At 45.5% G+C, this 132,185-nt stretch overlaps 2 protein-coding genes across 2 annotated transcripts; one reads left to right on the plus strand and one right to left on the minus strand.

The window, feature by feature from the left end:
* Positions 1-20,735: 20,735 nt before the first annotated feature.
* On the plus strand, positions 20,736-22,861 carry LOC143829585 (A-kinase anchor protein 4-like). Its single transcript, XM_077320738.1, has one exon. It carries the CDS (start codon positions 21,147-21,149, stop codon positions 22,767-22,769), a length of 1,623 nt encoding a protein of 540 aa, XP_077176853.1. The 5' UTR covers positions 20,736-21,146; the 3' UTR covers positions 22,770-22,861.
* Positions 22,862-46,977: 24,116 nt separating this feature from the next.
* On the minus strand, positions 46,978-114,180 carry WNT10A (Wnt family member 10A). Its single transcript, XM_077320740.1, has 4 exons — positions 113,674-114,180; positions 95,073-95,335; positions 67,327-67,703; positions 46,978-48,166 (listed from the first exon to the last, which is right to left on the minus strand). Exons 1-4 carry the CDS (start codon positions 113,733-113,735, stop codon positions 47,699-47,701), a joined length of 1,170 nt encoding a protein of 389 aa, XP_077176855.1. The 5' UTR covers positions 113,736-114,180; the 3' UTR covers positions 46,978-47,698.
* Between the last annotated feature and the right edge of the window lie 18,005 nt (positions 114,181-132,185).

The following is a 132,185-nucleotide window of genomic DNA, read 5'->3' on the forward strand; positions in this document are numbered from 1 at the left end:
AAAGTGAGAATATGCATTCCTCCTTCCCTAAGGTCCAAGCCTGTCTTATGCCAATGATCTCTTTTCCCAGATTAATTTGTTTGCCCTCATCCAGTCTCATTCAGACTCAAAACCGGTGTTGAGGAATAGCATTGCTGCCCCTGGAGTAGTAGAAAAAGAAAGACCGAGTCAACATATTGATTCGATATGCTGAACTCCAAACTAATCACTCATATGCAAAAACTGTGGGTAGCCATGTTGATCAGGGGAGGGGAAAACAAAAACTAATATTAGGATAATACTTTGTAACAAGCCATACTTTATGACAAGTCGATCCTACCATGGTAAGGTCTCTTGGAGTGCTAATCGATAAAAACCTCAAAAAACTATATGACAATATCTTAAACTATGGAAAGTAATCCAGTTGGAAATCCAACAATGGTCTAATTTTTAGTTATCCAGGTCAGTGCTATAGCCATGGTCAAAATGAATATTTTGCCCAAGTTTAACTTTTATTTCAAGTCTGACCTTTTCAAGTAAAAGATCCTATCATAAACAAATGGCAAAGTAATGTAAATACATCTGTTTGGGTCAATAAGAGACCAAGGATTACTTTTAAAATCTTACAAAACAAAAAGAAAAGAGATGGGCAAGTTCCTAATTTAAAACTTTATTTCCATGCTGCCCTACTGACAGTGCTTACTGACTGGATCCAAGACCAATTGGATTCATAGGATTGGATTCTCGAGAAAGCAGATTGGCAGGAAGGTTTTCATAGTGCTATCTGGCCTTCCCCCAGTGAGAAGAAATCAAATCTGAACCTGAATCTAATATGATGTATATTTGGAATAGTTACGACTTAAAACTCCTGGGTACTTCCTCCCTGTCGAAAGGACCTCTTAACACATACCGGTAGATTGAAAAGCTTACAAGCTTTGAACAAAGAAGGAACTGCTCTACAATAGCTGGAATATGATCAACTAGTATCAAGATTCAAATGAGAATTTGGGTGACAGATGTTACAGCACCCCTCATGGAATTTGAAAATATCTTATTTCAAAGGAGATTGACTTGCAAGGTCAATTGCACAAACTCTTGTTAAAATTTGAAACTGAAACCGAGCAGGTCAAAGAGTGTTTGATTAAATGGATGCAAAATTTGCAATGTAATATCCCATTGGAAATATTGTGAAGACTATGACTTAAGGTACCTAAGCTCACTAAATGTCAACCCTTATAAGAGAATTGGTATAAAATGTTTATCTTTGGTATATTATTCCCAAGGTTATAAGTAAAATAGCAAATGACAGTAATGATATTTGTTGGAAATGTAATGATAAACTTGGTTCCTTCTTTCATATATGGTGGAGTTGTAGCAAGGTTTATAAATTCTGGGCTAAAATTAATTCTTTATTAGAATCTATGTTCAATGTCAAATTCCCCATGAAACTTGAATATATGTTATTAGGTGTCCATCCAGAAAATCTGCTGCATCAAGTGGAGGCTCTTTTCTTCTATGCTACAACCTCAGTGAGAAAGACTGGAAGGCTGTGAGAGTATCATCAGTAGCAGCTTGGTTGGAAAATCTGGCAGACCTCTCAAAAATGGTTAAATTAACCAGCTGGTTAATAGGAGAATGACACGAATTTCAAGAATGGCATTTTTACACAGACTTTCTTGACAAACAGCGTTCAACTAATTTGGTTAGGGGAATGGGGAACCTGATTGGGGTCCAATATGTTAAACAATTGTTATTCCTCCCTCCCTCCTTCCTAACTGCAATAAAATACTATTATAACTAACAACTTCAGCTGGATTCACCCATAAAACTAGATTTATCTTCTTTATATTTCCTGTCTTTTAGGACCAATGCAGTCAATGAAAACTCAATGAGCATTTGCAATGGATCAGAGAGACAGTACTTAAGTACTTTTAGGCAGATATGCTCCTGCTACATATACGTCTCTGTTTGAAGTGTAAAGGATGAAAGTTGCAGGAAATTGAAGAGATTATAAAATATGTTAATGGCATTAGATAACTGAGGACAGAACGGCTCAGATCTTTTGATAAAATGATAACTAAGGAATGTGTGGTGCATGTTGAACAGCAGAGAACTTTGGGTAAAGAGGGTCTCAGGGGTCACTGAGCCCAAAATTGTCTTGACTCAAGGAAACACTCAGTTTTAAGAATGGGTATGTAAGAATGTTAAGAGCACTGCTGGATCAGACCATGGGTCCATCTAGTTCAGCATCAAACACAGTGGACTGCCCCCTCTACAAGAGGCAAATTTATTCAAAGAATGCTCCCTACCACCTCCTGTCTCTCAATAATGTAAAATATGACTCTTCTATTGTCATATATTGATGCCTATGTTACCAATGGAGTTGCACTGTTTGCTAGGAAAATAAGGTCCAAATTATGTAACCAGAGCTAAAACCCTAATCATCTTTTGGGCAGTGAAAAGCAGTGTATAAAAGCCAATTCTTCTTCTTTTTCTTTTTTACTACTGGTAAGGTGGTACTGGGAAACAGTCTCCCCCTCCACATGTCCCCATGGCCTCATGGTGCCTCTGTGCCCTGTTTACACTTTCCCCATCTTCCATGCCATTGGTCTCAATTTGGCTTTGTTGTGATGGTCGTGGAAAGACTGCAGCAATACCAAGTTGGTATCTATATGGAAAGGGAAAGTCTATATCTGGGAAGGTGCTATTGGGATTTGTGGGGCCCTGCGGTGGGAGCGGCCAAACCGGGGACAGAAGGGACCCCCACAGTGAAAAGGGTTGTCACTCTGAGTGGCCTTAAGGAGGAAAAGGGGGGGGGGAATGGCCCTGATCCATGGGGAGGAAGGCACAGTGTGGGGCCCCTGAAAGCATGGGCCCATAGCACGTGCTACATAGATAAACCAGCCCTGTTCTTACCCCTCTGAAGTATTGCATGGGAGGTTTTGTAATATTCCCTATTCAGATCATTTTTTACCTTGTGGCCAAGGAAGAATTGATCCTTTGTCTCTTAAATATTAGACTGCTCCTTTTGGGGAATCTCTGGATCTTCTCTGTTTTATCCTGTTTATCGTTTAATACGTCTCAAAGGGTTTTTATTCCTTATCTGATGCTAGGCAGGGATCCAAACTGAACTTTTCTGGTTGCTAAATTCCTATTCTACTTTCCTTTCACAATGAATGTAGAACTTTTTAGTCATTGCTCAAGATCTGTTGATCAGTGGAGCTCTGAAAAGGAAAGTCAAAGTATCTGTCCATTCTTTAGACTGTTGCTGTTCTAACATATGTGCACCCTATCCATGTGCACCCTATCCATGTTTACACAGGAAATAAGCCTCACTGAGCTGTATATACAGAGAATTTCAGGATGAGGTTCAAAGGCTCAGTTTATAATGAATGCTTTACATGAAGATAGTCCTGGGTACAAGCTCTGGTGTCTCCATTTAAATGACTCCCTTAGAGAGCTGCTTGAAGAGCTACTGCAAACTTGAGTTGATAGCATTGAGCTATGTGACCCAGGGGTCCAGTGCAGCACAAGGCCTTGAGGTGCCTGAGAAGACTATGAGGCCTTTCATCATCGGGCTCTGTGTTTTTACCTTTGGATGTCAGCCTTGCAAGTCGGCCTGCAGAAGTTACTAGTTCCTTCCTCTGGGCTCACTTGTGTTAGAGACATGCAGTAGACCTTAAAGGGGGTGGGTGGGGGGAGGCTATGCCCTTGCCTCCTGGCCATTCTGAGCGGTTGCTGAGTATTTGCAAAACTGCTTTTTAGGTTGTGTACTATGTCCCCCTTCTGCCTGCTTTCACATTTTATTTTCTGCTCTGATAGGATAAAAAATAATGCTTAAACTTATGACTGACACTGGAACGAGTAGAATTTGACTCACTGCAGCCCCCCATTCGTTCTCCTGGTGCTGCTTGGCATTTCGCTAAAAGGGAAGAGATGCAGGGCAGCAGAGATGGGGGCGGTGCCCAGGAAGGGGCAAGGGGCTGTATTATATATTTGAGGATTTTTTCCCAGTGGGGAACCAAACTGACTTGGAGCATTTCCCCCTCCTCCATTTTATTTTCACAGCAGCCCAATAGGGTAAGTGAAGCTGTGAGAACATCACTGGCACAGGATTGCACAGCATGGCAGAGCAGGGATTGGAACTTGGGTCTCCTGGATCCTGTTGTGACACTGTGCCACACCATCTCTCTCTCTCTCTCTCTCTCTCTCTCTCTCTCCTCCCTAGGGGCTGGTTAGGGCAAATGCATCAGGAGAGCAGCCAAGGCCAAGTGAGAATGGCTCAGGGTGGCTGGGTGCTGCCTACACTGGTACTTTCAGACCCAAGAGAAATAGTTGCCAAATGTATTGCAAACCCGAGAGAGAAGCTATTTCTGTGCTTCCCCCGTGCCCTTGGTGCTGGTGCTGGTGTTAAGGGCAACGCAGGGAAAAGGAAGCCCAGAGACCATCATTCTGCTCCTCTGGGTGGCAACCTGCGTGGAGTAGAGCTACCACAGGTCTTCTCACATGAAGAAGAGTTTTCTCACATGAAAAAGAGCCACTAAGGCATCTAATAAATTAAAACACATGTGATGCAAAGTCACATTTTAAAAACCATTGCAAATCAAGTCTCCAAAGATACTTCACTGAAACAAATCAAAAACTGTTAAAATACATTCAAAGACATTAAAAACAACCATTTAAACCTGGAGGGTTTATAAAGTCTTCCCTTGCTAGTGGAAGATGACGGCAGTAGGGGACAGATGAATCTCCTCTAGAGAGAGTTCCAGAGCTTTGGTGCCATGATTGAGAAGGCCCTGCTCTGGATTTCTACCTGCCTTATCTTTGGTTTGCACCATAGTGGTGGGGTAGATTCATAAGGGGGGGGGGGTAGGTGTTCCTTCAGGTATATTGGTCCCAAACTGTAGAGGGCTTCGAAGGTCAAGAAGACCAGCACCCTGAATTATGTCCCAAAGCAAACTGGGGGCAGGAGTGGATGGGCCAAGCCTGAAGCAATATGGTCCCCAAGACACTCTCCAATCAGTCTCCTTGCTGCAGCACTCTGCTGCACCCCCTGAAGTTTCCAAATGCTTTTCAGTTGCAGCCCAGAGTAGAGTGTGTTGCAGGGATTTCGTCTCCATGGCTAGAATCACCAGATCTAAGTAGCATAATATGCCAAGGAACATGATGAGTTCCTTCATAAGAGGCTTGGGATCAATTCTTTGGGTAATCGGGAGGATCTCTCTAAAGAAGGGGAGAAGGTACTTTCTTGCCTAGATCCAAGAAGCCAAACGTGCAAGGGCTATGTGGATTCTACAATCCCTCCCTCCTGCACAACCAGTGGTGTACTTCAATAATTTTTTTTAAAAAGTAGTTCTCGATATTGTGACATTCTGTTATCTCTGTAAGTTATCTCAGTATATATCTACTTCCATTTTTTTTTTAAAACCCTCAAGCCCTTCTCCTTCTAGTGAAGTATCAGAAGCTTTTTGCACTGGACATGCAAACTACGGATGCCTAGGTTCCCATGCTCCTGTTATCCCTTAGAAAGGTTACTTGAACATCATCCATGCTCCAGTTGAGAATGCAGCTGTCACAGCTCTCTGTGAGGACATAAAACATTTCCCTGTATAAAAAAACAATGCATTAATGGGAAAAGAGGAAATGCCACCCTTTCTCTGTCCTCTCCCGCCGCATCGCATGGATATGACACGTGTGTACAATCAGCGGGCTCCTCAGCATGCAACCCAGAACTACTCCCTGCTCTGCTGGACCCTTTGAGCCTAATCTATTGGCTGGGGGCCCTCTAGCGTTGAAGCCACTCAATGGCATTGTGCGCATTTCTCCCCGGAACTCTGCTTGGGAATCCCTGCCTGAAAGACTAGCAACGTTTTATCTGAAGAAGTGTCCTTGCACAGCAAAGATTACGCCTTGACGAAAACTTTGTTGGTCTTCCAGGTGCCCCCGGACTCCAACTTTGTTCCACGTTTTACTCCAGAATTCGATTTTGGGGAAGATCCATGGAAGGAGGCAGGAAGGATGACCGCAGTTTGTTGATGAAATATGTCCGCACACGAAAGCTCATGACTATAAATTTGTTGCTGGTCTGTAAGTTGCCCCTGGACTCAAACTTTATTCTGTTGGGGGTGTGGCTAAAGATGTCGTCCTGAGAGGGTGGCAGGGCATCTGCTCTGCTATCTCTGAAGCCTGACAGGGGTCAATTGTGCAAGCAATTGGCAGAAAAGAGGAGGGGTACGCAAACCTCACCTCACCTTTCTACCCAGGAAGTTCTTGGGGCCGTCTCCAATCCTTTAGGGAGTATATCTCCCTGGATTATAGGCTGTCAGCGTTCCAGGTCCAGAGGACGACTGCCATTTTCTACCTCGGACTTTCTTTTCTTTCTTTAATCTTAAAGTATCTGCTTCAACCCTACATGATGATTTACCACAAATGAACGCTTTGAACTGAGGGGAGGACTTCGGCTGAGTTCCAAAACATCATTTACTGCAAGTATCTCTCGCTTTTTTTTTCTCCGTCTCTCTTCCTGCATCAAAGCCCTTTGTTTCCCCCCTCCTCTTACTCTGCTCTGCCTGAAGCCACCTCGTTAAGAGGCAGGCTAATTCTCCTAACTAAGCAGAAGAAGGATTCAAATCAACTCGAATTAATTGGCAAAACCTCTTATTGTAATTGTTTTGGTTTTCGGAGATAGAGATAAGAGCAGTGAATGTGAAAATCTCACGAGAACTTTGTGCCAGTACGAGAATCCCTGCCTTAACCGGCTTCAATACGTCACATGCCTGTGCCGGAACATTAGAGGATAAAACAGAGGACCTCTACTGGCCACTTGTAAAATTGTTTGGGGCCGGGTTTTTTTTAAGTCAAAATCATGTCTATGTTAAAAAGATTGGCTCATCTAATAGAGATACAAACCCAAGATTACAAAGTATTCTTAGATGGATTGATCAAAAATATCTCCAAGGAGATCCAAGATGGCAAGGAAGAAGTCTTCAATAGGAATGATGGATCAATAACAGTGACTGATGACAGCTTTAAACAAGGTGGAAAACCAACAGCAGAAGAGAAATCTGAAATTCATATCTTCAAGGAGATCCAAGATGCCAAGGAAGACGTCTTTAACAGGAATAATGGATCAATAACAGTGGCTGATGACAGCTCTAAACAAGGTGGAAAACCAACAGTAGAAGAGAAATCTGAAATTCTGGAGACGGAAAATGGGATGCCGGAGTTCTGCAGCCCAGATAAGGACACCCTTTTTAAAAAGACATACAGCCATCTCAAAGCAAGAGTGTACAAAAATCAATCAAAAGAAATATGGATCTGCAGTGAAAGTAACCGATTTAAAGGATCTCTCTGGGGAAAAGATTGTATTGATACTGGAGTCCAGGAGGTGCAACGGCCTCAAGATTTATCGATGCATATTTTGCGGGAAAGAGTACAACTGCACTTCCTACGCCAAAGGCCAATGGGACAGAATATAATTTTACGGGAACGACAAGATGTAGCAAGCCTCGAGATGAGACCCCCTTAAGAAGACCGAAAGCTCATATTGTTTTATGTTTAATGTTATACCGTATTCTATATTTCCATTTTTATGAAAAAGGGGAAGCAGTGTCTCTTTCGCTCTTGTTTTTTTTTTGTCTCTTTTCTTTTATAGGCATATAGGTAATATAATCATTAGTGCTGAAAATGTAAAATGGGGTTCTCCCCCCTTATTTTTTCTTTCTTCTATTAGTGAATTGTCCTAGGACTAAAGCCTACACTGAGGATGGTTCTTAGAATGGGTCAAGCAAAAATTGTTTTGTAGATGTATTAGAACCAAGGATAAGGAGAAGCTATAGAAGACTGAAAGCTTATATTGTTCTATGTTTAATGTTAAGCATTTAATCTAAACCTGGAAATCTTATTATTCTCTGTATTAACAACATATACTGTATCCTATATTGCTATTTTTATGAAAAAGGGGAAGCAGTGCCTTTTTTCTCTCTTGTTTCTTTTTCTTAGTAGGCATATAGGTAATATAATCGTTAGCGTTGGAAATATAAAATGGGGCTTTCCCCTCTTATTATTTTTTTTATTGGTGTATTGTTATAGGGCCAAAGCTCATATTGATCTGTAGAAAATGCAAAGCTCTCAACTTATACCTGTCCGGATGGCTCTTAGAATGGGCCAAGTATAAATGGTTTGTAGATGTATCTGTATTAAGGATAAGGAGAAATTATGAAATCCTTTTGTAATTTTTTTTCTTTGTACATCTTTAAGGCAAAGCCCTACTTTCCTCTCCCTTTATCAGGGTATTGATACAGGGCCAAAACTAATACTGTGCTATAAGAAATGTTTAATGTTAAGCATCTAACTCAAACCTAGAAATATCTGCTAGGATAGCTCTCAGATTGTATCAAGCAGTTAATGTGAGGTCTACGATCTCTCAAGTAAGTTGATTAATAATAACTTTTCTTTTGTATATCTAAACAGGCTTTTTTTTTTTTTTTTAATGTAGTGGAAATGTGGATGGCTCTTAGACTCATGGCTCTTAGAGTTTTGGGCAAAAGTTTATATCACTGTGGAGTCAATGTGGGGTCGTATATTCTCAAATGATGACTATATTTCTATCTTTATGAAAATAAAAAAAATCATTATAAAAAAAAAAAAAAAAAAAAAACTTTATTCTGTTGCTTCAGACCAACGCAGCTACCCACCTGAATCTACCCACAGCTTGTTTGTTTTTCACACCCTTATATTAAAGGAGAACATCATGAGGACCCACTCACTGGCATGGGAAGAAAAGGGCTCTCGGCTTATGCTAGAAGAACGACTGTTCATCTTTAAGGAGCCACAAGATGGCTGTTTAGTTTCTGCTGCCCTCAGGACTTTCTATAGACCTGACTTTCTCCATGCGCGCTGCAACCATCAGTTCTCCCAACCCTACCTGCCAGTCTCCTTCCCTGCCCGGCCCCTCCCTTGCTCCCTCCGCCCTTCCTCTCTTGCCATTTGCCGGTAGCTCCACCCCTTCACATTCAGCGCGCTCACACTGCCCCCTGGTGGCTAACAACATTGAAGTTTCTTTTTTGGCACAAGTCATGGGAAAGTAGATTTATTTATTTGTTTAAAAGAATGTAATTGTTGAAGAACTCATGGATGCCTGCATTGAGGATGGTCTCCTTACACTTAGAAGAGCTGTGTGCTGCACCTGCAATCATCAACCCGGTTTCCCTCTCCCACCTTAGCCAGCTTGTAGAGTTTTGCAGAATGAACTATAGCACTTCAGACTGCAGGTGGGAACAGTCAGCATTTTCCTGTATTCTGACATAGACAAACATTTTGCAAACAACATTCTAGCACTTCAGAAAGACGAGATACTGGTCACACTCTGCATGCTGTTTAGATATTTACAGGTAGGAGACCAGCAAGGAATTTTTTGGAGAGGGGGGAATCCCATGCCCACCTGTATCTCCTCCCCCCACAAGGGCTGTCAGCTTCCCTCTTGGGGCAGGAACCTCTCTCACTTCCAGCTTCCCTAACCCTCTGCTGATCAGCTGGGCAGTGGGAGGAACTGTACCAGCAAATGGGAGGAGGGGGGAGATTGACACTCCCATGGCTATGACACTGCTTCAGCACAATCTGGAAGTGATATCATCCCTCTTGGTGATACTCTAGTCATAGAGTTTGGGGCAAATGCTAGAGCATGACCCCTTGCCTAGCACAGTTATGGCACTTTCAGGTCATAATCTGCCCCCCCCCCCCAATCTGGAAGTTCCTGCCTTCTGAATCCCCCACCAATTGCTGGGCCACCCCTGGCTAACCTCTCCATGTATAGGCATTACCATGTATGTTTCTACCAAGGCTTGGTAGACTTGGCAATAGTGTTGCTGTTGCTTAGCAACTCACAACAGCCAGTGAGAAGTCAGTGGACATTCTTTTCTTAAAACTACAGGCATTGTTTCTGTTATTAAGGGGAGTTTTAATCCCCTGACGCTGGTGCTTTTCTCTAAAATTTCAGATTTTTCCACAACCCTTCAGGTTTGCAGAGAAATTCCCCTGGTCTGTTCCTAGCTCCATTTTTTTGCTCAGTTACTCATCCCCTCTGTGGTGTGGTTTGTAAATAGAAACATTGAGGGCATTTCCGCACATCAGTAAAAATAGCATTACACCAGCAGAATGGCGTTAAGCTAAATATAATCGTGCCTCCCTGCGCTTCTTCACCTTTTCCCTGTCTTGCTCTTCTCTGCTGCCTTTTCGTGCTTCTCGCCCTCCACATCGCCTGCTTGAAATAGTGGAAGAGAGCAATGCACTTTACACGTGACTCTCTTCCGCCTTTCAACCAAGCCAGGCAGCCAATCCCCTTTCTGCTTTCAAGGTCACACAGTGCCTTTTTAAAATGCATACTTCTCCATTGCTATGCCTGAGCATCTAATCATAGACACCTAGCGCTTTTTGAACACTACCCTTTCTTGAATCACGAGTCTTGTTAATTAAAAAAATTAATCCGTTTCCCCCCCCCCCCCAAAATTGGGGGGGGGAGCTTTAGAGAGGCATGCTTTGTGCCACAATGTTTGGGAAAAATTTTTCTGGCGTCACCTGCATGCTTGCCCGCCTATTCATTGTTCCAGGATTTCAGACATTTAAAAAAAGATGTTCCCGTCCCTGGGAGAGGCGGGCGGGATGAGGTTTTAGCCTCCATACCTTCCCTCTGCTGGTTGCTCTTCATTAGCTAGCACTACATAGGTTGGTAATCCACTTTTGGGGATTCCCCAACTAGCGCTTTAAAATGGAGGATGTAGCCGGCCGTTTACTGCCCAGACACTGCATGTTGGTGACATCATATGGAGGGGCTGGAATATAACGACAATGAAAGGTAAGGATTTCACTATTTTTAATGGGTGAGGAAATCTCCTGAATATTTGCATTTGTTTATTTCGATACTTATATTCTCCTTTTCACCACAATGAGGACCCAAATCATCTTATATTGGTCTCCTGACCTAGGGTTGCCAACCTCCAGGCAATCGTGGAGACTTCCTGGCATAGTGGTTGTTTTGGAGGGTGACATTACCCCATGCTGAGGCTGATGGGGTGGGAGCACTCAAGCAAACTCAAACTAAAACTCAAATGGGCTTGTAAAGTTGGTTTTGGTCACTCAGCTTTCCCAGTGCAGGAAGCCATTTGTTTACAATGCTGTTCTTTTTTAAAGTCAATAGCAGTCATGGTTGCCTTTGTGTGTTGATAGAGTTTGAAATACCAGGTTAAGGTCATTGAATCTAAAAATTTTATATTTAAAATACTAAAGATTGAATTTCAAAATAGAGAAATCATGCTTTAAAAAAAACTCCTGCTACATTCTGAATTTCTGCAAAACTCTCCTGCTGCAGAGTTGTTGGGCTGAGCTAGAGAAGTAGACAGCAGGATCTTTGAGGGCTCAGCTTTTCTCAGTGGCTTAGTTCTGGATGGCCAGGGTTAAGCTTTTACTTGAAAATGAGGCTTCAGCACACACATTCTGAGTCATCTGAATTTGTGAGTGATTATGCCTCATTAGGCGCAAAGAGTAAGGCTAGAAATCTTTGGGCCTAATGAGGCATAACTCACACGTGCATAAGTCTGTTTGGGATTGCATTGTTGAGCTGAATTCCTACACCCAGTCTGGGAGCTCCAGTCCTTTTAAAGTCACTGGGATTTTTTAAATGCCATCAAATTCCAGCCCCCTTATAGCAACTCTGTAGGGTGTTCAAGGCAAGAAGTGGTTTGCCATTGCCTGCCTCTGCATAGTGACTCTGGACTTCTTTGGGCTCTCCCATCCAAGTACTAACCAAGGCTGACCCTATTTAGCTTCCAAGAGCCAACTATCTCAGGCTAGCCTGAGCTATTTGGGTCAGTGTAAGGAATGGGTGGGTACATTTTTTTAAAGGGTGTTGGACTTATTGTCTCTGCAATTGTCCCTGTTTCTTGTTGCATGCTTTGAATTAGCTGAGGGACATGGATGTATATACAGAGGGTTATACATAAGGGCAGATGTAGCTCTCCCAGTCTTGAATTCCTCTCACACTGCCTGCAATGTGCCATTCGGTTGTTTATTTAGATCCAGGGTATTCTCTAAAGGGAAGCATCTAAGAATACAAAGCAGTTCCCAGACTGCTTAAGGTACGTGACCATCTGTAGGATGCCCAAGGTGAACTCAGAATGCCTGCCTAGTGCCCTTGGCCTCCCCTGCCCTCAAGAACTGCACCAGAGCTGGCCCAGCCTGTGCCATTGTCTGCCACTGAATTTAGCACTCTGTGTTCTTGGCTGCCTTCCAATCTACTTTTCTGTGCATTTACCAAAAAGGGGTGGGAGTGGGAATTTGTGGAAGACAGTATGCAGCTGATCTTGCTGTCTCCTTTGGGATGTGGGGAGAGGATAGAAATCCAGTCAGTGACTGATCCTGCCAGGGGAGGACTGTTTTATAATGATGATGATGAAGAGCAACATTTTTTCCTACCTGAAGGAATCTCTAAACAGCTTACATCATCTCCCTACAACAGACACCCTGTAAGACAGTTGAGGCTGAGAGAGCCCTGAGAAAACTGACACTGGCCCAAGGTCATGCAGATGGCTGCACATGGAAGAGGAATGGGGAATCAAACCCAGTTCTCCAAATTAGAGGCTGCTGCTCTTAACCACTACACCAAACTGGCTCTCTATATTTACAAGTTCCTTTGTTAACTAAAATAAGAAAGTATGGTGCTGTTAGAATCATCCATTCACCAAAGCAAGAGGGTGGCAAAATCATTATGAGATGGGGGAAGCAAAGCTATGGCCAGGTGTTAGACAAAAATAAGAAAGAATTACCTGTCATAGAGATAGATGCAGGTCGGTAGCTGTGTTGGTCTGAAGCAGCACAACAAAATATGAATCCAATGACACCTTTAAGAACAACAAAGATGTATTCAATGTGTGAGCTTTCAAGTGCATGCACACTTCCTCAGACTACACGTTGAATAAATCTTTATTGGTCTTAAAGTTGCTATTGGACTTATATTTTGTTCTGTCACTGAGAGGCATGCTTAGAGTTAAAAGCACAAAATGGTAGTTCCACATAAATTATCTAAAAGTGGTGCAAAACACGTGGAATTAATTAATCATATGAACCATCTGTACACATGGATCCCATGTATATACATATATCAAAGTTTGCTATATTTATGGTGGTTAGCATGATCTATATATCCAGATGGTTTATATGCCTCATTGGTTCCACATGTCAGACCAGGAACTGAGAGGCCCAGGTTTGAATCCCCACTCTTTCACAGGCCACTCTTTCAGTCTAGTCTACCTCACAGGGATGTTGTGAGGAGAAAACAGAAGAAGGGATAATGGGTCTCTACAGGGTGGGAGTTAATTAATTTTTAATATATTTTAAAAATTTGTTAAACATTTATCGGGTGATATGACCACATAGGGACATGTCAACCTGTCTCCCCCTCCCAAAATGGCCAATAATGCTAGGGGGGAAATACAAGCAGCCTTCCACTCACATGTCAAGCAAGTCTGTTCTTTAATTAAAATGGACTTTGTGGGCAAGAGAAACTGAGCCCTGTGCTTTCTCTTGATGCTCTATGTTTCCTTCAGCATTTTTCACCTAGTTCCAAGACAAAACCGCTTCAGGTATTAATGTGAACACCCGAAGCTGCCTTACACCAAGATGCATTGGTTCATCAAGATCAGACAGGAAGCAGATGACCACCATCTGGACCAGAGGTATTTCATGTCACTTCCTGCTGAGCCTTTGAAATGGAGATGCCAGAAATTGACCTTGGGACCTCCTCATTGCAAAACTGGTGCTTTGCCACTGAGTCCCAGTCTGAAATATGGTAAAATGCAGACAGGGGTGGGTTTTCCTTCTTTCCCTCTCATACTCTGTTTGATGTAAAAATTGACTGTCTGCTCTCCATGAGACTTACAGTAAGAAAACATACACACAAAGGTATCTTCTACCGAATACTGGTGGAGCTTGCCAAGTGATTCTGCTTCTGTACATAAGGATTTTAATTGCCTACAAGACTGGGACAGTCTCTGCCAGAGATTAGACAGGAAGATTTCCTTCCTTCCTTCCTTCCTTCCTTCCTTCCTTCCTTCCTTCCTTCCTTCCTTCCTTCCTTCCTTCCTTCCTTCCTTCATGGCTATGACAAACTGTAAAAACTAAAGCCGACGGAAAACAAGACTTCTCTCCACATCTAAATTTCAGCACAGCAGGTGGCGCTGCACCCTCAACACGACCACTCTTCCAAAGCCAAGCACCCTTCTGGCGCCTCTCACCCAGGCAGTCCCAGCAGCTCTGGCACCCAAGGCAGCTTTCTTGGGGCACTTGCGGCCCTCCACCCCTCCCTGGTGTTCTGCAGGACACACAAATGGGGAGAGAGCAGGCAACTGTAATGGAAACAGGAGTTGCAACTATTGAATACCCTGGGATGGTATTAATATGCTGCAATGATACAGATAAACCCAGGCAGGCCAAACTACTAGCCACAGAAGAACAGTGAGATGGGTTTGCTTTTAAAGGCAAATATTCTGCCCCCTCCCCAAGTTTAGAAGAAAAAGATAGCTGTAGTGTAACAGATGAATGCAGGAAACCTGGGTTTGAATTCCCACTCTGCTAGGATGACTATGGACCAATCTTTCTTTCTGCTTAACCTACCTTGCAGGACTGTTGTGAAGACAGAGTGGAGGAGGAAAGAATGGCATATACTACCCTGAGCTCATCAGAGAAAGGGACAGGATAAAAATGTACTCAGTAAATAAGCAAGAATTGTTAATCCCAGAACATGAAATGAATGGTGTTATTGTTTGTTTGTTTGGATTTTTATACCGCCCTTCCCTACGGCTCTGGGCACTTTACATGTAATATCACATAAATTTATATAGAGCTTTATGACAACCTATAACATTGCACAAATTTCAAAGAACATCTCAACAATATATTAGGTAACAGTCACAACACAACATGAGTAACAACACTGATATGCCCCTGGGGAGATCAAATTGTCCAGTCAGGGAAGGGGCACCTGGGGGGTGTTCTGAGGTGGTAGGCCTCTAGTGAATGCCTGGTGGAAGAGCTCCCTTTTGCAGGCCCTGCAGAATTGTGGGAGTTCGGGCATATGTTGTCATATGAGCCCCTACCTGCAGCTTGAAGTGGTATAGTCCAGACACGTTTACTTACTGCCTCATCTGCTCTATGGGAGCAGGGGGACATTTTGCAGCCAGGGTGTGTGCGTGTGTATGTGTGTGTGTGAGAGAGAGAGACTGTTGACTATATCTGTACAACAGTGGCTCAGTCCCTGACTCAGCCCAGGATGCGGGAGAGACAGCAGTAAGGCCTCACCTGTGCTGCCCTACCACCACTGACTGGTAGCCCTAACCTGGCATGGCTGTAAAATGTATGCTGCAGTTGCTAGGCAACCAAACCCTGCTTCCACTCACCCTCCTCTGTGATTTAGTGGGGGAAATGAGGTTAAACTGGATTCCAGGACTTGCTTTTGAATTTCTCAAAGGTGAGTAGGAGTCAGGTGAGGTATATGGGCTGAGATGGTGGCGGGGGGTGGTACTGAAGAAGGGAGAAGACAGAATTGTGGGCTCTGAGCTGGGAGATGAAGCAGAGAAGGGGGTGAAGACACCCTGTGGGCTGGGCAGAAGGTGGGGCACTGAAAGGGGACAGAACCAGCACTGGCCCAACAGGAGCTGTTGGAGGTAGGCAGGCATTTCCAGGTATGGTGGCTTGAACAGGAAAGGCAAGAGGCATACCCCACATGCCCTTGGCTGCCGCAGCAAGACTGTTGCCTTCAGACAGCTGGGCAGGAAATAATCACCGCGTGTTTTGAGATTAAATAATTGGCCAGGACACAGAGGGGTAGGGGGTGGAATAAAAAGAGGAATCTGTCATTGCAGGGAATATTAGACAAGATGAAGGAGGAGGAATAGTAAGGGGGGGGCGTTATCACCTAAGTGGCTGTCATTTTTGAGTTCTGTTCAAAGGCTCTTTTGCTCTCTCATTCAGAAATAATTTCCACCAAGTGGAGCTGCTTGCTGGCCAGAGGTATCTACTGTAGAGCTGCCAGCTTCCAGTTGGGAGCTGGGAATCACTTGGAATTGTAGCTCATCTCCAGATGAAAGAGATCAGTTCCCCTGGAGAAAATGGCTGCTCTGGAGGGTGGACTCCATCACATTATACTCCGCTGAGGTCCCTCCTAGCTCCAGCCCCAAAGTCTCCAGGTATTTCCCAACCCATAGCTGGCAGCCCTAGTTTAATGTGTGGCTGCCCTTGTCCTTCTAGGCCATTGCTAGTCACCTTAGGAGCTGACCAGAACTGTTATTTGGGTGGTGACCAAGACTAGTGTGCATGCAGTAGTTGAAGGTCTCCTCCAATGTTATGGAAGAGAAACAGGAAGCACCTGGGCTCTGACTCATTAGGGCCATGGCCCATGTGCCTCAGTTTCCTCTCAGGGCAACCCCAAGAGCTGACCTCCAAGCTTCTGAGTCCCCGGCTGGTACATCAGCCCCTCAAGGCACTGTGGTAGTGCTTGAGTGATCCACTTGCAAACACGACCCGCCCACCCCCTGACACAAAGCCACCCGTCATCTCTTGCACGTACAAGATGTTCCCTCCACCCGTTCCTTACTCGTCCCAGCACAAGAGGCCTTTGTTTTGTCTGCCTGTTATCAAGGAGACCTGCCATCGCCTCCTTCGGCAGAATGGTTGGCGGGGGCACAGGTGGAGAACCAGAAAACAACAGGGCCAGCTGGGAAGAGAGGAGTGAACAGACAGACAGAGCCACAGCAAGATAAGATAGAGGGAGAAAATGCAAAGTATGTCAGGGGAAGAGAGGGACAGTGTGTGCGGGGAAGGCTAGGCAATCCATGGGAAAGGAGCCCCAATTCCTGGGTTGCCTCCCCCCCTCTCCTCCCCACCCCCGGCATGAAAGCCTCCTCCCCTGTCAGTGGGAGAACACCCCCTCCTTCACACACACCTGCAGCATCAGTGGGGGTGGCAGGCAGGCAGGCCTGTTCTGAGCCTTGAGCAATACACAGCCTGTCCTTTGAGGGGGGAGCCTCGTCAGGGCGTCCTCCTCCAGTCTCTGCCCATGAAGGGCAACCTTTGGGATGCAGCCTCCCAAGGCTAGTTCACACGAATGACCTCCGCTCTGGAAACACCCCCTGAGCACTCGTCCACACGTAGCTGTGGGGGATGGGAAATGGTGCCTTCCAACAGGCACACAGCACATTGGCCTGGGCATGAAAAAAACGACAGACTTAACACCAGAGGTAGACAACCGTCATAAGCCCAAATGCATCCCCTGTGTAACATCTGCCTGTAAAGACATTAAGCCCTGTAAATTATGTTATGTTCAGCACGTGTATGCTCCCCGTGCAATGTAGACGTGATGTTCCCTTACATGTATTTTGAGAAGTTCTAATGTTACATTCAACATTTGTACCACTCAACGTGGGATGGAGACTGCAGGTTTCTCCGGGCAATGGCCCCCAGTTGCATTTGTAAGGTGAATGTGCACTGGTTATTTCTTTTAAATCAATCTCTGCGTGTATCTGCAGGATGTACATGCGTTCATTGTGAACTGGGTTACTGTGCTGGCAAACAGGGAGGGCTGGTGAGGGTCAGACTTGGGGAGAAGCACCGGACGCATTGTGGAGGGGTCTTGGTTTATTTGCATGGAAGGCAGGCTATGAAATAGACTGCTGTATAAAGTCCAGAGACCTGAACTCATGACAGCTCAGCTACATTGCTGATTTGGGGGCTGTACCAAACAAAATAGCCCGCAGGTTCCTTTATTACTGAGATTCCCTTCCCTGAATGAATGAATTCTGAGACTCAAGCACTGTTCCCCTCCTACCATCCTCTTTTGTACTGTAATTTAAGCCAGCAGTCATTATTTGGAAACTGCCAAGCTGAGATGCAGAGATGCAGCAGGGTAGAACGGGGTGGTCTCCCGATGGTCTCCCCCAAGAGCCTGGAACTGCGGGTTGACTGTGGCTCCCAGTTCCAAAGTCAGCCGCTAGGGGGCAGTCTTGTTCCTCTTTGCCCAGTAAACTTTGCTTGCTCGACCTTGCAGTTGTTGATTCCTGTGGATCAAAGCCCAGCTGCAAAAAAAAAACCCGGAATTGTGGGGAGGGGCCTTTGCTTGGGAAGCTTCCTGTCCATTTGTGACTGGCACAGCTCCCTGGCAAGCTAGCTAAGGATGCCACAGTTGCACTGGAATGTCGGATCAGTCTCAGCTTCCTGGAGAAGCACAACACTAATTGCTCCAGAGAGAGAGGGGGAGAGAGAGAGAGAGAGGTTGAGGGAAGGTACAAAGAGAGGACCAGGAAAATTATCAGACAAAAATAAGGAGAACAGGCTGAAAGAGTAGCAATCTTAAAGAGGCTTTTAAAAGGTTTCTGTCATTTGGGGACCATTATTTTGGGGATAAACTGTATTAAGAGTTGCCGCCTGGTCAACCTAAAACAATTATTAGGTTCACTCTCAGCCCCATTCTTTATCCGTTCCTTTACTCTAACTGAATGACTGTATCCCCTAACAGTGGGAATTGCTATTGTTTTTTGCAAGACATGTTTTATTTAATCTAAATTTTAAATACATGCAAACAGCAGCAGCTAAAATATGGGAAATCACCCTCCTGTCACTTTGTTGTGATGCCGCCTTTTACTTCAGCCCATTTGTTGGCCTGGCCCCCACTACTGTCTCCCGTGACAAGCAGCAGCTCTTGGGGGTTCCCTGTTTGCACAGGCTGCGTAAGTGGCCGCTCTGGAGTGGATCGGTCCCAGGCCCCCCATGATAGTCCATCGTGTGGCTCCCCGCTGTTGGAGGGAGCTTTTCTCCTGGGGGTGTGGCCGGGAGACATGGCCAGTTGGCATCACTTCCAGGGTTCCTTGGAGCCTGAGGAATATGTCAGGGATTACTCAATAGTCAAAAGACTGAAAAAGGCTGCCTTAAACCTGATGCTAGATTAAATTTAAGGCTGCAGTCCTATACACACTTATTAGTGTGCAAGCCTCATTAACCAGGGCTGCACTAATTGCTTGCCAGTTTCACTTTTCAGGTTGAAACAAGCCATCTTGCTCGAGCAGAAGGTTCCCTTTTTTCATTACCTTTTGGTCTTCCTTCCTCAGTGAGTCATATGGGAGAGCCCACCCAATCAGGGCTCACAAAATAATAAATAAAATCCTTACAGTTTTTTCCCCCCAAAAATCAATCAGGTTTGGCTAGATAACAATGTCACTGAGGAGAAAGGGTGTGATTTAAAGACAAAAGCAAATATTTTGGCTTGAATAAAGGAGACATTTTTCCAGCACTGCTGAATATCACCTTCATTTTTCTTAACTGCCTGTCAGGAGAAAGGTGGGGAATATAAACATTCTAAATAAATACATTTCAAGCAACCAAAATTGATTGTTTTGACTGAGCCCCGTGTTAATGCACAGGGATTTACTTTTGGATATACACACATAAAATGGGGCTGCATGTGCCTTCGGCTAAAAACTCCTTTTTGTCTGGGTCATCCTTCTTCAACTTTTTTACCATTGAGAAACCTCTGAAACTTTCTTCAGGCTTCAAGTAACCCCAGAATGGCACGATCATGCAGATTATGGTTGGGAAGCACAGGTGTGTGCACGCCTACCTGAGGCCCCTCCCCTTCTCACTCCCTCCAGGACCGTCATTGGCCATTTTGGGAGGGGTGGATGGGTCAGTGTGACCATGCATGGGCATAGCACCTGAAAAATGTTTAACAAATTTAAAAAATATATTACAATTTAATTAACTCCCACCCATTCGGGAAACCCGTAAAGGAAGCCCAGGGTTTCACGGAAACCTTGCTGAGAATGTCTAGCCTAGGTACTCCTACTTGTGAAGGGCAGTTATTCCAAGAGAAAGCAGAAGTAAACCTACTGTCATGTGAATACAATTTCTAGTCACTGTAGGCACACACCCACAAATCAACACAACAATTCAAACCTCGCTTTGTAACAAGGCCTAAATATTACCAACTAAACCTAAATTGTGGGTCCATGAGAAAATAAAGCAGGATACATGGTATTCGGGAACTTCCCTAAGCAACCCATGATTTCCCCCTAAGGAGCAGTCCACCAGCTGCTGCCTACTCCCTTCCTCACCAGGCCGACTGTCCAAATGGCCTCCTTTGGTCCTTTCATTATCGGTTACCAGTTCAGAGAAGAAAAGTGCTAAGTCATCACTCTTGGCATGTAATCTGCTGGGTGACCTTGGGCTAGTCATAGTTCTCTTAGAGCTGTTCTTGCATATCAGTTTTCTTAGAGCTCTCTCAGCCCCATCTACCTCACTGGGTGTCTGTTGTGGGGAGAGGAAAGGAAAACAATTGGAAGCAACTTTGGGACTCCTTTGGGTAGTGAAGTATAAAAAAACAGCTCTTCTTCCTCTTAGCTCAATTATTCTTTTTCTCCCAACCAGCTTCAGGTGATGACGACAGTCCACTCAGGATATGTTCCTACGGAACACTCCCGAAAATTACCTCATCACTCCTGATTCCCCAACCCGAGGGCTGCAGAGCCAATGGCCCCATTCCTCACTCCTGCCTTGAAGATGAGAAGGGCCAAGTAGGCAGAGGTCCAGCTGACAGCACCTGCAAGATGGAAGGAGCCCCCCCCCCTTCCTAGGCAGATGAGGCCTTGGGAGGACTCAGGAGTGCTTTGCCTCACCGTGGGGATTCTGGTGCTTTGTGATGTCATGACAGCTGCCCATTCACCTGAGAAAAAATGCCCTGCCCTGGCAGAAGAGCATGGAAAGCTGAGAGAGGCAACATCTTGAGTCTGGCAGGTCACCAGAACTGCTCAGCTGAAAAACCAAAACCGCCTTCAAAAAAGGAACCCTCTACAACTCTGGGTGTGGCAAAAGAAACAAACCAAAACACCTCAAAGACACGTCCTTAACAGAGCACCAGCAACTCATTGCTAGCCAGTGAGGGATACTGGGGCTTTGTGAAGTCACTGCTGCTATGAGTTCATATAAGTGAAAATACCATTTGCAGACAGGAAGAGCATGGAAGGCTAAGAAGAGGCGACATCCCAAGGCTGCCAGGGTCATCCAAGGTACACAGCTGAAAGAAGAAGAAAGCTGTACGGCCCTCAGCAGAGCTCCATTTTCGACCATCAAAGATGGCTCAGGGTATTGACTGGCTACAGAGTCAGGCTGGGATGTGCAAGATACACCTCTACAGCCCAGATGTAATGAAAGACCAGGAACGTAAAGTAATCTGTTTTGTAGATGTCTCCAACCTGAACTCAAAGGACAGAAATGTGGATGCCACTAGCCAGACCCACAATATCTCAGACCCGGCCAGGGATCTAGACTTGGCGAATCTGGAGGAGAAAGAGGTCATCGTGATCAAAGACAAGGATCAAAGCAGCTACGTTAACACAGAAGGAGCGGTCTGCCTTTTCAAGCAAGGCTCTACAGAAGACGTCAACATTGTCAGCTGGCTCAGCAACGACCTTGAGAAATATGCAGTTGGATTCCAGCATGCGCTGACCTCTTCAGGGACCCCCTGTAAGCCCAATATGTTCGATTCACCCATGACTGACCAGGCATCCCAGAACAACAACAACACAGCTCCCAATCCTCCTGGGGGTCCAACAGCAAACCCAGATGACCTTGCCTATTACGCCAACAAGCTCTGTTCCTTTGTCCTGGACATGACGCGTAAGGAGATCAAAGAGAAGTGGGAGAATTCTGGTAAGTTTACACGCCACACCATCAGTTCCCACTGCCCGGAAGGCAAGCCTCTGTCAAGTGAATGTGTGGACTCAAGCAGGCCACCTCAGGCAAGGGCCACCAAAAGGGACGACCCATTTGCAGCTGAAAACAGTTTCAAGCCGGGAGACAGTTTCTCCGACAAAACAAGGAAACACGATGATGTGTCATCTGTGAGCAAACGGATGATGGTGTATGCTGATCAGGTGGCTTCTGATGTGATGTTATCGTTCTTGAAGACCATGAGGGTCCAAAAGGGGAAGCCGGCTCCATCAGCTTGTGCCGTTTTAAAGGAGGTACTCATGAAGCACATCAAAGAAATTGTCTCAGACTTAATAGACTCCTCTATGAAAAATCTACACAACATCACCGGGGCACTCATGACAGACTCAGATTTTGTGACTGGGTTAAAGAAGAACCTTTATTCCTTGGGAACCCAGAAAACTACAGAAATCTTGGAAGCCATGGTGAAACGCTTGTTTAAACTCCTCTCAGAAGACAAGGCGAGGACTCAGAGCTTGGCCTTCGCAGCCTTTAAATCAGGGACCCAGTCAAACCAGAGATCTCAGGGCATGCAGTTTGCATCTTTGAAAAGCGAGACGCACAGCCAAGGAAAGGACCGAGGGGGCGGGCCAAGCAAGCCTCTTCCCTCTGGGAGCAAAGGACCCGACCGGCAAGCCTCGCTGGATGTGTATGCAAAAGATCTTCTTCTAACAGCACTGACACAGATACAGCAACACCTGGTAGAAAAAAACAGAGACACGAGGCCCCGTGAGACCAGCACTTCCTCCTTTGGCTACGTTCACCGTGACTCGAACCGTGACAGGGCTTGCGGGAGCCCTGGTTCGAGGCAGTCTCCCAAGTCCTGGGAAGGAAAGTCAGATCATCACCACCCTGACTTATTCAAAGAGAAAGGAAGCATCATCTTGTCACTGATCCAGAAAATACTACGTGACGCTTGTTCAACTGCAGATGAAAGCTCCGGTGACACAAATAGGGCTAGGGAGCCCGGATATTATATAAGCTGAACAGTGGAGCACCAGACCTGACAATATGGAGCAGATAAACAAGCAAATGTATTGACCAATTGGTGGAAACCGTGATAAAGATGATCCGTCTATTCATGTCTAAAGGCCTTTGCTCTGGTTTTAGGTAATTAAGCCACCATCTGCACAACTCCATGCCGAGAAGCTGTGGAGTCAATCTGATTGATAAAAGGGTAGGAGGGCAAGGTCGTCCATTAAAAGCCAGCACTAAAGAGCAAGAAGGGGAGGGATAGAGGTGGTTCTATGAACCGCTCCATCTGGGCTTAAGCCATAGCCGGGCAACAACCAGCTGGATCCTTGTTCCCAAGGAGCAGCAGCCCTGCCGATAGACTTGTTCAGTGGGCGAGGGAAAAGCCAAGAGTGTCAGCCTGAGTACGGCCTCCTTTCCACCCCTCCCGCGGGTTTTGACCAATCTGAATTTGCTTCTGCTAACCCTTCCTAGTCCTCCTCTGGGATTCCTAACAGCACAGTAAGAGCGTGTACATAATTAAATCTCCTAGATGAAATCTGAACAAAGTCATGTTTTATTTGACATCCAAAGGCACGCATCAGCAGTCTAGGAGCTCTACAGAAGGATGGATTGAAATGGGATGTTGGCAAAGCAAAGCAAAGGAACTTGCCTCCCTCCCCCCCCCCCACGGGGCTTTGCACGGCTGCATGTTTAAACCTGCACACATCCTTGCTTTGCCTGGGGAGCAGCCCTCTCCAAGCGAGATGCTGGACAAGGCCTAAGTCCCACCCAGGGGAGTGCCTTGGCTCCACCAGCATCATGTTTCAGTCAAGACAAACTCTACCAAAGTACTAAGCCCCCCCCCCTTCCCCCACAGAGAGAGGAGTGAGAGTTGCTTCTCCGTCTGGAGCGCTGGGGTTGCTGTGTGTGAATATTAAAGCCCTGTGAGTGGGGATTTCCCACCAAGCTGGCACCCAGCCAAGCAGTGCAAAGTGCGAATTCTTGGGGATTTGGGGTTGGTGCCTGAGGAGGGACAGAGTTGGGGAGTGGAGAGAGCTCTGTGGGAACATGATGTCATAGAGTCCACCCTGCCAAGCTGCCATTTCCTCTAGGGCACTGGTCCCCAACCCTTTTATCACCGGCGACCAGTCAACGCTTAACAATTTTACTGAGGCCCGGTGGGGGGGGGGTAGTCTTTTGCTAAGGGACGTCGCCGCTGCCTGAGCCCCTGCTCCGCTTGCTTTCCTGCCAGCACCCCTGACTTCTCGCTGCCCACTGGGGGGCGCTGCCAACAGCAGCTGCGCAGTGCCACATCAAGGGGGAGCCCCAGCCATGGTGGCCGCCGGAGAGCACCAAAAGTGAGCCGGCGGCAGAGTGGCAGGGCAGCCCCCGAGGCAGCAGCCGGGGAGGAGGAGCAGTGGCCCAGTACCAACTGACCCACAGGCCAGTACCAGTCTCCAGACCGGGGCTTGGGGACAGCTGCTCTAGGGGAACAGGGCTCTGTAGTCTGGAGATAGTTGGACTTCCCACAGAACATCAGGTCCCACCAGAAGGCGAGTAACCAAAGTTGAGTAACCTGTAGCACCTATAAAGACAAAAGGGGTTGTGTGAACCTCCAAGGCTTTCTTCCTTACTATTCTTACTTATTATTGTTGAACAACTTTTTTCACAGGCAACTGTGACATTCGATGCATGAATCCATCAAAGTTGGTCATAGGTATGGGAAATAATTTTGTGTTACCTGTCAAAGGCAAAGCTAAGAGATGACACCTTAAAACACAGGCAATTAGCAAACCAGGGCCTGGATGTCCCACAGGATGGTTTCTTGGTCTCTGTAGAAAGCCCATCCTGGCCTTTTCTACCCATCCAGGCCTCTAGAGCTGCCTTATTCAAAGTCTGGGCCACTTCCCTGGTTGGATCTCTGACCAGTGAAAATGAATGCAAACACACTACAAATCCAGGAGTATGTTTTGCACTCAAGCCCTGCCTGTTTAGATGGACAGGGCTTGGTAAGCACCCAACCTCTCTGTGGAATAAACACACTCACAGACACAAATCTTCTCCCCCGTGGAGACTGAGGAGTCCTTCCAACACCTATCACCAAGTGGACAATAAAACAGACCACCTAAGAAGTCATTGGACCTACACACAAGGCCAAAGCTGTGGAGTGAAATGCATGGGATTGGTCTTATGTTCTGAGAGAGAGGAGAGAGAGAGGAGAGAGAGAGAGAGAGAGAGAGAGAGAGAGAGATGTTCCCCTCCATCTGCCCATCATCATCAGAGCCTCTTGCAGGGCATCTTCTAATCTGGCCAGCCAGGTTCAATTCTGCACTGGCAGGCCCGTCGCCCTTCTGTCTGCTGTCTTATTCTCACAGGAACCCCAGGACATGTCCGGGCTGACAGAGCAACTGACCCCAAGGGACTGAGTGAACTTCCCAGCACAAGGGGTTTCTCCCAGTTCCTAATTAGGTTGGCAGCTGTTATACTGATCCCTGACCCTTTAATATAAGCTCTATGGCTCACAGTTATCAGATTATATCAGTAGTCCATGCCATGAAAGTTTCAGCTTTCCTTTCTGCACATTAAATCTCTTTTCGGGGGACAAGATCTTCCCCCCTTGCCTCCTGTGCTCTATACAGCTCAGCAATTGCTCTCGCTGTCCACCAGAGGGCACTCTAACACCAGCTTCCTCCCAGCCCCTGTGGGCCAGATGTGCAATGAAGGGGAGGTCAGCTGCCCATGCTGGTGACGGGGTGACTAGCTCATGCTAATCATTGATTTTATTTAAAAGATTTCCATTACACATGTTCAGAGAACATTTCATGCAAGTTTTCCTGTCGTTTTATCAGCCAGCCACCTTCCTCTCAGTTCCAGGTACCTGGGAGGCTTCACAGATTCTTTCCAAGGCCATTGAATGGATCATGTCCTGACGACTGTTCCAGAAACAGAGGAGAGGGATAACAAAAAGTGGTCTTTCCCCCAGACTGCCATGAACTGTGGCTCAGCTATCTCTCCAGCTGTCCTGGGGCTCAAAAATATGGGAGTTGCAAAACTCCTGGAAGCACAGCTGTGTTTGGCTTGGTGGATCACAGACCTACCATTGGCATTCTTTGAAGACATTCAACCTTGAAAGGACTGAGCCCCCTGTGCTGCTGGCTATGCCCCCTGGTTCATTGCTCCTGGTCACTTGAGCAGGGCTTGGCCACCTCCAGACATTATAGCTACAGTGGCAAGAACAGTCTGAAGCATCATGATGTTGAGGGCAGAGGGTACCAGCCAGGGGCCTGAGTTAAATCCTCTTTTAGCATATGCAGATTTGGAATGGCCCAGTGCTTGAACATTCTAGAACATCTGTGAGGTCCCTTCTGGGGATGCGGGTGCACCCCCAGTCCCCACCCCACCCCACCCCATTTCTTCCTGCCAGCACTTCACATGCCACAGGGCAAAGGACTGGGTCCCTGGAAGGCCCCCCATTAGAGCAGCAAACCTAACAACCCTAACTCATGGACAGTATGCACATTTCCTCTATGGGGCAAATATGGCTCCCCAGGGTGGTTTCCAGCCAAATGGGGAGAGCTTAAGACTCTTCTCCCTGTGTGCCACATTCTGGTCCAAACTCCACCCCATGGCCTAGAGAATTCAATTCTGAGCAAAAAAATTCCCAGGGCATTTCTAGTAGACAGGCCTTATAGTTGGCAGAGGGGCAGAACTCCTGTGAGAACCCTTGGGCCAAGCCTTATCTCTCTGTCTCCAACCTCACAGGGTTGTTGTGAGGTTAAAAGGGAGGCTGCCTGTCACCACTAAGCCCACTTCAAAATACAACAAATGACATACATCTCAAGCCATCCTGTCCAGGGCACTGACCCCACAGCTTCCCACCATGCACTCAGCTGTCTCCTCAGCTGTCTCCTCCGGCCAATGCAGCACCCCGATTGGAAGCAATGACAGTTGATGCGTCATGGCCGGTGGGAGGAGTAAAGCGCTGGGTGTGCTACCTGGCAAAGAATGCCATCATTGCATCGGAAGACAGAGGCTCAGGCCCTCATCCCTCCGTGGGAGGGGACCCGGGGACACAAGACAGCTGTACCGATGAGATCACAGAGAAGCCTTCACTTATATTTAGCCCATCAGTTTATGGAGCTGTCCCGGCCGTGAGGAAGCTCTCCTCCGCTCCATTTCTCCTGAGGCCTGCCTTGCAGCCAGATGCTTGGGAACACGGTTGGGTGTGAAGGGGGGAGGTTGCCACATGTCGCTATTCCACTCAGCTTCTGGTGCTTAACCAGCTGCGTAAGGTCCCCCCGCACTCCCTCCCCCCCCAGCACTGGTAAATCCACACCGCTCAAGCCAGCCCAGGCTATGGAGGAACCCTGTACTTACGTGGCCACAAAATGGCATGAGAAGAAAGGGCATTCCTGCCTCAGCCGGGTCACCCGCCTCTGATTACAAGGGAAGCCGTAGGAAGGCTGCTTCCCTCTCCCCTCTCCCCACCCGCAGCTAACACTCTGCTCACAAACAGATACGCCACTGAATATCAACTGAACCAGTTTTCACTCACTGTAAGATGGGGGGGGGGGGGATGCCCATGATCTGCTGCAAAGTTCTGAGGAATTATGTGGGGAAAACACCCAGCAAGACAACTGCAGGCTTTTTGTCCAGTTTTTAGCTAACACCCATCTCATCAGGCGACATGTACTTTGTATGGTGCTGGCCTTGAGGACTGTTTTAGCATTTTTAATGAGCCCGAACATAGCAGCACACATACCTGACAAGGGTAGATGGCTAGAAAGAAGTGACATCTGATTACTTATTTCATTTTACAAAATGTGTATCCTGTCTTTCTGCTCTCACAAGGGCCACCGAGGCAGCTAACAAATTAAAACATGCTCACTAAAATCACATTTTAAAATAATTAAACACACACCAATAAACAATTGGAAACAAAGCTGAAATACATACAAAGACCTAAAAATATCAATTAAGACATTGGTGAGGAAGGAGAGCCCACAGAGGGAATGTCAAAAGAAGGACTGGTTTAAGCAGGCTTAATTGTCACTTCCTCCTCATAGCAGCTGTTCAAGCAGTGAGTAGGTGAAGTCCTCCAATGCCAACATTTTCACCCCTTCACCAAATAACAGTTCCCAGAATCCTCTGAGGGGGAGCTAGGACCGCTTTATGAAGGCTCTGTAAGTCTGTACCACAAATGCACCTTATAGCTGGATGATGAAAGGATCTAAGTGGTGTATTTTATGTATCTTGCAATGTTTCTGTGTTGCTGCTCGCCTTGAGCTTCTGATAGAAAAGTGGGCTATGCTTGGAGATGAAGGCATGACCAAGGAAAAGAAACACATTGGTTGAATGATTATTTTCTGATAAAAATGCTATCCCTGCTTTCTCTTTCCCCAAGCTCTTGTAAGGAAACTTAATGCAAGAAGGCTGACATAAGAACTATATCTCTGTACTTAATCCTGAACCCCAAAGTACAGAAATCCTGAAAACCTCCCTGGCTGGAGGGAGAAGATGCTATACAGTGCGAGATGGTGGAGATCTGCAGACATCCAGTGTCTCCATGCAAAGGTGTAAGTTATGCTACTTAACATTTTTCTGCTTTCATTCAGTTTACTACCAGAGAATACCTGTGCCTTGGTCACAGGATGGACACCAGAGTCATGTGTAAGAACAAAGCTGACAACTGGAACTTGCAGGCAACAGTCCCAGAAAATACCATTGTGCCATGTCTTAAGGCCAGGGCTCTTTTCTGCAAACCACATATGGGTCCAATGTCCCCCTCTAGTGGTTATTTAAATAATTGCTACAATTACATGCCCATGCTTTCTCCCATACATTAATTGCTGGATGAGTCAACAAGTAATTGCTATGTGCCTGGAAACAAACAGACAAGATACTGTGTTAATTGCAGGCCTGGAGGTAGGTGCAACACAAACTGCTGGGATATAGGCGGCGGGGGGGGGGGGGGATGATGTAGGATTCCTCCCTTTCCCCCTGAACCAAACAGAACAATCTCCTCCTTCCCTCCCCTCCTATGATCTCATCATTTAATTTCCCAAAACACCAATTTGTTGAACTTTGCTAAAGATTTTGTCCTCGCCAAACAGCAAACATTTTGCAATGCTATACAGTCCCCCACTAGTAGAAACATACCGGCTCCATTTCCACGCTCCCCTGCTGCCCAAGACATTCAGGACGGCCTACGTGAGTCTCTTTCCCTCCACCTTCCTCAACACAACCTGGAGGCATAGATAAGCGAGTGCCAGCCCAAGTTAAGCTTTATGGCTGAGTTCAGGTCTGAGCCTGGGTTTCCCCAAGCTCAGGTTAGCCATAGCTCTCCACTGAAAATGCTCCTGGTCCTATTTCCAAGAGCATGATGCTAACCATGTTTCCCTGGAGGGAAGGCCATTGCTCTCTGGAGGCGGGGGACATTTGCCAGGAAACATCCCTGGGATCATGACAGCCAACTTTTAAAGCCAACATTTCTGGTAAATATCATCCATTGCTGCAGTTGAGCAAGGCCTATCATGAAATACCGGAAGCCATGGACATGCACGACACAATCTGCTGATATGAGTCACCATTGTAACAACCACAAAATAGCACTGGAACTCACAATTTGTAAACAATTCCAGAGCGATTAGCGAACTCTTTAACAAAATGTGTCAGCCACCCACAGATGTGAGTGGGGATGTGTGACCCGGCAAACTGTTGTACTGGAGCCGGTTTCTTTGGCTTCTTGGATTATCCACCCCAGCCTTTAAAGAAAGAAAAAGATGGGGAGGAAAGGCTGAAGGGACTGGGGAAAGATCAGAGCACACATGATTCAGGTGCCAAACATCTGAAAGGCTACACAAAAAAACAGGGAGACAAAGTATGTAGAAAGCCCAGTGAATATCAAGGAGCAAAACAGTTCAAACTGAAGTAGCTATCAGGTATGCACACCTCAGTCACTTCTGCCCAGGAGCCAGAAGAATCTCCTTCTGCAGACAGGAGTGACTGAGTCTGCCCAAAGAGGGACAGTCTGTTGCCCTGATGTGGTCTGCTCTGCTTTATTTTTTGCAGCAATCTCTATAGCCTTTTTCATGGCCACCAGTTGGGGCTAGATTCTCTTCTGCTCCCACTGGCCTGTGTCAATATGATCAGCATGTAATTGTTCTATAAAAGCACTTCACAGGTAGCACCCAACTCAGAAGTGTTGAATGAGAGTTCATTAAAAAATTCCAGGTGACATACCACAACATGCCCTTTCTGCTGGATATATACCAGACCTAATGGATGCACGTTTCTCTGCATATGAGGAAGGGGAGCACTGACTCACTAAGGCTTATACCAAAATAGCTGCTGTAATTCCTTAAGGTGCCACTGGACTTCTTGTGATGTTGCTGCACCACAGCTACCCCTCTGGAACTCTTGTCAGCATGAGGTAGCAAGGACAAGAAAAGGTTAGGCTGCAGAATGACATGGGAACACAGGCTCCTGGTGTATAGCTTCAAAGGATATTGAGAAAGGGTATTGAGAATGTAGACAAAAATTACAAATGAAAATGCTGGAAATTTCATTACATAGATGGAACTTGTAACCATATGTTGTATGGTTGTATAAAAGCAAAATATATTTGAAGAAAATGCAGGAAATTTTAAATTCCCTGTGAAAGCTATTAGGTGCCAACATTTTTGGAAGACATATTTAAATATATGGTGATAGTGGCTAAAAATATCTAAAAAGCAAAATGAAAATTAGATGTCTGTCCAAGTTTAGAAGAATGAGAAAATAAAGTTGCCGAGAATGCATAAATTAGTGATTTTTTTGTATATGTTTTTGGGTTTCACTATGTACCATTGGTAGATAGTGACAATACAGTAATGGCAAAATTAACAACCTATCTGAGAAACAGATCAATTATGAAATCTAAGGAGAGATGGAGTTTGTATTATACAAGCAGGAGACCAATTTAGAATAAGAAGCAGCTCAAAAATTGTATATTATAATGTATTGCAATGCAGAAGCAGAATGAGAACAAGTTTTGAATATAAATGTATAATGAAGTGGATTTTGAACAGAAATATTTTATTTCCTTATGATGAGATCTCTAGTAGGCTTTCCTTTTCTCTTTGATCTATTAAATGTTATAGTGAGTATGTAAAATGGCAAAATGTAGCAGCAATGAAGCTAATAATGTAGTTGCAAAATAGATGAGTTATAAAATTTGAAATGTAAAAAGTTGAATATAAAGGTACTTCAAGAGAAGGACTATTGTATTTTATAGAAAATGTCTTAAAATTGTAATGAAGGGGATTTGGGGGAAAATATTTTCAGTTTATACATTGTGGTTGATACAATTATATTATATAACCCCTCTTTTAATTTTTGTACCCCTTCTATACTATTAACTTTGTAGGTAGGTAGGTAGGTAGGTAGGTAGGTAGGTAGGTAGGTAGGTAGGTAGGTAGATAGATAGATAGATAGATAGATAGATAGATAGATAGATAGATAGATAGATAGATAGATAGATAGATAGATAGATAGATAGATAGATAGATAGATAGATAGGGAACAGAGGCTCCAAGGGACAAGGCAATATAACCCTCCCTCCCAATCTCAAGCAACCTTGATCCTGCATCCAAAGGACACGCTTACCCTACAGCTTCCCCGTGCTCCTCCTTCCCCAGCCGAGATGAAAGCCCTTGGCCACAGCCCTTTCAATAATAACCACCCCCATCCTTAAGCCCTGAAATTAAAGCTTTCTTTGAGCCCGAGGGTGATGCCAGGGAGAAGATAGCACAGCCGTGTTTATACACAAAGGTTTGAATCGCTCCCCCCACCCAGCCCCTCTGTCTATGTTGCAATAATTACAGAGTGATGGCCTGCTGCAGTTTGGATGTTTGCAGCCCGGCTAGACATGGCATCGTACTTGGGCACAGGGCCTCGCCCAAACAGCAGCTGGGAATGTGCTGGATCATCAAACCGCAGTTCATTTAGTTCCCAAAGCCAGGTGAGAGCCAGTTGAACTGGTGCAGATCAATGGTTGAGCCAACCTAGTATCCATCTCTGAAACTGGCTACTAGGGACTCCCCTGAGAGGAAAGGGAGCTACGGTGCAGAACACAAATGGGACAGTCCCCTCCTAACTACCCTTCTTGTTTGCTTTGTAATTTTAACACAGTAATCTACTAAAACAAAATAGACCACACACAATGGAAGTCAGTCAACCCCCTTTGATTTGATTTGACCTTGACTTACCTAGACTCAGTTCAAACTGCCCTGTTCTTGATCTTTCCCTTGGGATTTTATCCTCTTGTGTTGAAGACACAATCCTGCAACGGCTTCAGCACTTAGCCCTACTCCTCACTCACAGGTACGATTCTCTTTCTCTCCAAAGGATCAGTCTGGAAACAGAGGCATATTTCATTCCAGATGTTTCTTACTTGCAGACCTGTCTTGGACGGCAACATACACATTGTCTAAATATATGAATAAGAGTTGCTCTTTTCTGTGCTCCCTTAACAGAACCGCCTCTATAGCACATTGCTCAGGTACTCTAACCAACTGGATTGGCCTAAGACTGTGTCAGCATGAATCTCTCTTGCATTTTTATATGGTCATCCCTTTATGCCAAGATCACAAGCCAAAAGGAAGGCCAGAAAGAGGTTCATTCCTAGATTTGCCATGATACAAACAGTAACTGCCGGGGGAGAAAACTATGTGATCCACCTCAGGGTGGTTCTTGTTGAGTTGACTGATTTGTTAGGTCCATGTCGCTATGAACTGATCAGAAAGAGCAAGCAGTTTGATTATCATAGATAATGACAAGGATAGTAGCATGATCATCTCCTCATGCTTACAAATCAATTGCTAATGGCAAAGGTGCAGTGGTCCATAAAGATATTGCCATCTTAACTGTTCACAAAAGTTTTGCTGCAGTATCCTTAGATACACAATCACAGTGAGTTCGCAAGTTCTGCCATCACACACACACTTCCTCCCTACTTCAACTTCTAGTATGAAATATTTATTCAGGTGAACTTTCAAATGCAGGTCACACCTTGCTCTAAGCAGACACATACAGTGATCAAGTGACCAGTCATTATGACCAGCTGCCCTTGGGTGCTACCTTACACATTTAATCAACATTTAAGGAGAGCTCAGCTCCAGTAGGGAAGGCCCTCCTCAGTCTTTAATGAAACAGAGGTGGGGCAAACCTCTCTCGGTATCCAAGGTCATTCACTGTACTGAAAAATGTAACTGGTTATAATTTCAAGCCAAGTGAAGGGTTGGGTTGTTCTGGATTCCTAAAGAGGCTTCTTGCTGCATACAAAGCTGAAAGATCGCATGCAGAATTCTGTCCCCTTTCTTTTGGTTATGTGAGAGCAAAACAAGTCTGTCGGAACTACCAAGGCTTAGGGAGATTGGGGGGGGGGGTTAACCCCTAAATGAGCATTCTTTAGTAGCTCTGCCAGTCATGCCCTTTCCCATGCAATCTTTTGTTATAATACTGAGGATAGTTTGGTTATTCCTTAAGGAGAGGAGCATAGAACTTTCACACGATATGTTGCCCAGTCATGTTAGCAAAAGATCCCTGCCTATCTTTGAGAGGACTTAAAAGTTGTTTGCAGTCTGATTCACTGGTTTTCTTTCTGCACGCAGAAATGTGTTCTTCTTTATCCCTGTAAAACATTCAGTGTGGTAACAATGTGCTCATTCCAGAAAGGACGCCTTTTAGATGCAGGTCAGATGGTTTACATCTCCTGATACACAATTGTTGTTAACCTGACTTAGGCCTAGCAGGCTATAAATACAAATATAAATACACACATAAAACACAAACAGGTCAGGTCAGATGTGCTTTATAGGAACCTCACATTAGCACCATATAGCCGTAAATGATGAGTATAGACATGCTATATGTTTTAGTCATTGGGTAAGAGAAGTCAATAATAGTCTTATCCAATAGATCTGTCTAGCCCGGCTATGATCATGACTATCAATTGTTGAAGCAAATTTTAAAAAATCCACCATGCATTCCATGACAATCTCAAATGCAATAATTCTGCATACTCTTTAGGGCCCTGTGGAAAAACTCAGAAAGCTGCTCCTTATTCCACCTTTTCCAACTGTTTATGGTTTCCTTTGCCTCTGATTCATTCCCCCTTTAGCCATACATACCAAACAGAGAAATAAATCAGTCACACATAGCCAGTAGCAGGCAAATGGTTGATTGTAGCAATGTTCTCTTACACAACGGTGGAATGGTGTGTGCTCAGATCAAATATTTGCTATATCCTGTGGGCTTTTGCCCTTCCCAGCTGCATTTCCACATGGTGAAAACAAGAGCCACTGAAGTATCCGTCATTAGCCAAGTTTGTGCATAAATGTACCATCTTTAGAAACCCACATTGCACTGGTTGTTTATCCCGGGAGATGCAAGGGTGTATGCACTATGAGTATACTATGGTGTGTGCATCAATCCTAAGCATCTTGCCTTTGTTATCCATTAATACCCCATTTCTGTTTTGTCACGTAATTATCTTCCCTTTGATAATCCCCAGCAAACATGCATGGTATCTACATAGGTCTGGATCCCCACGTATAATTGTTGCCATATTTAGTTATCAGTTTTGAACATCCAAAACACTTGATATATATTCTGTCAAAATGCTTACAAAAACTTTGAAAGGTAAGCTAGTATTTTTATCATCCCCCACAATGGATGGGAGGCTGAGGGAATGAGGACTTACCTAAGGTCACCATCAGCTTGATGGCTGAGGCTAAGACACTGTCTGTTCAGGTCCCTGCCTTGCCAGGGCTAAACTAGTCCACTTTATTTTCTGCTAGTTTTGCAGTGCCCAGAGCTTAAGATAGGATGAGTTATGCCTCCCCAAACAGTGCTTGCTGAAGGGCCCCCTGGTCTCCAGCTGTCCTGGAACATGTTCCAAAATACTTTATTAGCCCAATCAAAGAGGGAGTTAAGATTACCAGGCTCATTTTACAGAAGGACAATTGGAATTTAAAGAGACCCCCAAACCAACCACAGCTTTTGTCCCTAACCTGACCTTTGAACCCTGCCCTCACCCATGTCCCATTCCAATTCCAGCATGCTGTTCAGAGGACAGTACTTTCTCCATGCTCTGCCTGTGCAGCAATGTGTGTGTGTGGGGGGGAGGACTTTTGGCATTATCTAACTGAAAATGTCACATTGTGGGATTACCCTTGATCTCTCCAGAGGGTGAGCGAGTAAGAAGAGACTGTGCTGTGGAGCCATTTCCCACAAAACAAACACCCAGAGCAGCCCCAAGAATATAGTGTTCTGTGGGAGACAAGACCAGTGGTATCCTCTGGCATGACTTCAAGGACCTGGGAGAGCAAGCAAACTGCAGGTCAGCTGGTGTGGCAATAAAGAAGGCAGAGAACTGAAGGGGACAGCTATTGACTACATCATGGGACGGAGCAGTGGTTTCCAACCAGTGGAGTTCTAATGTATGTTCCTTCTGGTGACCAATGGCAACTTATAGTAGAACTAGGGGCAAAGCCTGTTGTATCTAGGAATACAACGGGCGCTAGAACATGGGGGTGGGAAGAGGAAGAGGAGGGTTGTCCTGCATGCATGGGCATGGGGATGAAGGGGTGTTTTGGGGAAGTGGATTGTGGTGGTTTGGTGGAAAATGGGAGGTGGGAGTGGTGACATGGGTAGGAAGAAAGTGTAGTGAGGAATATTAGATGGGAATTGTTGCTGGATTCAAGGGGGCTGGGTGGCAGAGGGTAGTGGGGAGGGCTTTTGCAGAGAGGGGGACAGCAGGGCAGGGCAGCAAGCAGCTGCCAAGGTGCCCATCTTGAAGGCCATGTCAGCATTTTGTTGGAGAAAGGGGTCTGGGGCCTGGCCACCTTAGCTGCGTTGCAGGTGAGCTTGGGGAAGGTTTGGGGGGGGTGCAAGTGGGAGTCGGGTTGATTTCTGGGGGTTGAATGGAGAGGAGGGGAAGGCATTTCTCTCCCTATAACAGACACCCTGTGAGGGAGGTGTGGCTGAAAGAGCTCTCCAGTCAAGAGGGCAGTTCCTTAATTGTTGGTAGGGGCTGGCAAGGGCTCATGAGAATAATTAGCCTCCGGGGAGGGTGGTATATAAATATAATAAATAAATAAATAAGATTATGATTGTGATTGTGATTGTGATTGTGATTGTGATTATGATTAAACTTTTATTGTAGTCCACAGACCTCTGGATAGCCACAGTTTGGCCACCCCTGCCCTAGAACAATCAGGAGGACACCATCTCCTCCCAGGATGCCTTACTGCTTTTATTTATATGAATCATGGTTTAAATTTTGTATGAATATGGAAGTTTGTACAAAGAGTTCTTTCATATGGACCAGCTAAGTGCTACAGCAATACATGTTACTGGACTGCACTTTTTTTTCACCCAAATACCATCATGATATCATCAAATGGCATTATTTTTAGGGATGGGCACAAACTGGTTCATAAACAATAGTTCATTATGAACTTTGGCCAGCTTGTGGCTTTGACCTTAGTACCTTTGAATTTGCACTACTACATTGGACTTGGCTCTGCTGGGCTTGCCCAAAAATGTATACTGTGGAGATTCTCAGGGGCTTTGGTTCTGTTCTGCTGAGGTTCTATTTCTCTTTCCCTTTTTTGGCTGTTTTTTCCTTCCATTGTAAACCATGGAGGATGGGGGCACCTTCAGGGGGTCATAACTGAGACCCCATAAATCTAATCCTCACCACATTTGGAGAGCAGCTAGAAGAGAGGCAGCCAGAGATCCCCTATGAGTTTGGTGTCTCTAGCCCACTGGGGGGAGCATTCTACCACATCATGAACCAGGATATTTATCCCCTAAAAGTTTGTAATGGTCCATGGTTTGCAGAATCGGGCATTCTATGAGCCATAAAGTGAACCACATTTTCTCAGTTTGTGCCCATCCCTAATTATTTTCCACAAGCATCACATGTGCCTTGTGGACATACTCATAAAATATCAGCTCAACCTCTTGGCCAGCTTTATCTTTGCAATTCCACAGTGCCATGCATGTTGTCTTTGAAAATAACGGCATCAGTGATGGATCTGTCTAGATGTGCAATGAAAATTCTTCTGCAACTTCCATTTAATGACTACTGGTTGTGGTGGGTCTTCGGCCATAAAGGTGCAATAGACAAGTTCCCCCGCACGACTATTCCACCTGAGCTGTGCAAAACCCTCTGATGAGCCACATTCCCTTTGCCTACATCTTCCATCTGGCAATATGTGGCTGGTAGGGAAATGGCAGTGACTTTCGCATCTTATGTTAACTTATGTGCCAGCGGCCCCCTGTCCATTGCAGAGGATTGTAGGCAGTGTTCTGACTCACGTTTGGTTCACAAGAGACCCTCTCCTATCCCTCTGCCAGGCCTAGGGATACTTCTTGGAACATAAGCCAACACACGAAAGGAAATCAATTAAGGGGTGGGGCCAGCACTCTCTCAGCAAAACTTCCCCACCATTACTGGGGTTGTCATTAATGAATTCCAAATTTTTCTGGGACACTATTTGAAAAATAATTGGTTTTTAGATCTGTAGGTACCAAGAGAGCTAGAAGCAGATGATTGGGGCATGGCAGAAAACATTACAGCTGGACCTAAAATTTTATACTCGGGATTTCTGCGTGCTTCATCCCCAGTCCACATGGCTGAAGAGATGCCAGGACACAGGCACTCACAGTATAGCTGCATGGACCTGGCTGGCATTCGAACTTGCTTCCAGGCAGGTCACATTGCAAGGATCTCTGTGCCATGCATGCACATGGTGAAGCCCCAAACCCAGGGATGACAGAGTGCCCCCTCCCCAAGCACAGGACCCTGCCGTTGCATCCAATCCTTCCCTTGGGCTATAATTAAGCTACAGCTGGAAAGCCCCAGCACCAAAATCCATGACGCTGGGGATGGGGCCGACCACAGGCAGCTGCAGGCACCCACATGAGAGTGTGGATTAGAGGGTGTAGGCCCCACCCGGCCCATTGATCTCCTGCCCTGCTGGGAGCAGGCAGAGAGTAGTCTGCTTGACAGCCTGCCCTCCCCCTCCACCCTCATTGCCACGGCGACCCCTTCCAAACAGGGGCTTTGCTGAGGGGGGGGGCTCATCATCACTGAGCTCTCCACAGAGCCCAGCTGCTGGCTGTGCTTTAGGATGCTTAGGGCTGATCCTGCGTTGAGCAGGGGGTTGGACTAGATGGCCTGTATGGCCCCTTCCAACTCTATGATTCTATGAGGTCTCAAGGCCAGAACTGAAAGGGCTCAATAAGGTGATCCTTGGGAGACGGCAGGCTTCTCTCTAAAACAAAAGGTAGAGAGCAGCCACGGCAAGCCCCAATCTGGATCAGGGCCACAGTACTGGGGAAGAGCCCCTTGAGATGCCACTTTGCCCTCCCCACACACACAACCCCCCCCCCCCCAGAGATGCTATTGGTATGGAGGCACCAAATCGTCCTTGGGAAGAGAAGGTCTTCCAGAGAGAACAGGCTGGAGAGAAGAATGCAGAATGCTTCCTCCTGCATTAACACTGCTGGCCCACACAGAACTAGATGGCAAGACAGGGATTCTAGGTAGGGTTTCTCTGATCTCTCTGACATGAGGGTAGTCTTTAGAATTCACTGTTCCATTCATTTCCTGTCCCATGGATAGATGACGCAATAATTGAATTAAACAATCTGCTTGTTTCCATGTCTTTTATGTACCACAGGCTGTTTTGAGCTTTATCATCCTATGCCTCCTCCTCAGCTACTGAGGCCGAGTGGTCAGAGGGCTGGACTCAGAAGGGAGCGGCCACAGGGCCTATGAGTCTCTCTCGGCTGAATTTTCCTCACTGGGTTGTAAAATACAGGAGGGAGGGAAGACATCTTTGGCCAGCAACCCATATATCTTGGGTGGAGAGTGGGATAGAACTATGGTAGCAGAAGTGGCAGAAGTGTGATCAGAGGAGGAGAATGGCATGGATCAAAATAGTTTAAGATCTGATTTTTATGCAAGGTATTTAAAGCGGAATGATATTGTATGCTTTAACAAAACAAACAAACACCTGGATTCAATTATATCAGAATTTAATACCAAGATATGAAAGCTGTACCAGAGCACTTAAAACTGAATCATGACTGAATAGCAAACACACTTGAGGTAGAGTTACATTTCTGTCAAAGCAAGATCTCTGTGGTGAGAAACACCTGACTTCTGTGAGCATTGCACATGACACAAGGAAGGGACTGGTCCCTGGGCCAGCAAACCAGAGAGGCCAGCCAGGAGACGCCATCCTGTCTATCAACAGAGCTGTTCATGAGTCCATACACAGGCAGCCTCAAAGCCTCTTTTACGTCCGTCAATGACTGAAGCTCACCAATGTACTCAGCTTCATGTCAGGACTATTTAAAACTCTACAGCCGCAGCATGGTCACATTACAAGGATCTCAGTGTCATGCATGCACACGGGTTCTGTTGGGTCCGGCAATGCTCTCTTCACAACTGGCTGACATTTATCCAACTACTTTCTCCAGGCCTATCTTAATGTTGCACTTTCTCCAGGCCTGTCCCCCCCCCCCTCCGCCATGTTGATTCTCCTTGAGTGTTGCCCCTGAGCAGCTGAGAGAGCAGCAGGAGCTGTCAGGAGAATCAGGTTCCTTCTTCATCAAAATGATGCAGTAGTAACAGCCGTAAAGACTGCAGAAGTATTTTGAGTTCCTCCTCCTCTTTCCACGGGAGGAAATAACATGCCCACTGGTAATGCATCAGCTTGGTAACATAGGAGACAGTAGTGTAGATGGTTTTAGCCCTGACTCTTCTGCACACCCCTCCCTGCATCCCTGAAACTCACCTACATTTCCTACACATTGCTACCGGATTATAAAGTGCCAAGTCTCATAATGGCCAGTATCCAACCATGTTTATTTACCTATCACGTTTATATACCGCTGCTCCCAGCAAGCTGGCTTGTGGTGGTTTCAATCAAATATAATTTCTGTTTGCAGAAAGGAGGTGGCAGCATCTTTCCATTCTCCCTCCTACTGCAGACCCTCCCTTGGTCTCCTGTGCTATTCATGAGGGTCCACTGACCCTCAGGAACAAAATTTCCAGGCAGGACTTAGGGGGCTGCAGCAGGAGGGCAAGCAGAAAGCACTACTCAATGAAAGCCACGGACAGCTGAATGCACACCACTGTGCTGAGGGTCCTCATGCTGGCACCCTTCCTGTTTGCAGAACGTGTTCTACTTTGGTGCTTTTCTACCCTGCTGACCAGACAGTCACAGGTCTTTGGATGTGAATTGCGGCTTTCATTTTTGATTTATGCTCCACAGACTATGGTCCCTCAAGGTCTAACAAATTGTTGGTTTCTCTTAGGGCTTTGTCACTCTTCTCTGAAAGTATTCGCTATCAGAATAAGTCTTCAGATTAGCTCTTGAGCACATAAAAAGGTGTTGATATGTTCACCTAAGAAAAGCTTTTTTCAGTGTTTTGACCATGAAGGAGCCCCTCAAATAATTTTTCAGGCTTCAAGGAGCACCGGAAGTGATGCCAGCTGGTCACACCTCCCTGCCAAGCCCCCCATGTCCCTGGAAGTGCCACCACCACCCACATTAACAGAACAGCTTGAGGAGGTGGTTTAAGGCAGGAGTAGGTGTGCAGGTGCCACCCCCTCCCAGGTACAGAAACCACATGAGAACTCACTCATGCTCAGAAGGGGAGCAATGGAAACAGCCGGTTCCCTAGCCTGTGGCTGAGTCCATTAAGGCAGGAGGGGGAAAGCCACAGACCCCCCCTCCGGAGCACCCACAGACCACAGGTGATCCGTGGACCTCTGTTTGGGAATCCCTGACCGAATGGATTCAACAAAAGGCCTTGAGACTTTGATTTGGGGCCTGGTGCATTAATATTGAGATTTACTCTGGAGATATAGATCATGAATTAGAAATGTACAAAGTTCCTAAATTTAGGGTGAGGGAGGTGGAACCTTGGTAGAATTTGTACTCAATCAACATTTGCATTTGAAGATAGCAGATATGATGAAAGTTTAGGGTTAAAATTTACACCTTGCAGAGACATGAAAGTGGATTCACAGGAATTCTGCCTTGAATTTTCTTTCTGCCTCCACTGAATAAGCTCAGTCCTCTTCTCCAGGACTATCACTGGGCACTAAGATGGCATATATCTCTTTGAAGGGGGATATACAGATTCATGGAGGAGAAACCCATCAAGGGCTACCTGCCATGGTGACTAAAGGGAAAAGTGAGAAGTGGGGCCTTTTCTGTCTTTCCCCTCTGGCAATGGATACAGAAGAGACGGAGGTGCTGTTGTGAGCAATTTTTTTATGGAAACCTGCAAAGTTTCCCTCTGAGTGAGAAGAGCCAAATCTGTCGGCACTCTGCAGCTGGGCGTTCCCAGTGCATCTCCAGTGCCCCTGGGGGAATACCTCTGCTCTGATGGGTGTTCTGAACAGGGAATAAATACCAAAAGCCTTACTCACACAAAGAGACATGCAACTCACAATTGCTCTCACTGCCTCCCTCCAGGAGTCACAGCAATCTCCACCAAGGGAAAATCCCAATGTGTCAAAGTATTTGCTGATCTGTGCTGGAACTTTCCAGTAACAGAAAGGAATTTGGAGTTTGCCAAAACTGAGCCAAATACAGTCAGGCTTTTTGTTTTTTATATTATCATAGGATCTGATCTTATTTGCAAGGTGCAAGAATCAAACAGTGTGGATGTATAAGCGAAGGAGTGGAAATTCACCAGTGAGTCACAGAAGACCTTTGACAAGCCCCCCTACAAGAAGCCTACCTGGTCCCCTCACTGGCTAGGCCTTGGAATGCAAGTGCAGTCCCCGCTGGCTTCTGTTCTCTTTGGACTCTTCTGTGGTTCTTTCACTAGAGCTCAGGGAACAAAGTGCCACTTATGGCTGGCCTCCTGTCTTTCCATTTCCTTCCAGAACTCAAGAGTGGAATCTCTTTACAATGGCCGTGGTCAGGCCTAGAACACTGAACTGATTATAACAAAAGTGCTTTGAAAGATGCATCTCCTCATCCCTCCTACCCCGGGGGGGGGGGACAGTTTGTGCACCTTTTGAGGTGCAGGGTTTTCTGAGCAGATGGTCCAACTCCCTGCTGAAGATTCAGGGTGGTGAAGTGGTTAAGAGCCGCAATCTCTAATCTGGAGAACTGGGTTTGATTCCCAACTCTCCCACATGTAGCCGGTTGGGTGACCTTGGGCCAGTCACAATTCCCTCAGAGCTCTCTCAGCCCCACTTCCCTCACAAGGTGCCTGTTGTGGGGAGAAGAAAGGTAGGCAATTGTAAGCCTCTTTGAGACTTCATTGAGCAGTAAAAAAACAGAGTACAAATACTTTGACTCCATAGGAGAGAGAAGTATGAGGCACCAACTCTTTATCTTCTTCTTTTTCTTCTTTTGTAGACATTCAGTGTGGTGGGATGGACTAAAATTAATCAGGTAAGGCTTTCCCTCCAGCTTCATCTCAGGCTAGACAAATACACCTGTTGAATGTCTGCCTGTTACATAACTGGATTAGAGAAGGAGCCAGGAGCATGCATTCCCCATCATGTTTAGATCTACAAAATCAAAAGAGCTGAGATGCAGGAACAGGCAAAGCTTTATTTGTTGAATTTTTGCTTGTCACATTGTTGTTACTGACGCAGAAACCTCTAAAGGGAAGCAGGCAGCAACATGGTAGGGCAGAATTGTGCAGCAGTTGCTAAACTGGTGCAAAGGCCTTCCTTGCTCTCCTCCTTAGTCAGCTCCAGCAGGGTTGCCAGCTCCAGGCTGGGAAATAACCGGAAATTTTGGGGGTGGACCCTGAGGAGGGTGGGATTTGGAGAGGGGAGGGAAAGCCAATGTGGCCTTTTCTCTACGTGAACCAAGAAGGAGATCAGCTGTAATTCCAGACAATCTCCACCCACCACCAGGAGGTTGGGAACCCTGGGCTGAAGTTTGCTGCAAGATTCAACTGAGGACAACATTCCTATGTCTTTAAGGTCTCTCTGTAGAAGCAAAAACTTCAGCAAGAACATTTTGCCCGATTGCTCTGGCACTACAGTGGGAGAAGCTTAAGGTGACCAGATTTTAAAATTGGTAAAGTGGGATACCATTGACCGGGGGGGGGGGAATTCTTGATTAAAAAATTGGTCTATATGGAGCAAAAAAAAGTTTCATAGAACACATAGACAATCTGGTCACCTTAGAGAAGCTGCACCTGCTACTTTTCAAACAACTGATGGCATTTTGCCATCCTGGCTAAGCAGATCCCTCCCATCTCACACATACTGTCCCTCTGAATGTCAAGGAAAGGCCGGGAGGCAGCAGCAAGGCAGAGCTATGGCCTCTGGCACCTACTCGTATGCTTCTCAAAAGTATCTGGCTGTCAGAAACTGCGTGTTGGTCTAGAACGGCTCTTGGTCTGCCCTGGCAGGGAATGGTAAGCATCAAAGACCTGGTGAATTTGGCAATAGTGTAGAGAGCCTTCCATGTAAGGTGGGGAGGGCCTGCTGAATAAATTGACAGTGAAAAGATGCCAGTGAATATAGAATGACTTCAGGTGTTGATCCAGAGTCACCCTCGATGCTCTCCACAGAGACAAACTTTGGCTCCTACCATACTAACTGGGCTTGGTTGTCTAGTGTGCAAAAGATCTTTTCTCATCTCTGTAGAGCCACTGACAACAACAGCAAAGGACAGCATTAGCACATACACAAGACAAGATTGGTGTTGTGCCCAACTGGAAGCCTGGCTGGTCTCCCCACGCCAATGCCAGTCTGATTCCCTTTTGCCTCCTGCCAGGTCTCAGCATGGATTAATGCAGGTCACAACCTTTTGCACTTGGGATTCCATGCCCTGAGCTCTATTTCAATGTGGAGCACAATACAGCTGAATTGTGCACAGGGCTGCCAATGCCCAGGTAGGGACTGGAGCTCTCTTGGAAGGATCAGGTCCCCTGGAGGAAATGGCAGCTTCAGAGGGTGGACTCCATTGCTGTGGAGCTCCCTCCCTTCCCCCGGTAATCCCCCCAAATCTCCAGGCATTTCCAAAGGCAGAGTCGGCAACCCTAACCACTGCTGTGCTAAGAAACCTCTTAGCTATGTTTTCTGCTTTGCAGGAAAGGCAGAGGCAAAATTTGGATGACATTTGTGATCTGCTCAACTCCCAGGGCATGTACTCGCTCGCTTGCCTGGGCTGGTCTGTGTTCAGACTTGGGCATATTGGTAAATGGAGTGATCTGGGCAGTGGCTGACTTTCCATAGTAGGAATGTAGTAACTCAAAACATCATCAAAAAACAACACAGGTACGGTGAACTTTATTCTAGCAAAGCAAAAGGAACCTATGCTGCTGCTAGTGCTACTGGAGCATTGCCACATGTTGCAACCCAGAAAACTGACCTTGACTTTTCTGTGTCCTGTCCCTCGTCTCCTTCCAAGTGTGCTATGGGGCAAAAGGAACGTCCTTGCTTTGGCAGATGGGAGTGCAAGGAGACAGCAACTTCCCCTGTGCTGCATCTGAACTGCTAAAAGTAATTTTTCCTATTCGCAGCACCACAGAAAATTCTCCTCACTTCAAGAGCCTCAGAAACATGCAACACAAAGCCCTGCCTTCCATGATCCATCAAGTTCCTGATGCTCCACCTCTCCTGGCCTGCCCATCTTGCTACCCGTTTTTGCACGTTTCTGTTGTGAGGCAAAATGAAAAAGTGGAAAGGCAGGGAAAATAACTGAGTCTGAACATTACATTTCAGTTAAGGAATAGAGCTCATATATTTGATGGCAAAGATTAAAGCTACCTTCAGCAATTTAAATGGCTTCCAAAAAGGGCAGAATAGAGTGCTATACAAGTAGGGAGGCCAGCCTCCCGGTGGGGGCTGCGGTTCCCCCAGAATTGCAGCTCTTCTCTTCCACCAGAGGCCAAGGGGGACCTGGCACCCCTGGGTACAAGGCTGGCTACCTGCTCTCCAGAGGGAGCATTCAAAGAAAGCCAAGCAACCTTTGGAGTCTTTCAGCTTCACAGAGTTAAATCAGACATGGGGAAATGAGTATCTTTGTAGGTGACAGTGCAGAAATTGTAAGGAAGTGTCAAAGAAGAGACTGGATCAGCGTTTATCAGAGGCCTGTCACTTTATTAGAAGCCTAATAGGTGGGAAAAAGCAGCTGGAGGTTTTCATGGCTAGAGATAAATCACATGCTATTAGGCTTCTATTAAAGGAACAGGTCTTATGAAAACCCAGAGAGTTGGCAACCCTGTCCTTGAGAAAGAGCAGACAGACCACATTCCAAGGGCTCATTCTCTGTCCGAATATGGCTCGGCTCCTATTCCATGGGAAATTATGAAATAATCTGGGAATAAGGGTAGGTTCCTCCCGCTCAAATGATTTTCTTTAGCTATTTCAAACGGTCTGCCTGTTTCGAGCCATGTGAACATGTTTTTCTGTATCGCAAAAGAGATTGGGGGTCTTTGAAGGAGACCTATCTGGACAGATGGGCAGCAGGAGAACAGGAAGTGACCTTGCACAGCAGTTTTCCGGGTGGTGCATGATACAGAGGAAAGTATCGCAATATTGGCTGTGGGATGGTGTGTGTGCCTTTGAGGGAGGTGGCTGTGGTTTTTGCCACTGCCCCTCCTCATGGCGACATCCAGCAGACTCCAGCACATGTTCCCTGCTGGCCAGGTGAGCTCTGTGCAGCTGTTGCAGGGGGCAAGTGCTGAGGGATTAATAGCTAGAGCTAAGGGCAGGGCTGCTTTGGGAATGTGCATTATCATCTGTGCCGGCCCAGTGAGATCACACGCTTCCAGCCAAACCCCCTTGCTTTGAGCTTGTGAACAGACGTGGAGTTCAAAGGGGTGAGGTGTGATTGATGTGTGAGGATAATTCCTCCTCTCCCCCCCACCCCCTCACCATGCACAGGCACACGCTCCCCCTCCTCTCGCCCCATGAAGGGGTGACTGAGTTTGGAGGAGGCCGACGGCACAGAGGGATCCGAGGCGGCTTTGGGACTGAAGATGGAGTCTATGCTGCAAAGAGGCAAGGGGAGGGGGATCTACGAAAAGGGCAGTCACCCTTTCCCTACCACATCGGACCCAAATACCTCAGGCAGACACTTTCCCCCCTTAACTGGGGCACTCTGCCATTCAATAGCTGCATGACAGGCAAAATCCAACAGGCAGGGATTTCTCCAGCACTGAGATGTAGTAAAGGAAAAACAGTCATGATGAGCAGAATTTCAGGCTGCTGTGTAACGCTAAAGACCAGGATTATGGCCAATCGAAAAAAGAACCCTACTTAAATAGGGTACATTTTCCTTCATGGGTCCTGTACAGTCTGGTTGGCCTGAGGAAGCCTTATTTGCAGAGGTACTTTTCCTGGTTGTTACCTTGGCAGAGGTGCCAGAGCTGAAGTGGGCGGCCGGGACTTTCCCCACAGACTTCAGTCCCTGCCCTTCCAAAGAAAGAAAGGCCTTCTGGGGGGTGACCCCTCCCCAGCTCTTGGCTGCCTGTCAATCAAGAAGAAGCTGACAGCTTCAACATGCGTCCTGGTGACACCGAGATCCCACCCGCTGCAGCACCTCGGAGCCTTATGAAACATGGCTGCTCCTCCCGAGCAAGGCCTGTGCACCCAGCCCATTCTTTCCCTTCCCGTCTGCTGTTCCTTTTGCATCGCCCCAGGGTCAGAATTATAGGCAGGGTGGGGAGTTATCAGACAGCACCAGATACCAATAGGGTGATTCATCCACACCCAGCCCACGCAGGGCACAGCGGGCAACCAGCGCTCCTTAGGCTACAGTGGCTGATTTCTCATGAGCAGCAGCACTCCCCCCCCCCAATGCACAGAAGTCTGGGGCTCTCAGCTGGCCCAATGGGGGCATTGACTATTCTTGCCATTAACTAGCAGGCAGAAGGGCTGATCTCTCGTCTTTATTCCCTTGCAGTCAATGAAGGCCATCATATTCCATGACAGAACACATCACACACAAAGCCGTCCACCTTGCCTTCTGGCTGAAGCCTGCTCACACACTGCTAGGAACCACCCAGCACCAGCCTGTGCAGATCCTTCAGTGCTCCGATGAAGTAAGTTGTCTGCTCAGCTTCAGTGGACCCCAGGTGACACTGCCCTGTGGCCTGCTCTACGGTTCTGTGTGAACCAAAGACACAGGAGCTCTTAGAGGACACCTCCCATGCTTTACCCAATAAATCTCACATTTCCAGCATCACGGGCTTAGACGCACACCACCATCTCTGAGTCACTTTTATTCTCACAATAATAAAATAACTTACCAACCACAGTAACCACGCTAAGTACCTATGGCAGCTTTATGGGAGACTACAGACAGAAACCTCTGCACCCCCACCCTTCAACCCCTCATTCAAAAAAATTCCTTAAGCAAACTTTGCATTTTAAGTCTTTCCCCCGAACAACAAATGTACTCATGGCAGGCCAAAAGGACTCTGAATTCTCATATCTGGCAAAGGAGCAGTCTCGGTCCAGATTTTTCTTTTCTTCCTTTTTAAAAAAGCAGTTATTTCTGTTTGTAGGGTATCTGTCACCCAAATGATCCCAGAGCGGAACTGGAAGATGTCACTGGAGGGGAAGCTGGAAGGAGCTTGAGTGAGGAGCCAACATTTGTGGCTGTCAAGTCTAAGAACCCCCAGATCTCAGTGGTCAGAAGGCACCCGGGTCACTCTCTGGGACTCCAGCCACCCACTCCTGGCCCGAGAAGCCAGGCCCCTGGGTCCCTGGAGAAAGGCCCATGCTCTGTCTGTTCGGCTGGACCCTTTGGAGTCTCAGGGCTCGTGCCCGGGTCAGGAAGGAGGGGGAGGCGTGAAACCCTCCAGTGCCAGACCCCCTAACCATGCCTCCGGCTGAGGATCCCATCCTGTATTGCTGCAAAGTCTCACAGCAGAGCCTCTGGAGCACCCAGTGGGACCCGAATCACTTGCAGACGCTGACCCACTCAGTGAGCCGGCACTCCTCGCAAGCCACGAAGCAGCACCAGTGGAACTTGCAGTTGCAGCGCTCGCTGCGTGTTTGCCGCAGGATGTTGTGCCCCCGCCCGCAGCACAAGCTCTCACAGTTGTCCATGCCTGGGCTGGTCTTGTTGCACAAGCGCCCTTGCGTGCCCATGGAGTCTAGGGCTGGCTCCCGCTCACAGAAGTCTGGTGATTTCTCAAAGTAGACCAGGTCGCTGATGCCAGCCCGACGCCGGTGGCGGGCGTGACCCAGCTCCATCTGTCCTGTGTTCCTGTTGTGGGGCCGGATCAGCATGGCCCCAGAGAAGCGCTCTTTGAGCAGTGAGCCCACCAGCCGGAACTCAGGGGTCACCTGCCAGCACGTCTTCAGTTGACAGCTCCCCGAGGTGCCGTGGCACTTGCATTTCCTCCGCATGTTCTCCATCACCACCTGCCAGGGCAAAAAGCAAATTCTGTTAAGAGAGAACTGCTGTTAACCCTCCAGAGCTGCTGTGCTGTTGCAGGAATACAGCAGGAAGGGCCCCAGCATGTCTCTCTGGCTGAGTCTGCAACATGCTCCTGTGGGTCATGATGAACCTCAAGGTGAGACCATTCTAAAGGTGCCACCACTGAAAAAGCCCCATCTCCAGCTGTTGTCCTCCTCCCTTCTAAAGGCAGAATCCCAGGGCAGCACTTGGGAAAGGGCCTTCAGCAGGTAGGCAGGAGTCAGGCCCCAGCCTCAAACCATTTAGGCAGCTGAACAAAGTTGTTACAAAGGATGTGCTCTACTGCTCATAGTACTGGGCAGAAGAGAGTCACTGAGTCATCTAGATCATTATCTCCTCCAGGCACAATAGAATGTATCTTGCATACCACAGCATGCCAACATTTTGGATTTAGAAATGAGCACTGGTTCATGGAAGCTATCCTCTTGAAAATTCCCCATGTAGGTTTAATCCAGTTTGCAACCAGTACTCCTGCCAGCAGCCCGAAGCACTGAAACTTTTCTTACTGATAAGGGCCGAACCAGGACGGTTTGCAAAGGGGGTATGAGAGAACATTGCTGTGTTAATGTACATCCTGATCTCAACCATTCATCACCACCAACACGTACTGGGTAGAGGGAGGCACATGGGTGGAGTCCTCTTGCATCTGGCACGTGGGCGTTGCATTTGCCCTTCCCCAGATCCAATACAAATAGATCCAAACTGTACCTAGTTGCTATGGTGTTTATTGGGGGGGGGGTAGATTATGCAGTCTTGTATGCGTGCAGTTGTTGTGCCTGGTTGCACACAGCAACATGTGGTCAGAGACTGTACAGCTGCAAGCGGCTTTGGATGTTGCACAAAGGTTGGGAGCATGGATGAGGCTGTAATTCAAGAACTATGAGATAGCACTTTGGAGTTAAAGAAAATATTCAAATATTTTTTTTAAGTTGTCTTTTAAATTGCTTTTTATTTATACGCAACCCAGTTTGTTTTATATTTTGGGATTAGATTGCAAGAGACATGCTCTAGTAGGGGTTTGCCCAGACTTTCTGCTATGACAACAAAAGGCAAGTGCTGTAACTTTTGAGTTTTGCTTTGAATTCTGAAATGGGCTCTAGGCTACACAAACATTTGCTAGAAGAAAAGCTTAAGGTGCCACAACGCTCCTAATGATTTTAGTTGCCACTCAACTGGACTTCCTACATTTCAACACTTGAAATTCACCAGAAAACTCACCAGATAGAGGGTATCACTTTGAGAAGACCATAGCTTTGCTGAGAAAAACCACTGGGCAAGTATGTGGGTTCACCTGGGTTGAATAGCAGAGGACTTGGTACATTATGCAGAGCTTGAGGGGCTTCTAGCCTTGTATGAGAAGGCTATGGCTCAATGGTAAAGCAGCAGCTTTGCATGCATAAGGTCCCAGGTTCAGTCTCCAGCTTCTTCACTTGAAAAGGATAAGGTAGCGGGTAAAGTCCCAGGAAAGGTCAAAGACCTGAGACAATGGACAACCACTGTCCATCAGAATAAACAATACTGACTTTAACAGACCAATTGTCTGTATCAGCATAAGGCAGGTTTCTGTGACATGTAATGACAAATCAGTCTGTTAACCCTTTCTTAACTTTATCCTGGAAAACTCTGAGGGCCAGCCTATATTTGATCCTGGAGGCTGCAGCTGGAATTCCAGATGTGTTTTTGGATCTTCTTTTAACTTTTTTCCCCCCTGTGACCTTGTTGTTCTGTGATTGGAATGACAGATGTGTAATTTGAACCTAAATAGCAACCTTCCCTATAGGGAAGGGAGTCAACAACAGCTTTTAGTATAAAGGGCCCAAACCAACACATATGAGTTATTCTAACAATAAAGGCAGACAAGGGAACAAGCACACAGGGCTGGCTCCCCCGCATTGGATGTTTATAAATAAACACATCCTCTGCATGGGATGTTTTAGCTGTAATTAGTTCTGGCTCAGCATGTGTGAATTAGATGGATTGTGAAGGATGTCCTCCAGGGTTTCCTGGCTAGAGGTCCTCCCAAGCAAAGTAGCTTCTGCTCAAGAAAAAGCTGATCCAACAAAACTTGGGGGAGGGTGGCTGGGGGGGTGGCTGTGCTTTTTCTCCAAACTTTTGTCTCTTACAAAAGTACACATGCTCAGCTCACACATGGCATTGCTTGCTAGAGTAAACACACAGCTACCTTCAATGCTGAGGAGAGCAAGACATTGACTGCATGAATGTAGCCCACCCACCCCCCACACACACCCCCTGGGAACATCAGCCCAACCCAAGCCTCCTCTTACTAAGATCTGGAGGGATCAGGCTTTTGCCCACCTGCCTGTTAGTTATCCTGGGTCCCTGGGGGCAGCAATGGAGCAGTGGTGGAGCACACTGTACCACCCCAACCGTCAGACAGGCATGTTCCGACGGGGAGAGAGGTAACTGCCTCAGGCCTGGGAAATCCCATCTTCCTAACGGGTGGGGGAGAGTCAGGACTAACTAAGTAAATTGATACCACTTAGCCCAGACATGATTCTGAGGGGCATAGCTACAATCTTTTGGCCAGAGCAGAGCAATACAGAATCCCACATTGTCTCTGTGCTTTAAATGGCTGCATGACATGCTGCTGCAGCTGCTAATTTCTGTCTGCCCTGAAGTTGTTAGAAGTTAAGTGCTGCTGTCCAGAAGAAAGAGTCAATGTTATCTGCGCCCGTCACTGAATCAACAGAAAAGAGCGGTAAGATTGGACTCCAGAAGCCGAGCTGTAATCCTCTGCCCAGCCATGTAAACCCACCCGATGGCCCTGGACAAGTCCCAGTCTCTTATCCATCCCGGTTGCATGGGGGCAAAGGAAATCAGCACTGAACGGAGTCGGGTGCATTCTATTTGGGCTGCACTCAGGGTATTTTGTTCCTGCTTTGTCTGCAATCAAAGAAGTGTTAACATCAGTGAGTGACTTGGGGCAATCGTATGTGCATCAGTGCTTGGCGGACCTTGTCTTAAGAAACAACAAGTTGAATGGCCTGTGCCACATTTCACTCTAGCAAACCAAACTCCAAACTACTAACTACAGAAAGCCAGGATAGTGCAATAGTTAGACTTTCAGTCTGGGAGCTGAATCTTCACTCTTAAAAAAAAAAAAATCTTCATGCTGTCATGGAACTTATCCAGATGACCTTATGCCAGTCACAGACACTCAGCCGAACCTACTGGGTTTTTGTGATGACTACATAAAATGGAGGAGAGTGAAACAACATAAACTGCTTCGAGTCCCTATAGGGGTGGAATGAGGGTGGGTATAAGGGGAGTATAAGTGTAATCATCAATCAATAAACCTGCATATGCATATAGGATCTTTATTCTGTCTATTATTAACCTAAGTACAGCTGGGCTCCTTGTACCCTTTGTTGAACTTACAGATATGTTAATTTATAAATGAAGCTGCCTTAGCTAATCAGACCACAGGTTCCTCTAACTCAGTCCTGTCTGCTGTCACTGCTCTTTCCCAACATGTCAGGGAGGTGTTTTGTAACTCTTGCTAGCAGAGAACCTGCCTACTTGTAACTTGAGATGCCAGAGATTGAACCTAGGACCTTCCGCATGCAAAGCTTGTGCTCTTGCACTAAACCACTGCCTCCTATCAAGGACGCAATAGCCAAACTGCCCTTCTTCATTTCACATATGTCCAACACAGAATCTATATTTGCTCCAAGGCCAACAAGCATCTGTAGACAAATGCTCACTGCTTATCTTGCTTGCCCGCTCACCAATGGAGAACAGAGTAGCCAAGAGCCACCATGGGCCTCTGCACAACGGTTAAATCTAAATCCCCCATTTGACCCGCATTCAAACCAAATACCAACAAACAAATCCCTTGGCTTCCTGAAATTATGATAACATAATAATAATTGTTCATTAGGTAAGAATCTGCAAAGGAAACTGATTCATGCTATGCAGATTGCAATAGGATACAGTACACACAAAAAATAAATAAACAAGGGAAATCAGAAAGATTCCCTGCCAAAAGACCAAGCCAAAACACTGAATTGCACTATAATAAATGAAATACAGATGAGACACAAATTACGGTACCTGGGAATAAGCCTCAATGAACAAAGTGAGACATGCATCTCTCTCAAAGGGTACTCAGCTGAAAAAATATTTTAAAATATCTCTACTCACCCAGAACCCAGAAAAGTAAGCTCACAACAATGTGTGCTTAAAGGGTTATGGTGGTGTTTTTTTTAATTGCAGCACAAGATTACTTTGGGGGGTTGCCAGAACATACTAGCATGGCTACCCTGCTATACTCAGCTTCTATCACATTCAACCTTCATATCTTCTTACTCGGTTTGTGCCAAGATCTCACAAGGACTTAGCCCAAGAGTTTGTTTTAAACACAGGCTGAATCCTGGAGGAAAAATGCTTCTGGACATGCACAGAATGCCTTCCCTTCAGCACTGGAAAATTGCCGTCTCCTTTCTTCCTGTAGACTTTAATAATTAATTCAGTAGCAGACTTAAAGATGCAGAGAGACATATACACATACACATATACATACATACATACATACATACATACATACATACATACATACATACATACATACATACATACATACATACATACATGCGTGTATACACACACATATAGATAACAGCCAGTTTGGTGTAGTGGTTAGGAGCACGGACTTCTAATCTGGCGAGCCAGGTTTGATTCTCCGTTCCACCACATACAACCAGCTGGGTAACCTTGGGCTCGCCATGGCACTGATAAAACTGTTCTGACCAAACAGTGATATTGGGGCTCTCTCAGCCTCACCTACCTTACAGGGTGTCTGTTGTGGGGAGAGGAAAGGGAAGGTGACTGTAAGCCGCTTTGAGCCTCCTTCGGGACGAGAAAAGCAGCATATAAGAACTCACTTTTCTTCTTCTTCATATACATATACATGCATGCATGTATGTAGTTAGCTACACATACTATAACTCTCCTAAGCATTAAATAAGAGCCTTGCAGGATTAGACCTAAGGTCTGTCCTATTTCCCATACTGGCCAGTCAGATGCTTCTAGGATTTTACCAACGGGGGATGCAAGATACCCTCCTCAGAGTTACCCCCAACAACTGACGTCCAGACATATATGGCCTCTGAAAAAGAAGACTCTGTTTAGCCATCATAGCTGCCGACCAGATGAATCTTTTTGCTGAATCAGTGGACATTCTACCTCTTATAATAGTTTATTCCACAAATTAATTACTCAGCATGTAACATAGTACTTCCTTTTGGCTGTTCTGAACCTACTGCCAATCAAATTGGCTATAAATGAACGGCAGCACTGAGGCTGAAAAAAATTATCTTTATTTTCTTCCCACCATTCATTTGTTTATAAGCCTTAGTATTTACATAGCTTACCAATCTAGATAAGCTTTCATAATAAAAGAAGTATGGGCAGCTTTCTTCCCCACTTTCCAGCCAAGCTGATCTGTCAAAAATGTCCTCCTATCTGATCTAATAAGGACTTTGCTTCCTTTGCCCCTGATGGTCCCCCCTGATGGTCCCCCTGATGGTCCCCATGTACACAGAGACTTTGGGGGTAGAGCTGGGAGTGGGTGGGCTTTGGGGCAGGAAGGGACCTCAGTGGAGCAAAATACTATGGAGCCCACCCTCCAAAGCAGCCATTTTCTCCAGGGGAACTGATATCTTTAGTAAGGAAATGAGCTGTCAAACCAGGGGGTCCCCAGGTCCTACCTGAGGACTGGCATCCCGATTCCCACAGTATCATCTATTCAGATTGCACAGCCTGCACTTCTCAGGATTTCTTTCTAAAGCCATGTTGTCTAACATTGTAATTTGATATTTACTAACATATGTAAATAGGGGACATACAAATATGGGACATATTTCTTACATCTGATAGTGGGCTCTACTTCACAAAATCTCCATGTCACAATAAGGTAAAGGTAAAGGTGAAAGCACCAAGTCATGTCTGACCCTTGGAGTGACGCCCTCTAGCGTTTTCATGGCAGACTCAATACGGGGTGGTTTGCCAGTGCCTTCCCCAGTCATTACCGTTTACCCCCCAGCAAGCTGGGTACTCATTTTACCGACCTTGGAAGGATGGAAGGCTGAGTCAACCTTGAGCCGGCTGCTGGGATCGAACTCCCAGCCTCATGGGCAGAGCTTTCAGACTGCATGTCTGCTGCCTTACCACTCTGCGCCACAAGAGGCTCTTCCATGTCACAATAATCTTTAGTAAATAAATCATACGAATTTTCTCTGTTTATCCTTGTAACTTTAGGACAAAACCAAGAGCAAAATAGGGTGCTGCTTTCTCACTGGTGCTGAATGAGAAGCACTGGGATCACTGGTATTGATTATACTGCTGTATCTTTTTAAAATATTGAGGTTTTTCCTATAACATGAAGAGTGCAGTAGCAACAATGCTCTTAGAAAAAAACAGACATCCCACCAGTACAATAATATAAAAACGAATTACTCGGAACAGTATTTAAAATGTAATTAAATCACTTCTAATTATCAGAGGGGGATAGTTTTAATGAATACTCTCTGACTTCATATATGTTTTAACTAAGCCTAAAACAAGATTTATTCAAAACCACAAAACACAAATTACTGTCACATGCTTAAGCTACAGTATTGTTTGCTTGTATTGCTTAATTAAAAAAGGCATTCACTATTTTACATTTATAACCACTAATATGTATCAATGAGCCTCTTGTGGCGCAGAGTGGTAAGGCAGCCGTCTGAAAGCTTTGCCCATGAGGCTGGGAGTTCGATCCCAGCAGCCGGCTCAAGGTTGACTCAGCCTTCCATCCTTCCGAGGTCGGTAAAATGAGTACCCAGCTTCCTGCTGGGGGGTAAAACGGTAATGACTGGGGAAGGCACTGGCAAACCACCCCGTATTGAGTCTGCCATGAAAACGCTAGAGGGCGTCACCCCAAGGGTCAGACATGACTCGGTGCTTGCACAGGGGATACCTTTACCTTTATGTATCAATACAAACAACTATAGATGTTGGGAAATGTTAATTTCTTGTTTGTGTTATGTTGCTATTGTTGGGATCACTGAAGTTGTGTTGTTTAGAACCACTGTTGGATTGTTATTGTTGTATATTGACTATGTTTTATGTTGACTCATTCCATGTATCCCCCTATGATGTTGTATGTAAACCACCCTGAGCCATATGGAAAGGCCGTATAGAAATCAAACAAACAAACAAACAAACAAACAAACAAATAGATATTTTTGATTGTTCATAATATTAACAGAAATTCACTGTTCTATTATGTATATTATAACTTCCCCAGCCAGGCTAGGGATAAGAATAATAAGGATGAAAATAAGAAAGTGTGGAGGTGTGTCTGTCTGTGTGTTAAATATCTCTGTGTTAAACATTTATCAGGTGATATGACCATATATGGCTTTGTTGACCCACCCACCCTGCTCTCAAAATGGCCAATGATGGGCCTGAGAAAGGGAGGGGTCCTGGCTGGGTGTGTACATAGTGATACTTCTAGACCATATTCAGTATGATCCTGCCACACCTGGGGGTTCTCGAAGCCTGAAGGATGTATAAGGGTTTTCTCAACAGTAAAAAAGTTGAGAATGGCAGCCTTTCTCCAAGAGCCACTTGGTTGATGGGCTTACCAATCACTCATGATACGCCACTGTTTGTCTCACCCTCACTGTAGTGAAGTATTCCACATGGGCTACATGAGCCTCAGCTTCACTGCTGTTAGGAAGCAGGCCCACCTCTGCCCCCACTTCCCTATAGCACCGTGGTGCTCTCTTGGAGTTTCCCTGCTTTTCTCCAATTTTTCCCAAGCTTGCTTTGTTCCCAAGTTTTGGGGAAACATCACAGTAAATCTTGGATGGATGCTGTGTAGGTGCAAAAATCCAGGTTTTCTCCACTTATGTGGCAGCCATTTTCCATGAGATTGTCCCTGCTGTTAATCTGTGCACATTTCACAGCAAATGCAAATGAAGGCTTCTGCTAGCCTGTGAGCTAACCAATCCAAGGTCCAGTCAGACTGCCCCACTTAGAACCAATCAGTGGTTTTTGGCAGGCTGTCTGAAGAGTTAAAAAGTGCCTGAGTATGCTTGTTTCCTCGGTTCGGTGTTTGGAGTTTGATGTTGGAGTTGCTAAATAAAGAGAAGAATTGGAGTCTGTGTTTACCAAACCCGCAGACTTAATATTTGCAATGCAATTTCCTTCCACTCCCCACCACCACAAAAGGAGGCTTTGAATTTTTAAATTAGGACTAGAATATCATTTCATCAATATAATGTTATGACAAATATATATTACAGGTTTTCTGAATTTCTTGCCTTTGTTTTGTTTTTTGTTGTTGTTTGTTTTTGTTTGTTTTTAAGTAAGCCCTTCCATTGAAGAGATGAAAGGCATATCTCTGCTATGTAAACAAATACAGACTCAACATGTGTACTTCCAGCGGCACAATACATTCAATCACCTATACCAACAATCTAAGAAATCAGTGCTACCACCTATCAGCCAAAAATGAAACCTCTAGAGGTGGTATGCCTCTGATTAGTATGAGTGATGGCTGGCCATTTCTGAAGGTAAGATGGGCTTTTGGAATGATTCTGTGAAACAACTGCATTCTTAAAGGATATTTGCCTTGACAGCTATGTATGCCTGTTGTCCCACTGCTATTGCTACATAGGCCTCCACAGACGCATCCGCTGACCTAGCACAGCTGTAGCTGGGATTCCCTTTGCTGAGCTCCTCTGTCCTTCAGAGGGGCCAGGCACATGGTACCAGCTGGCAGACCTGGACGAAGCCACCTCTTCACCCACTGTTGGCCCAGCTGCTTCTGTAGATTCTCTCCACACACACCCCACACAGGCTGCAAGCAAGCACCCCCTGACATGCAGGAACACTGTAATAAGGAAAATTAGCACCAAATTACAGAGCACTAATAGGCTGGAGCCATTATCCCCTTTGCAACCCACTGAGTGGTTTGGAAACCATTTCCTGTGTGCTCCAAGGGGGCTGCCTGTCTGAGAAGGGTGCTGGGGCAAAGGCATAGCCCCCCAGACAGGAGCTTCTGTAAGGGTGGGTGGCTGGGCAGACATTCACCCACAGAGGAGTCTGAGCCCTATGATGGAAGCCTGGCAACAAACACACACCGCTCTGCGTGGAGGCTCGCAAAGGTCACACACAGCAACAAGGCAGGGCATGTCTCTCCCCCTCCTCCCCCTCACCGTCTGTCTTCAGCCCATTACACTATGCTTTAAAGTACAATTGTTCAAAGGACACCTAATCTCAAAGAACAGCTGTGCCGCGCAATCCAATGCATGTTTATTGGAAGAAAATCCCACTGACTTCAATGGAACTTACTTCCAAATAAGTGTGTATATATAGGATTGTAGCTGTAGCGGGTGAAATTAAGAGTCTTTGCTTTGGCAAGGTATCTACCAGGATTCGATCGGCAAGGCATGGCTTTTGTGAGTGAAGCTCTCAGATCATGTTCCAGTAAAGACTTCACAGTAGAAACTTGAATGGAGGTCTTCTTAAGTGGAACTGAAGGGCTCTGGAGCTCAGTTTTGGCACCCCCTAAGCAGTCCTTTTGACCCCACAGAAAGTATCTGTTCTGGGAGGGAGAAGGAAGGGTTTTGTGAGAGAGTGTGCGTGAGAAAGTGAGAAATTCATCTAAGGCATAAATGTTAATAATTAACATACTTTGAGCATTTTTTAATTGGAGATTATAAATGTATGAATGCTACCAACAAATAAATACTTAAAGGGGGAGGCAACTCTCCCACTGTGTCTGTGGGATTAACTCTAAACGACCAAAATGGATTTGATATGGGAAGTTCATGACTGGATCTCACAACTCCTTTTTTTATAACTTTAATGGAGAAGGGGCTGCAACTGGAGCAGCAATTCTCAAGGGAAAGCTTTATGCCCCCATACACTGATATGAACCCTGTGGAAGCAAAAATCGACTCTGCTTTATCCATTTATTTTTGCTGCAGAACTAACACTAGGGGGTGTGTGTGCATTTGTGGGGGTGGCATAAACCTTCGTGCCTGAGTGTCCCCCAGTAGTTTAATGATTGCAACTGTTTCCACCCTGAAAATTTCTAATGAAACCATATCAAGTTGAGTGTACTTTATTCAAATCCAAGGCAACTATTATTTCATTAAAGGGGCATATGTTCCCCACTTCCCCAGCAGGTCACTAAACAATTCCTTGTCTTTCATGGGAGCATCTTTCCACTATCAATTGTGCTGGACAGCTATCTCCTTGAAAGGGAGGGGTCCTAGCTTGAAAGGAGATATCTGTTTGCCATGCCAGTGTGGTGTTAGCGTGTCAGACTAGGCTCTGGCAGACTCAGGTTCAAATCCCTAGCCTGCCATGGAAGCTTGCTGGGTAACTTTGGGCCCTCTACACTCTCTCAGCATAAGTTGTGGGGATACATGGAGGAGAGAAGAAGGATGCTGGAAGCCTCTTTGGGGCACAATTGTGGAAGAATGCACAGTTTAAATATGTACATAACAGTCCAGGCTGAAATGGATCTACTGGGGTTCATAAATATTGACTGGGCTTGACAGCCAACAATTGTTTCTAATAACCAGGCAGGTGAGACTTTCTTGATTTTTGCTCCAGCAACTGCCTTCCTTCTGTTCCCACTTCCAGGTCAAAAGACCTTATAGGGCAGGAGCCCAGAGCACAATATACATATGTCAGGGGGAGGAGGTTGGATAGATATGAAGGTGAGGGTCTGTGAATAGATCACCCACTTTCAAAAACAGCAGATAGGAGTTGGAGGGCTACTTGGTGGAGATTAAGTAGTTTTAACACCTTCCCATGCACTGTTTTAAGTACCTCAGGTCACTCCCCCCTAATTGCTACTTGCCTTACAGAAGAAAACACACCAGTGCCCTTATGGAGCCTGAATAAGCTTTTTTAAAGCTGCTCCTGTAGTAGAGTATAATGGAGGCTTTGCCTGTTGGTTACCAAAAATTAATTTTTGCCCATTACTGACAGCCACATCTATGAACTCCTGGGTATCCATGATTTTCTACGAAAAGATCAAAAGGGAACAAAATCTGGAAGATCAAACTAGGAACCCAAAGCTTGAGCAAATTGAAAATTATAATAAAATAAATTTTTTTTTGTCCAGTGCACATTAATAGGATTAAAAATTACAAATAAAAATATCATTCTTTTCATGACATCATGGTTAAATATTATATTAATGGTTACTAATATAATAAAGTCCAGGCAAGAGATCAATAGTGAAACCCCAAACAATTTGTTGTCAGCAGCTAGAAGCTGGCTGTCCAAGAATGACGGCCTATAAATGTAATGAAATAAAAAAAACATATGTCAATTCTCAGAGAAAATGTAGCTCACAGTTAGAAACCATAGTGGCTAAGAACCACCATTCTGTCCTGGGTTGAGGTAAAATTCTCAACGTTTATCCTCATGTGTGCAGCCAAAATAATAAACCCTGGCCCTTATTATAATATATATTGGACGTTGAAAGAGTTTTTGTGTGTATATTATTTACTTGACCAATGAAAAAGACCCTCTGGTCTACATGTGTAACCATTAATGTTATTCTTGGGAATTGGATGTCCAAGATTTCATAGGCTGCTGTAAATGTGGATTTGTGTTTTTAATTATTCTTGTTTGTAGTTTTTAATGCTATTTAAGTGCACTAGACCAGCAGTCCCCAACCTTTCTGAGGTCAGGGACCACCTCTGGGGGTGAGGGGAGAGCTGACAGCCAGGGTGCTGCACACAGGTGCGGCAGCTGCGCGCAAACGTGCATGTGCAGTTACTGCCCATGCGTGTTTTCTCCACCAGGGGGCGCAAACGTGCATGCAGGGCAACTGTGCATGGGGCGCAAACGTGCATGCAGGGCACACATGCGTGTTTGCGCTGCCAGCGTGTCAGCAGCCACGCCTGCCTCTTCCCTTCCCTCTCACAGCGAGAAGCTAGCCAGGCCTGGCGAGCTTCTCGCTGTGAAGGGGGGGAGGCAGGCGCGACTACTGGCGGCCCGGTGCCGTAGCCTTCGCGGCCCGGTACTGGGCCACAGACCGGAGCTTGATGACCCCCCCCCCACTAAACAATAAATAGTTGCATTTTATTTTAATTTTTGAATTGTTTAACCTCCAGGGTCCATGATTTTCTATCACACTAGTCAGTGTATATTGTCTTTCCTCCATTTCTATCATCGCAAGAAATTTTGAGGTGTATTAAGTGGAAAAAACAGCAATTGGCCCAAGGTCATCCAGTGAGCTTCAGGGCAGAACACAAACTTGAACCTAGATCTCCTCAGTTTCGTGTGGTGGAAACAGCTGTCAAGTCATACCTGACTTTACCATTGTCTGTCTCCACATCATGACCCTGATATTCCTTGGAGGTCTCCCATCCAAATACTTGCCAGGGTCAACCCTGTTTAGTTTCTGAAATCTGATGAGATCAGGGTAGCCTTCATCGATAAGCCACGACTTCTTCGGGTAGGCTAGCTTTCACCAGACATTTTAAGCACTACATATAATGGCTTTCCCACATCTCCCCCACTGCCTCCAGTATGTAGACATCCCCAGGGATGGCTGTACACCCTTTTTCGAAAAGAAGGAGACCCTGCAACTGCCCAAGCAGCTTGTTTAGCTTATCCTAATCTTCTACCTAAATCTATCTTCCTGTCTTTCAAAAGTGTTGTTTCTTGTACCAACCTTAGTGGATTAGAAGACCAATCTGCCGCTGCACAGATACTCAGCAATGGCGAGCATCTGACTTTGTTGTATTAAGCTGACAGTAAAGGGCTGCTGCTTCCTTGTCAAGGAGCAAGGAGGTCAGACTTGTTTATAGGGGAGAGTCTTGACCCGTATTAGTCCTCATTGTCAGGGATTAGATCCTCTATATCAACCATGCAAGGCCCTCAAAATTGAAAATTTTGCTATTTCCTTTGTGTCTTTATCTCTCCCATTGATGTGAATAATTTTTATTATTATGTAGGGGAAGGGAAGGTAGCCAGGTTTTTGTATAACTTCTCAGTCCTGGACAAAATTCAGCCACCTCTTCTAATTGAGGCCAAAGCATCTGTGACTTGGTATCTGGAATCTGAGCTCAGCCACCTGAGCTACCAGCTGCCCTTTAGTCACTGATATACCCAGAATGCTTTATTGTCACCCTCATTCCCAGGAAGCCTTTGTTGTACATCTGATGGGTGGTTCTGGTTTCCCTTTCATCTCCAATCTGGCAGTTATGTACTGCCATTATGGCCCCATAAAGTATGGCCTCTGTGAGAGGGCCATCCTCTCAAGGGCTGGAGCTCTGCCTTGAGGCACATCCCAGCCTTAAGACTAACATGACTAACATAACATGGCCCGGCAGAGTTCACATGAGAGGGGAATGCATCCTCAGCTATGTATTGTGCTGTGGGAACTGGAGAAACTATCTGAGACACTCCTCTGCTTAACGAGGAACAATTTATTACAAAACTGTCTGGAAGATCCAGAACAAAAGCTGAAACTAGTGCAATACTTATATCACCAAATACTTCAGGTTGTTCTTCGACCTAATGCACTCCTGTGACCTTGAGATAATGGTGCAACATAGAATACTGCATGAAAGCAGTTTGAATACTTACTAAGGACATCAAAGAACTGCACATTCAGTAAAACACCTTGGGATGAATCCAGACTAACAGAAGGGGGGGGCAATTTCTGCTGCTAAGTCTTCTTTCCCACTATAAGCTATCCTCATATTGTTTCATGGGATCTTGGCAGCAAGCTGGGAGGCCAAAGCAGGCCTGAAAAGGGTCCCTCCTTTCCCATGAAAGGTCCTTCCCTGAACCTGGTGGGCAGTGATATAACTTGACCAAACCAGGAGAAAACTCCTCAGGCCACCTGGATGAAGACAGAGGGACTCAGAAGAGGAAGTTCTCTCCACGCCATTGACCTGGGCCGATTATGCATGTATCAGTTTTCAATGCAGTTAGTTTGCCAACCGTTTTAAATCATCCTTTAAAAAAAAACATTTTTAAAACAATTCTATTTATGCATGAGCTGTGATACTGCTTTGGGTCCCCCCCCCAGCAATTATGCACCTCAAAAAGTTTCTATAGTAAGGGGATGAGAGTTTGAGGAGGGAATTCCATTACTAGGCAATGTCCTTCACATTTCAACTAATGTTGTCTGCAATTAGCATGTCACTTGTAGCCAGTATCTTTAAGACAGAGAGCCTGGGTCTGAGGAAATGAAGCTACGAAGGATAGATTTCTGGAAAAAATCACTCTAAACTGTCTACCAGGGAGCCACCTGGAGTTAAGGCAAAGCCCCTTTCTTCCTAAGAAAAAGCCACTGTCGGAACTTTGACCAGCGTTTGCAGTGCAAAGACGAAAATAACACGATGGGTTTTATGCTGCAAAAATGGTGCCACGTTAAGAATTTAAAAATAAGATGTCATTTTTGGCAGTCTTTTTGCGGATTTTCCGAAATGTATAATACACCCTGTTGGCCATAATGGCCTTGCAGCATCCCCTGTCCCCCAGGAACAGAGTGTTGTGGTAATCATTATGGTGCTGGGGAAGTAAGAAGCAAGCAAACTCCATTCCTTTAAGGGCAAATTCAAGTCAGGTTTCAACACTTTCAGCTAAGTAGTACAAGTACAATGAATGATTCTGTCATAAAGCACACCTGGACTGTTTACACACTGGAGGTTTCATGCCGGGCTGCAGGCTGGAGTTTTAGTCGTGGCAGGTTTCCCCACCTCTTCCTGCACCCACATGGGGGAGCATTTGGACTGGTGCACCTCATCCCCCCCCCCCCCCCGATTTGTGCTCCTGCATGGGAACTGGGGCAGTGTAGTTCTCAGTGCATAAACGGTCCTGGGGGGAATGCAGAAAGACACACAACCATCGATACCCAAAGCAATGTCATTTGGCCATGCCCCAAAATGTCATATTCCAGCTTTCACATCCATATTCTCTTCTAAACTTAGAAGGCCCTGTCTGACATAACCATTCACAGGCTGCCAAGAGGATTGCCACAATACAGGTCTTCACTTGGAATAATTTTCAAATCTGCTACAAATTTCACATTCAGAGTTGCTTCCTCTATCCCTTTTTTCCTTGCCAAACCATGGCTTCTCCCTACACTCCTCATTTATCACTTTATGTATACTATACGTTCTCAGGGAAGATATCATGTAGTGTTGCGAGCTCTGTGTTGAGAAATATCTAGAGTATAATGCTATGGAGTCCACCCTCCAAAACAGTCATTTTCTCCAGGGGGATTGATCTCTTTAATCTGGAGATAAGCCTTAATTCCAGGAGATCCCTAGGTCCCACCAGGGGACTGGCATCCCTATCATGTCACTGTTATGGTCTCTGTACAGAATCTACCATTCTGCTGGTGCTAATACAGCAAAAGCAGAACAGTAAACAAAAGGCCTCTGCTTTGCTTGCATAGACCTGTTGATTTTAAGCACAGATGTTGGCTTCCTGGATCATGACAACAACATTTTTATCCATCGCTTGATGTGCTAAGCTGCATTTGTAATAACAGCTCCATCAGCCTAATCAGCTAAACAGAGAGAAGATCAGAAATGAGTCTATCTAGAAAAGCCTATCAGGGAAGGCAGGAGCTCTCTTAGACCTCTCCCAGGTGAACTGCATTCAGCCACACATGGTCACATTGGCACTTCATGCTGGATGTCAGTTGAGCGATCCACTGTTTCTCTTGTCTTTTTGGCTCCTCTGCCCAGCAAGGATTTGCCCCCTTTCTTATCACCTCACCTGCTGGCTCCACTGTTGAAGAGGGCACCTGTAGAGCAAAGCTACTGTGAAGGTTCCAGAGAGAAGCTCTACAACAAACTTGGGGATAGTATACATGCTACATAGCTGAGATGTAGCAAACACAGTTCGCCTCAAGGAGTGTATCTTTAAGATCTAGGTTTTCTCATCAGAGTGCACCAATGACACCTGGTCCCTTGGCAGAAGAGACCTCTTGTGGTATTTACCTGACAGCCTTCATTCCTTGACATTTGTGAACTCTTTAACAACAGAGAGTGGTCCAACAAAAGATAGCCCCCTTGTCTCCCTTCTGTCTGATGTGCATAGAAGGCACACATTCCCTTCCCTCCCCCCCCCACACACACACATTCCTGCAGCCCCTTCCAGTCCCTGAAAAGATCATTCCTGGAGTTGCCGCATCCATGTGAATTAACAGCCATGCAGGGTAGTGGGCTAGAGTATGGAGGGAACAAGGGGCTAAAAAGGACCCTTTTCTGCAGTGGAGTAGTGCTTATGGAAATGGAAGGAGGAGTGATTTCGTCTACTTAGCCTTCCTCGCTCCACCCCTAATACACACAGCTGTTCCTTCGCATTCCTTACAGCCCAAGGGATGAGCCTTCTGAGGGTCAGAAGGTGTTGCAGGAATGGGAAAGAATGCTGGCAAACTCTGCATTCTGACCCCAAAATGGTAGGAAATGTGCTGTTACACTGAGGTTACTTAAGTAGGACAAGTGATATTTGTGCCTCAGATCTTACATGTCTACATGATATTCCCACAAGCACTGAGCTTTGCCATCTACATCGGTATAACAGTTCATCTAAAACTAATTTCAGTTAATCACACAAATATTTTGGCCACCTCAAGCAACCAGCACTTAAAACAGATACTGTACAATGAATGTTGTCAAGTAGAAAGCTATGAGATATTGCGGTCACCAAGAACTCAAGATCACTGCAGACTCTCATGATCCTCAAGTTTCAGGCTCTACTTTTCAGATACTTCCTTTTTTTAGAAGCCCAACTGAGAGGTCAAAGAGACAGCAAAATGAACTGGAAGAAGGGATAAATGTTCATTTAATATAACGAGCTGGTTGATCTGTAATTATGTACCCATATTGTTTAATTAGTGATATTAAATACTATTCAGTTTCACACACATAGTTCCCTTAAGGATGTCTAGTGCACACTGCATTATAATTAGAACAGAATGTCCCTTAAATTACTCAGAAAATATCTGACTTATTAAGCAATCTTGTCCTCTAACCTGCAGAACACCAATTCACTGTCTCCCTACTGACTCCCAGACAGGCCTGAGGGTGCTGGGTCTGACCTAGAAACCAACTGTGGAGATTCTTCCAGTACCTGTTTCTGCCCTTCAATGGAGCAGTCACAGAACAAACACAGTTGGGCTCACTTTGTACCAAGTGCAGGAACTGCACCTAAAGCTGTTTTTGATAAGGTATGTTTTGCCTTCTTTTCTACTGATGGTTCCTTTGATGATATGGCTGACAGCAGTCTTAAGAGATTCTCCAGTTAACCCCGCTGCTTCAAATCAAGGCAAATGCTTGCCCAACCATCCCTTAACACCTTTCCCTTGGTGGATATTCCATCACACCCCACTGCCATCGGTCACAGTGCTATACCAGTCTTTGAATAAGACAGCTCTGCCTAATGCCCAATCCAAATCTTTTGCATTACAGTTTTGAGTTCTCTGTATCTTGACCATGGCAACCAAGGAGAATTGGCTCCAAACCACCCTGAAATGAGGCCTTCATGTCTCTGCAGATCACTCTCAAGCCTTCTTTCAGTGATGGCTGTTCTTATATAGGTTCAGAAATATACGAAGAACATGATCTAAATTATCAGGTGTATAGAACATTTTCTAGACTGGTTTAGAAAGTCTTTTGTTTAGAAAAGGGAAAAAATTAGGGAAGCCTCCTTCAACAAAGGACAGCGTCATGATTACAGAAATGCTAACATGTATTGATGTATACTGATAATAAGCCTGATTGCTATAATATACATACTCCATACATTCCCTTTATGATTGCTAATTGCAACAAGTAATCAGTCCTGTGCCTCACACTGCAATCTTTTGCATGGCCAAATGGATGGCTCTTTCAATCATTCTCTGCTTCATATTCTTACTATGCAAGAAACGTAAACTGGGGGCTGTGAGAGAAGCAGGGCCTTTGCAATGATGGCCCTGAAGCGCTGCAACACCCTTCCCTGTGGTTGCCAACCTCCAGGGAGGACATGGAGTTCAGTTGGATTACAGGTTACAGAAATCAATTCCCCTGGAGGAAAGAGCAGCTTTGGAGAGCGCACTCTGTGGAATCACACTTCCCCTCCCCAAACTCCAGTCTTCCCAGGCAGCAGCTCAACTCTCCAGGAATTTCCTAAGTCAGAGTTGGCAACTCTGCACCTTCCCCTCTGAAAGTGCAAAAATGCTTTTAACATGCTTTAGCATGGATCGCACAGCAATCTGTTTCAACTAGTGTTTAGTTTGGCAGACTGAGTGCTTGATGTCTTTTGTCAAAAAAAATTAGTAGTTGCTGTTTTGTTTTACTTTTGGTCCATTATTTTGTTTTATTTTTTACTAGTAAGCAAGCCCGCTGTACATCCAATACAGCGGGCGCTAGCGGGGCAGTGCGCGGCCGGCGAGTCGGCCTAACTCCCTTGCGGACCCTCAGCTCTGCTGCTCACAGTAGTTATTGCTCCAATTGATGACCCTAGGCGATGTTAGCCTGGGGGGAGCCCAGAGATTGTAAAAGAGCAGGGAGGGACCCAAGAATCTAGTAACCCCAGTGTCTGTATGGTTTTAACTGTCAGTTTATTTTGTAAGTCACTGTGAAGTATCCAGACCACATGTGTACACACACAATCTACCATCTCTCTATAAAAGCCATTTGGGATGTGTTATGCATCAGCAGCAATTTTTGCCTGCACTTCCCAGGCTACAGAAATTGTGAATGTGAAACCTTGTGCTCCACAGCAACAGATATGATGTGTAGTCCAGAAGGATCTCCACAGTGGCATCCTTTCTGCTGACAGCCAAATTACACAACACACTCAGGCAACTATCCCAAAGTCTTTCCCACAAGACATGCGCAGAGCACACCCTTATTTATCAACTCCAGTTCTTTCTCCAGTCCATTACAAACCAACCATCCAGGTAAGTGGAGGATCTGGAACTTTACTTGCATTATTTCCCTTTACTTTTCTTTCCAATAAATCAGGATCAGCCTCCTTATCCCCAAACTCAGAGGCATGTAAAGGTGAAAAGCTTGGCCTCTCCCCCAGCCTCATCTCTGCTCTTGCAGCTCACCTGCCGTCCAACACGGTTGTTATGCAACCTCATGCGGGAGTGGATGTCTCGGTAGGTCTCTCGGGAATCTAGGAAGTCCTTGGAAAACTTCTCCCCATAGTCCACGTCAGGGCTGCAGCCCCCCCACTCCCAGGAGTCCTGCAGGCCTGGGGCCTCAGCTGGCATGTGCTCCAGGTGCACACCATGCATCATTCCCTTGCCCCGGTTCATGGCCTCCAGCTGCAGCCGGTGTAGCTTGACACGGAAGGCTTCTTCATCCCCTCGGCGCTTCTGGTCACATCCACATGCCTGCAGCTTGCCCAGGGAGCAGGCATTGGAGACAGCGTGCACCACTCCTGCCGCGGCAATGGCGTAAGCAAAAGCACTCTCCCGGAATCCTGCAAGAAAGAACACATGGCCAATGCCAATCAGTCCGCCCAAGAGTCCCGCTTTGCCTGGCATCCTGGTTTCAGCTATAGATTCTGCAAAGGAAGCACATGGCCCAGACAGAAAGACATCCATCCTCCAGTACCTGTCACTCACACTCTCAAGAAGGGGGCACTGTTGCCAAAAATATAATTTTTAAAAGTATAGGACAAGAATCAGCAATGCATTGTTTATCATCAGATGAGATTATTGCCCATCAGCTCACTGTGTGACCATGGATTAGATTCAATCAGCTTTGCCCTTCAATTTTGCCCCTATCCCACATGGTTCTGGACATCTTACTCCCATGACTCTTTCTCATCATCATCATCATCATCATCATTATTATTTAATTTATATCCTGCCTCCCCCCAGAGGTTCAAGGCGGGTCACATAAAAACCAATCCCCTAAAACAATAAAAGCATAATAAAACATAATACAATTAATACAAAAGTTACAACAATGACGGCAAAATTCAATATAGCTAACCCAATTCCACACCCCCTAAGAAGGGAAAGGGAGGGGGCAGATGACAGACACAACCGTCACATTTGTGAGGGGGGCTAGATCTTCTTGCTGCCCGGCCTCAACCAAAAGCCTGGCGGACGAGCTCCGTCTTGCAGGAATGATCACAATTCACGCAGGGCCCGCAGCTCTTCCGGGAGCTCATTCCACCAGGTTGGGGCCAGGACCGAAAAGGCTAGTAGCCAAGCCTGGCGGAGATGGAAAAATGCCCAGTCAGCTACCTGTTTGACCTGTGCCTCAAGTGTTAGTGAGGCATCCATGGTCACCCCCAGGTTTCTGGCCTGAGACGTGATCTTAAGTTGTGTCCCAGCCAGAGAGGGCAAGCGAGCTTCCTGGTCTGCTCCCCTACGGCCCAACCACAGGACCTCTGTCTTGGAAGGGTTAAGTTTCAGGTGACTCTGCTTGAGCCATCCAGCCACTGCTTCCAAACATCTGATGAATGGTTCTGGGGAGAGTCCAGGTGGCCATCCATGAGGAGAAAGAGCTGAGTGTCATCGCGGCCGACAGATCTAAAAGAACTAGCACAGCAGAGCCGCCTCAGTCATGCTGGCGACGGAGGTCATCCAACAAGGAGACCAACACCGTCTCAACCCCGTGACCAGGATGGAAGCCAGACTGGTATGGATCGATCACCGAAATATCTTCCAGGAACACTAGGAGCTGGTCTGCTGTAGCCCTTTCCACCACCTTACCCAGGAACGCTAAGTGCACTACCAGGCGGGAGGGGGTGGAGTCTTGATCCGAGCCCGCGAGGCGTAGTGGTCTGCCAAGGCTGTATCCAGAACCACCTCTATCCCAGCCCCGAAAATCAGGTCAAGGGTGTGGCCGACCTGATGGGTGGGCCCGGCAACAAGTTGTGAGAGCCCCAGCATCGCCATGGACGACAATAGGTCCGAGCCAAGTCCTGGGGATGGTGCGTCCACATGAACATTGATGTCCCCCAAGATTATAAGCCTGGGGAACTGCAAAGCCCAGGCAGCCTCTTCTTTGTGGTGAAAGAGAATCTCTCTGTTTTCACCAGCAGAAAAGCTGGCTGGATTGTGCCCAATATGTTTCACAGATACGTTTCATGCTAAAGGGAAGCAGGGGGATAGACAACATTTCCCCATTTCTCTTTCACTTCCTTCCCGGGCTTCCTGATGTCCTTCAATGTGACAATAAAACTGTCCACCCTCCCTGTTTCTATGAAGAAAGGCTGAAGGCTGAAACTCCTGCCCTCCAGTACCCGTCAATTAAAAGTAGGCACACAATAAGCAAAAAAGGTCTTGTAAAGGAGTAGAGATGAAATGAAGCCCGCAGGGGAGAGAGAGAGAGAGAGAGAGAGAGAGAGAGAGAGAGAGAGGTCCGAGTTTGGTTGAACGAAGCAAGGGTGGGTATTCAAACTGATGGCAGTTAGTTGATGCTACTTCACAGACAAGCAGTATCTGTCTAGGAGCCCTCCTGCTCACTCAATGTGGCACAAAAACAGTGTACATGTTTAATGAATTCTCATTTCAAAGGAAACACACTCTTGTAGGGTACGCCAGGAACTTCTTACTGCTCAGGGAAGCCAGACCCAAGCAACACTGGCAAACACATGCTAATTCGCATTCTGAATGCCATTGTTTTATCTTCCAAGGCCTAAAAGACACCTGAGCAATGCCACGATAGTCTACAGCATTCCACTTTCCAGGCATTCGTCTTTTCCAATGTTGCCCCCTGGTGTGTCTGCTTCTCCTGTTTAGGCCTTCACCTCAGTTGGGCTTATATCTTCCCTTGTCTCCCTTTGCCTGTTCCATCGCATCTCCTCTTCTGTGAAGCTGGGCACTGACAGCCGCTTTGAGGGTTCCCTCCTCCAAGAGGCACTCCATCAATATTTCATCTTGACTCCTGGCAGGAACCAGCACCTGTCTCTGCAGCCACCTTTCTCTCAAAGAACATCCCAGCATCTACTCAGAGTTTCCCCCTAACTCAGCAAGGAGTCCCCAGATTTCCTCCAACAATGAATGTTTATAGTTCATATATGTGCATCTCAATACACCAAAGTAACATGGAACAGTCGTATTTCCCTTAATTTGGATCTTGTGTGAACTTTGTTTTCTGAAGCCATCTATTCCTCTCAAACATACAAAACCTGCTTACAGCTGAGTAGATAAGCTACAAAGATGAACAGTTCGTGAGAAGGCCCCCCCTCCTGTGCGTATGACCCCCCCCCCTCCATTACTAGTAATGGGGGGGTCATACGCACAGAAAGCCTTGTTATATTTCCTTGTTATACAGAAAGTACAGAAAGCCTTGTTATATTTCCTTGTTATATTTCCACACACTGTGCATTAATGTGTTGCATGAAGATTTGATTGTTTTACCGACGGCCACATGAATAGAAAGTCTGTTTCGGTTGGGTATGTCAATATGAACACACTAGAGAGACAGGACCAGTTTCACAGTCTTAGTTGGCATCGCACAGCATCATGTGTGCCAGTCCTTTAGCATCTGGGGCTGCAACGTTAAAGATAATATGGAGTGTTTAGTGTCTTCTGGTAGGAAGAGTGTGGAGCTGCAGCTGGTATGCAAAGCTGACTGACTCGGTGCTTTGGTCTTGTCCTTTGTGGGAGGAGTCTCAGAAGAAGCCCTCCAAAAGGACAGGTGTCAATCCAGAATTCCCCCTGATTCCCATCCTGATGCCTCATGCTGTTACAGCCTTGCAAATATATCTACAACAAGTCATTAGCCCAGCCACTAACTAACCTGCTTGCCTACGAATGTCAAATTGATGGCACATCCATGGCCAGTTAGGGAAAACAACAACAACCTAGCAACACTAATTCTAATAGGAAAGTGGCCTGAGTCTTTAATATGAAGGCTACATGGTGACTCTAGTCTCAGCTATGGCATATCAAAACAGCCGTGGTTTTCAAGATATCTGTACTCGGGGAACACATTGCCGTACAGCCCCTAGTCATTACAGAAGAAGAAGACAACATGTCAGGGCAAATATTCAGGTCACATATGATACTGCCCAGGCCTGTTGGCCCTCAGTGCTGCCTGGCACAAATTGCCTCTAACAAACTCCCTGTTCCCTTTGAATCTGGCACATTTCAGGGGTGACTGGCAACAGTGGACCGTCTGCCTTTCAGAGAGGTCTGTCTGCTGTTATTGTTCTTCTCACCAAGGAGTCCTAAATTTCATATACTTCGTACATTTTTATCTTTTTTCCAGTGAGGTTAGACCAGCATACGCTGGTCTTCCTTCCTCAAAAAAGCTTCACTGAAACCTCACAGTTCTCTGGTGTATCTCCAGAACTACCACAATCAAGCAGAACTGCATCAGGACACAGGTACAGTCCTCCTCCACTCATGCAGCTGACAACCCCAGAGGGCTAGATAGAAGTGTTTTATCCTAGTAGCACATGTAGCACAGGGTGTGGACCCTGCAGTTCCAGGGGCCCTGCAGTGCTGTGTGGTCAGGGGGCTTCCACACCGTGATTGTCAGGGGGTCTTCATACTTATGCAATTTGCAGTCCGCGAGAATGGGGAAAGTGTGATAGCCGTGCTCTGTTCGTCACTGAGCATGGACATCGTTCACTGAGCAGGCATGTGATCCACAAGCACCATAAGGTCCCCTAAAATACTAGGGCTTTGTGCTTGCGTTGATTTCTTTTTTATGCTAAGGAAATTTAAATTCAGCATAATACTATTAAATGTCTCAGCAAAGTGAAGCTGTCAGTTGCTTCCAAATTTGCAACTATCCCTGCGAAGGTTGCCTCACTGTTACTCGTGCAGCACAAGTAATAGTGCCAGTGGTGTGCTCTGCTAGAGCCTCATGAATCCCTAAACTGACCCTAGAGATATGGGCCCTGCTAATCCACAAACCAGGCCTGGGGCTAGAGCTATTGTGACACTTCTCTGGCACGGAGGCAACATGCCTTATTGGAAGCCCCCAAGCCATCAGATTATGTTGTACAGAATTCCAGAACCAAGAATGAAGGTGGCTTGAAAGACAGCACAAGAGATGCCCGGTTGCAGTTTTTTGCAGCTTCCAACATTGACGGTGACTCCATTGTAATACAATTATATTTAACTTCAGTTGGCACAATGCATGAACTGACACTGCCCAATGAGAAGAGGACTACAGTGTGTTTCTTCATTTTCCAAGGCAAAGGAGAAAGAGCTGGGATTAAATATAGGCTAATGCATTTCACATCCTGCAACTGTACACTTTCCCTTCACCTCCCACTGAGGGGAAATCTATGGGGCACCCCCTCCCCACCCCCCATACACCACCTTGGACAAAGTGTTTTTAAAAGTCAGTATAATTCTATCTCCCTTCAACAGTGAATTTCTAACTCCCACCTGCCATAAACACAGGCAAATTCAAAGGCCATCATTTTCAGACAGCAAAATACATTTGGCTGGTTCCTTGTACCTGTTCAACCATGGAGACCTAGACCCTCAATCACCTGCAGGAAGTGCCAGTGGCTAAGGGAGAGTTCAGTCTACCAAGCCTGATTTTCAACATAGTTCCCAGTTGCCTTGGGTAGCCCTTTCAGCTATGTGCTTGTAAAAATCTGTAATCAAAGTCCTGCCTGCTCTTCTGTTTTTCATTTTTTAAATGCTTTGAGGGCTGAAATAGCTATCTTGTCTTTCTTTCTTTTAAGCAATACTAGAATATAATCCTCTTTGTTACAAAGATAATCAGATTCTTGCTTTCTGCAAAGGTCAACTCAGGAAAGGTTATGACATAAAACCTACTGCTTCAGAACTAATTACAAACTCTTGAGGTTTAGGTGATCTGACAATTTCTAATAAGAGAGCTATTAGAGTATGTCTGCTTGGAAACCACACAATTTGACAGCCCTTTATCACAGATACGTGGAGCACTCTGTGTTTAGTGATTTCACTTTGTACATGTTCTGAAGCATTCTGTTTTGGCATAACAACTCCACTTTTCTCAATTGTCCAAGACATCTCATAATAAAAATATACTTAAAAGAATAAAACTCACTTTTAAAAGGCCCTATAGGCCTACCAAATTGGGGTCCCTTCTTCAGTTGTACCCACCTTTCCTTCTTTCTGCTGTTTCCCCAAAAATCCCCCATTTGACTTCCAACCTCTAGATATGCTTAGACAAATATATAGTGGGTACTGAATACCTTTCCTCTGCCAAAGTGCTCTCAGACAAAGGATGCCTGACTCCCCCAGTGGGGTCAGGGGTCACCCACTGCCAGTCCCCACCACTCTGTCACCATCAGCTGACCTGCAGGGAGGGGACTTACCTCTCCCAAAAAGGAGAAACACCCAATATTTCAGCAATGTGTCTATGTGACTCCAATGTGACCTGAACGTGATGTAGGAACATCAGGGATGTTGGGGCAATGTGTTGTTTGGGGGAGCGGGACAAAAATGCTATGGTCAAAGCTAATTCTTCCAAAGAGTTTTTGCCCAAAAACTAGAGCATCGCCCCAATGTCCCCAACTTACCTATATCACTTCTGGGTCACGTTGGAAATCACATGAGCATGTAACTGAAACATGGAATGAAACTCCCTGCTCCCAGAAAGTCCATGCCCCACCCCCATCCCCTGCCAGATCTGGCAACCCTACCTCAGTCAGAGATCATGTTATATCTTCTTCATGCACCCTTGGCAGCAATGACAGGGGCCACTTTGTACTTTCCACATCTGAGCTCCCAGTATTCTGGCCTTTGAGACAGGAAATCTCTGTACTCCTAGGCTTCCACAGCAGCAGCTCCCTGGGGCCATTTTAGATCAGAATATTAGCATGGCCTTAACCCCCCCCCTCTGCAGTCCCATTTGGAATTGGGGCCCCAGATACCTGATAATAGAATTCTTTTCAAGCAGAGGGAGCTTTGATCATGGAATTGCCAGTGTTTCATCTGGTCTGGACCTTCAAGGGCCAGAGGTAGTCATCCCTTTGTTACTGAATGCAGTAAAAGATAAAGCAAGATATTAGATGTTTGATCCCATCATATTAACTCATAAGTAAACCCCTCCGGGCTCTGTGGTCCTCTGTCTTAATTCAGTAGAAGCAAGTTGCATCCAGCTGCACTGATCCAAAGCAAAAATTTTTTTTTTACAAAAATGGAACATTGGGGTGAAAAGATATCTCAAGTCATGACCTTAAGTCCTTGTCTTGAACAGGTACTGGTGTCAGGCTGTACCCTTGGCCTTCCTTACAGTTGGCAACCTATAGGTGGTACTTGAAGATCTTCCAGAATTACAACTGATCACTAATCTACAGATATCAGATCCCTTGGAGGAAACAGTTGCTGTGGAGAGTAGATTATATGGGATTATAACCCACTGATATCCCTCCCCTCTCCAAAGCCTACCTTCCACAGGCCCCAACTCTCCCAAATCCCCAAACCAGAAACTGGCAGCCCTAGCCTTCCTGAAGAAAGAAAGAAAGAAAGAAAGAAAGAAAGAAAGAAAGAAAGAAAGAAAGAAAGAAAGAAAGAAAGGAAGGAAGGAAGGAAGGAAGGAAGGAAGGAAGGAAGGAAGGAAGGAAGGAAGGAAGGAAGGAAGGAAGGAAGGAAGGAAGGAAGGAAGGAAGCATTCTACTGAAAACTTGATGACACATCAGCTGTTTGGCATGCACTCTCTCCCCACCGCCAAGACCCTTCCTTTAAACTGGCTAATTGTGATCTGGCCACCACTGCTTCAGCCTATATCAAGTGTAGAGATGAGCAATTCAGCTTGGATAGGTCCAAAAAGTATCCAAATCAGCACTGATTCAGACAATTTTCAGCTTATCCAAACCAAATTGCCCATCCCTACCACACTACCTAGCAGCAAAACCCAGTGCTACCCAATTAGAACTCAGGACTGCCACACAGAATCACAATCACAGCAAGGATTGCACTTGTTCTGCTAACCTTGCAACTCCCCTCCCCCTCACTGGGATTGTGATTCTGCACTGGCATTTGCCAGTGTGTTCAGCTGCTGGGTACTATTAGGGTGGCACAAGGTTCTGCTGCTGAGCCTGCAAAAATCATTTTCTACTTCAGAGATTCTATGATGTGAACTTAGTCCTATTGGGTTGGCAATGGTCTACTGGTCAGTTTTGCAAAAATGCTTTCCCCCCCCCCTTTCCCTGCAGTGATTTTCTGGGACGATCTGCTAAGCTTGTACTGCCTTATTTTTTTCCATAAGAAACAATGGAGGATGGAGTAACCCTGGGTCTAATATTATTGAAAATGTGGAGCCTCTACCTCAAACTCCACCCCCAACAGACCACTGAATAGACAGGCTGGATTTCCCATTGGCTTTAATGGCTTCAAGGGTATAATGGAGCCGAATATATACTCAGAAATCCTGAATCTTCCTGAATGGATTCAGATTATTGATTTGGCTTCCAAATCAAATAGGAGAATTCAGTTCAACTTAAATGCCCCCTCAAAAAAAAAAAAAAAAAACCCTGAATCAGCATTGATTCAGGTTATTTCTGGCTATTTTAGGCCAAAGTGCACACCTCTACTCCTGATTACCTTGGGAGTTGATGCACAGACACTGGAACCTGTTTGGGCAGGGGTTTCCTGCATGTCTGCCCTCCCTATGCATTTTTACAGTTTGGGATCCAGTTTATTTTCTATCATCATTTAAATAATGATGATATTCAGTGGAGGGTGCTGACGTCACTGATATCATTATCAGAGGCACTACAATAGTAAGTCTCTGTTTACCTCTATTTCTAACTAAGTCTACATTTTCCTTATGGAGATATAAGGAAAACATCATATCTCCACAAGGGGAGGCACCAGAGACTTACTTTGAGAACCTGATCAAACTATTACAACACTACACCATTGTATTAATGGTTTAGGCCAGTGGTCCCCAACCTTTCTGTGGTTGAGGACCGGCAGGGCATCGGGGCGCGGCCCGTGGCCCACGCGGCCACGCATCGGCCGCGCCCGCGCATCGGCCGTGCCCGCGGGCCACGCCCACGCATCGGGGCGCACCCGCGGGCCACGCCCACGCATCGGGGCGCGCCCGCATGGGCGCGGCCGGCCCTGCTTCCCTCTCCCCGCCCTCCCGCAGTAAGAAGCTTCCCGGGCCGCAAGCTTGCGGCCTGGGAAGTTTTTTACTGTGGGGGGGGGCGGGGAGAGGGAGCCGCGGCCCGGCGCCATGGCCTTCGCGGCCCGGCACTGGGCCGCGCCCCGCAGGTTGGGGACCACTGGTTTAGGCACTTTAAACATTGAATTTACTGTCTTAAGGGAGTGGTAGCCAAATAATTGAAAAGTGGGCTGGGGTGGATGGAATGGACAGGACAAAGGAAACCAACAGAAACATTATATGAGGGACCGCCTATCACCCTATGCCCCCCGCAGGGCCTTATGCTCTGCGGGGGCTAACCTATTGGTCATTCCCAGTCCTATGTTGCCACCCACTTTCTGAAAAGGTTGGTGACTGCTAAGGGAAGCCCTGACAGGCTTCTTGGTGCCCACGTGCACCTCACAAGAGGACCTTGCAGTAGATAATTCTTTGATTCCCTTCTGGCCTTACGCAGTTATGGACAATTTGAAAGTAATGATGGCAAGGGAACTCTTAGCTACCTTAGAGTCTCAGCAATTGGAAAGCTCACCATCTATAATTAGAGCATGCTTCTGGTTTGGGCTCTGTTTATACTGTGTGAAGTATACTGGAGGCACATTAGCTTCCACAAGAGAAGAAGCTGCAGGCTGCAAGCATCATGGCAGCATTACTGCACTGTACAGAAGGGAATTTCCAGCAATGAATTTATCAATTGTAGAAGACAAACCCTCTTCAACAGTTGGTTGCCAGGAAAATGTTCATACTGCAAGTAGAAGATAAATGTTTACACTGAAGAACCAAAATATTATGTGCAATTACATGTGAGATACAGGAAGAATTTCTGCTTATGACATTCATAAGGATACTTCAGACACATACATAAACTGAGATTGGAGACAGGTGTGGGGAGAGTGAGAGATATTATCTATTTCATTTATAGCACCAGGGGACTAAGCAGAGAAGGGAGTGAGATCGTATATCCACGTGCTCAACTATTCTTCCATATGTTCAGCACGATGGTCACCATTGCTGTTCAGCCTTCACATACACATGAATACATGAAACCGCCTGAGTTAGACCATTGGTCTATCATGGGCAGAATTATCTATTCAGACTAGCAGGGTGCCAGGTAGAAGTCTTTCATACTACCTCAGCCTCTTAACTGGAAATGCTAAGGATTGAACCTGGGACCTTCTGTGTGCAAAGCAGAGGTTATATCACTGAGCCACAGCCTCTCCATTTTGTTGGCATTAATTAACTCTTGGCCTGTGATCAACCCACCTGTTCAGATAAACTCCAGAAGCCCTTGTCTGGGAATTGTTCCAAATGGTATTTTCAGGACAAAGGAGGTAACCCAGGCAAAAGAATAGGCAAGAACACACTACCTTACATTATTGAATTTTAGCCATGAAGTACAATGGCTAACTAGGTCAGTTATGGAAGGATACAGTCTGGTTCATTGGAAAAACCTATAGAGAATGATGTGACTAACCACATTCAGCTCTGAAACAATTGGATTTTAAGTGTTTCAGTCCAATCATGCTATTGGGCATGATTCTATGGCCTATCACTTCCTAAATAACAATACCTTCTGGACACAATTTTACAATCCCAGTGAGAACAATGTCTAAATTTTAGACAAATTAATCAAACCTTCTCCTATGGGAGTGAGCAACTCAGCATGTCTGGACACGGAGGGGGATGACTACATCTCTCAAAGTGTGCATAGGCGTAATCTCCTTGAATGGGATGCCTCTTTGTCTTAACCTGGGAGCTGTCCTGTGACCGTCTTTTTCCTCTATTCACATGGCCTTCCATGGATACACATATCTCTGCATGTCTCTCCTCTAGATACAATGTCCTTAAAAATTCCACACACATAATGCTGGACAAGATGGCCATTTGTGATAAGGAAAGTACTATTTTTAGGTTAGATTAGATCAGTAAAGTACAAAATCTGATTATTAGTTAATTCCCAGTTAGTGTTCATAAAAGGAGAAGAAACTGCCAAGGGGGTGATTGAAGTCTTCAGAAAGGTGTTGAGCAAGACCAGGCTAGCAAAATTTCTTTGTTTACAGAACTTTTCTCAGCTAGGCTATAAGAATGTGGAAATGCAGTAACTATATAGATACTAAATTCAATTGATAAGCTTCCAACTGCTGGTAAAGTGCTAGATAAGGACTTATAAATTGGAATTTATTTATTTATTTATCATACTTATATGTTTCTATGTTTCTAAATTCCCTTCTGAATCTTAGTCTGCATTCATTTCAACATTTAATGGGGAAGTTTCTAAGTTGGAGGGTGTTCTGGGGCTAAGAACTGAGTACCATAAACAAAAAGGCAATAATGGGCAGAATAAAAGCAAAAATGTCTCAAATTATATGGTGTGAGAAGCCAGGTCAAAGGGGCAAGAACTATGCCAATTGACCACAGAAAGACAAAAGAAATGCCCCTCATTGCTTCAGTTATAACAAGCCAGGTCATTTCCAGACAGAGTGCTTACTCAAAAGAAATGCAAATACCAGCACCAGCAAGCAACCTCACTTCAAACACAGATACAGAAGGATTATCCCAAAGAAAGCAATGTAATGATTATATATCTCATTTAGCACAAATGAATATAAATCACAAGCCTTGGCTATTTTATAGTGGTGCTTCCATACATATGACATCAAATGCTCTCAGAAATGGAGTCTTTGAGCTAGACTGCCAGGAACCAAAGGCCTATATAGCCATGTCCCTGGAGCTTTGGAAGAGGAGATTTGCTTATTGTGACCCAGAAGCAATCTTGAAACTAAAAACAAATGATTTGGTAACAGGCATCAATATAAGTGAGTTTGCCAATGATAATCACTTGCGTGTAAGTTGTAGAAAGAGAAAGGCAATTCGTTTTTTGCCTTCTATTCCAAAATAAAGTCAGAGATGCTCTGAGCCAGTGGTCCCCAACCCCCCGGTCTGGGGACCGGGACCGGTCCATGGATCAGTCAGTACCGAGCCATGGCTCCTCCTCATCCTCCTCCCCAGCTGCTGCCTCAGGGGCTGTCTTGCCACTCTGCTGCTGGCTCACCTTTGGTGCTCTCCAGCAGCCACCATAGCTGGGGCTCCCCCTTGGCGTGGCTGCTGGCAGCATCCCCCAGTGGGCAGTGGGAAGTCAGGGGTGCCAGTGGGAAAGCAAGTGGAGCAGGGGCTCAGGCGGCAGTGGTGACATCCCTCAGCAAAAGACTACCCCCACCGGGCCTCAATAAAATTGTCAAGCATTGACCGGTCCCCAGTGATAAAAAGGTTGGGGACCACTCCTCTAAGCAACCACTTCAGTTAATTCACACTGACTAATTCACCCTATCGGATAGGGTTGCCAAGTTCTTTTGGCAACCAGCAGGGAAGGGGAGGACTTGCCGGAAGCAGCAGGGAGGCCACCTGATGTGGAATTGACATCATCACATCTGGTCCATCAGAGCAATTTGGATAAAAACTCTTTGACTTCTACTATAGAGTTGTTGTCACCCTGATATTCCAGATGTGATGATGTCACTTCTGGGTCATGTGGACAATGATGTAGACACATTGCTGCAGGTCATATGGAACTCCCTCTTTTTCAAGGTAAGTCCCTCCCTCCCATCCAGCTGATCATGACAGGGAGGTGAGGCCTGCTAGCAGGGAACCCCCACCTCTGGGGGGAGTCTGATAACCCTACTATCAAGCCAGCATCAACTGGAAATAACACTTATCTGTTATCTTTCATTGATGATATTTCAAAATACACTGTTTATTATATGCTCAAGGGAAAATTGCAAACTGAGCAGAAACTGAGGGAGAAACATTGCTAAGGTTTTCTAACAAGTTCAACAGGAAACCCCAAGTCATCCAGTCTGACAGTGGTGGTGAGTACATGTCTAGATCAGTGAAGTCTTTCCTAAGGGAATGTGGAATCCAGCACAGATTTACTGTGCCCCTCACACCAGAACAGAATGGGTTTGCTAGCACAAGTATTGCTCTATAATGAACATGGTCAGATGCATGCTAATTGACCTAGGCTTTTCTACAGGCACTGGCAAGAAGCTGCAATGACCACAGCTTACTTGCAAAACTGAGTGCCAACCAAAGCCACAGACAAAACTCTTTATGAGTTATGGCATAACAGAAAGTGAAGCATAGAACACATTTGGATCCAAAGGGTAAGAATGTCTTCTGATGTAAATGGGTAAGGCTAAGCAGGATGCACACAGTGACCTTAAGAGATACAAAGCCAGACTAGAGGCAAAAGGATTATCGCAAATGTATGGATCAGATTATGACCAAACTTTTGCACCAGTTGTAACAGATTCCACAATCAGGATGTTTCCAAGCTTCTCAGCAAACATGCAAACAGAATACTTAGGCATTAGAACAACCTTCTTACATGGCAAAATAGAGGAGAAATTATACATAAAACAGCCACCAGGGTTTATAGATGAGATGAATAAACATCTGGTCTGTAAACTTCAAACATGACTTTATGGGCTTAAACAAGCTATGAAAATGTGGTCAGACAAGCTGACTAAGATACTACTCAATTAGGATTTCAGACAAAGAAAAGCTGACCTTTCTCGTTACAGAAGACTCAAGAGGTAGAAGATAGAGATTTGTTCTGACCTGTATTGATGATCATATTATTTGCCGTGCAAATCAAAATAACTATGATGAGATGATTTCACAGCTAAATAGGGAAGTAGAAGTCAAACACTTAGGCAGTGCTAACTTTTACTTGAGGAGTTCAGATTGAACAGGACTCAGACAGAAGTTATTTTCTTAGTCAAAGCAGAAGATACTGGAACGATTGCAAAGCCTGGGCCTGGAAGGTGTTAATACAATGCTCACAACAATGGATTCAGGTTTCTACAAAGAATAGGTACCCAATGAACCACTGCCATGCAACAATTAACCACTGCCATCCAATGCTGCTATACAACAACCCTGTTAGATAATATAATATATATGTTGCAGTGTCTAGTGTTGCTGTCATTGCGAAGTATGGAAACTTCCATACTTACCAATGACAACAAGATTTGACACTGCAACAGTTGGAATATATTATCCAGCAGAGTAAGCACATCCAGAGCCAGCTTGGTGAGTGGTTAAGAGTGGCAGCTTCTAATCTGGTGAGGTGGGTTTGATTCCTACTCCTCTGCATGCAGCCAGCTGGGTGATCTTGGGCTCACCACAGCACTGATAGAACTGCTCTGACTGAGCAGTGATATCAGGGCTCTCTCAGCCTCACCAACCTCACAGGGTGTCTTTTGTGGGGAAAGGGAAGGCAATTGTAAACCACTATGAGACTCCTGGTAGAGAAAAGTGATGTTTAAAAACCAACTCTTCATCATCTACCATAAAGGATTGGACTGCAGTTAAAAGGGTGATGAGGTACTGAAAGAGTACTGTACACCTTAAACTAACTGCCAGCAACTGATAATCCCATACTGTTGAAATATGCTGACGCAGACAGGGCTGTAGAAATATCAGATTGAATATACACAACAGTTAGGTATTTATTTATAGGGATGGTGCTATAAATGGTACAAGTTCATCTGCAGAAGCAGAATTTGTATTTGCTTCTGAATCAGGCAGAGAATTAGAGTGGCTTATAATGATACTGGAGGATTTTGGTATTAAGGAACCTTTGTCAGTTTAAATTAAAGAGGATAACCAGAGTTGTATAGCTCTCAAACACCATCATTTATTTTATTTTTTTATATGTTCAATACTAAAGTGGCAGCCAGTTGTGCTAATCAAGAAAGGAGCAAAAGCACACCACCTTCAGAATAAGTATGGAAAAGCTACGTTTGTAGCTGGTCAAAACAGAATATGATTCAAGGGAAACAGAATGTTGAGAGCCATGGGGAATTAAAACAGGGAGGGAAGGGAGAAAATGAACCTGAGAACCTGTTTCAAGGAAAGGGAGATCAGCACATGTGTATATTGCAGAAACATCCTTATCATTTGTTCCCAATGCCCCTATTATTTCTCATTCCCTTCTCACTTATTTATACATATCTGTCAACTTCGGATTTTCTTCATATATCTGATTAAGTGCAATGCTAGCATGCAACCACATAACAAATCCACTAGAATAGTGCAGCTTGATATCTGTAAAGGTAAAGGTATCCCCTGTGCAAGCACTGGGTCATGTCTGACCCTTGGGGTGACGCCCTCTAGCGTTTTCATGGCAGACTCAATACGGGGTGGTTTGCCAGTGCCTTACCCAGTCATTACCATTTACCCCCCCCCCCCCAGCAGCAAGCTGGGTACTCATTTTACTGACCTCGGAAGGATGGAAGGCTGAGTCAACCTTGAGCCGGCTGCTGGGATTGAACTCCCAACCTCATGGGCAAAGCTCTCAGATGGCTGCCTTACCACTCTGCGCCACAAGAGGCTCTAATAATATATATATGTATATGTATGTGTATATGTATGTAGATGGGTCATCAACTGTCCCAAGCCTTTGGTGAATTAGGAAAATAAATATGCCTAAAATTAATGCATAAAGTATGCACTTCAATAGGCCCTATCTATGGTCCTTCTACTCATACATTCACTGTGTAATGCCAGTTTAAGCTAATATGATATAGCTTCAAGTACTCTCCCCAAAAGTAGATAGTTTAAAAAATAAACCATAGAAAGAATGTAATGGAGTTCAACCAGCAGGCATTTCCACAATGTCTCTGGCAGTTCTGTTACTTTCCACCAATCACAATATTGTGCAACAACACAAATCTATGCATGGAAAGCAACAATCAGCATAAAGATGCCACTGATAATACCACAGAATGCAATCTCTATAACCCACATCCATCCATGAGCAATTCAGCAGTGAGGTTAGGAAAACAGCACCTGATGTCTGCAGCAGCCACAAACGCCAAGGTTTCTCCTTACACATCTCACTGCTCAAACAGCAGCCAATGAAGCAATCATTTTGACAGGGAAATAGCCAGTGCTGGATAGACTAGGAATGAATCTCATACCAGTCACAGCAACCAGATCATCCTATATCCTACCAGGCAGGAGGCATGTTATGGAATAAGAAACGCCAACCATTCAAGCTGGGTTCAGAAAAGGAAGAAGCACAAGAGATCAGAAAAGGTCCTCACTGTGAGGAGAGTGCTTGTCAAGAAATATTAGAGGAGAAGAGTGACACTTCAGTGGAAAGTATCTGGGTGAAGATAAAGGAGGGGAAAACAAAGAGTATATTGGTTGGTATCTGCTACAGACCACCTATACAGGGTGAGGACGCTGTCCTCCTTGAGCAGCTTGATAGGATATCTGGATGACAGGACCTTGTAATTATGTGTGACTTCAATTTCCCTGATATGTGCTGAGAAAGAAACTCTGCTAAGCGTCCAGAGTCCTGCAACTTTCTGACCTGCCTGGCTGATAATTTCATTTATCTGATGGTGGAAGAACCTCTGAGAGGCTCGGCCATACTTGACTTAGGCAAGAGCTGGTAGATGGAGTGAAGGAGGTAGGATCCCTGGAGAAGAATAACTATGTTATCCTAGAATTCCTTTTGAGATGGGGGCCAAGGAAGTTTATAGTCAGACATACATGTTAGACATTTGTAGGGCAGATTTAATAAATTCAGAGACATTATGAGAGTCATCCTATGGACAAGAATGCTGAATAGGAAAGGAGCAAGTGACAGGTCTCCCATCTCTCCTTAAACAAACACTATTGCATGCTCAAGCCATGACTGTTCCAGCAAGACGGAAATATGGTAGGGGATCCAAGAAGCCTATGAACAGAGAACATTAAGAGGAGTTAAGAAAGACAGAGGAAATGATCAAGAAATGGAGGGAAGGACAGATCTCTAAAGAAGAGTATTTGCAGGTGACAATGTAGGTCAGCCTTCAGAGAGGCCAAAAGCAGGAGTGAGCTGAGACAGGCCAATAAAAGCTTCTTCAAATATGTGAGGAGAAAATGTAAGGGGAATGAGGCAATAGGCCCATTGTTAGGTGAAGATAGGGAGACTCTGACAGAGGACATAGAGAAAGTAGAAAGGTTCAGTACCCAGAAGAATATGGATGCATCTAGGGATGGTAGTAGGGAAGGTATCATGTTTGGTTGTGGGTTGACATGGACAGAGAGGTTTTTGAAAGGCACCTGGCTGCACGGGATGAGTTCAAACCCCCCAGGACAGATGGTGTGCACCCAGGAGTGCTCAAAGAACTTTCTGGAGAACGTATGGAACCCTTGACAGGGGACATGATTGTTCTCTTTAAGTATTTGAAAAGTTGTCATTAGAGGAGGGCAGGGAACAGTTCCTGTTGGCAGCAGAGGATAGGACCCTCAACAATGGCTTTAAACTACATGTAGAACAATACCAGCTGGAAAAATTCATAGCCAAAATGGTTCAGCAGTGAGATCAGCTGCAAAAAGAGGTGGTGAGCTCATGGAAGGTCATTAAGCAGCAGTTGGACAAACACTTTTCATAGATGCTTTAGGCTGATCCTTCACTGAGCAGATAGTTGGACTAGATGGCCTATATGGCCTCTTCCAACGCTATTATTCTATCATATGGTAAATTTACAATGGTTACCAGAGCATACAAGAGAATTTCAGAAGAAAATTAGCTTGTTTCATTTGATTGTGTGCATCATGAAAAGTTATGGTTGGTTTTAAACTAAATGGATATGCCACATGATCATTTTGATGCACAGCTTGTACCATGGTCAAGAGGCTATGGAGAAACCAAATGGGTTCCAATTGCCAAAAGTGGCAAACAATTTTGGTATTTTATCTCTGTATTTTTTCAATATGTATGCAGCATTATGAGCCTCTTGTGGCACAGAGTGGTAAGGCAGCAGATATGCTGTCTGAAGCTGTGCCCATGAGGCTGGGAGTTCAAGCCCAGCAGCTGGCTCAAGGTTGACTCAGTCTTCCATCTTTCCGAGGTCAGTAAAATGAGTACCCAGCTTGCTGGGGGGTAAATGGTAATGACTGGGGAAGGCACTGGCAAACCACCCTGTATTGAGTCTGCCATGAAAACGCTAGAGGGCGTCACCCCAAGGGTCAGACATGACCCGGTGCTTGCACAGGGGATACCTTTACCTATGCAGCATTATAAGACAGTGGGATTAGATTTAGATTTCTGGAAAGATCATACCAAAGCAGGTCTGGGGAAACATACAGCAAAGCAGGGGGAAACCTGGAAGGCAAATGACTGCACAGTGGCACTGTGTGGGAGCCACCCCATCCTGCCCCACAATGCTGCAGCTGGGGGGAGGGAATGAGGAGCAAAAGCTCCACATGGAAGCAATCTCTGTGGCCCCAGGGATGCTTAGCAGGGAAGAAGGAAGGTTGCTGGTTATTTCCTCCTAGCTGCTTCTTTAGTGTCGGCATTCTCTGGACTCAGGTTCTAGGGGAGGAGCTGGTGATTCTAAGAGGCCATGAGGCCCACCCTTAATGAAAAGAAATCTCATTTTCTCAGTGGCTCTTGCATAATCCATTTACTGCTATCTTTAACATCCTGTTGTCTGGGGTAGAGCAACAACACCCATTCATTGCCAACTTTCACTCTCTCTCCTTGTTCCTCTTAAGCATTGTTCTGGTAGCACTGAGTTGTCTGTTTTTGCTGTTTTGCTGCTGCAGAGGAGCTCATCAGCTTCTCAATTCACTAGGGGGTTGGCCTGTATATCAAGCCAGTGTCCTTTAGGGTTGCAAGGTCACCCATGGAGGGATGCAGAAGGAGGGTTGCCAGATCCAAGTTGGGAAACTCCTGGAGATTTGGAAAAGGAGCCTGGATATTACAGGGACCTCAGTGAGGTGCAAAGCTCTTTGCTGGAGTTGCCATAAATTGGCTGCAACTTGATGGCACTGGTGGATGTATATAGTGTGTCATTATGTCCAGGAAGTCTCTGCCCCCTGCCCCCCCCCCATGCTGCTAGGGATTGCCAATCAAAGGCTGGCATCCCTAGAAGATTTTCTCACCCCATAATTCTGACTGAGTAACATGATGCTATCACGGAAGGGGGGAAACAGCCTCTCAGCAATCAGAGCAGCCAATGACTGCACTTCCCCCAGCACATCCTAGCTCTGGCCCTGTGGGATGAGAACAGAGGCTTGGACAGGCTGCGCCAGCCCTTTTCACCCCAAGGCTGCCCTAACTGTCATTTTCAACTGCAAATGGCCTCAGAACCCTGACAGAGCTGGCCGGAGGCTGCAGAGTGCTCCCCCTCCCCCCCTTCAGGCCTGCTGCAAAGGAGCCTTTAACAGCCTCTGACTGAGGGGAGGGAGGCGTTTCCGAAAGCAACGCAGGGGAGTCTGAGGGCATGGGGGTGGGCATTCCTTTTGAGGGGGGAATTTCTCCTTCTACCAAATGGCTGACAGGGAGGGCACAGAAAAGCCCCTTGTCACTTAAAATACTACTCTGGCCAGGGGTTAGACACAGATAAGCCACGTGTATTTCTTCTTTGCAACTCTCTGCAGATTTGAGGCCACTGCACAGCGTTATTCTGCAGATGAAACTAGTTGCTGTTGCAGAGGTTCTTTTGTCTCCTGTTTCATCTGCACAACAACTCTGTACAGTAGGTCTCAAGTCTTTCAATTCAACAACAACCTGTGTGGGAGGCCTTAAATGTTTCTTCTCTTCCACAACCCTGTCCAACGTAGCCCTTTCTGCCTGGGGGGCTGATCTTTATACTATGAAGATGAGCTGTAATTCCAGGAGCTCTGCAGGCCCCACCTGGAGGTTGGCTACCCCTGGGTTGGAAATATTCCTCGAGTTTTGGAGGTGGGACTTCAAAATCGTATAATGCCTCAGAGTCTAGCCTTCGAGGAGGCCGTGGGTGCGCTTCTGGGCCTGGGGGAAAGGCCACGCCGCTGCCCAAAAGCACACCTAGCGCCTGCTGTATTTACAAGTACAACAGGCTTGGTCCCTAGTAACACTTATAATCTGATAGTACAAAGAAATTTAGTAGAATTTGTTTCCCTGCTAAATGGCTGTTTACTTGGTGTATAGTCTGGATTGCACCGTAAATGCCCCTTGTAGGATTCAGCAACCCAAAAGCCCCCAACCCATTTCCCCATATGTCCTCCCTTCAGGACAACTGCTAAACAGCAACACGGACTGCAGCAGCAGAGAAGGTGGCAGCAGAGGGCTCTGCAAGCCTGTTTTATGAGGATAATATATAAAACGGAGGAATTCATATTATGGATTCCTTGTTGACTTAAAACAAATGCATCTATTTTTCTGTATCAAGAATTGGAGAATATGATACTACTGAAGGTCTTTGACCCACGGAAATACAGAACACACAAACATTAGCAGAAATCCTGCCTCCCCCACCCACTCCAAAATCACACTATCTATACAGTAACAACGACTGGGGGAAACTTGTTTCCGGTTTAGCAGTTCTTTCTGTCCTTCTACAGGTAAGTATTAGTCTTCCTTCTTTACATTCTCACTGATAGGTGTTCCTGCTGGCACCAGAACTGGCCACAGTATGTCCTAGCAGAATGCTCTCCACTTCTTGGGAGGTTTACTCCATCTGTGTCCAAAGAGGAGCAACTACCCTCTCCCAGGATACCGGGAGAGTCATTCTTGCCCCATGTGCTGCTGTTGTCTACTACTTCCCCTTCCCAAGTCCTCCGAGGGCTATGCAGGCAGCTAGTTGCAACATGTCACCCATTCTCTCTCCCTGCCCCTCCTCTTTCTTTTCCTAATTAAACTGCAGGTGAACCCGCCAGGGACTGGCAACATGCCAGAGCTTCAGCTCTTTGCTGCAGATTGTGACTTGCCTCCTTCCATCTTCCAAAGCAGCCCCCAAGACCTTGTACACTCTAGCTGCAGGGGAGCTGCACTGTAGAGACACAGACAGCCTCCTTTTGGCAGGGATTTCTCAGCCAGAAAATGTTAACTATAAATTCATTTTTTTCATTTGTTTGTTTGTACTCGGCAATACTTAGGTCCTGGGCTTTTCCCATCACAACAAACCAACCATCACCCTATTTTATAGACAAAGAACTGAGGCTGAGAAACAGTATCTTGATTAGTGGTACATCATAGATCTATGGCTAGACAAGGCTTTGAACCTTCTCAGTCTGCAAAAGGCCTGGAGGAAAAATAGCCAGGAATGACAACTGAAATCTGATTAAAGGATGGGTCCTATGCAGAGCTACATTCTGGACCTCCATACCAGAACCCTAAGGCACAGCAAATGAACACAGAAAAATACAATCCAGACACAATACAGCTTTATATACAAGCGGTGACAAGGACAGACATGAGTGAGGTGCACTCTTTCTTGTTTTGTGTGACACTGTGCTGCATTGTCCCACCCCTTTAGGACCACATGTGACCTGTACCTAACAACAGTGCCCTCCTTGTGCAAGAGATCAGGAGTTTGGGGAAAGGATGGAATCATAACTCAGACTGGCCAATTCCCACGTCACAAAGTCCTCATGTCCTGTCAGGTTCTTATAGAGTACAGAAAATATCCACATCTCCAATATAATGGGCTATTCCGCTGAATGTTGCTGAAGTCTTACCATTGTGTAATGCTATTTTTTTTAACATTACGCATGACGTCGTACACAATCTGCAACACTCCTACAACACTCCCGCAAAAATCGCTTAGTTGTAGCACTTTTTGGGGAATCCAAGAAAGTGGATTCCCCCTTTAAAAAACCACTAGACTCTTGAGAACAACCTGCAACACATCCGGAAAAGATATGCGCGTTCTCAGTATAGTGGTAGCAAGCATGTCCCTCCCTAATCTCTCGCACCCGAGCTTCCGGCATCGTGATCGCCATTTTTTTCCCCCTTAAACCGGCAAAAGCAACGAATAAGCGATGCTTGTTCGGCTGAAATCCCTCCACAAGCAATTGTCAGTAAAGTTTCCGAGCACAATACAGCCCCCTGTTCGACACTGCCTGTAATTTCGGCCAGAAATTGCATGCGGGGGGATTTTTTTTCTACTTTCAGAGCGTGTAAATGATTAAGTGCCAGCTTCTACGTCAGTGAAAAAGGTCTTTCTGATACATCGAATGAACAGATATGCATTGCTACAGGTGTTTTCGGGTTTTTAAAAAAGTTTTTAAAGGGAAGCACTAACACAACAGTTCATTGGCTGTTCTGTTTGATTGACGGCCAGGGGCAGGAGGAAGCACAGAAAAATATCCCCTCCTTTGTTGCGATTTCAGCAAGACCGGAAACTTGTGCATTACGAGAACAGCAGTAGTGGGAGAGCTGTGTGCGCTACTGAGACCTGCTGCTATTGATTGCAGTGCTTTTCAATAGCACTCAGATTTAGCAACATTGCCCATTGTATGGAATGGCCCAATGATTTTGTTACCAGTTTCCTCAGACATTGCTCTTACCTCTTAACACTATTACATACAGTATATGTACAAAGGAGAGGTTCACAGCTAAAAACATTACAGAAAAGACCCAGTTGGCTGAAATGCTGCTGTGCACAGTAACTCAGGTAATGGCTAAACCAGCCTTGAGAAGAACCTACCAAATCAATTAACAACAGAACTGATTCTTCAGGCATGAGCTGATGACATTCACCTTGAAAAACACCATCCCTTTACACAACACCTTCCCTGGCCGTGTGTGTGTGTGTGTGTGTGTGTGTGTGTGTGTGTGTGTGTGTGAGAGAGAGAGAGAGAGAGAGAGAGAGAGAGAGAGAGAGAGAGAGAGAGAGAGAATGAACTTCTGGACTCAAACACGAGAAAGTTCTGAAGCAAGATCTGCACAGACGTAGATCCTGCATATGGGACTGCAGAGACCACAAAGAAGCAGCAGCAAGAATGTGGATGTGTTAACAGGCTCCAACAGGTGCAAGTTGCATCAACTTAGCTTCTTATGTTCAAAGGTGAAAATGTTAAGAGGAGAATTAATCACTGGAATAAACTCCCTTGCTAGAGAAACATGATAAAGGAAAGGTTAAATTATCCATCTTCTTATGGCCTCTCAATCAAATACCGGTTTCCTTCCTTAAAATGCACACAAGTACACGAAGAACAGGAGGGGAGGGGATTGTTTTAATTAATCTTCCTATTGTTCTCTGTATTTTGGGATCCATTCTGTCACTATCCTAAGAGAAGGAGCAGGGCATTGTTCAATGGGCTTATTCCAAGGAAGTGTTCCTAGGGCACTGTAAGATGGTTCCACTTGTTCAATGAAGAATCCCCCTCAGCAACGTTATGGAACATGACAAACAATGTGTACAAAAAGTAGTAAAACCTTTTCATCCTTAGAGTTGAAAGAGCCTTTCAAGCTGTGGTGTTCCTTCCTGATTGAGGGATGCAATAACAACACTTCAGAAGGACACAGTCCCATTACCAACTACTATATCAGAGGTTCGGCTAGAGCATAAGTGCCATGGGGCTCATGAACACCTGTTTCCTGTGTTTTTAGAAAGTGGGAGGGGCCAGGTGGGGCTTTTGCCTGGCAGGGCCTCTCATTGATCATTGCAGATCTGATTGGCTGTTCAGGTTTTTAAGAAGTTGCTTTGACAGCAGCTGCCACCACAGCACTAGGCTCCATTATATGACTGGATGATAAACTATGTGCATGCAAGAGAATCTGTTTAAACAATGTGTTCATTTTAAAAGATCTCTTGCTAAACAGAGCTTCTGCTTGAAACGCTGAGGAGTTACTACCATGATGATGCCTGACCTCACTCTCTGATATTTGGTGACAGCCATTTTGTGGTTGCACCTGCCGTCCAATGTCAGAATTCCCAAAGTCTACAGGCTCAAAAAGGCTAGGGACCACTGTACTAGGCTGTGCTTCTGCCTCCCTACACTACAGACTGGTTAAGAGATTGCCATGTTACATATAAATCACTTGATACTGTTTTGTTTTTGACATTTTAAAAGAAAAGTGGGCTCAAAAGACTTTCTTTTCAGAGTGGGTCAAGTTCGAGAAGAAGATGGACAGATTATAATTTGTTTCAATTTCTAATTATCAAGAAATGATATTATTAATAATCTTTTAAAATATCAGGTTCAGGAAAGAAGAATTTTGAGGGGAGACCTGATAAGAAAAAAGGCTGCTTAACCCTTTCTTTGTTCACTGTTTCTTCCCCTGCAAACACCTGCTCCCCACTGGCTTTTCTTGTTGTGAGTTTTTGGACAAAAGATGCTTCTATAATGATATAGGGGGAGAGGAAGGCAAGGAAGTGGGACTCTTATCAAGAACAGTCATACAAAATGAGAGATTAAACAAGGAACATTTTGCACAGAGGGAAAGAAATCTAGGAGCTAAAGCATAAACAGTGACAGAAGCCCTTTCTTCCTGCCACTATATGTAGTGTGTGGCACAGTTCCCTCCTCTCCCGATGCACAATGTGCAGTGCATCAGCCTCTAAGACAACCCTCTGTAGCACACAGTGGAAATAACAGTGGCCTAGACTCAACCTTATTTCTGGAAGCCACAAGACAGAACTGTTTGTACTGGAGCTTTCATATCCTCTACATGCCCACTCTACAATATTACTTCACATCGGCCTTCTCCAAATCTTCCCTTGACTTATATCTTGTTATCAGAACCCACCTGAGCCAGGATGGCAAAGGAGACCTTTTTTTGCTACCACCTACAGAGACTTAGGAGGCAGTTTTTGCCTCACTTAGTGGAAGAAGAGATGATGAGGCGTAAGAGACAAGGGATTGGTAAAGGGAAGAAAGACATGATCTACAAATTATTTAAAGTGAGAAGCGTGCACCACTGAGCTGATGGAAGCAGAAGTGGGAAACAATATGAAAGATTAAAGAGATCTGTCACTTTAGGTTACCAAGAACCATCCTTATGTGTACAGTAGGTTCTCAAGTGAGATGCAGCAAGATGCAATTCACTGCCCCCCGTGCCCAGAAACAGCATTAACACAAGTGACACGAGACTCCCTTGGCCATCATTTCCGCACATGCACTCCTCAGCAAAGGTCTCAGGGTGCCATGGAAGCCAAAATGGGCTCTATTTTGACAGACATGTTTTTTTTTCTTCAAATGGGATTGACGGTCCTGTTCTATTGTTCATGGAAACACAGAAACTAGAGAAGCAGTCAAGTCTGCATAGGTTTGTATGTGCCTGATCTCCCACTGAAGCTTTCTAGAGGATGGTGGTGCCAGACCCTGGAGGGGGGGGGGGAGGGAGAGAAAACAGGATAGGGCAGATTTGTTGAACTAAAACCACAAACTGCAGACAAGCTGGCTTAAAGGCATTCCTTCTCCCCAGGAACTCCTGGAAATGGAGGAGGGCTAGGCATCTCTGGAACTGAAATATTTTTTTTAATGACTAAACTCCAATTTTCAGAATTCTTTATGGGAAATAAGTACAGTTAAAAGCAACTGTACAGCATTTTCAAAATATTTCACCTATAGTATCACAATAATTGTTGCAACAGTCCTGTATAGTCCAGTATTTTATTCCAGTATTACCAAAGGGAAGCCAAGTCTGACAGGTAGCATCTTACCTAAGGTCACTGAGTGAGTTTGCAATTTAAATTTGAACCTGCCATCTTCTGAATCATCAGTCATTCAGTTACTATGCCCCTGTAAAGTTAAACCAGAACACTACCAATATAAATATCTATGTTTTCATAGGTTTATTTGCAAAGTGGATCATTAACAGAGATAGAGATCTGATAGAGAAGCTTAATATGCCCACTCTAAATATATTTACCTGGAAGCAAATCCAGATGATGTTCATGATACCTCCTCAACAACGCTTTGAAGAGGACTGCAGCCTAAATTTCTGTTTTGGATGGTTAGACCTTGGCAGGTATTGTAAGGTTGTCTTTGATGTTCAAAACCCACAATTTAAGGTCTAGACCCAGCTTACACCTTTGTTGAATGTAGCACAATTGGGGGGGGGGATCCCAGTTCAGGATAATAATTACAGATGTGTGAGCAGTAGCCCCTGTTAATAAGAGACCAGAAATGGGATTCAACCAGTGGTTCTTCTGAGACAGAGCAAAAGTTCTGCAGGTAAGAGAAGCCACAGGATGATCCTTCTTGAATGAATCCTTTTATTGCATGGGGATGGAATTTGGAGAGCAGCATGCTGACTACAGGACTGTTTCTTAGAAAGCATCTTACATTATCATTAGGAAAATGAATTCTGGTTAAGCAACACAAGTCTCACTTATCAGTCAACACAGATGTAATTGTTTTAATGTAATCTGTTCTACACAGCAGTTATATGTTATTGCTTGAAATACTATAGTCAACACTGCTAACTGAATTGCTTTAGCAGTAAATATGTTAGACTCATGGAAAGAAAAACGGTGAAGCAGTAACTGGGGAACTTAATGTTTTCTTCAGAGGCAATGAATTGTGCTGCAGCAACAGAAGCTAGCTGCTTCAGGAGGTTTGTTGCAGGTATAGAAACCACCCTCCATAGCAATGATCCAGCCCTGTCACCTACGCTTCTGAAGACAAGAAATGAGGATGAGCTTCACCCAATGATATTTGGTAAGGAGGCATGCTTGTGGGCTAGGTTCCTTAGGCCTTTCTGATTATGCAGGCAATAAGACTGTGGAGACACCCAACAGAATGGAGAAACAGTGAAATACGACTCAAAATCCTTTGTATTCTTTGTAGTCTGTCACCCCCTGAGCTTTTTCTCAGACCCTCAACTATCACCTGTGGTAGAGAGTTCCACTAGTTAATGAAACATCTGTGTGTAAATTGTTTTTTTTTTTTCAATTAGTCATGAAAAGTTTCCTTAGGGTTTCCCAGTTGATAACCATCTGCAAATCCTGTCTGCCTAGCTCTCTCCTCTGCCAAGCAATATTCCCCACAACCACACTTGTGTTGTGTTGCAGCTGGGAACAGATGTAACAATGGTTTGTTTTGAGGCCAGAGAAGCAAGGAGAGAAGCTACCCACATATTTCTAGGCACTTCTAATCTGCCTCCTCCCCACCACATAGCTTCGCTCATCAGGTGGAGATCGGCAGGTCCACTGCTCCTCAAAACTGGCACAAACAGACACTTTCTGGAATAGACTATTGGGCATGACTGCTAGATAATAAGCAACTTCTGGTGGCTAGGCTGTTCACCAAGAATGCCAGAACAGGTGGACTTTTCTCTAATGAACAAAACAACCCCAAGAGCAAGCACAGACTAGTTATGTCTTAAATGTTACAGGAGGGGGAGGAGTTGGGTTTCGTATCCCATTTTTCACCACTTGAAGGAGTCTCAAAAGTGGCCTGCAATTGCCTTCCCTTCTTCTCTCCACAACAGACCCCTTCTGCTGTAGGTGGGTCTGAGAAAGCTCTGACAGGACTTCTCTGTGAGAACAGCTCTGACAAAACTATGACTAGCCCAAAGTCACCCAAATGGATGCATACGGAGGAGTGAGGAATCAAACCCAGCTCTCCAGATTAGAGACTGCCTCTCTTAACCACTCCGCCAAGCTGGCTCTCTTGCATGCATTAATCCTCTGTGCATTTAAAATGCATTATTGGATCACAGCAATTGTTTGCTGGCTTGTTTAAAAAGCAGTTTGAGCAAGACTAATGTCATCTTCTGTTCTCATCTCAGTGGTTATCTTATGTCTATTGTGACCAATCTGTGCAGGGCTGGACCTGCAGAGCAAAAGGACAAGTTTTCATTTCACAATAAAGCACCTGTTGAAGCCGCTGAAGCTCGGGTGAGTAATCACGTGCCTGCCTTAAAGACAGGGTCATATATTCATTATGAAATTGCAGCACCACCATTCCTTTATTTCTCCCTCTTTTTAAAAGTAAGGCAAACGCTCCATTTTCATTTCCAGAAGGCCTGGCCGAGAAGAGACGCTCTCACCTCTGCTGAAGATGATGCTCTCATAAGGAATCTTGTTCTTGGTCTCCAGGCTAGAGCAGTTCCACCGCTGGTCCCGGAACTGGTGCTGACATTCGTGGATGGCAATCTGGATGCCTTGAATGGCAGAAGCCGTCACATCAGGGTTTCGTACACACACCTCCAGTTGCCGCCGCGTCAAGCCAGGCAAGGTCAGGCAGACTGTGTTGGCATTAAGCACAGGCTCCAGCGGCAACTTCAGGCCCAGGATCTCATTGGAGAAGCAGCTGGAGAGGAGACAGAGGATCAGCAGGGCCAGCATCACATCCCTAAGTTAGCTGCAAATACATCCCTTATACCCCAGAAGAAGGAAAAGTCAACAATCTCAGAGGGCAAGAGCCGATATCTAAGCATGAGAGAGAATATCTAATGCTCCAAGTATCATGGTGCTTTAATTCACAACCTGAAGAGCACAAGAAAATGTTTCCAGCAAAATATACTGCAGTACAGTGGTGAGGCTAGTGGACAAGGACCTGGGAAAGCCTGGATTCAGATCCTCATTTTGCTATGAAGCCTGCTGAGTGACCTTGGACCAGTCACGTTCAAGTACCTGGCAGGGCTACCGTGAGTGTAAAAGGAGGAAGGCAGAAACATGTACAGCATCCTGGGGAAAAGGGCAGGAATGCTGGCAGGGCCTCATGGGAATTGTTGTCCATGGACATCTGGAGGGTCGCAGTTTGACTACCCCTGCTTTAGAAGGTGGGCTCCAAATCAGATGCATTTACATCAGAAAGACTAGTTAGAGCAGCACCTAACAAATTTTTCTTTGCCACCCAGCAAGCCTTTTGGTGTTGATTTTATACATGAGTGTATTCCTCACAAAAATTTGACCACTGAGGAAGACCCCCTCAGGGTCAAAACGCATTTGGCCCATTCTATGTTGGTCTATTCCATGTGTGGTTAGAAATGTGATGTTTTTAAATTATGATGATCATGTTTTTAATATGTTGAATTAGCGTGCTTTATCTAATAAATTAAATTTTAAAAAATGTTTTTGCAGCTCAGCCTTTGGGTTCCTAACAAAATTTCCATCTGCCCTGTGTGGAGCTGCTATTTGCCCTGGGACAATAATGACAGCACATATACAGCAAGCATACATACTAAAAATAACCAATGATTCGAGAAGATGCTCCAAACCAAGGGAAAGTGGATGTAGACTATATTAAAACATATAGATTATCTGTTGCTGTATGCTTTATCTTGCTTTAAGTAAATTATATGTAGCGTTATAATTAATTCCTTGCATTGCTTAACATGTTTAATACTCAATGCCTTGTTTCAGATCTCTCCAGTCCTCATCCTATGGCATCTGTGACACTAACTGACCTTGTGTGATCCACCTCCAGTCTCACTGAGAAATGTGGACTATGAATAACATAAATAAAATATAAACTAAATCAATTACAAATGTAATAAAAACACTTCTTGATGGGCTCTAACTCACACAGTGTGTGATGCCACTTTCATGCCTTTTCTGCAAAAAGAGTATTACTCATCTGAGTTCCCACAGAGACATGTACTTATGGAATCCAGCATGTCATTGAGCTGAACAGACGACTTGACTTGGTCTCTAGAACTGAGTGCAGCCATACCAGTCTGAAATGAACTAAGAGCGTGGCTCAACTATCCTGCAGAAGATCTTTATTATCAGCCATCACCATCTAGATTACTACAATGTCTATTATAATAGTCAGTGCACTATTGGTTTCCTACATGTTTTATGTTATGTTTCATTTTCACTGTATAAGAATATTCTTGTAGTTTACCCTGATTTGCTCAGGGCAACACCCACACAAATTTCAACTACTTGATTCCCATGCTTGCATTTATTAGTGTCCCAAAGCCCTCAGGATAAAACAGAAAGCAGCACATCTGTTCCAGGTCACTCTGAGCAAACAGGAGACCTGAAAGACACATTGCATTATACGCTGTCTTCAAGTGAACAAGTCCACCATCACTACCGAAATTCCTGCACAGATGTCTTCTGAATGCTGAGCCCTGTGCAGTTTACCACTCCACATTTTTAGCATCTGGAAGGCTAAATGCCTGCAGTTGCTCTTTTAAAAGGAAAACTGACTTTATCAACATTCCAGATTTTTCCTGGCTTGCTGCATGCCCACAGTTTTGATTATTTGTAATATAAATACGTCTTTGTATCATAACTCCCATGCCATTTCTCCTATCTACTGTGGTTCTTCAAGAAGTATTCATCCATGTTTTGTCTCTGTAACAAAAATGTATTGTTTGGAAACTCTTTGCATAGTCTTGCATCTCTTGTCTGGTCCACTGTGGCTGTTTCAAAGTAGCCCTCTGGGTCTGATTACTATCTCTACTGCTCTCATCTATAGTTAGAGACATAGTTCTTAGAGGGAAGAATCTTGCAGTGCATACACTAGGTCATGTTCGGCCAGCACATGTATCACAGTGCTGGTTCTGTTCAAGATGATTCCCCCTAACACCATAATCCTTGCACTGCAGCTCCTAATACCCATCCAGAGGTGTTCTTGCACAGCAAAGAGCTGCTGCAAGAAATTGTTCTGTCCCCACTTCACCCTGTCAAAAAAGACAATTGGCACTGTCAAAGTTTGCAGCTCAACTCACTGGTTCACAAGTACAGATGCAGTCCCATGCTACCATTCAAGCCTATGCAGAGTCGCTCTAATTGCCTAAGCCCATTGAGTCTGGAGCCTTGATAGGGTTACACTACAGCCATGCAATCCTAAGGACATTATTCTGGATGCCTAGAGGCATTCGATCTTTAACGGTAGAATTTCAACACTGCCAAATGCTACCCAGCTACCCAGCAGGCACGGTGAAACAAACAAAACCTGCCATGCCAATGATGACTATAAAACAAAAGCTAAATTTTCCTTGACTCCCATGTAATAATCAAACCCAGAGAGCATAAGCACAAACATGTTGTGCCTCATGCCCCACTTGTCGATTCATCAGACAAGAATTAAAACTCCAGAAGTTTGCTTGGAACTGTTGTTATTTGTGTTTTCCTCAGTAGCGTGGCCCAATAAAACATAATCACCTCATCCTGCTATAGCCTAAACTACAATGTGTATGACACTAATTTGATGGTAAATCCAGTTGAGAAAAAACCACTTCTGTATCAGGAGTCAAAATACTGGCAAGACAGGGGACACTTAATCTTTTCCCGCCAATTCACTAAATCTGTACCCCACTTCTGCTTTGTGATCTGCAGGGAATCTTCCTGCATGTGAATTCCTCGCATAAGAACTCCAGTGGAGAGGAGAACTGTCCGAAATAGAGAAATGGCAGGCAGAGAACGTTACACGGCTTCTCTCCATGATACTTCTCTCCTCCCAAACACCCTCCTCAGAAATTAGTTTTCCTCATGTAAACATATGATGCCCTAACCGGGATAATTCAGGCTAGGCCAGTCTCAACAGAAATCAGAAGCCAAACAGGGTTGGTGCTGCTCAGTCTATGGATTGGAGACCACCAAGGAATACGAGGGTTGCTTAACAGAAGCAGGCAATGGCAAACCACCCCTGAATCTCTCTAGCCTTGAAAACCCTTTGAGGTCACCATAAGTCAGCTACAACTAGAGGGCAAAAAAACAAATTTTATCCTGCGGAATAAATACACAAATAACTATAAAAATTATAATGATGATAATGATGATGGTCATCCCTGTGTTGGCTTTGATCGTGTCGAGCCAGCAGATCCTTTGGCAACCATGTTTCATTTTGCCACTGACCATGCCGAGCATTAATGATTTTTCTAGCGAGTTTGATCTCATGATGTGCTAAAAGTAAGTGAGCCTTAGCCACAATGATAGCACAAAAAAAGAAGCAAACCAGAGAAAGAGTCCTGAGTCAACCTCTCTCTCCCTCTCCCTCTCCTTCTGCCTCTGTAATGTCGTAGCTGACTTACAGCAACCTGTGAGGTTTCCAAGGCAAGAGATGTCCAGAAGGGGTTTGCCAGGGCCTGCCTCTGCAGGTGGTCTCCCTTCCAAATACTGACCCTGCTTAGGTTCCAAGAGCTGATGAGATCAGGCTAACCTGGGGCTGTCCGGGTCATGGCAGTCTTACCTGGAGGAAAATTCTTTTTGTGACTCAAATGGTATGATTGTGATGAGTGCACAGGAAAAACCCGGCTGTTCTATTTCTCTGAGAGAAAATCTTCTAAAGTCTCTAGCATTTCTCTACCCCAGCCAACATTCTGCTTCTGTTTGCTAATGTTTCATCTTAAGAGGGCAACAAGATCTTAAGGAAATAAAAACTTCATCCACCCACAATAAGCTGCTGTTGAGGCACCTGTTTCAAACTTGTCATCCAATTTGGGGCAGTTCATTACATGTAGCACATATTATGGGCTATGGTCCCATGGTTCCTGGGGCCTTCACACTTATGCAGCTGGTGGACTGCAAGAAGGGAAAATAGGAACTGTTGGTTGCCTCCAAAGTCCCAACTATCCTTGGGAAGGGTGGTCCACTATCACAGCACTGTTATGCTCTGCTAAGACCCCATGAACACTCTGGTGAGAGCAGAGCTGCAGCCAATAGCACAACTCTTCTTTTAAAATGTGTTCTACTGACGGTTCTAGGCAAACGATTCTAATATTGCTCTCCCCCAAAGGTTTGAAGAACTCAGACTTCTGTGTTATTCCGCCTACATGTATCACACACAGGCAACACAGAACCCATTGAAAATCCTAAGGGAATGTTGCTAATCCCTCATATGTTCTGTGAACATCTGAAAAAAATCAGGTATGGACCTCTGAATTTGGGCAATCACCTTCCAGCTCTACAATTCTCTGTACTCGTCAAAAGTCACTCCCTAATCATGTTTCCATTTGCCTGCAGCAATCTGCCTTGGGGCTTGATTCTGATCTTTATTTATGATTTGTCAAAGGGAGAGGCCATGTGCTTGTATCTAAATATTCACATCTCTGCTGCAATTGCCCCTATCCATAAACAGTTTGCAGAGTAACCAGGCCAGGTGAACAGGGAGAGAATGAGAAAGACATGCAGGTTAATAGACAAGAAGGGCTTTAATTACACAGCAAAGTGTTCCCTTTGGCATTTTAAAAACAGGGACTTCAAGCCTCTAATGACTCAATTTGAGGGGAGATGCCAAGGTGGTTGTAACTCACTAATGTCAGTTCTTGATCAAAAGCAGAGGCTGTAGAGCTGGTGTCATCTTCCTCAGCTGGGTCACAGGTTCCACATCTACTGAAAGAAACTGGTCTGGGCTCCTGTGTGGGAAATCCCTTCTTGCTTATCTCTTTGTGTCTGGCTTTATAGCATCTTTTAAGGCAGGCCTGCACAATTTGTAACCCAGCAAGGCAATCACATCCCACCCCCACCCCCCATCCCCCAGCTGCTTAGTGTCCCACCCAGGTCTTGACAAACCTGTTTCTTGCTGCATGCTTGGATTACAAATAAGGCGAGAAAAGGGGGAGGGGGCTTTCAGAGCATCGTTGCATAGCCAGTGGGTTGCATTTAGGCTGGTAAGTCACGAGTTGTGCCAGTCTCTTTCAAAGGAGGCTTCTGTGTGACCAAAATCACCCCACAGTTTCGGCATAATCAAGGAGATGTTTCTAACCATATGGCAAATAACACAGCATGGGTTGCATAAATATGCAACCATTCCAGATTCCTGTGGAATGCTTTCCCACACCCTGCGACTTGCTATTCATGCTGCAGCGAGGGTTGCCCTCTTCAACAAAGGACAGGGCTCTTGGTTGCATTAGGCTGGATGCACTCATCAAGGTGAAGCACCTCCAAATTCAGTACCACAGTAACAGCAGGAGCCACACCAGGTCTTTCTACACAGCATGAAGCTTGCCTTCTTCTAAACGCAGCAAGCCAGGTTGTAGGACCAGTTTAATTAAATGGGAGTAAGATGGGGGAGTAAGACGTTTAACAAAATGGGACTACCTAGGATTGCTCTCTAAATCTGCCCATTCTTGGACTCCAAAGGTTCCCGTGCCTCATCTCCACAGCGCTGTAAAATGAGGAACCGCATCTCTCAAATGGCTGTCTGTACTGAAGGTCACAGGAGCCTACAGGAAATGGCCTCCATGATGAGACCTGACCTAACCACATTCCCATGAAAATACCCTGGATGTGCAGCTGACCCAAATCTAAATAGGATGGTATTTGCCTGGTGAATATGGAAAAGTCCCTGGTGTATCAAGCCAGTGATCTATCTAGCCCAGCTTCCTGTCTCACACAGCAACCACTGATAGCTGCTGGTAGACCTGTTCTCCATGCCTCTGTGTAATCCTCTTTTAAAGCTGTCTATGCCTGAGGCCATAGGTGCATCTTCTTGTCGTGAATTCCACATTTTACTTACTCAATAAAAAAAAAAACTATTACCATTTTTCTGTGCCCAACATCTTCCTTGGCTGGCCTCAAGTTCTAACACTTGGGGAGAGGGAGAACATGTACTCTCCGTCCATTCACCCTACCCCTGTGTATCATTTTACTAACCTCTGCCATGTCCCCTCTTCTCTGTCCCAACCTTTCCTTATAGGGAAGGTCTTCAAACCGCTTAACAATCTTGGTTGCTCTCTTCTGTACATTTTGAGGTACCCTGACCAGCAGAACTATTCACAGGTGATATTTTTCTCTGTGGCATGAAAAGGCTGAGCTCCCTCCCCATTTGTACTAATTAAAGTACTGTTAAAAGGACAAGAGGTAGGGTTGATCACTCCAGGTTGAGTCTGGGAAGGGGGAAGGGAGGGACTTCAGTGGGACATAAAGCCATATGAAGCCACTTTCCAAAGCAGTTTTTTCTCTCTCCTCCAAATAAACTGATCTGTTGCCTAAATAGGAGATTTCCAGCCACCACCTGGATATAGGCAACCTTAACAGAATTAAAACTGTCTGGGTTTGTGCTTTGTCCTTGATGTGCAGAAATGCAGAGCTCAAGATTTCTAGAAAAAGGCTGTTAAAAGAACTAGAAAAAAGCTTGTAAAAAGTTAAGAACCCTAGCCCCCCCCCCCCACACACACACACACACACACACACAAATTCTTAAAGGTAAACAGTCTGGTAGCCTGTTTCCAGGAGGCCAAGTCTTTGAATATTGGGAAAGAATATATTCTTTTCTTTCAGATCATGGACATGCTCTAACCCTGTAAGTAGGTCTGGTATATATGGGCAAGTGAATATTTTTTGCGTAACATCTGTGGATTAATTTTCAAGGCCGCAGCTAGACTTAGTCTAAAAACAATGCAAACACAAGCCCTTCATTTAGGTGGTATATTTTTATAATTTTATTCTGTCTTCCTTGCACAGCTATCAGGTTCTCCACTCCTTCATTTTATCCTCCTAGCAACCATCCTGTGAGGTAGAATAGGCAGACAGTGAACAAGTAGCACAAGGTCACCAAGTAACTTCCATGGCAAATGGCTCACTCCTTGGCATGTGGTCTTTTCTCCCTGTGATGACGTCCACTTCCCTTCATTTAACCATCCTGCAGAGCAACATCATTCTGTTGTCCCTTTCCCAAAATATTCCTTAGTTTTTCACTGTAAAATACAAATTTTGCAAATAAAACCTCCCCACTGCCGCCACAGCACATACCTGTGCAGAATACCATAGTCTAAATCCATGGGTTTAAAGACTCTGTGCAAACCTTTGCAGAGTTACTCCAGTCTAAACCCTCGGGTTTCGATACAAGTACAGTGCATATGATTGTACAGTCTATCAAGTATCATAGCTCTCTTGGTACTTGAGAGAAGGAAATAGGGAACAGAAAAGATTTCACTCTTTCATGGGCAATTTCTAGTTGTTTAAACATTTTAGAAGTTTGTGAATATGATTAAGATTTTCTTCAGGCAAAAATCTAGCCCTCCCACAGTCAGGATGCAATGAAAATCATGCCACCAGTGCAACTTAGAGAGACCTGAGGCCAAGCTGCAAGAATAAAGAAAAAGGCAAAGGGCTGCCTCCTCAAGTCTCTAGGGCTCCCACACAACATAAGCTTAACCCTCATGGATTATAAAAACCCAGTGCGCTAGCAAATTTGTAACATGCCATCTCAACACACCCAGCTAAAGTGTTGACATCAAATCACTAGGCAGCAGATGCCATGTACACAAAATCACACCTACATTTAACTTCTTGGGAAAAGGTACCACCCTCTGGTTCTCTATTGACACAATCACTGACTTAGAATGTCATCCATTAACGTGGATTACGAGGGCGGCAAAACCCACTGTGCCAACTGTGATCGATGACAGATATTTCTGCAGATAGTTATATCTAGCTTTTCTCCCCAAAGATGGTTTCAGCAGCATTCTCTCCCCGACCCCCACAACAGTCAGTCTGATTAGGCTAGAGGGTTACCTAAAATGAAAAGCTACATATTGGATGAGGGTCTGAGAAACCCAGGTTCTCATAGGATAGTTATTATTATTATTATTATTATTATTATTATTATTATTATTATTAGATTTATTTCCCGCCACTCCCCATAGGCCTGTGGCAGGTCACAGTAGTCTTGTCCCCATTAAAATACCCAAAAGACTTTAAAAACAATCCCAACATGGCGGAAGCTCTCATTATTCCTACCCCTGCTATCAGAGCGGCAGGGAGGGTGGGGAGGAGATCTAACTTACTAGGTCCGGGGGGGGGGGGGGATGCTGGCACTCATTCGCTGGCTCCGGCCTCAACCAAAAACCTGGCAAAAGAGCTCCGTCTCGCAGACCCTGCGGAAAGCTGGTAAATCCCACAGGGCCCGCAGCTCACCCGGGAGCTCATTCCACCAGGTGTAGAGCCCTGCGGGGGGCATAGGGCAACAGGCGGTCCCTCAGGTATGTGGGTCCCAACCCGCGTATAGCCTTAAAGGTCAAAACCAGAACCGAACCTCATCCTGGCGGCAACTGGCAACCACTGCAGCTGCCTCAGCACAGGCTGGATATGGGTCCTCCAAGGTGTGCCATTGAGGACCCTAGCAGGTGCGTTTAGCACTATCTGGAGTTTCCGGATCAGGGACAAGGGAACGCCGGCATAGAGCGTAGGTTCTGGAGGAAGGAGCGTATCCAGCGCAAGGCTGTGCTCTGTATCCCCATGCCGGCAAGGCGGTGGATCAATAAATCGTGATCCACGATGTCAAAGGCTGCTGACAGGTACAAGAGAACCAGCGTTGATTTTTTTTAGGATTTTTTTAGGAGGGGGCGGACCACTGCCTCCTTTAGCCGCTCAGGAAACTCCCCTGAACTTAGGGAGCAGTTGATAATGTCTCTGAGCTGGCCTCCTATCCCCTGGCCACCTCCCTTGAGGAGCCAGGAAGGGCAGGGGTCGAGGGGGCAAGTGGTCGCCCTAACCAATCCCAGCAACTTGTCCACTTCGGGAAGGGAGAGCCGCCTGAAGCCATCAAACCTCACTACCAAAGGCGGCCAACAGGTCTCCAGTTCGTTTACTGTATTAATTGTGGCGGGAAGGTCGCGACGAAGTGACAAGACTTTATCCGCAAAATAGCTCGCAAATGCCTCACAGCCGAGTGCCAATTGTCTAGTATTTTGGCGCCCCTCAAGGGTGGTGAGTGATCTAACTACCCTGAATAACTGGGCCGGGCGAGAGCTTGCGGACGCGATTTCCATGGCAAAAAACTCTTGTTTAGCCACTTTCACCGCCATCTCATACGCCCTCTCAGATGTTCTCAGTTCTCTCAGATGTTCTCTCACCCCCACCCCTCACAAGGTGTCTGCTGTGGGGAGAGAAAGGTAACAGTGTTTGTAAGCAGCTTTAGGACTTCTTTGGGTAGTGAAAAACAGGGTATAAAAAAACAAGTTCTTTTTCAATGTGTACTCTTGACAGTATACTGAGACATTTTATATACCAAGCTACTATTCCTGATTACATTCAAAAGATTTTTCTCAAAATTACACAGGCTGGGCAATGGGCATCCAGAAGTGGTTACCGACCCCAAAGTATTCACTGTACATTTATTATCATAGTAAGCCTGCCAACCAATGGGAGGGCAGAACCATCCTGACCCTTTGAGAGCAAGACTTTGAACTGTAGAAATAAGCCAGTGAAGCATTTTACCTACATGGTAATAGACATGGTCACTTGCTAGTATCTGTTAAATCAGTGGTTCTCAACCTGGGGGTCAGGATCCTTCTGGGGGTTGAACAACCCTTTCACAGGGGTTGCGGCAGGGCAAGCAGCTTGGCCGGGGGGGGGGGACCATCCACACAACAACCTTGCGAGGTAGATTGAGATAGAGCGTTCGTCTGTCTGGAGCAGTGGAAAAGAGTGAGATCAGTATGGTGGGACAAAAGGCAGAACTGAACTGAGAAACCCTGGGGGGAAAACCAATTTATATGCAATCATTAACAATGGATCTTCACGCCATTGGTCAGTTTCGGTTTAATTTCTGCGAAAGAAAACTTTCATAATTTTATGGTTGGGGGTTATCACAACATGAGGAACTGTATTAAAGGGTCGTGGCATTAGGAAGGTTGAGAACCACTGTGTTAAAAGGACAGCTACAGGAGTCAGTTAAGAAATTGACAACCCTATCTGACCATAAAGAACAAGAGTAGAATGAAACCTAGAAGGAATTACACAATAGAATTAATTCAAATGGGTAGCCATGCAGGTCTGAATTAGCGCGATAAAATCAGAGTCCGGTAGCACCTTTAAGACCAACAAAGATTTATTCAAGGTGTGAGCTTTTGAGTGCAGGCATTCTTCTTCAGTCTGAATTAAAAATTAAGTTCCACTATTTTTCCCGCAGTGATAAAGTGCTAACCTGATGGGGTTTGGATGGCAGAAATGTGGATATAGTTTCAAAAGTCTCATCTCTGCCAACAATTCAAGGTGTGGCCTTGAATCTCACCACTCTGTCCTTATACCTTGTCTGTAAACTGGAGGATGTACTTACAACAAGGATATGATAAAGATCAGAAAGGATATAAGTGGTCTTTGAAAATGGTCATCATCACTCATCGTACTCTCACACACTCCGTCCACCCTGATGAATGCAAACCACTCATACATACCTCCAACAAAGACACAAATAGACAGTTTTTCATTCATTCTCCACCAAATAGGTGGGGTTGCCAACTTATTGGGGGGGATGCCTTGCACCTTTACTGGAGAAACTAGCTGTTCTATCAATATAACTGCAAACGCTACCCCAGCCATCACATGCTGAAGCGGAAAGTCAAGTGTGTTCGTGGATTAATACATTCCGACACACATTGATTGCCATGGCTTGGCAGTGAGCCTTGGTAGCGTTCTGATCACTTGTAGATTCATCAGAAGTGAGATGCACCCTGGTTGCCTCTTCTTTCTCAGGTGACTACAAGAAAGACTGCCAAACAAGCTATGTCTGCTATTCAGAGGGGGGACAAGATGCCATGCCTTAGCGCTGTTTCCACATAGTTGCGTGTTTTCCATATAGTATCTACATGTTTTCCCTCATAAGGTAAATGAAGGAACAAACTCATGGTTTCTCTTTGCCTTGGGTCCCAGGAGGTGAGAAAAAATGCATGCCCGTCTGAAATCTCCAACTGTGACACTACCTCTTTCCCTTACTCCAAAATAGTATCAAACTTCCTCTAACAGCCACCAACAAGAAATCTGGAAGTATCTCATGCTAGATGGATTTGGTCATCTAGCTCTCGAAGTATAAAGGATCTGTCTAGTTGTTGCATCTCCCACTCTGCTTTCTCCAGCTAGTGTAGGGATAATCAGTTGCCCCTGTACAGTTCATGCCCCTCCCCTTAACAGGGCTTTGGATAGCAAGACCTAGTAGGCATGGTATGTTTAATGAGATCAACTTTGAATCATGCAAAATATAAGAAAGTTTAATACACAAAATCAAAATTAGTCTGCATTGTCTGCTCAAGCACTAAGCTGAGTAAAGATATATTATAAAGGTGAAAACAAATACATCATCTAAACTCCAAACTCTATACATACCCTATGATTCTAGTGATTTTTGAAGCTGTGGCAGTTCAAAAGTCCCTCAGTACCTTTGTTCTCAGAGTTGGGACTCCATCTTGACCATAAGTCTTGAAACAATGGCAAGAAGTCCCTCCCAACTCTGATAACAAAGGTATTGGTAGAGTTTAAAACTGCTTTGACATCAAGTATTTCATGGCTTCAGCCTCTCGAACCAAAAAGGTCCTTAGAATTTATAATCTTCCTTTTTAAGAGTTTAGCCCTTCTGGGATCAGTCCTTCCTGTCTTAGGGGAAAGAAATTACATTTGGCTGGACCAATCTATGCCCCTTTAGGTTTGACATTCCAGCAGGGTGTGCATTGTTAAACTTTTTGTTCTTACTTAGCCAGAGCCATCTGCATAACTAAACTCTCATGTGTTCTGCATTTGGGAGAGATATGACTCATCTCCTGTAGTTTTCCTTTGCTAGTCTTTTACCAACTGGGTAGCCTCTGTAACATGAGCAGAGGATAGATCCAAATAATAAATAAACAAACAAACAAATAAAGGGGGAGAACATTTCTCCATAGAGCAAAAACTGCTGGAGGAGAACTGCATTGGGGGAAGAGCTGAAGAAGAGGGTTAAACCCCCACCCCACTATGCAATAGCCCCAGTATTAATAAGGCCATCACAAGGCAGTTTCAAAATAATTAAATGCAAGTGATACAATCAAGGATTACTGATCTCTAATTTGTCCTGAGGAATAATTAAATTCATATTTGTTTAACTATTTATACTCCACTTTCTCTCCAATAGGGACCAAAATGATTTACAATATTGTTCCCCCTCTTCCATTTTATCCTCACCACAACTTTGCAAGGTTTCAGTGTTGGTCTGCAGTAAAAGAGCTAGTTCTAAATCCAGGAGCACTTTAGAGCCCAGGAAGATTTTCAAGGTGCAAGCTTTCAAGAGTCAAAGTATCTGACAAAGGGAGCTCTCAAAAGCTTGTCTTCCAAAGATCTTGTTGGTGTCCATGGTGCTACTGGACTCAAATCTAGATCTTCCATGAGGTAAACAAAACTGAGAGAGAAAGAGAGGGCACTTCTGCACATAATAAAAAATAGCATTATGCCAGCGTAATGGCGTAGCGCTAAATATTATTGCACCTCCGGCCATTCCTTACCTTCTTGCCATCTCGCTGTAGTCTGCCATCTTTTCATGTTTCTTACACTCCGCAAGCACTGCTGGAAATGGCGGAAGAGAGCAATGCAGTTTATATACAACTCTCTTCTGCCTGTTGATCAAGCCAGAAAAAGAGAAAACCTGTCCCAGGCTATCAAAATCAGTTAACAATATATTTATATAAGAGATTGTATAAATATATTGTTAACTGATTTTGATAGCCTGGGACAGGTTCTCTCTTTTTTTGTTAGGATATTTATTCAGAACTGCCTGTTTTTTTGTGTTGTGTCAATCAAGCCAGGCAGCCAATCCCTTTTCTCCTTTTTTTAAAGGTCTTGCAATGCCCACCAATTTTGTTAATTAATAGTTGTCCATTATCTTATTCCTGATTTTTTTTTGAAGGGGGGGACTGTAGAGAGGCATGCTTTGTGTGACTGGGGAAAAAAATTTTTTGCCTTTGCCTACACCCTTGTATGCCTATTCGTTACTACAGGCCATTCGCTTTAAAAAAATCCCGTCCCCAGGAGAAGGGAGAGGGAGGTGGGTGCAAGGGCAAGACATTGGAGGAGGACATAGCACTTCTTCACCTTCATACATTTCTTTAGTGTATAGTATGCTGGTTGTCCACTAAGGAAAAGCGCTTTTAGTTTGGGGAATCAACTTTACGCTCTGTGGGCTTTACGCTCTGCGGGGGCTAACTTATTGGTCATTCCCGGCCCCAAGGAAGCCCGCCTGGCCTCAACCAGGGCCAGGGCCTTCTCAGGCCTGGCCCCAACCTGGTGGAATGAGCTCCCGGAAGAGCTGAGGGCCCTGCGGGAATTACCAGCATTCCGCAGGGCCTGTAAGACGGAGCTCTTCCACCAGGCTTATAGCTGAGGCCGGGCGGTAAGAAGATCAGCCCCCCCCCTCACAAACTGGCGGTAGAGAGCGTCACCCCCCTCCGTAGTTGAGGATGCGGAGACTAAATGAGTAAGATTAAGCCATCGTTGTTGCCACTATTGTAAATTATTGGATCTTATTGTTATTTTATGGTTTTTAGGGGACGGGGTTATGTAAGCCGCCTCGAGCCTTCGGGGGGAGGCGGGGTATAAATACAATAATAATAATAATAATAATAATAATAATAATAATAATAATTTATGCAATTCCCCAACTAGCACTTTAAAATGGTGGATGTAGTGAGAAGTTTGCTGGCCAGATGCAGGAGGTTGGCAACATCATGCGGAGTAGCCGGAATACACTGTCTTCACAGGGTAAGCATTTCACTATATTTATCGCATGCAGAAAAGCCCAGAAAATAAGCTTCCATGGCAGAGTGGGGAATTATATTCTCAGTGTTTCAGGTCCCTGTCTACCTTAAATTTCTTTCATTTTTAGAAGCCAGCATCTATGACCTCGTGGACCTTAATGCTGGGCTTTTTCACCTAGCCCATTTTGCAGGCATGTCTTCTGTGGTAACCCAATCCAGCCTGATCTGTTGTCCTTTCCCTTCTCACATCTATATAACACACATACAATAACATCCCTGTGACTCCCTTAGGGCCATCATCTCCTGCCTCACAAAAGCAAGCCTTCCTTAAACGCTTCCTTCCATCCTCTTCCTCCTCTCTCTCAAGCACACTCACCATAATGCACCCCTATGCTATCTGGGCCTACAGGAACAAGGTAGGGATGATCCCAACAAACATGCCCACAGACTATGGGGAGAGGGATAACAAAGGGTCAGGGAAGTTAATCCACGTCTATTCTTTGGATCTGATTGTCCTGTGTCCCCCCCCCCCTCCCCTTTCCTTCGTAGCACTAAATGAGTTGAAACACGATTTCACAGTGAAAGGCCCGCAGGTCACAGGCTGTGGTTGCTGCTGCTTTAATTAATACAAGTTCCAACGGTAATATATTGGGGGGGAAGGGGGGGAAGGGAACTAACACTGAAGCTATTAAAAACAAAACAAAGTCCAAATAAAGGTGGGTCAAAAGAAGAGCCTCCCATTTCCTCAAGTGGCCTCTACCCAAGTTGGTGTTGTGTCACAGCTTTTCCCAGATTCAAGGTGAATGGAAAATGTATTGCATAATCAGAAAATAGTCTAGGTTTGCCAACAGGCCTTGAGAAAAATGCCCTGTCCCTTTAATAGAAGCTTAATGCTTGGGAAATGGTTGCCTGAAGCTCTTCATGGCATAGAGGTAAATAACATCCCATTAAACCTGTATTAAAAGGCCAAGGAATTTTTCTCAGATACATTGACAACCCTAAAATAGTTGAATGCTTCTCTGAGACCATAGAGTCCAACCTCCTGTTTGCACACTAGCTTGTGGCCTTCCTCTGGATATTCTCTCAAGTCTTTGGAGAATGTTCCTCTCCCCCCCCCCCCCCATCTTGGCCCTGATCCTCAGAAACACAGCTAGACTTGCAGTGCTTGGAAAATCCAATTCTGGTTGTTGCCTCTGGCCCACAGACTTTAACAGCAGGCAAGGATGCCAACCTTTTTCCTGCCTTTAGGAACCATGTGGCAAGCAGCAACTCAGCAGAGAGAGTTTCATATTGAATCACCATTCCTTTGCTGGAGACCTATCTCCATAAAACTGTCTGGACAAATTTATTGTTTTATTTGAGTACTTATTGCCAATTGCCAATTTTCCCCCTGAGATCCAAAGTGCCAGACCACATTGTTCTCCTCTCTTCTATTTTATCCTCACAACAACAGCCCTGTGTGGCGGGCTGGGCAGTGAGAGAATGACTGGCTGAGTGAGATTCGATGGCAGAGTGCTGATTTGAACTAGGGTTGCTAACTCTGGGCTGGGAAGTACCTGGAGCCTTTAGGGGCAGATCCAGGAGTGGGCGGGATTTGGGGCAGGGAGGGACCTTTATAGTGCTATGCAGCCCACCCTCCAAAACAGCCATTTTCTCCAGGGGAACTGATCTCTGTCTCTTGGAGGAGAGCTGTACTTCAAGGGGTTTCCCAGGTCCCACTTGGAGGCTGGCATCCCTAATTGGAACTGGATCTCCCAGATTCTAGCATGACTTTAATTATTCCACCATGCTGGTTCTCAGACTGAGTCCCAAACACCTTAGGTTAAGCACTGCCATCTGTTTAGTCTAAAATGCCTGGATGCTATTTCAGGGGTCAATACCAGGCAGTCTTTGAGTCATCACTAAAGTTCACAGGCTGGTAGTTAAATGCATGGGTGAGTTAAAAGACTGAAAAGAAGGATGTATTCATTTTGCCTTTTTTCCCCTCTTCCCAACAAGAGACTGCATCCCCCAGCTTCTGCTTGGAGGTGAACGCCTGTGAATTATGAGGAATGAAACTCTTTCCTGGGCAGTATCCTGGCCGTATAAAGGCCAGTCATCTACTGATAAAGGATGTCCAGTTTGTAACTTGAGTCTTTGAACTGCAGCTTCAAGGTGAGGAATCTCTCAAGAGAAAGCTCTCATCGCAGCCAAGAAATTGCCTGGTTTCCCCTCTTGAGAGTTGCCTTCATCTCCCAGTCCCTGAAGGGCAGACAGTTAAGTGGAATGCAGAGGCAGATAGGAAGCGCTTACTTCCCCCTAAACACATCCCACAAAATTCCTAAGCCCTTGCACCCAACATCCAGGAGCTCGAGATACAGTTATTTTGCATATTCCCCCAAAGGGAAGGGACTGGCTTCAGAGCTCTCAGGAATCAGTGCCAGAGTCCATGTCAAACCCACAGCTCACTCTGAGCCCCAAAGCAACCAAGGCCCCACTCAGATGGGAGGTGTTTCTGCTCTTTGGCACGGAGCAGGCTCTAGCCCTCAAGGAAGGGACCTGCCCTCCAAAGAAAAACGATTAAGACATTGTGTGTCTTTCATAACAGTGCTGCGTTTCTTCCTAATGAGAGCAGTTTGCATGCTGTGGCGCATGCCTTTCATCCAAGCATCCCCAAGCCTTGCTGCTGATTGATTCATTGATGAAGTTATCCGCTGCCTTATTGCTTTTTTAAATGAAATGTTTCCAATCCGCTCAGTCCTTGAGCAACTTCAAGTAAACCCCTTTCTCCCTGCCTGAAAATCATGAGTCACAAAGAGGGAGGAAAGTAACTTCAGATTCGAAAACGATACAAAAAGGCAGCAGGACTCAGCACCATAATCTCACCCCTCCATCGGACTTTATAATTCTCTTTCTTCCCTGGAAAGATAATCATCACCAGATCTCAGAGCTCCAACACTCTCCTGCCTCTTGCTAGGAACAGAAATCAGTAAGAACTTCCTCATTCAAAATTTTTTCAGTGAATGGAGCCACAGTGCCAGAAAGCAGAAAGGAAACAGTGGACACCAATAAACCAATCTAATGGAAACATTTTTCATTCTAATATCATAAATATTAGCTTTATGCATTTATTTCCACCACCACCCCTCCATTTAGCATACCAATCCCAAGGCCGCCCACTGGATTTCAAAGCCAACTGAGGAATCTGAACAAAACATAACAGGTTTTAGGTCCCAAGGCCCCTTCACATAGAATTATTAAACTCCTGAGAGTCCCTGCTTCTTCAGGGTCTCATCCTCTATAACAAAACAAATTGCCTAAGCAATAGAATTGTTCTTAACACGATACATGCGATGATCATCCAAAGCTGGACCAACCTAGATGGGCCACAGTAGCCTGTTCTTTGTAGGATAAGTCTTATCAGCTCTGTGGGATCCCAAGATGCTCCCCCTCTCCTGCACACCAGAAGGAGCCTAGGGTAGAGAAGGAGTAAAACTTCTTCGGGCAAGGGAAGTGGCAGATCTCGCAGCTGCTCAAGCGAATGAATTTGGTGACCAAGACAGTTCTAGACAACAGTCCATTTTCTCTAAACTATTTGGGGGGATTTGTCCCAGTCACAGTTGATATCAATCTTATGCAAAGCACCTAAACCAATATTGCTGCTTGGTGCATGGGGGATCATGCATCCTTGACTCAGTCCCGGCTCCGAGGCAGCGAGGCACCGCATTGGGAGCAAACACATCACCTCACTGGTCTATTTCTTCCCATCTAAACCCTGTTTTAGGATACACCAGTTAAACTCCTAGCCCTGGATTTGGACACATGGACACAAGAGTGGAGGCTCTTTTCCCAAACCTTACTTTTGTTATATATATATCAAAGCAAATACCCCCAGGTGAAATTTTAACTATTAAGAATGGGGTGAGAGAACACACTTGTCCAGGGAGAGGAGAGTGTGGATTATGTTGGACTAGGGGAAGGGGGGACATAATCCTAATGACTAGGACCACTTGTGAACCAGTGGCAAATCTGCCTGGGCACTGCACTCCGGGGAGAGTTGTAATTAGGGAAAAGCTCTAAGTGGCATCCCCTTCCAGCCCCGGAGGGCTTGGGGTCGCTGCTGGAGGAGGGGGCATGCCATTTATCTCCCGTCGGCCTGGGATGTCTGGTGGGGTCTGTAGGCCTCCCCAGGCACTGAAAGAGAAGAGAGCACTGGGACAAAGGGGTTCGAGAATCCTCTCTTAAAGGCGCAGGTGGGGGGGGAGGCTCTTACCTTGGACACCAGAGACCGAGGACAAGCAGAGAGCAGAGCCAGAGGAGCCGGGCTTGTCCCATCGTGGTTGCTGGAAGTTTGCTCGTGCCCAGCTGGTTCCGCTCGCTCAAGCGCAGGCTGGACGGGGACAGGGTGGGCTGTCTCTTCCTGGCGGCCGCTGTGCGGCTGGCTAGCTCCCTCCCTATCCTGGGCGCTTCAGGACCTCATGGATCGCTTTGCGCCGGAGAGCCTCCTTTTTTGGGGGGGGGGGGATGACAGCTCTCGCCACAGCGCTGCCGGGCCGAACCCTGGGGCCGGTCCGCCCACCGTCCGTCCTCCCTCCCTTCAGCACAGGAGCTGTCTTTCGCGGCGCCGTCGAGGGTCGGTGGGCGCCAGCAGCGCTGCGCTGCCAGGCTCTCCTCGGCGCTCCATGCGGACAGGTCCTTCTCCTCCGCCCCCCAAGGGAGCGCGCCGGGCGCGGGGCGGAGGGAAGAGGGGTGGGAGGGAGGCTCCCCCCCCCTCCGCTCCGCTCCCCTCCCCTCCCCTCGCACACACCCTCTTTCCTGCGCCGCGCGGGAACCCCCCGGGCCCGCCGCAGAGACAGGGGGCTCTCCCGGCCCGCGAGGGGCAAAGGGGCGCTCAGGCCGCCCGCACCAGCCCCCTGCCGCCCAGCGCCCCACCCATCGCCGTCGCTCCCGGCGCCCAGGACACCGCGCGCCGCAGCCGGCGAGCAAGGCGGGCGGAGAGCGGCGCACGAGGCGGCGGCGGCGGGGCTGGACGGGAGCGAAGGGCGGCGGCGGCGGCGGCGGCGGCGGCGGCAGGGGGGGGGGCAGCTCTCTCCACGCGCAGCCAGCAACCGCCGAGCCAGCGCCCCGAGCCCGAGTCCCGACACGCCCGTGCAGGAGCCCTCGGGCGGCCAGGCAGGCAGGCAGGCGGAGAAAGGACGGGCCGGGAAGCGTGTGCCAACCGCACCCGCGGACACACACACACACACACACCCAGCCGCCCCGGAACGCAAGCCCACCGGGCGCCGGACGAGCCGTGGCCGCCCCCCCCCCCCCCGCCTGCGCCGCCTCTCCGCCAGGCGCGCTCTTGCCGGACGCCAGCACGGCTGCCCGCGGGTCTCCTCTCGGGCCCCTGCCTAGCCCGGCGGAGCAGTTTGGCCGAAGGGCCGTCGCCTGCCCGCTCCCCCCCCCCCCCCCCGTTCCCGGGCTCGGTCTCTGCTCCCTTGTCCCGCGTTTCACGGGGCCCGAGCCACGGTCGCTTCTGGGTCGCAGAAGGAGCTGCTGTTGGAAGGGACGCGCCCTTTCCACCTGGGTCGTGAAGCTCCCTGGCAAGCCAAAGTGACCGGCAGTCCTGTGGACCCTGGCACATCTCTCCCCTTTTATGTTCACGAGGTCCAAGTATGCTCCTGTCACCTGCTTAGGAGCACACCCTTATGGAACAGAAATGTGTCTTTTAGGGCCTCCGTGTGTGCTACCCTCACAAAACTGACATCAGTTTCTACCCGTGGGAACCTAGAGTCTTTGGGCAATCAGCAAGGTGTCTTGGGTGAGCTCACAGTCTCAGGCCTCCTTGTGGCCCCTTTGGAAAGCCTTGCCCCGGAAGCAGGCCACTCTCTGTGCAACTTCAGGAGGCAGCTACAGATGGATAAGAAGCCGCTTGGGGCTCCACAGCCCGTGGCCATATATACTGGCAAGCATGTTTGGGCTGCTTTTAGCATTGGATTTGTGTTTGTTTGCTTTTTGCTCTCAAGTCACAGCTGACTTCTGGTGACCCCCTAGGGGTTTTGAGGCAAGAGAAGGTGGGAGGTGATTGGCCAGTGCCAGGCTCCAGTTCACAACCCTGCTCTTCTTTGGAGGTCTCCCATCCAAATACTAGCCAGGGTCAACCCTGCTCAGCTTCTGAGCTCAGGCTAGCCTGGGCGATCCAGGCCACTGAAGTTTTAGCTTCCTTAGTGATCCTAATGGGAATGTTTAGTAAGGATGTATACATGTAATCATAATGATTGTCCTGTAATTGATTAGTCCATTAAAATTCATATGACTCATTAACTATATTTAATTAGCTCAAATAGAGACATGAATACATCTTTCTTCCTGCATGCTACTTTGTGTCTCTGTAGTCTTCTGTTTCCTAATAAACAGCTTTTGATACTTGTGGTTTTGCCTGAGAATTTAAGGCGTTTGGAATTGGCATTGCTCAGTTTTGAGACCTCATGGGATGAATCCACATGAAGGTTTGGAAGGTAGACAGATGTGCATCCAGTGCATATATGACCCCCTGCCTAACTCATGCAGTGGATCTGCTGTTCAATGGGCATACACATAAATGGATCAACAGTCATACCTTAGTGGTTTCCCATCAAAAGGGGAGAATGTACTATTATTTTTACTATTATCATTCTTGGCATACAGAAAGCATTTGGAGAGCTCATCATGCTTTGCCCACCTTATTGCAATGATGTTTACAACAACCATGTAAGGTAGGTCAGATGCAGCCATATTACAGACTGGGATCGAGACTCTAGTGGCATGCCTAAGGCCACCTACTGAGTTCATGAGTGAAGCAAGGTTTGAACCAAGGATCTTCCAGCACTCAGTTCTAACTCTTAGCCAGATCTTAACTCCCGTTCTAAGGAGGGCTCTGAGATGCCTGCCAAGCTGCCTCCACAGCTGTTTGGGACTGTCATCAAAGTCCCTCAGTTTCAGGAGTGGAGAACCTGCACAGTCCAATATAGAAATATGAGGCTCTGGGGAAATGTTAAGATGCTGAGTTCAGCCTCAAGGTAATTTTGATAAAATTGATCAGGCCAAGTCCAAAAGATAAAATTTTGCAATGACAAGTCAAACATATAAGGACAAAATGGAACAGTCCTGGCGAGGCAGTAGCACTGAGTTGCTGTTAACCACAACCTGAACATGGGCCAGGATGGAAAGGTTCTTACATAAAGAAATGAAAAGCAAAAGGCACGTTAGCCTCAGTACAGGAAGTTCACGTCTAAGGCAGGGACTAATTATTCCGCTTGCCTCAGTCCTATTATGATACATTAAGGTTTAACATCAAGAAGACATTCTGAGTGCAGAGTGACAAGGCCGCGCCATACTGGCCCTTTCCAAGAAGGTTGCCCTGTACTGAGTTAAACTGTTTGTTTGTGTAGCCTCGCATTTACTAGCAGTGGCTATGCAACATTTCAAGGCAAAGCTATGCCTCAGGGATGGCTCATGGGGGAGGATTTACATAGTGAAATTGGTAAGCAAGGTGAGCAACCCATGGAGTCTCTTGCATCTTGCTGCATCTTTCTGCTCTCACATTTCAGAACACAAATTTGGGGACACAATGTATGCAGAGAGAACATGTCATTCCACCATGAAGTCTGGTCTTGATACCTGTCAGAACATGCAAGATGTGTAGTGGGCATGATTCAACAGCATATATGAAGAAGATCCTATAGGGGGAATCAGAAATGTGTAGTTAGCATATTTAGGTTAGGAACTTCAGGTATTTTTTCAAATATTCTCCTGTGTCCTGATTGGCTCAGTTGAAGACTTCCTGCTCCTTTAAGAACACTTCCTCCTTGTTTGCCTTCAGATGAAGAACAGTTAAACAGCCAGGACTCTCTCTTCTCTTACTTATAACGTTACTCTTCTTAATACAACAATTTTATTCTTTAAGCAACTTAGCATTCAGTTCCTTTGCATACTTAATCTCTGCCAATACTATCAGTCCTTTAAGTAGAGATGCTAGCAATTAAGCTGGTGACCTTCTGCATGCAATGTATTCCAGCATATCTAGCCTAGCCCAATTTGAACTTGTGGGGAAAATAGCAGACTGGGTTAATACACCTAGGCTACCAGTTCACAGGTTAAAAATTCAGGCCAAGTCATGGTAGTGGCTTCATTGGCTTAGTTTAACTGTATAAAAGGAACAAAGTTCAAGTCCAGTGGCACCTTTAAGACCAATACATTTTTATTCAAGGTATACACCTCCTGAGGCTGCTCCTGCACTCACACCACTTTAGATATAATGAAATGAAAGTTACCATTCCATACGTCTCAGGAGAAGGTAAGCAGAAAATTAACACACAGCATAAACGAAGGTGTTTAACAGATGCAACTACCAAACTGGAATAACAAGCTTAGTTTATATGGTCACTGTTTATGTTTAATTCCAAGGGGAAACATAATGAAGGAAATAGATATATCAAAACTGGTGATTGATGGGCAGATGTACCCTTCTTAATTGTGGGATGCTGAGAGTAATTAACTGAGACCCTGTTGCTACACTCCGTACCTTGAATAAAACTTTGTTGGCCTGAAAGGTGCTGCTGGATTCAAACTTTGTTCTGCTGCTTCAGACCAACATGGCTGCCCACCTGAATGTATCAGAGGAGCTGGTGCCAATGCCAAGCAAGCTCCTCTGAATGCTTGATGCTTTTCTGTGCACTGGAAAGGCACATGCCTTTGGCTTTCTGGAAACTGACCATTTCCAGATATGGTACAGTGGAGAATCATAACGAGTGCTCATTCCTAGCACTGGCTTGCTTCCTTAATCTTGGGGATAAAATCCAAAGGCCCTAACAAAATGCTGTGCTTATCCCAATTCTGCCACATTACCTCTCTCTCTGGCTGTGCAGGGAATAAATCCTCCCCTTTCTTGGCAAACTGAAACTTAACAAGTATCTGAAGAAGTGCCTCATGGAAGCTGCCACAAATTCTGTCAGTCTTTAAGGTGCTGTTGGGTTCTTGCTCTTTTCCCTGACACTAAACAATATGTCTAAACCCAAAGAAAGAGCTGATCCCAATTCTCCTCTGTCCCCAGTGTGGGTGGTGTTCCAGAAGCATCCTTTGTGTCTGTAGAGATCACCCATGTGGGAACAGCTGCCTTCTTCACAAAAGAATGCTTGCTATGAGATGCCCAGCAATTTGTGAAACCGCCCATGTTTTAACACTAAGCCTGTTCATGTTGTGCTTGGCTCCTCCCCTATGGCAGCCATTTTGCCATGGTTCCCACTGCCCTTTCTCAGCATTCCAGAAGGGCCCCAAAGGGTAGGGGGTTCCGGCTGTAGACTTATACAGCATAAGCATGGAGTTAAGCAGTCTAGGCAAGTCTCTTGCACATTCATAACACGTAAGAAAATAAAGGTTTACTTAGCGGGATATATGACTTCTCTGTTTGACCTCAGTATAATGATTCAGCTGGGCTTCGAAATTTCAGAACTCCTAGAGCCATCTAAAAGAGTCAAAAACGGCATACACCATATGGTTTCTAAGACCCACCAGTTCTAGCCGAACAATGTCTCTCAGTATAAGGCTGCCAACCTCAGCTTGGAACATTCCTGGAAATTTGAGGGTGGAGCCTGGGGAAGATGGGGTTTGAGGGGGAGAGGATCCACAGCAGGTTACAATGCCATGGATCCCACCCGACAAAGCAGCCATTTTCTCCAGGAGAACTGATCTGTCTAGTCTGGAGATCTGTTCAAATTCTGGGAGCTCTCCAGGACCCACCAGGGAAGCTGATAACACTCTCTTAAACAAAAACGTTGTATTCAAAGAAGAGAGGAAGCCAGTGGTTTTCACTCTTTTTTAAAGCCTACATCCTACAACAAGGATAGTCAAACTGCGGCCCTCCAGATGTCCATGGACTACAATTCCCATGAGCCCCTGCCAGCATTCAGAATGGTGGTCTTTGAATTACTGAAGTGTGAGTACTGCTGCCCTAGTGCATTCAGGATGCTTCAAGTTGAAGGAGCATCTGTTAAGCATTTGATATAGAAAGGCCTGGAAAAGTTGGATGCTGCTTTCCTGGTAACAAACAAAGAATACTCAAAATAGGCCTAGTGAAGCTCTGCCAGCAATGAGGTCTCCCAAAATGGAATCAAGTGCTTTCAAGGGATAATCATCGATACTTAGTCCTACATTTTTGTGTTAAAAGCAATCCCAAGGCTAGTTTTGAGTGCAAAAAAGTTGCTGGCCAACTAGATGTCCTTGTGTCCATGGCTGATGGCCAGGAGTACATATTCCGTGTATGAGAGACTAACAGTGCAATCCTAAGCAAATTTACGCCCTTTGATTTCAGTATATCCTGGTTTCAGCATCGCTTCGCTTGCTCTGACTTCCTGGAAAAGATGGCATTTATTGCATTTGTTTACTCTGAGAATATTTTAGCCTATTTTGTTACAGTGCTCCCCAACAGTTTACCAATTAACATCAATGTAACAATGTGACCCCCTTAATGAAAAACAAGATTTAAACAAAAAATAATGATAAGCAAAAGAGGATAATAAAACCAACAGATCATAAAACCAAAGCATCAGCACTAAGTCAATCCAAATCAGCTTTTAAAAAATCTTTCTAAATATCATGGTCTTTATCTTTCAGCACAATGGCAGTGAACTGAGAAGCTCGCTGAGTGAAGGAGTGTAGATGTACTGAGTCACCCATGAGGAAGCTATAACACCAAGACAGTGACAGCCACCATGATCATGCGTTCAGAACAACAACAACAAAATCCCATGACCACCCAATTGCAGTGGCCTCCAGGGTGATAAAGGCACATGCAACAATTTTGTCCCCTTAGTTCTCCCCACCCGCTCACCCTGAGTGTCTGGCCCTGGTTACCAGCCTATCATAATAGCCAGTGGTGAGACCCTCAATGGAGCCTCCTCCGATCCTCTCAGGCCATTCTGAGGAGAGGATGGAGAATAGACATAAATACTTCCCTACAGACGAACAGAACTGTGTCCTTTCGTGCCCTCAAGTCCATATTCCCTGCAATGAAGCAAGCAAGGAAATTGACTCGCAAGAAGAGCAAGATTTTTTGTGAAAGTCATATATGTGGTGTTATGGCCTATTTACATATGTCATTGGTTGATGTTGCAGCATCGTATTCTTATGACCATATAGGTCAAGGGGTTCAAATTCTCAGTAATAACAGCAAAGGAAGGAGGAGTTGGTAGAGCTACTGAAGGAAGAGGAGCTGTCCAGCTAGGTAACTGAAGGCTTCAGAAGATAAAGGGCTATTGGCGTTTTTCTGGCTGCAGCAGTAAAGCTCTGTCAGAGGATTTTATACCTCTGCTCTTGGGATATTGGGGTAATTGCAGGGAGGGGCCCTGAACAGGGCGATGAGCCCAGGGTGGTGGTGATGGGGACTCTCCCAGAAAGGAGCAAGAGCCATGGGTGCATCTGTCCATCAGATTGCTCCATGTCCCCTTCCATGTAGGTGTCTCTTGACCTCTACCGGTACTGGGGTCATCAGAAAGTTTTTTGCTGGGATGTACAAAGTCTAGTGACTCTGCTTTCTTCTCTAAGGCCAGTCTTTGAGATATGGCCTCTGGATGGTCATGGGATCATAGAATCATAGAATTGGAAGGGATCTCCAGGGTCATCTAGTCCAACCCCCTGCACAATGCAGGAACTCACAACTACCTGCCCACCCACTCACAATCTGCCTAAGTTCATACCGTTCATACCATGGTGACCTGGTCAGAATTAAGTCGCTGAAAGAAAATGGGTGGATAATGGTGTACAATAAAGAGAATGCTGACTTGAGTTTGGAAACAGGACTGCTTCACTAGAAGCCTAAAGACCCAGATTCCAAAAAGAGAGGAAAGGGGGTGTCAGAATGGAATGCATTGTCACTTGGACATGAAATCTTGGGGTCCATCCAGAATCAGCTAGAACTGTAGAGATCTCTTTCTCTCTCTCTGCTGTTTACAGGCGCCTCTTGTCCCTGTCCTCCCTATAATCACAGCCAAGGTGTAAATGGGCTGTGCTGGGTGTTTAAATGTACATCATGACAGTAGTTGGGGCTGCATTTTTCCACCCTGGCAAGGATGTGTGTTTTGCTACAGCTGAGATGGGAACTGTTATTATTTGAGGGTATGGTTGTGAGTATGACTGAAGGTATGACCTTATAGATTCACCCTTCACCCTCACTGAGGCATTCAAAGTTGTCCTCATTTTGGAGGATAAACACAAGCTTGCAATCCTAGCTTATGGGTCTTTTTAAAACTGTCCCATCAGCCCTACTTCTAAGGACAGGCATCCAGGGCCTTGGAAGAGGCTATTTGTTGTGGGGTTGCTTGTTATGGCATCATTGTCTCTGTCGGTTTTTATGAGAGATTCAATGATCAGCTGCCAGCTAAACTTTAAAGCCTAAATAGAAAATTCTGATATTGTTGGCAATGATTTAGAGGAACTATTCCAGAATCTGTTGTGATTCTCATGAATCTGAGATCACAGAACATTACGACCAAGAATGTACGTACATAGCCTTGAAGAAGCACTCGTTAAAAGCAAGCCTCTGCATCCTCGAACATCTTAAGTGAATTTGACTTTAAGGTTAAATAATTGAGATGTTTTTATATGCTTCCCTCAAGCAGCAAATCTGAAAAGGTGCGCACATGCCCACCACATGTTCATAGTTTCAGCATTCTTCAGCAAAACTGTTGTGTAATATTTATGGATGCCAACTGCCTGGAGAAAAAGATGTCCTCTCATCAATGGGATATTATTAATAGGATGTTATTCACCAGGTGATATTCTTGACCTCTATGCTATGAACATTAACATATATAGCACTATATGTTAAGAATATATATACATGTGAGGAAATACATGTGTCTGAGCATGAGAATTCAGCTGAGAGTCTTTGGGTAAAAATAAAAGGAGCAGGAAATAATAGGGGTATTATAGTGGGGTCTGCTATAGACAACCAGGCCGGGCATTGGACTTGGATGAGATGCTTATAGACCAGATTACAATATTCTCAGAGACAGAACCTAGTGTTCATGGGAGATTCAATTACCCAGATATCTATTGGAAGACCTGCTTTGCAAAAAATTTAAAGTCTAATAAATTATTGACTTGTCTTGCTGACAACTTCATTTCCCAGAAAGTAGAAGGGGCAACCAGGGGGTCTGCTATTTTAGACTTGGTTCTTACTAATAGAGAAGAACTGGTTTATGAGGTAAAAGCTGTGGGAGTGCTTGGTAGTAATGACCATGTGTTTCTGGACTTTATGATCTTGGGGAAGAGAAAAGCTGTACGTAGTCACACATACAGGTTGGACTTCAGGAGAGCGAATATTAACAAACTTAAAGTTATGTTTTTTAGAAACCCATGGTAAGAAAAACGTAAGGAGATGGAAGTCCAAGAAGGTTGGGAGTTTCTCAAAAGTGAAATATTGAAGACACAGTCGCAGATAATTCTCTTGAGAAGGAAAACTAGAAGGAACCTAAAGAAACCAGGATGGCTCCATAAACAGCTTTCAAAAAAATTAAGTAATAAAAAAATAACTCATTTAGGATATGAGAGGACCTTATAATCAAAATAAATAACCAATGCTGGTAGGGAGAATATTAGAAAAGCTAAAGTTCAGGATGAGCTTAGACTTGTACAAAATGCTAAAAACAACAAAAAAGGGTTCTTTAGTTATATTCAAAGTAAGAAAAAGAATAATGACATGGTAGGACCATTGTAGGGACAAGAAAGTGACATTGTAACAGGTGATGAATAGAGGACTGAACTGCTCAATTCCTACTTCTCCTCTTGGGAGGGGAATCATGCTCAACATGGCAAAATCATTTCATGTGAGGGATGGGAGTTGTGGCCTAGAATCACTGTAGGGGTAGTCCATAAATACCTAGTTTCTTTAAATGAAACCAAATCCTCTGGGTCAGATTAATTGCATCCAAGGGTACTAAAAGAACTTTCAGGTGTAATTTCTGAGTCTTTGTCCATTATTTTTGACAATTCTTGGAGAACAGGTGAAGAACCAGAAGATTGAAGGCAGGCAAATGTTGTCCCCATCTTCAAGAAAGGGAGAAATGAGGATCCGGGTAACTACCAACCGGTCAGCTTAACATCTATAGCTGGCAAAATTTTAGAACAAATCATTAGTCAGTCCTTGAGCAGCTAGAACAAATGGCTGGAATTACTAAGAGTCAGTATGGTTTCTCAAGAACAAATCATGTCAGACTAACATTATTAGATCAGGAGAATGCTGTGGACATGATTTACCTTGATTTCACTAAGGCTTTTGATAAGGTTCCACATGAAATTCTTATTGACAAGTTGGTAAAATGTTGTATGGATCCTATTACTGTTAGGTGGATCGAGAACTGGTTGACAGAATGCACCAAAAGGTGCTGGTTAATGGTTCATCATCTTCTTGGGCAGGAGTGACGAGTGGAGTGCCTCAAGGATCTGTCCTGGGCCCTGTATTATTCAACATATTTATAAATGATTTGGATGAGGGAATAGAGGGGGTACTTATTAAATTTGCAGAGTAAACTGGGAGGGGCAGCAAACGCCAAAAGACAGAATCAGAATACAGGATGATCTTCACAGGCTAGAAAACTGGGCTAAAATGAATTTTAGTAGTGATAAATGTAAACTTCTGCATTTAGGTAGGAAAAATCAAAATGCATCACTATAGGAGGGTGAGACTTGTCTTGGCAGTAGTACGTGTAAAAAGAATCTGGGGGTCTCACCCATACACTGAAAATGAGTAAGCCATGTGACTCGGTGGCTAAAAAGGCAAGCAGGATTTTGGGCTGTATTACATAAGTATAGTGTCCAGATCATGCAAGATGATGTTACCACTTTACACCATTCTGATTACTTGGAGTACTGTTTTCAGTTTGGAGCACAACTGAAGAAAGTTTTAGAGAAAATGGAGCGTGTCCAGAAGACAGCTATAAAGATGGTGAGGAGTTTGAAGACCAAGTCATATGAGGAAAGGTTGGGGGAGCATGGTCTGTTTAACCTGGAGAAAAGACAACTAAGAAGTGACATGATAACCATCTTCAAATACTTGAAGGGCTGTCATATAGAAGACGGAGCAGAGTTGTTTTCTGTTGCCCGAGAGGGGAAGACCAGAATCAATGGGTTGAAGTTAATTCAAAAGAATTTTTGGCTAAATATCCGGAAGAAGTTCCTTACAGTTAGAGTGGTTCCTCAATGGAACAGACTTCCTCAGGAGGTGGTATTCTCCTTCTTTGGAAGTTTTTAAGCAGGGTTGAGATAGTTATCTGGCTGAAATGCTGATTTTATGCAGATTGTGAGTGGCTGGGCAGGAAGGGATGTGCCAGTGTTTGTTTCTTGTGGCCCTTCCTTGCATACCCAGGGGATTGCTAATCACCACTGTGGTATGGTAGGTGAATTTCCTCCAAGCCAGGCTGGATTCTGGAGATTTTGGGTGGGGGGATCACTTGAGATGAAATTTGGGATCACTATGGGTAGGTAGTTGTGAGTACCTACATTGTGCAGGGGGTTGGACTAGATGACTCTGGAGGTCCCTTCCAGCTCTATTTCTATGAAAAGCTTCCTTTTTCTACATATTATATCCCAGTTAAAGGGACATTTTTCTTCAGGTGTGTTGGCAACCCTGTAGGCAGATATACAAATGCTAGGGACTAATATGTATTACTTAAGGGATACTTGAGGGTAAATCATGTTAACAAGGTGAGAATGAAAGATCATGGAAATATCTTTTTTAAGTATACAAAGGCAAGTCCGTGGAACACTAAGCATATAATGAATGCAATATACAGCTAAATTGGAGGCAATTTTTAATCTGTAAATTACATTTTGTGTAGAGCCACAAGCTTTCATCAGCTGGTTTATCATCTTAAGTGTTAATTACAGATAAAACTCTCTCAATTAATCAGTGTGGTTGAGCTCAAAGATCTGAAGTTCTTGAAGGGCAAAACTGGATATGACAATGCCCTTCTCCATAGACTGAATTTTGTTTTAAAAGACATCATACTGCTTCCTGTTCTGGTTTATATTCAAATGACAGATTCTTTACCTTTCAAGTTTTCCTCCTAATAACAGGGTCAACTCAAGCTGCCAATGGACAACTAAAACTTGAATGGGTCTGAATCTTTCACCACCCTGACAAGTCTTGTCTGTTTTGGAAGTGTTTGACTATAAACATGTGATTACAATAGGGATTCAGTTTAGTGACCAAGAAAATATTAAAGGCGACCTTTCCTTGCAAAAGTGAATGGCAAATTTTATTATATAATCTTTACATAAATTCTCCCTTCAGAATCCTTAAAACATACGTTTATTGAAGTTGTGCAATATATGGATGTATCTAATTCATTAGATTAGTTTTTGTATTAATCAGTTAATTACACTTAAGTTCATTAGTATTTGAACAGATTTCATTAGACCTTATTTTTGTAGAGGAAGATGCTTAAATGTGCATGGAGAAAGTTAGACTGCCCTTGAATATTCAGTGGTAGTTGAGGTAGTTGTCAAGGTGAGCCTAAGACATGTCACCTCAAAGTCACCTTTCACTTTTCAGCTAACTCCCCACCACCACCACCACCACCACCACCAATCTGTTTCTCTGAAAAAAGTCACCCTCCTTTCCCCAGAGGTGCTATTAGCTGAGGGTGAGGGCAATATGGATCCCTGCCTTTTTCTCACCATCATGGCTAGTAGCAGTTCCCGGAGAAATGTGGAAGGCAGGAAAGGATTCCATAGCCCCTCTCCATCACATATACTGACCCAACCAGTGGCTGCTTTTTAACGTTAAAGAAAATGTCGGGAGACTCAATTACAGATTTCTAATTTGATGCATAGTTTGCTGTGCCTCCTGCACCTCACAGATGCAGAAGATGGGCGATAAACATTACACAGTGCTATTAACAGACCGGTTCTGTGCTCATGCCACTAAAGCAACTCCCCTTTAAGCTCCAATCTAAGGACAGTCTCAAATGCAGTCTATTCTTTTTCTCCTCAGGAACAATGCAGGCTGGAGACTGTGACTTCTTCAGTCCCTCTTGAACTGTTCTGTAGAAAATGTTTGGATCCCGGGCAAGCCCTTAGGCTAGATTTACATGGGATGAGCCTAGCTCAGAATTCTGAGATGCTCCCTAACTAGATGTCTGACTAAAATTGTTAAAAATGCATTTTAAAATATGAAAGGGAGATTTTTTTTATATTTGCATTTAAACTATTGAAGTAAAATGCCAACTGCAAAATCCATATATGGAAATTTAATATAATTTTGCATTCCCCCCCACCCCACCATATTTTGTTAAACTCCAGCACTGACAAGAATCACGCTAAGCTCAAATGCTACAAACCACAAGATAAGACTTCAGGCTTTTTCTGTAGAGACATTTTCTGCAGAGAGCCTCTCCTAAACCATTTATGCACTGGGAACTTCACTGCCCCAGCTCTCATGCAGGAGCACAAATCGGGGATGGATGAGGTGCACTAGGCCAAATGTTCCCCAGTGTGGGTGCAGGAAAAGGTGAGGCAACCTGCCATGACTAAAACTCCAGCCTGCAGAAGGGCATGAAACCTCCAGTGCATAAATGGTCCTAGTGACAAAGGCCTTCCTAGTCAACACATTTTCAAAATGTGGGTCATGCTTTAAATTTCCCACATGCACAATATTTAACACCTATGAAGTTATGTGACACCTATTTGACACTAAAAAATTGATGTTTAAATTTAGTTTCACAAATATTGTAAATTATTTATACAAAAGAACTGGTTCAATAATAAATTACTTAAACTCCTCTTTTGTTCCTTCTTTCTTATCTGTAACATTAAAATATTACAATTCAGGGAGTATTCACTAAAAAAATTATGAGGAAATTATAATTCTTCAAGTTGTCATTATTATTCGTCCTCTCCACCCACACCATCTTCCTGTGCATAGCTGTGGCATCCCTTAAGGTCTTCCCACGCAGATTCAGAACTGGGCTATTAGCCTGTTTTATAGATACTCTCCCACCTGAGGCCCACCTGGTCAGGCTCACAAACCTTCCCTGCTAGTGGGTGACCACAACAACCACTTTGAGAAGTGCAGATGTTTGTGGAGATTCTGAACACAGCATCAATATCCAGTCAAATATGAGGGGTAGTGCTTTGATCTGCTTCCAAGTCTTAATGACTTAATCATTTCCAAGTGAAGATATTCCCTTCCTGCCGCTGTTTGCTAGAACCAAAGTCTTTGACTTCACAGTCATTCCACAGCTAACCTCCCTCTTTTCCCTTCTATACTCATGTCAGCCCCTTCACTTAACAGAATTTGGGGTCAGAAGGGAGCTCAATAGGGATGTGATACCAAAACACTTGTCAAGTGCCAGAAAAGGTGTCAGTGCTGCCATGCCACCCACAGGCACAATGTAGGAGGCCCCTGCCATAGAGGAGAACTTCCAAAGCTGCCTGCCATTTTCTGGAGATCAGCTGTAATTCCAGGAGAAGTTCCAGCTTGTATCCCGATAAGCATACCATGCCTTGATTTGTAAAGAGGTCTACACTGAGGGGGGAAAGGTATGGAGAAGCATTCTTCACTCTCAGTGCCATGTAATGGTTAATAAATTTAGATATGAATCAAGAAGCTTCTGATCTGTATCTTCACCTCGGCAATAAATGCACTAGAGAGCCTTAGGGAAGCCACTTTTTCTCAGGCTCAGCTCCACTTCTGAAATGTGGAGATAGACCCACTAACCTATCTTGCTGGAATATTATCAGGTTTATAACAAAGGACTGCCTGTCCACATATCGTCCTGCCTGGACACGGCATTCTTCGCCTCGGGCCCTTTTCTGTGCCCCTCTGCTTTCTGGGGTGAATAGGGCTGCCAGTGCCAGGTTGGGAAATACTGGGGGGGGGGGACTGAGGATGGTAGGGTTTGGGGAGTGGAGGGACCTCAGTGGGATGCATTGCCACAGAGTCAACCTTCCAGAGTGACCGATTTATCCCGCTGAATTAATCTCTGTCTGCTGGAGATCAATTGAGTTAGCAGGAGATCTACAACCATCACCTGGAGGGTGGCAACCTTTGGGGTGAAGCTGGTATCACAAAGGATAGGGCATTTCTGAGAGCCAGCCTGGTGCAGAGGTTAAGAGTGGCGGCCTCTAATCTGGAGAACTGGGTTTGATTCTTCGCTCCTCCTCATGCAGTCAACTATCAGAGCTCTCTTAGCCCTGCTTCCCTCACAGGGTGTCTGCTCTTGGGGGGGAGGAAGGGAAAGGTATCTGTAAGCCACTTTGGGACTCCTTCAGGTAGTGAAAAGTGAGGTGTAGTAATAGTCTATAGGGCATTGATCACATGTTGTGTTTGTTGGTAACAACACGAGGGCTTTGCATTTAACACTTACTAGGAGTTTTATGTCCCCAGATTCACCCCTGCCATTTGTCCCTCATTACAGGTAGAGAGGCTCCCTTCCCCCTGTCCCCCTGCTCTTTTCACTTCTATAACTGCCCTGTAGAACTGCTGTTGGCTTCACTGCAAAAGTTGCATGCAGCTACGTTAAGTGATATTATTCTTACAAGGGATCCAATAGCAGTTCCACGAGTTGTGTTAAGAGGGGTGGGGGAAGGTTGAAGCTGCTTCTTCTCCACATGAGGTCCTGAGGACAAAATGGCACCTGAGTCTAGAAAGCCCCAAACACCCATTGAACATTGTATGTGAAATCCTCATGTCCTCCATCAATAAATAAGGACTTCATAATATGACCTGGGCAGATCTCATCAGATCTCAGAAGCAAAGGAAGGTCAACCCTGGTTAGTAAATGGATGGGAGACCTCCAAGGGAGACCAGGGTCATGATGTGGAGGCAGGCAATGGCAAACCCCCTCTGAACATCTCTTGCCTTGACAGTGCTCCAGGGTCACCATCAGTAAGCGCTGACATGACAGCACTCTCCACCACCAGTATGAGAATGGCCCCAGACTGCAAATGGGCAGAGATCTGGACGTGGCTGAGCGGAGTTTGTAGGCAGGAAGGGAGTCAAATGAATACAGACACTAACACACTAATCACTCTGTATATCTCTCTTCATTCACTGAGCAGAATTGCCATGTGTGACCCATTTTTGCAATGAAGATTAACATTTTGGGAGATATGGATAACATACCCAATGACTGAAATTGCTTTTGCTCTCTGACATGATTCAACCCAGTGCAACAAAGGGTCTTTCACTGCTGGAATCACAGCCATAGACATGGGAAGGCAGAGGAGAGTCTTAGAGCACATGTGCTGCATATCGGGCAAAAATATGCCCAGGGTCATTCTGTGAGTCTTACTCTCGGGAGTGGTTTGAAACCCACAATCTAAGCTGGGTGGTGTTGATGGGAGAGATGCTCCAGCATGACCTGCAGTGACCCCTTTGATAACTCCTGGGGCAGCAAGGCCCAGAGGAACCCCTGCTGCTGCTCCCACCATGCTGGGAGAAACCTCTCATTATCTGCCTGTGTTGTGGTGAAGCCGACACATGGCTCCACTTTGAGAGAATCAGATGTTCCTGTCCACATCATGCTACCCTGGGCAATCCCCTACACACAGGGTAAGGAATGAACACCAAGGACAAATAGACCTCTGTGTGTACAAGTAGACTCATATTCATATGCAAACAAGCAAGCAAATACTCATGCAAGAGTGTGTGTCTCACAGAAACATATTCCTCCATCCACATGGGTTGGATCCAGCACTGCATTCCCAACCACACAGTGTGACTTTCCTGTTTTTTTCCTTCCACAGCAGCCCTAAATGCACCCCAGGTCCTGCTTCAGCAGCCCCAAATGCACCCCAGGTCTCTTCCCAAAGAGCAGGAATGGGGGGACCCATGAGACTGCAGTCAGAAGAAAGAGTTGGGAGCTTCATTGGCAAAACGCCTTGTGACCACAGAAATGCTATGCTGGATCCACCTGAATACATCCCATTCCCACCTAGAGAAAATTTGTTTAATTTGAAAAATCATATACATAAGTGATGGGCATTCTCTATTTTCATTAAGACTTAAAGCTCATATGGTGTTGACAAGCATGACAAAGATTGCTTAAAAGACCAAGGCATTCAGAATTGAATGTCTTCAAGGCCTATCTGGAAGCACGTAGCTCTCCCAGGACATAGTTTCCACACCTCTGATAACTTCCCTCCCTAAGAGTAAGCTATCCGCAACTAAACAGCTTACCTGAGTGGAGTTGGTGTAATGTTAGAGAAGACTGATGTTAGAGAAGCAGCGAGGGCTCCATGGGAGAGCATCTGCTTTGCAGCAGCAGGTCCCGAGTAGTAGGAGAAGAAGAACTGTTTTTATATCCCACTTTTCACTACCTGAAGGAGTCCCAAAGCTACTTACAAACACCTTCCTCACCCCACAACAGACACCCTGTGTGGTAGGTGGGGCTGATAGAGCTCTAAGAGAACTGATCTGTGAGAACTGATCTCTAAGAGAACTGTGACTAGCCCAAGATCACACAGCTGTCTACCTGTGGAGGAATGGGGGATCAAACCCAGTTCTCTGGATTAGAGGTGGCCACTCTGAACCAGGACACCATGCTGCCTCTCCTGGCATCCAAAGACCTCTAGGGAGATTGCTGTTAGTCACAAAAGACACTGCGAACCCAGATAGGCCAGTGGCTTGAATAAGAGGGCATCATTTGCTCATGAGAGGATAGCAGCAGAGGTCGAGCAATTCTCTCCTGCTGGCAGGCAATTGATTAACTCATCAGAAACTTAGCATGTCCCACCAAAATTCCTGCATCACATCAAAAACAGTCTTGACATACCATATTTACTAGATCCTAGTAATGAGAAATGGGACTAAATCTTGGACTTCTTGTTAGATATTCTGATTCAGAAAGACATTGTGCAGCCTAGATCTCTTAATCTGTCTCACAAATGAGGCCACCGGATCATACTTAACACAGTAGCATACCAGATTATATATTGCCTTAGTCTGTGCTGAAGGAAAGCCTCCGTCCACCATTCCCTGCTACAGAGAGGTCTGCCCCCAGGGATGCCTACCTGGACAACAAGGGGAAGCAGCCCCAGCCTTCCCATCTGCGTGTCAACCACAGGCGGCGTAATCAGGTGCCTGGCGCCCTCTGGTGGGGAAAAGGTTTCTCAATTCTCCATCAAACCGAAGATCAGAACAAGTTGGTTTTTAATCCAAATGAGGCGGGGGGGGGGGGGATTAACTTCCGAGGCATGATACTGGAGAAGTTAGTAGTAAAAGAGAAGTGGGAAAAATTAAGGATTGTTGTACTAGGAAAAGGCAATTGCCTCACTTGTCTGTGTCAAAAAGCAGGCCAGAACTGCTTGAGCACATCATCGACCGTGAGTGCTTTGCTTGTCCACCTGCATTTTCAGTCAGTGAGGATACACCATCCATCTTGCACATGAGCTTTGAGGTGACCTCTCCCAAGGGAGTGGCCTGGTCAAGCGGCACACAATCCAAACAGGACAGGAGGCCTTGGATGTATTTTCAAACCAGTTGCTGCCAGTTATGCCCCTTAATCTCTCTCCTCCCCCTCCCCAGATTCCTGAGTCAGCCTTATCTAGAACTACAAGCTGTCCTCTGTTGATTCCTTCTGCAATGCATTTGAAGGGAAGGGAAATCCTCCACAAAACCCCAGCAGCCAGTGCGATTCTCAGTGGAAAGTGCCCTCGCTAAGGCCTCCACACCATCTTGTAGACTGCCGTGCTCCCTCGTGCTTTGCACAGGCAGCCTAAGGGTTTTAGCCTGAGATGGGAAAGTGCTCCATGGTAAATTCACAC

This window comes from Paroedura picta, chromosome 2 (genome assembly GCF_049243985.1).
Source record: "Paroedura picta isolate Pp20150507F chromosome 2, Ppicta_v3.0, whole genome shotgun sequence".
Lineage (NCBI taxonomy): Eukaryota > Metazoa > Chordata > Lepidosauria > Squamata > Gekkonidae > Paroedura > Paroedura picta.

What these genes read in the sequence shown, in the direction of transcription:
- WNT10A (XM_077320740.1), bottom strand. Translation starts at nt 113,735, where the DNA reads ATGGGACAAGCCCGGCTCCTCTGGCTCTGCTCTCTGCTTGTCCTCGGT. An exon ending in CTCGGTCTCTGGTGTCCAAG is followed by an intron (nt 95,336 to 113,673) that starts GTAAGAGCCTCC and finishes TCTCCTCTCCAG; the next exon opens with CTGCTTCTCCAATGAGATCC. An exon ending in ACAACCGTGTTGGACGGCAG is followed by an intron (nt 48,167 to 67,326) that starts GTGAGCTGCAAG and finishes TTGCCCTGGCAG; the next exon opens with GTGGTGATGGAGAACATGCG.
- LOC143829585 (XM_077320738.1), top strand. Translation starts at nt 21,147, where the DNA reads ATGGCTCAGGGTATTGACTGGCTACAGAGTCAGGCTGGGATGTGCAAG.